The sequence below is a fragment of the Hordeum vulgare genome, chromosome 3H (genome assembly GCF_904849725.1).
Source record: "Hordeum vulgare subsp. vulgare chromosome 3H, MorexV3_pseudomolecules_assembly, whole genome shotgun sequence".
In the NCBI taxonomy this organism is placed as follows: domain Eukaryota; kingdom Viridiplantae; phylum Streptophyta; class Magnoliopsida; order Poales; family Poaceae; genus Hordeum; species Hordeum vulgare.
The window spans coordinates 75,966,035-76,110,213 of NC_058520.1; positions in this window are offsets into that span (position 1 = coordinate 75,966,035).

The following is a 144,179-nucleotide window of genomic DNA, read 5'->3' on the forward strand; positions in this document are numbered from 1 at the left end:
AGCGCTTCACCTCATATAAGACTTTGTCCAGGCTTGTCCCTTGCTACAAAATGGATTGGGCTATCTTGCTTCACCTTTGTTACTATTGTTACTTGCTACTCGCTACAAATTATCTTACCACACAACTATCTCTTACCGATAATTTTAGTGCATGCAGATAATACCTTGCTGGAAACCACTTGTCAGTTCCTTCTGCTCCTCATTGGGTTTGACACTCTTACTTATTGAAAGGACTACGATAGATCCCGTACACTTTTGGGTCATCAAGACTCTTTTCTGGCGCCGTTGCCGGGGAGTGAAGCGCCTTTGGTAAGTGGAATTTGGTAAGAAACATTTATATAGTGTGCTGAAATTTATTGTCACTTGTTACTATGGAAACTAATCCTTTGAGGAGCTTGTTCTGGGTATCTTCACCTCGAACGGTAGCACAAGGCGTTTCTCCTCAACCTACTGCACCTACTTAAAATATTTATTATGAATTTCCTTCGAGTATGCTAGAGAAACGTATGGCTAATCCTTTTACAGGTGATGGAACATCACATCCCGACTTGCATCTAATCTATGTAGATGAAGTTTGTGGTTTATTTAAGCTTGCAGGTTTGCCCGAGGATGAGGTCAAGAAGAAGGTCTTTCCCTTATCTTTGAGGGATAAAGCATTGAGATGGTATAGGCTATGTGATGATACTGGATCATGGCACTACAACCGATTGAAATTGGAATTTCATCAAAAGTTTTATCCTATGCATTTGGTACATCGTGATCGGAATTATATCTATAATTTTTGGCCTCGTGATAGATAAAGTATCGCTCAAGCTTGGGGGAGGCTTAAGTCAATGTTATATTCATGCCCCAACTATGAGCTCTCGAGAGAAATTATTATTCAGAACTTCTATGCTCGGCTTTCTCATGATAATCGCACCATGCTTGATACTTCTTGTACCTGTTCTTTTATGAAGAGAGATATTGACTTCAAATGGAATTTATTGGAAAGAATTAAATGCAACTCTGAAGGAGTTAAGGTATGAATCTCAAGTTCGATTGCGTTAAATCATTCATTCGTTGAAACAAATACTTTTTGTGATTTTAGCGCTAAACATGGACTTGACTTTGAGATAGTAGCTTCATTATGTGAATCATTTTCTGCTCATATTAATCTCCCTAAAGAGAAGTGGTATAAATATCATCCTCTCGTAGAAGTCAATGTAGTTAAACCCAATCCAGTTGAAGAGAAAGTCATTGCTTATAATGATCCTATTGTTCCTAGTGCTTACATTGAGAAACCACCTTTCCCTGTTAGAATAAAGGATCATGCTAAAGCTTCAACTGTGATACGTAGGGGCTACATTAGAACACCTACACCCTCTGAGCAAATTAAGGTTGAACCTAGCATTGCTATTATCAAAGATATCCTGTCCGACAATGTTGATGGGCATGGTATTCACTTATGTGAAGATGCTACTAGAATTGCTAAACCTCATGCTAGAGACAAACATAGGCCTGTTGTTGGCACACCTGTTGTTTCTGTTAAGATAGGAGATCATTGTTATCATGGTTTATGTGACGTGGGTGCTAGTGTTAGTGCAATACCTCAATCTTTATATGATGAAATTATAGACGAGATTGCACCTGTTGAGATGAAACCTATTGATGTTACTATTCAGCTTGCCAATAGAGATACTACCTGCCCTTTGGGAATTGTTAGAGATGTTGAAGTCTTGTGTGGTAAAACTAAGTATCCTGCTGATTTTCTCGTTCTTTCTACCACACAAGATAACTTTTGTCCCATCATATTTGGCAGACTCTTTCTCAATACTGTCAATGCTCACATTGACTGCGAAAAGCAAACTGTCACTGTTAGCTTTAAAGGTGTGTCACATGAATTCAATTTCTCCAAGTTTGGTAGACAACCTCATGAAAAGGAATTGTCTAGTAAGGATGAAATTATTGCCCTAGCTTCTATTGATGTGCCTCCTACTGATCCTTTAGAGCAATACTTGCTTGAGCATGAAAATGATATGCATATGGATGAAAGGAATGAGATAGATAGAGTTATCTTTGAACAACATCCTATCCTTAAGAATAATTTGCCTGTTGAACTACTTGGAGATCCACCCCCACCAAAGGGTGATCCTGTGTTTGAGCTTAAACAGTTACCTGATACTCTTAAGTATGCTTATCTTGATGAAAAAGAGATATATCCTGTTATTATTAGTGCTAGCCTTTCGGAGCATGAAGAAAATAAATTATTGAAAACTCTGAGGAAGCACCGTGCTGCTATTGGATATACTCTTGATGATCTTAAGGGCATTAGTCCCACTCTATGCCAGCATAAAATTAAAACCGATCCTGATTCCAAACCAGTTGCCGATCATCAACGGAGATTAAATCCTAAGATGAAAGAGGTAGTAAGAAAAGAAATACTAAAGCTCCTAGAAGCAGGTATTATCTATCCTGTTGCTCATAACGATTGGGTAAGTCCGGTGCATTGCGTCCCTAAGAAGGGAGGTATTACCGTTGTCCCTAATGATAAAGATGAATTGATCTGACATAGGATTGTTACTGGCTATAGGATGGTAATTGATTTTAGGAAATTGAATAAAGCCACTAGGAAAGATCATTACGCTTTGCCTTTTATTGACTAGATGCTAGAAAGATTGTCTAAACACACACACTTCTGCTTTCTAGATGGTTATTCTGGTTTCTCCCAAATACCAGTTGCAAAACCTGATCAGGAGAAAACCACTTTTACTTGCCATTTCGGTACCTTTGCTTACAGACGTATGCTTTTTGGCTTATGTAATGCACCTGCTACCTTTCAAAGATGTATGATGGTTATATTCTCTGACTTTTGTGAAAAGATTGTTGAGGTTTTCATGGATGACTTCTCCGTTTACGGGTCATCTTTTGATGATTGCCTCAGCAACCTTGATCGAGTTTTGCAGAAATGTAAAGATACCAACCTTGTCTTGAATTGGGAGAAGTGCCACTTTATGGTTAATGAAGGCATCGTCTTAAGGCATAAAATTTCTGTAAGAGGTATTGAAGTCGATAAGGCTAAAGTTGATGCGATCGAGAAAATGCCATGCCCCACAGACATCAAAGGTATAAGAAGTTTCCTTGGTCATGCTGGTTTCTATAGAAGGTTCGTTAAAGACTTCTCTAAGATTTCTAGGCCTCTTACCAATCTCTTGCAAAAGGATATTCCTTTTGTTTTTGATGATGATTGTGAGGAAGCATTTGAAATACTTACGAAAGCCTTGATAACTGCACCTATTGTTCAACCACCTGATTGGAACCTACCTTTTGAAATTATGTGTGATGCTAGTGATTATGCTGTTGGTGCTGTTCTAGGACAAAGAGTTGATAAGAAATTGAATGTTATTCATTATGCTAGTAAAACTCTAGACAGTGCCCAAAGAAACTAGGCTACTACTGAAAAGGAATTTTTAGCAGTTGTGTTTGCATGTGAAAAGTTCAGATTTTATATTGTTGATTCCAAGGTTACTATTCACACTGATCATGCTGCTATTAAGTATCTCATGGAAAAGAAAGATGCTACACCTAGACTTATTAGATGGGTTCTCTTGCTACAAGAATTTGATTTGCATGTTGTTGACAGGAAGTGTGCTGAGAACCCCGTAGCAGATAACTTGTCTAAGTTGGAGAATGTTCTTGATGACCCACAACCTATTGATGATAGCTTTCCTGATGAACAATTGAATGTCATCAATGCTTCACGTAGTACCTTGGTAAGCTGATTATGCAAATTATATTGTTGCCAAATATATACCACCTAGTTTCACATACCAACAAAATAAGAAATTCTTCTTTGATTTGAGATATTACTTTGGGATGATCCTCACCTTTATAAGGAAGGAGTAGATGGTGTTATTAGATGTTGTGTACCTGAGCATGGACAGGGACAGATCCTATAGAAGTGTCACTCCGAGGCTTACGGAGGACACCATGCGGGAGATAGAACTGCACACAAGGTATTGCAATCCAGATTTTATTGGCCTTTCTCTTCAAGGATGCCCGTAAGTTTGTCTTGTCTTGTGATGAATGTCAAAGAATAGGTAATATCAGTAAACGTCAAGAAATGCCTATGAAATATTCACTTGTCATTGAACCATTTGATGTTTCTGGTTTTGACAATATGGGACCTTTTCCAAAGTCTAACGGGTATACGCATATTCTAGTTGCTGTTGATTACATTACTAAGTGGGTAGAATCTATCCCAACTAGTAGTGCTGATCACAACACCTCTATTAGGATGCTTAAAGAAGTTATTTCCCTAGATTTGGAGTCCCTAGATATTTAATGACTGATGGTGGTTCACATTTTGTTCATGGTGCTTTCCGTAAAACGCTTGCTAAGTATGACGTCAACCATAGAATTGCATCCCCTATCATCCTCAGTCGAGTGGTCAAGTAGAGCTAAGTAATAGAGAAATTAAACTAATTCTGCAAAAGACTGTTAATAGGTCTAGAAAGAATTGGTCTAAGAAGCTTGATGATGCACTGTGGGCTTATAGAACTGCTTATAAGAATCCCATGGGCATGTCTCCGTACAAAATGGTTTAAGGTAAAGCATGTCATTTACCTCTTGAGCTAGAGCATAAGGCTTATTGGGCAATCAAAGAGCTCAACTTTGATATGAAACTTGCTGGTGAGAAGAAGTTATTTGATATTATCTCACTTGATGAATGGAGAACTCAGGCATATAAAAATGCAAAGTTGTTTAAAGAAAAAGTTAAGAGGTGGCATGATAAAAGGATACAAAAACGTGAGTTCAATGTAGGTGATTATGTCTTGCTATACAATTCTCGTTTAAGATTTTTTGCAGGCAAGCTTCTCTCTAAATGGGAAGGTCCTTACATTGTTGAGGAAGTATATCGTTCCGGTGCCATAAAGATGAACAACACGGAAGGGAATTTTCCGAGAGTTGTAAATGGGTAAAGAATCAAGCATTATATCTCAAGTACTCCCATAAATGTTGAAAGCAATATTATTAATACCATAACTCCGGAGGAGTACATAAGGGATATTTATTAGCCTATTTCAGACTCCAAAAACGAAGAGGTATGTGATTCGGTAAGTAAACCGACTCCAAAACTTTTCCAGTAGGAATTTTTCTCCGTTTTGGAATTTTTAGAAAAATAGAAAAATTTAAAGTAGTCCGGAAAGCGCACGAGGAGGCGACAAGCCTACCAGGCGCGACCTACCCCCCTGGCCGCGCCTGGGGGGCTTGTGAGCACCTCGTGTGCCTCCTGGACTTTGTTTTCTTGTGGAGTACTCCTTCTGGACGGGAAAATTTCATTATATATTCCCCCGAAAGGTCTGACCCTCGTATCACGCAAATATCCTCTGTTTTCGTTTCGAGCTGCTGTGCAGACAGATCTAGATCGCTATGGCGTCCCCAAAAGTTTCGAAGGACAAGTTCTTCGAGAAGGTCATCAATCCCTACCTCGCGGGAGTGCTGCAACACCCTCAATCTATTGAGATGCGTGAGGGGGTGCTGCACATCCGTGATGTTGAGGGCCCCAAGAAGACCGGAAGCGTGGAAGCGAGGCTCGAAGCAATGGAGCAGCAAGTCTTCAAGTGCCAAGGGATGGTGGAACGCGGACTCAACGCCAAACACATGATGATCACGGAGTTCACCAACAAGCACAAGATCAATGCCAATGACATCAGGAAGCACCTCTCTAGGCTCTATGACAAAATTGATCACCTCCAAGCCCAGATCTACGACCCGTAGAACCAAAACTGTGAGTATGAGTATAGATTTAAATCACTACGGTTGGCTGCAGATTTGAGGATTCCGGAGACTCGATCATCTTTCCCTGATGGAGCACCTATGCCTTGGAAGACGGAGGATCAACCCCAGATTGCAACAACTCCACCACCATCACCTTCGAAGGAAGACAACTAAGCATGGGTATGGGCACTCCTCTTGGCTTGTGCCAAGCTTGGGGGAGTTGCCCCGGTATCGTATCACCATCACATCTTTTGCCTTTACCTTTTTTTCTTAGTTTGATCCTTTTTGGTTTTATCTTTCTCTAGTAGAATAAAGTTCTTAGTATGATCTAGGCTTGATTTTTTGCTTTGTGTCACCCCCAATGTATTCGAGTTCGTGAGTCATATAATAAAGAGTGTTTTAGTTAAGGGCCTTGCTTCATGCCATGATCTAAAGAAAATAATAATAAAAGAACAAAAGCATGAAAGATCATGTAATGATCTTATGGGAAGTGATGGCTTCACATATAAAAAGAATGTTGATTGAAACTTGTTGTGGGTGGATAAACGTAGACCTTGGTCATCGTTGCAATTAATAGGAAGTAATAAAGAAGGAGAGGTTCACATATAAATATATCATCTTTCACACCGTCTATGATTGTGAACACTCATTAAACTATTACATGCTAGAAGTAGATGTTGGACAAGGAAGACAACATAATGAATTATGTTTGCTTGGTTCTGAACAATGTTATATGACTAGAGATCCCTTAGCATGTGACGCTTGCTTCCACCTCATCTCAGCCAAGACTTCTGCACTAAGTAGAGATACTACTTGTGCATCCATAAACCTTCAACCCAGTTTTGCCATGAGAGTCCACCATACCTACCTATGGATTGAAAAAGATCCTTCAAGTAAGTTGTCATAGGTGCAAGCAATAAAAATTGGTCCCTAAATATGTATGATCTATTAGTGTGTGGAAAATAAGTTTTGTACGAACCTGTGATGAGGAAGACATAAAAGCGACAGACTACATAATAAAGTTATTTATCACAGGTGGCAATATAAAGTGACGTTCCTTCACACTAAGAGGTCACACATCAAAACCTCAAAAGCGCATGACAACCGCTGCTTCCCTCCGCTAAGGGCCTATCTTGTACCTTTACTTTTTATCCTTGAAAGAGTCATGGTGATCTACACCAATTCCTTATTTCGCCATTATCTTGGCTAACATCATGTGCTAGGGAAAGATCTATATTCATATGTCAACATGGAAGTAAGTATTCATGAATTATTATTGTTGACATTACCCTTGTGGTAAATAGTTATGAGGCGAAACTATAAGCCCCTATCTTTCTCTGTGTCCGACTGAAACTTTGATCTCATGAGTACAATGTGAGTTGTAGCAATTGTAGAAGACAAAAGGATGATTGAGTATGTGGATTTGCTTTACAAGCTCTTACTTGACTCTTTCCGATGGTACGATAAATTGCAATTGCTTCAGTGACTATAGGCTATTGGTTGCTAATTCACAATAAGGTTCTTGATCCATACTTTACTTTGTGAAGGAATTGTCACTTTAGCATAAGAGATTATATGATGATATTGCTGTTCTAATTATGATCATGATGCCCGCATGTCCACATTTTGTTTTATCGACACCTCTAACTCTAAACATGTAGGCATATTTATCGATCTCGGCTCCCGCTTGAGGACAAGCGAGGTCTAAGCTTGGGGGAGTTGATACGTCCATTTTGCATCATGCTTTTATGTTGATATTTATCGCTTTATGGGCTGTTATTACACTTGATAGTATAATACTTATGCCTTTTCTCTCTTATTTTATAAGGTTTACATGAAGAGGGAGAATGCCGACAGCTGGAATTCTGGTCTGGAAAAGGAGCAAGTTTGAGATACCTATTCAACGAGGAATTATTTTGTAATTTATAAAAAATACTGGGCCGAAGAAGTACCGGAGGGGAGTGATACGTCTCCATCGTATCTACTTTTCCAAACTCTTTTGCCCTTGTTTTGGACTCTAATTTGCATGATTTGAATGGAACTAACCTGGACTGACGCTGTTTTCAACATAATTGCCTTGGTTTTATTTTTGTGCAGAAATGAAAGTTCTCCAAACATCCTGAATATTTACGAGGAGCAATTTCGGGAAATATAAAAAATATGTGCGCCAAGTTCCACCTGAGGGGGTGGGCCAGTGGGCCACAAGCCCTGGCTCCGCCACCACCATCCTAGTGGCGGTGGGCAGGCTTGTGGGGCCCACAGGGCTCTGCCGCCCCGAACCTCAGGTCTATAAGTCCTCTTTTGTCCCGGAAAAAAAATAAAAAGAGAAGTTTTCGTCGCGTTTGCGATACGGAGGCGCCGCCACCACCTGTTCTTCATCTGGAGGGCAGATCTAGAGTCCGTCTTGGGCCCCGGAGAGCGGAAATCGTCGCCATCGTCATCATCAACCTTCTTCCCTCTCCAATTCCATGAAGCTCTTCGTCATTCGTGAGTAATCTATTCGTAGGCTCGCTGGGCAGTGATGAGTAGGATGAGATCTATCGTGTAATCGAGTTAGTTTTGATGGGGATTGATCCCTAGTATCCACTATGTTCTGAGATTGATGTTGCTACTACTTTGCCATGCTTAATGCTTGTCACTAGGGCCCGAGTGCCATGATTTCAGATCTAAAATTATTATGTTGCCAACAATATATGTGTGTTTTAGATCCGATCTTGCAAGTTGTAGTTACCTACTATGTGTTATGATCCGGCAACCCCGGAGTGACAATAACCGGTACCAGTCCCGGTGATGACCATACTTTGAGGATTTCATGTGGTCACCAAGTGCTAATGCGTTAGTCCGGTTGTTTATTAAAAGGAGAACCTTAATATCCCGTAGTTTCCTTTTGGACCCCGCTGCCACGGGAGGGATGGACAATAGATGTCATGCAAGTTCTTTTCCCTAAGCACGTATAACGACACACGGAATGCACGCCTCCATCACATTGACGAACGGGAGCTAGCCACATATCTCTCTGTGTTATAGCTGTTGCATGATGAATATCATCCAAACAAATCACCGACCCATTGCCTAAGAGTTTGTCCTACTGCTGCTGTTACTTGTTTTGCTCTACTACTGTTACTACTGTTGCTGATGCTGTTATTTCTCTTGCTCTGCTGCTATTACTATTGTTGCTACTGTTGTTACTTGTCTTGCTCTGCTGCTACTGTTGCTACTACTGTCGTTTGCTACTGTTGCTACTTGCTACTGCTGTCGGTAGCGCTGTTCCTTGCCACTGTCGGTACTCGCTACTTTGCTATTACTACTTTGCTTGCAGATACTAATGTTTCAGGTGTGGTTGAATCTGACATATTCAGCTGCTAATACATGAGAGTATTCTCTCACCTCCCGTCGTGCGAACCAACAAATTTGGGTTGAATACTCTACCCTCGAAAACTGCTATGATCCCATGCACTTGTGGGCCGTTAACAACATTCTTCTAGTTTTGATTGCCGGAGAGTGCTAACAACATTCTTCTGGTGCCGTTGCAAAGGGGAAGAACAGTTGACATCAAGCATTTTTCTGGCGCCGTTGCCGGGGAGGTATTGCTATATTCTCTGAGTCACTTTGGATTTATATCTGCTGATCATTATGAAGAATCTGAAGGATCCAAAGACCAAAGCCTTGCCCTCAACTACGAGGGGAGGTAAGGAATTGCCATCTAGCTCTGCACTTGATTCATCTTCAGTTATGAGTAAGTTTGCGACATCACCTCCTGCTAGAAATCTTGATATGTCGCATGTGCTTGATGATGCTTGTGATACTACTGCTAGAGATGCTATGCTTGATATTATGCCTGATGATACTATGCTTGATACTATGCCTGATGCTATGCCTGATACTGCTAGAGATGCTATGCTTGATACTGCTTTGCCTGATGATGCTAGAGATGCTATTTTGCCTGATGATGCTATGCTTGATACTGCTAGAGATGCTACTTTTCCTGATGTTCCACTAGGGGTATTCCTTGATGCTCATATTGTTGGAGTTACTGCCAATGCTCGTGAAGCTTCTGAAACTGCCGATACTATTGAGATAGAACCTGCTTTTGCTCCTGTTAGATCTAGCTCTCCTAGATATGAATTGCCTGATATACCTGAGGGTTACGTTATGGAGGGAGAGATAGTTGAGGATTTTCTTACGTGTAAGGATGCCTATGACGCTGATAAATTACTTCTCAAGTGGAAGGAAAAATCTCGTGAAGCTAAAATGAAATATGACCCGAAGTTTGCCACTTCACCTATCTTTATCACCGATAAGGATTATGAATTCTCTGTCGATCCTGAGATAATCTCTCTAGTCGAATCTGATCCTTTTCACGGTTGTGAGTCTGAGACGGTCATAGCCCATCTTGCCAAACTACACGAAATAGCCACCCTTTTCACTAATGATGAGAAGATCCGCCACTACTATATCCTTAAGATGTTTCCTTTCTCTCTAAAAGATGATGCTAAAGCCTGGTTCACCTCTCTTGCTCCTGGATGTGTGAGTAGTCTCCAGGAGATGGTCTATTACTTCTGTGAGAAATATTTTCCTACCCATAAGAAGCAAGCTGCCTTGCAGGAAATATACAACTTTTCTCAACTCCAAGAAGAGAGTCTTCCACAAGCTTGGGGGAGGCTCATCCAGCTACAGAATGCTTTGCCTGATCACCCTCTTAATAAGAACGATATACTTGATATCCTCTATAACGGACTTACCGATGCCTTTAGAGACCACCTAGATAGTTGTGCCGGTTGTGTTTTTAGGGAACAAACTGTAGAACAAGCTGAGACTCTACTGAATAACATCCTAATCAACGATAATGCTTGGACTATTCCCGAACCACCTCCTAAGCCAACTCCTAAGAAAAGAGGTATTCTATTCCTCAGTCCCGAAGATATGCAAGAAGCCAAGAAAACTATGCAAGAGAAACACATTAGATCTGAAGATGTCAAAAATCTACCACCTATCGAAGAGATCCATGGTCTTGATAACCCAATACAGGTAGTGGAAGTGAATTCTCTACGTAGGTTTGATGAGAGTGATATCCCTTTTGATAAACCTGCTAGCCTATGCTTTGATGAATTTGAAAACTTTGTTGCCAAACAACAGAGTTTCAATGATTATGTTAGTAGACATTTGGAACAAAGTACGCGTATGCTTAGCCATTTAAGTGCTTGTGTAGACAGAAATGTCAATGATCTGAAGCTTCTGAGTAAACATGCCTCTATGATTACTACTCAGGTAGAACAAGTACTTAAAGCTTAGAATGACTTGCTCAATGAATTAAATGACAACTCTGTCAAAGTCATTACTAGAGGAGGCAAAATGACTCAGGAACCTTTGTATCCTCAAGGTCATCCTAAGATAATTGATCAAGATTCTCAAGGAATCAATGCTGATACACCCAGTCATCCTAAGGAGAATAAGAAGGATGATAAAAACCTACATGCCCGTTCACCAAATACTTTCACACCGGAAGAACCTAATGATATTTCTGCGTCTGATGCAGAAACACAATCTGGTGATGAACATAAACCTGGTGACAATATGGACAGTGATGTTCATAATAATGCTCAACCTAGCAATGATGAGGATGTGGAGATTGAACCTACGGTTAATCCTGATAACCCACAACCTAAGAAATACGATAAGAATGACGTCACTGCTAGGAACATGGTAAATAAAGGGAGCCATGGGTTCAGAGATCTATGCCCTTCCCTCCTAAGCCATCCAAGAAAAAGGATGATGAGGATTTTGAGCGCTTTGTTGAGATGATAAGACCCGTCTTTCTGTAGATGCGGTTAACTGATATGCTCAAGATGTCTCCCTATGCCAAGTACATGAAAGATACCGTGACTAATAAACGGAAGATACCAGATCTTGAGATCTCCACCATGCTTGCCAACTACACTTTTAAAGGTGGAAATCCTAAGAAACTTGGTGATCCTGGAGTGCCCACTATACCTTGCTCCATTAAAAGAAACTACGTAAGAACTGCCTTATGTGACCTTGGAGCCGGTGTTAGTGTTATTCCGCTCTCTCTTTATCGTAGACTTTAGTTGGATAAGTTGACACCCACTAAAATTTCTCTGCAAATGGCTGACAAATCAACTGCTTTCCCTATCGGCATTTGCGAGGATGTGCCTGTTGTGGTTGCTAACACCACTATCTTAACAGACTTTGTTATCTTGGATATTCCCGAGGATGATGCCATGGCTGTCATCCTCGGAAGACCCTTTTTAAACACTTCAGGGGCTGTTATAGATTGCAACAAAGGCAATGTCACTTTCCATGTCAACGGTAATGAGCACACCGTGCACTTTCCTAAGAAACAATATCAAGTACATTGCATCAATGCTATCAAAAAGACTTCATCGATTCTCATTGGGAGCTTTGAATGCCCTATTCCTCGTGTCAAGATGAAGTATGATTTGCTCATTGGGGAGATACATATCCCCATTTAGGTGACTTAGTGGCTATCAGAAAAATTCTCCGTTCTCTCTTGAGATTCGAGAAGGTTTTATCATGAGGACTTGATCAACCCCATTGACGGATTTCTTTCGATGACCATGAAACGGATGAATCAAAGAGTCACATACCTCTGTTTTGAGCTTTCATTTTCTGTTGCTTAGAAGAAAAATGATAGAATTAGTTTAGCTTTTCCTATTTTCTGTTTTAGCGTCCCGGAGAAAAATACCTCAAAAATAAAGTTCTCCGATGGTCCTGAAAATTTAGTATGATTTTTTCTGGAATTTTTGAAAATTTCTGGGCGTGAGAGCTGGCCTGGGGGCCTGACCAGTGGGCCACAAGCCCTTCCACTGCCACCTATCCCCTGATGGCGGGGTGCAAGCTTGTGGGTCCCACAGGCACCCCCTCCACTCATTCCATCTCCCAGCCTCTGCTTCCACCTCCAGAAAAAATTGTTTCACAGCTCAAACCCGTGTTCTTGCTCATTTGGCAGTGATTTTCGATCTCCTTGCTCAAAGCACCAATCTCCGAACCGTTTTGGGGAAATTACTCCTTGGTAAGTGACTCCTCCATTGGTCCAATTAGTTTTTGCTCTAGTGCTTTATCCTTCGCGTATTCTTGCTACCTTGGTGACCCTGTTCTTGAGCTAGAAAGGTTGATTTTAGCCGGTCCCAAGTAGTTTTAGAACGTGATACGATCTCTAGGCACTAGTAGGAGTAGTTGCTACAAGTTGGGTTAATCTTTATTCACTTTTCTTTCGAAATCTCTAAAAAATTCAGAATTTTTCAGAGCCAGAAAAAGGAAAAGATGAGAAGGTTCTTGAGAGGCTCTTCAAGCCATAACCCCAAGGAGGATGAGAAGAACCACCCCAAGTACGTAGTTCCTCGAGTCACAGAAGTTCGAGCGTGCGAGTGGCCAAGTGATGAATTTTTGCGCGTCGTCGGACTTTATGAAGACTTTTATTACTTGGTGGAGAACGCAGGTCTTACTGCGTTCGCTGAAGATAAGTGCTCACAATACCTCCTCCTCACCAATATTTTCGTTCAAAGCTTAAACTTTTATCCGAGGAAGAATCCTCCCATGGTTGAGTTCATGATATACGATGTCCCCCAGTGCATGACGCTACAGGATTTTTGCAATGTATGTAAATTAGCTTATGTTGGGGATATCCGTGACCCTCGTCCACGGGACTTGGAGGATTTCATTGGTTCTATTGCTGTTGGAGAGGAGAGAGGAGTGTCTCGTGCTAGAATTGCTAGCATACATTTTCCTGTGCTTCGGTACTTCTCACTATTTGTGGGAAAATGTTTGATTGGCCGTGGGGAGGTTGGATCGCTTAGTTCTCCAGACCTTGCGGTTTTGCGTGAGGGCCTTTATAACGATAAGACTTACAGCCTAGGTGCTATAGTGGCCCAACGGTTGAACCTGAACTGTTCTAAAGGTGTCGTCTATGGAGGTATCTATGCTACCCGTCTTTCCAGACACTTTGAGATACCCATTAAACTGGGAGAGGAAGGAGAGATGCTTCTCCCTGAGAAGTATCTGGATTATGACAGCATGGTTCGCCATGATTTTCTGGATAGAGATGCTAGTTGACGGATGATTTATAACCTGGTGTTTAGTCGGGGTACTCGAGAGACTATTACTTTGCCTCCTCCTTCTTTGTTTGATCTTCATGCAGCCAGGTACACTATTATGCTCGTGGACATCTACGCATATTGGGGCTTTGCCCAACCACATGCGCCCGTGCCTGAGCCGCTAGTCGAGTACCAGACGCCAGTTTATCAATGGGAGCCAGAGGAGCTCACACGGCAGTGGCATCCACAGTCTGCTCCGGAGTATCCTGGAGCTGGTTATTTCCCACCTTGGGAGTAGACCAAGCTAGGCCAAAAGCCTAATCTTGGGGAAGTACGTGTTCTCACCGACTTTACATTCATGCTTATGCTTTCACCTTGTTAGCCGGTGTTTACACTTTGCCACTGTATTATCCATGCTAGTTTATTTTCATTTTTTTGTTTTCTTGTTTTGTGTCCTTTTGAGAAAACCCAAAAATATTTTTATTTCTTATTTTTCTTGTTGAGAGCTTTCCCATGTAAATAGTTTTCTTTTTCTTTGTGTCAAGGTAGAAGATATTGGTTACAATGTTTAGTGGTTCTTACATGCTTACCTCTTTAGCTTTCAAAGAGCCATATTACTTTGTCTTCTCCTTTGTGTTTGCTTGCAGATTCAGCTTAGTCCAATGAGCTTATTATCATTTTCGTCGTTCGATCGTGCAAATGAAAGGCAACAATGATGATATATTATGAAGTGACTGAGACTGAAAAGTTGGTATGAGCTCTATCTATTTTGTTTTTGTAAATATGACTAGCTTGCCGACCTAAATTTAGCTTTGTTGTGAGAGAACCATGTTTGCAATGACAACTTAGAGATCATAGTTTCTGATGCCATGCTTATTTAGCTGAGAGCTTATAATGGTTTGTCTTGAATGCCAACATAGATTTGGAGATGACTATGATGTAGTATGATAGGATGGTATTCTCCTTTGAATTTTTCAAGTGGCTTGACTTGGCGCATGTTCATGCATGTAGTTGAAACAAAATCAACATAGCCTCTATGATGTTCGTGTTCATGGTGATTTATATCCTGTTCATGCTTGCATTCAATGTTAGTCAAACTCATTGCATCTTGATGACTGTTGTCGCTCTCTAGTTGGTTGCTTCCCATTCTTTTGCTAGCCTTCACTTGTACTAAGCGGAATACTGCTTGTGCATCCACTTCCTTAAGCCCAAAAGTTTTTCCATGAGAGTCCACCATACCTACCTATTTGCGGTATCTACCTGCCGTTCCAAGTAAATTTGCATGTGCCATTCTCTAAACCTTCAAGAAATAATCTGTTTTGCATGCCCAAATCGCTCATGTGGTGACCGAGGGCTATTGGTATCTTCCATGCTAGGAGTGTTATCCTCGACATGTGTTTATTCACTGTCATTCACGAGAAAGAGGCCGGTAATTGGAATGCCCAGTTCCACTCTTAAATCGAAAACATAAATGTAAAACAAGACTCCCCCTGGATTGATGTTAGTATGGACGGTACCCGAGGTTTCGGCTAGCCGTGGAGTGTGATTGATTGGTGGTGGGGGAGTTAAAACTTTACTTTTCTGTTTGGGAACCGCCTATAGCATGAGTAGCATGGAAGATATTGAGAACTCTTGGTCATTGCGTTGGCAATGAAAGCATGCCACCCAAAATTATTATCTCTATTTTCAAAGCTTGAGCTCTGGCACCTCTGCAAATCAATGCTTCCCTCTGCGAAGGGCCTGTCTATTTATTTTCCTGTTGAGTCATCCTCCTCTTTTATAAGCACCAATTAGACAGCACCTCTGTCATATTTATGCTTTGCTTTTGATTGATATTGAGTATGACTATGACTGGATCTTCGTTGCTATGAATTACAATGTTTAGTCAACCCTTGATTTTTGGAAGTGCTCTGCATTTATGTTTTGCGGTCTCAGAAAGAGCTGGCGAGATACCACCTATCCATATTGCTTCATGCTTGTTTTTATTGAAGTGTGGGTATTTGAAACTCATTATTATTTTCTCGTTAGCTGATTATGCTATTGATATTAGTTTATCGTGAGACCTTTGTGTCACTTTCTTATGTGGTTAACTTGTGATCTTGCTGAAATTCTAGTTATGAGTTAGACATAGTTGCAACAACAAGATCAAATAGAGTCTGTCAAAGTTTTTCTTTCTCTCTCAGTTTGTCAACTGAGTTGCTTGAGGACAAGCAAGGTTTTAAGCTTGGGGGAGTTGATACGTCTCCATCGTATCTACTTTTCCAAACTCTTTTGCCTTTGTTTTGGACTCTAATTTGCATGATTTGAATGGAACTAACCTGGACTGACGTTGTTTTCAGCACAATTGCCTTGGTGTTATTTTTGTGCAGAAATCAAAGTTCTCCAAACGTCCTGAAAATTTACGGGGAGCAGTTTTGGAAAATATAAAAAATATCTGCGTCAATTTCCACCTTAGGGGGTGGGCTAGTGGGCCACAAGCCCTGGCTCCGCCACCACCCCCTGCTGGCGGTGGGCAGGCTTGTGGGGCCCACACGGCTCTGTCGCCCCCAACCTCAGGTCTATAAGTCCCCTTTCGTCCCAGAAAAAATAAAAAAAGAAGTTTTCATCGCGTTTGCGATACGGAGGCGCTGCCACCACTTGTTCTTTATCTGGAGGGTAGATCTGGAGTCCGTCTTGGGCTCCGGAGAGGGGAAATCGTCGCCATCATCATCATCAACCTTATTCCCTCTCCAATTCCATGAAGCTCTTCGTCGTTCGTGAGTAATCTATTCGTAGGCTCGCTGGGCGGTGATGAGTAGGATGAGATCTATCATGTAATCGAGTTAGTTTTGATGGGGATTGATCCCTAGTATCCACTATGTTCTCAGATTGATGTTGCTACTACTTTGCCATGCTTAATGCTTGTCACTAGGGCCCGAGTGCCATGATTTCAGATCTGAAATTATTATGTTGCCACCAATATATGTGTGTTTTAGATCCGATCTTGCAAGTTGTAGTTACCTACTATGTGTTATGATCCGGCAACCCCGGAGTGACAATACCCGGAACCACTCCCGGTGATGACCATAGTTTGAGGAGTTCATGTGTTCACCAAGTGCTAATGCGTTGGTCCGGTTCTTTATTAAAAGGAGAACCTTAATATCCTGTAGTTTCCTTTTGGACCCCGCTGCCACGGGAGGGATGGACAATAGATGTCATGCAAGTTCTTTTCCCTAAGCACGTATGACGACACACGTAATGCATGCCTACATCACATTGACGAACGGGAGCTAGCCACATATCTCTCCGTGTTATAGATGTTGCATGATGAATATCATCCAAACAAATCACCGACCCATTGCCTACGAGTTTGTCCTACTGCTGCTGTTACTTGTTTTGCTCTGCTGCTGTTACTACTATTGCTGCTGCTGTTACTTGTCTTGCTCTGCTGCTGTTACTACTGTTGCTACTGTTTTTACTTGTCTTGCTGTGCTGCTACTGTTGCTACTACTGTCGCTTGCTATTGTTGCTACTGATGTCGCTACCTTTGTTCCTTGCCACTGCCGTTACTCACTACTTTTCTGTTACTACTTTGCTTGCAGATACTAATCTTTCAGGTGTGGTTGAATCTGACATATTCAGCTGCTAATACTTGAGAGTATTCTCTCACCTCCCGTCATGCGAACCAACAAATTTGGGTTGAATACTCTACCCTCGAAAACTGCTACGATCCCATGCGCTTGTGGGCCGTCAACAACATTCTTCTAGTTTCGATTGCCGGAGAGTGCTAACAACATGCTTCTGGTGACGTTGCAAAGGGGAAGAACAGTTGACATCAGGGAGCCACCAGGAGGCCACAAGCCTGCCAGGCACGGCCTACCCCCTGGCCGCGGCTAGGTGTCTTGCGGGACCCCTGTTGCTCCTCCGGCTCCCATCTCGTGCTATAAGGAGGGTTTCGTCCCAGAAAAGAAAATCAAGAGGAGGCTTTCTGGAGGAATCGCCGCCGCCACGAGGCGGAACTTGAGCAGAACCAATCTAGAGCTCCGGCAGGGCCGTTCTGCCAGGGAAACTTCCCTCCCGGAGGGGGAAATCATCGCCATCGTCATCAGCAACACTCCTCTCACCGGAGGGGACTCATCACCATCAACATCTTCATCAGCACCATCTCATCACCAAACCCTAGTTCATCTCTAGTAACCAATCTCCGTCTCACGACTCCGATTGGTACTTGTAAGGTTGCTAGTAGTGTTAATTACTCTTTGTAGTTGATTCTAGTTGGATTACTCAGTGGAAGATTATATGTTCAGATCCTTAATGCTATTCATTACCTCTCTGGTCATGAACATAATTATGCTTTGTGAGTAGTCACTTTTGTTCCTGAGGACATGGGATAAGTCTTGCTATAAGTAGTCATGTGAATTTGGTATTTGTTCGATATTTTGATGCGATGTATGTTGTCTTTCCTCTAGTGGTGTTATGTGAACGTCGACTACATGACACTTCACCATTATTTGGGCCTAGAGTAAGGCATTGGGAAGTAATAAGTAGAAGATGGGTTGCTAGAGTGACAGAAGCTTAAACCCAAGTTTATGCGTTGCTTCGTAAGGGGCTGATTTGGATCCACTAGTTTAATGCTATGGTTAGACTTTGTCTTAATTCTTCTTTCGTAGTTGCGGATGCTTGCGAGAGGGGTTAATCATAAGTGGGATGTTTGTACAAGTAAGGGCAGTACCCAAGCACTAGTCCACCCACATATCAAAATATGAAGTAGCGAACGCGAATCATATGAACATGATGAAAACTAGCTTGGCAAAAATTCCCATGTGTCCTCGGGAGCGCTTCACCTCATATAAGAGTTTGTCCAGGCTTGTCCCTTGCTACAAAAGGGATTGGGACATCTTGCTGCACCTTTTTTACTGTTGTTACTTGCTACTCGCTACGAATTATCTTACCACACAACCATCTGTTACCGATAATTTCAGTGCCTGCAGATAATACCTTGTTGGAAACCACTTGTGAGTTCCTTGTGCTCCTCGTTGGGTTCGACACTCTTACTTATGGAAAGGACTACGATAGATTCCCTACACTTGTGGGTCATCATGGCACCAGTGTTGTCACATAACAGAGTTATTGGATTTAGTGTGCTCGGCACAACTCCAAGATTCCTCATGAACTGCTTCATCCAGACACCCTCTTTTGCTGCCTCCAAGGCCGCAATGTACTCCACTTCACATGTAGAATCTGCTATGACGCTTTTCTTGGAACTGCACTAGCTTACCGCACCCCCATTAAGAATAAATACGCATTCGGTTTGCGAATTAGAGTCATCCGGATTGGTGTCAAAGCTTGCGTCGACGTAACCTTTTACGACGAGCTCTTTGTCACCTCCATAAACGGGAAACATTTCTTTAGTCCTTTTCAGGTACTTCAGAATATTCTTGACCGCCGTCTAGTGATCCATTCCTAGATCACTCTGAAACCTACCTGCCATACTTATGGCCAAGCTAACGTATGGTCTAGTGCACAACATTGGATACATGATAGAACCTACGGCTGAAGCATAGGGGACATAACTCATTTGTTCTCTATCTTCCACGGTTGCTGGGCACTGAGTCTTACTCAATTTTATACCTTGTAATACTGGCAAGAATCCTTTCTTGGACTGATCCATTTTGAACTTCTTCAAAACATTATCAAGGTATGTGCTTTGTGGAAGTCCTATCACGCATCTCGATCTATCCCTATAGATCTTAATGCCTAGAATGTAAGCAGCTTCTCCTAGGTCCTTCATAGAGAAACTTTTATTCAAGTAATCCTTTATGCTCTCCAAAAGATCCACGTTGTTTCCAATCAGCAATATGTCATCCACATATAATATTAGAAACGCCACAGAGCTCCCACTCACTTTCTTGTAAATACAAGATTCTCCAACCACTTGTATAAACCCAAATGCTTTGATCACCTCATCAAAGCGCTTATTCCAACTCCGAGATGCTTGCACTAGTCCATAAATGGATCGCTGGAGCTTGCACACTTTTTTAGCATTCTTTGGATCGACAAAACCTTTGGGTTGCATCATATACATCTCTTCCTTAAGAAAACCATTAAGGAACACCGTTTTGACATCCATCTGCCAGATTTCATAATGGAAAAATGCAACTATTGCTAACATGATTCGGATGGACTTAAGCATCGCTACCAGTGAGAATGTCTTATCGTAGTCAACTCCTTGAACTTGTGAAAAACCCTTTGCCACAAGTCGAGCTTTATAAACGGTCACATTACCGTCTGCATCCGTCTTCTTCTTAAAAATCCATTTGTTCTGAATAGCCATGCGGCCTTCAGGTAGTACTTCCAAAGTCCACACTTTGATCTCATACATGGATCCTATCTCAGACTTCATGGCCTCCAGCCATTTGTTGGAATCCGGGCCCACCATTGCTTCTTCATAATTCACACGTTCATTGTTGTCTAACAACATGATTGATAAGACAGGATTACCATACCACTCAGGAGCAGTACGTGATCTTGTCGACCTGCGAGGTCCGATAGGAACTTGATCTGAAGTTTCATGATCATCATCGTGAACTTCCTGTTGGGGAACGTCGCATGGGAAACAAAAAATTTCCTACGCGCACGAAGACCTATCATGGTGATGTCCATCTACGAGAGGGGATTTCCGATCTACGTACCCTTGTAGATCGCACAGCAGGAAGCGTTAAGAAACGCGGTTGATGTAGTGGAACGTCCTCACGTCCCTCGATCCGCATTGCGAACCGTCCCACGAACCGTCTCGCGATCCGTCCCACGATCCGCTCCGATCTAGTGCCGAACGGATGGCACCTCCGCGTTCAGCACACGTAGAGCTCGACGATGATCTCGGCCTTCTTGATCCAGCAAGAGATACGGAGATGTAGATGAGTTCTCCGGCAGCGTGACAACGCTCCAGAGGTTGGTGGTTATCTATCTCATCAGGGCTCCGCCTGAGCTCCGCAGAAATACGATCTAGAGAAAAAACCGTGGAGGTATGTGGTCGGGCTGCCGTGGCAAAGTTGTCTCAAATCAGCCCTAATACCTCAGTATATATAGGAGGGAGGGGGAGGGACCTACCTTGAGTCTCAAGAGAGCCCCAAGGGGTCGGCCAAAGCAAGGGGGGGGGGAGTCCTCCCCTTCCAATCCTAGTCCAATGAGGATTGGAAGGTGGAGTCCTTCTCCACTTTCCCACTTCCCCCCTTTTTCTTTCTTTTTCATTTGATTTCTTTCTCCCCTGCGCATAGGGCCTCTTGGGCTGTCCCACCAGCCCACTAAGGGCTGGTGCGGCACCCCTAAGGCATATGGGCTTCCCCCAGGTGGGCTGCCCCCCGGGTGAACATCCGGAACCCATTCGTCACTCCCGGTACATTCCGGTAATGCCAAAAACTTTCCGGTAATCAAATGAGGTCATCCTATATATCAATCTTCGTCTCCAAACCATTCCGGAAACCCTTGTGACGTCTGTGATCTCTTCCGGGACTCTGAACAACATTCGGTAACCAACCATATAACTCAAGTACGCATAAAACAACGCGGAACCTTAAGTGTGCAGACCCTGCGGGTTCGAGAACTTTGTAGACATGACCCGAGGGAATCCTCGGTCAATATCCAATAGCGGGACCTGGATACCCATATTGGACCCTACATATTCTATGAAGATCTTATCATTTGAACCTCAGTGCCAAGGATTCATATAATCCCGTATGTCATTCCCTTTGTCCTTCGGTATGTTACTTGCCCGAGATTCGATCGTGAGTATCTGCATACCTATTTCAATCTCGTTTACCGGCAAGTATCTTTACTCGTTCCGTAATACAAGATCCCGTGACTTACACTAAGTCACATTGCTTGCAAGGCTTGTGTGTGATGTTGTATTACCGAGTGGGCCCCGAGATACCTCTCCGTCACACGGAGTGACAAATCCCAGTCATGATCCATACTAACTCAACGGACACCTTCGGAGTTACCTGTAGAGCATCTTTATAGTCACCGAGTTACGTTGTGACGTTTGATACACACAAGGTATTCCTCCGGTGCCAGTGAGTTATATGATCTTATGGTCATAGGAATAAATACTTGACACACAGAAAAACAGTAGCAACAAAATGACACGATCAACATGCTACGTTCATTAGTTTGGGTCTAGTCCATCGCATGATTCTCCTAATGATGTGATCCCGTTATCAAGTGACAACACTTGCCTGTGGTCAGGAAACCTTGACCATCTTTGATCAACGAGCTAGTCAACTAGAGGCTTACTAGGGACAATGTTTTGTCTATGTATCCACACAAGTATTGTGTTTCCAATCAATACAATTATAGCATGGATAATAAATGATTATCATGAACAAAGAAATATAATAATAACTAATTTATTATTTCCTCTAGGGCATATTTGCAACAGTCTCCCACTTGCACTAGAGTCAATAATCTAGTTCACATCACCATGTGATTTCAACGAATCCAACACCCATATAGTTTTGGGGTCTGATCACGTCTTGCTCGCGAGAGAGGTTTTAGTCAACGGTGCTGAAAGTTTCAAATCCGTGTGTTCTTTACAAATCTTTATGTCATCTTATAGATGCTTCTACTACGTCCTATTCGGAAATACTCCAAATATCTACTCTACTATACGAATCCATTTCACTACTCATAGTTATTCGGATTAGTGTCAAAGTTTGCATCGACGTAACCCTTTACGACGAACTCTTTAACCACCTCCATAATCGAGAAAAATTACTTAGTCCATTAAGTTACTAAGGATATCTTTGACCGTTGATCAGTGATTCAATCCTGGATCACTCTTTGTACCTCTTAACAGACTTGCTGCAAGGCACACATCAGGTGCGGTACTGAGGATGGCATACTTTAGAGTCTACGGCTAAGGCATAGAAGATGACCTTCGTCTATTCTCTTTATTCTGCCGTGGTCGGGTTTTGAGTCTTACTCAAATTCACACCTTACAACACAGTCAAGAACTCCTTCTTTGCTGACCTATTTTGAACTCCTTCAAAAACTTGTCAAGGCATGCATCTTGTTGAAACTTCTATTAAGCGTTTCGATCTATCTCCATAGATCTTGATGCTCAACGTTCAAGTAGCTCAATCCAGGTATTCCTTTGAAAAACTCCTTTCAAACAACCTTTTATGCTTCACAGAAATTCTACATTACTTCTGATCAACAATATGTCAACCACATATACTTATCAGAAATTCTATAGTGCTCCCACTCATTTCTTTGGAAATACAAGTTTCTCATAAACCTTGTAATAACCCAAAATCTTTGATCATCTCATCAAAGTGTATATTCCAACTCCGAGATTCTTGCACCAGTCCATTGAAGGATCGCTGGAGCTTGCATACTTGTCAGTATCCTTAGGATCGACAAAACCTTCTGGTTGTATCACATACAATCTTTCCTCAAGGAAACCACAAGGAAACAATGTTTTGACATCCTATGTGCAATATTTCATAAATAATGCAGCAACTACTAACATAATTCCAACAGATTTTTAGCATCGCTATGAGTGAGAAAGTCTCACCATAGTCAACTATTTGATCTTATCGGAAACATCTTTGCTACAAGTTGAGATTTTCTTAATAGTGACTTATCACCATCATCGTCTGTCTTCCTTTTGAAGATCCATCTTTACTTAATAGTCTTACTACCATCAAGTAGTTCTTCCAAAGTCTACACATTGTTTTATACATGGATCCTCTCTCGGATTTCATGGCCTCTAGCCATTTGTCGGAATCCGGGCCCACCATTGCTTCTCCATAACTCGTAGGTTCATTGTTGCTCAACAACATGACCTCCAAGACAGGGTTACCATACCACTCTGTAGTAGTACGTGACCTTTGTTGACCTACGAGGTTTGTAGTAGCTTGATCCGAAGCTCCAATGATCACTATCATCAGCTTCCACTTCAATTGGTGTAGGCGCCACAGGAACAACTTCCCGCGCCCTGCTACACACTGGTTGAAGTGATGGTTCAATAACCTCATTAAGTTCCACCACTCTCCCACTCAATTCTTTCAAGAGAAACCTTTCCTCCAGAAAGGATCCGTTTCTAGAAAGAAACACTTTCCTTCCAGATCTGAGATAGGAGATGTATCCAACTATTTTGGATATCCTATGAAGATGCTTTTATCCGCTTTGGGTTCGAGCTTATCGGACTGAAATTTTTTCACATAAGCATCGCAACCCCAAACTTTCAAGAAATAACAGCTCAGATTTCTCTAAACCTCAGTCTATACTGTGTCATCTCAACGGAAATACGCGGTGCCCTATTTAAAGTGAATGCGGTTGTCTCTAATGCATAACCCATAAACGATAGTGGTAATTCGATAAGAGACATCATAGTATGCACCATATCAAATAGGCGTGGCTATGACGTTCAGACACATCATCACACTATGGTGTTCCAGGTGGCATGAACTGCGAAACAATTTCCACATTGTCTTAACTGCGTACCAAAACTCGTAACTCAGATATTCATCTCTATGATCATATCATAGACTCTTTATCCTCTTGTCACGACGATCTTCACTCGAAAATAGCTTTGAACTTTTCAATATTTCAGACTTGTGATTCATCAAGTAAATACTCCTGTATCCACTCAAATCGTCAGTGAAGTAAGAACACAACGATATCCACTGCGTGCCTCAGCACTCATTGGACTGCACACATCAAAAATGTATTACTCCCAACAAGTTACTCTCTTGTTTCATGTGGCATGATCTGCATGTCTCAAGTGATTCAAAATCAAGTGAGTCCAAACGATCCATCCACATGGAGTTTCTTCATGCGTTTTTTACCAACAGGTATGGTTTGCATGTCTCAAACGTTTCAAAAATGAGTGAGTACAAAGATCCATCAGCATGGAGCTTCTTCATGCATTTTACACCAACATGACTCAAGTGGCAGTGCCACAACTAAGTGGTACTATCATTATTACTTTGTATCTTTTGGCACCAATATTATGAACATGTGTAACACTACAATCGAGATTCAATAAACCATTGAGGGTAATTATTCAAGCAAATAGAATAACTATTATTCTCTTTAAATGAATAATCGTATTGCAATAAACACGATCCAATCATGTTCATGCTCAACGCAAACACCAAATAACAATTATTTAGGTTTTACCACCAATCCCAATGATAGAGGGAGCGTGCGATGTTTGATCATATCAACCTTGGAAACACATCCAACATGTATCGTCACCTCGCCTTTAGCTAGTCTCCGTTTATTCCATAGCTTTCATTTCGTGTTACTAATCACTTAGCAACCGAACCGGTATCCAATACCCTCGCGCCACTAGGAGTACTAGTAAAGTACACATCAACATCATGTATATCAAGTATACTTCTTTCGACTTTGCCAGCCTTCTTATCTACCAAGCATCTAGGGTAGCTCCGCCTCAGTGAGCGTTCCCCTCATAATAGAAGCACTTAGTCTCGAGTTTGGGTTTAATCTTGGGTCTCTTCATTAGTGCAACAACTGTTTTGCCGTTTCAGGAAGTATCCCTTCTAGCCCTTGCCTTTCCTAAAACTTAGTGGTTTTACTAACCATCAACTATTGATGCTCCTTCTTGATTTCTACTTTTGCAGTGTCAAACATCGCGAATCGCTCAAGGATCATTGTATCTATCCTTGATATGTTATAGTTCATCACGAAGCTCTCACAGCTTGGTGGTAGTGACTTTGGAGAACCATCACTATCTCATCTGGAAGATTAACTCCCACTTGATTCAAGCGATTGTCGTACTCAGACAATCTGAGCACACGCTCAATGATTGAGCCTTTCTCCTTACTTTGTGGACAAAGAATTTTGTCGGAGGTCTCATACCTCTTAACAAGGGCACGAGCATGAAATCACAATTTCATCTCTTCAGAACATCTCTTATGTTCCGTGACGTTTCAAAACATCTTCGGCGCCTTGCTTCTAAGCCATTAAGTTTTTTGCACTGAACTATCGCGTAGTCATCAGAAACGTGTATGTCGGATGTTCGCAACATCCACAGATGACGCTCGAGGTGCAGCACACCGAGTGGTGCATTAAGGACATATGCCTTCTGCGCAGCAACGAGGATAATCCTTAGTTTTACAGACTCAGTCCGCAAAGTTGCTACTATCAACTTTCAACTAAATTTTCTCTTGGAACATATAAAAACTGTAGAGCTAGAGCGCAAGCCACATCATAATTCGTAAAGACCTTTTGACTATGTTCAAGATAATTACAGTTTAACTAATCAAATTAATTTTAAACTCCCACTCAAAAAGTGCATCTCTCTAGTCATTTGAGTGGTACATGATCCAAATCCACTATATCAAGTCCGATCATCACGCAAGTCGAGAATAGTTTTAGTGGTAAGCATCTCTATGCTAATTATATAAACTATACGATTCACGCTCGACCTTTCGGTCTCTTGTGTTCCGAGGCCATGTCTGCACATGCTAGGCTCATCAAGTTTAACCTGAGTGTTCCGCGCGTGCAACTGTTTTGCACCCGTTGTATTTGAACGTTGAGTTTATCACACCCGATCATCACGTGGTGTCTCGAAATGACGAACTGTCGCAACGGTGCACAGTCGGGGAGAACTTTGAGCTTGAAATTTTAGTGAGAGATCACCTCATAATGCTACCGTCGTTCTAAGCAAGGTAAGGTGCATAAAGGATTAACATCACATGCAATTCATAAGTGACATGATATGGCCATCATCATGTGCTTCTTGATCTCCATCACCGAAGCACCGACACGATCTTCTTGTCACCGGCGCCACACCATGATCTCCATCAATGTGTCGCCATCGGGGTTGTCGTGCTACTTATGCTATTACTACTAAAGCTACTTCCTAGCAATATAGTAAACGCATCTGCAAACACAAACGTTAGTTTAAAGACAACCCTATGGCCTGCCGGTTACCGTACCATCGACGTGCAAGTCGATATTAACTATTACAACATGATCATCTCATACATCCAATATATCACATCACGTCGTTGGCCATATCACATCACAAGCATACCCTGCAAAAACAAGTTAGTCGTCCTCTAATTGTTGTTGCATGTTTTACGTGGTTGCCATGAGTATCTAGTAGATTTGCATATTACTTACGCAAACACCACAACGGGGATGTATGAATTGTTATTTAACCTCTCTCCAAGGACCTCCTCGGTCAAATCCTATTCAACTAAAGTTGGAGAAACCGACACTCGCTAGTCATCTTTGATCAACGGGGTTGCTCATAGCGATGAAACCGGTCTCTCGTAAGCGTACGAGTAATGTCGGTCCGAGCCGCTTCGATCCAACAATACCGCGGAATCAAGAAAAGACTAAGGAGGGCAGAAAATCGCACATCAGCACCCACAAAAACTTTTGTGTTCTACTCGAGATGACATCTACGCATGAACCTAGCTCATGATGCCACTGTTGGGGAACATCGCATGGGAAACAAAAAATTTCCTACGCGCACCAAGACCTATCATGGTGATGTCCGTCTACGAGAGGGGATTTCCGATCTATGTACCCTTGTAGATCGCACATCAGGAAGTGTTAAGAAATGCGGTTGATGTAGTGGAACGTCCTCACGTCCCTCGATCCACCCCGCAAACCGTCCCACGAACCGTCCCGTGATCCGTCCCACGATCCGCTCCGATCTAGTGCGGAACGGACGGCACCTCTGCGTTCAGCACACGTACAGCTCGACGATGATCTCGGCCTTCTTGATCCAGCAAGAGAGACAGAGAGGTAGATGATTTCTCCGGAAGCGTGACGGCGCTCCGGAGGTTGGTGGTGATCTATCTCAGCAGGGCTCCGCCCGAGCTTCGTAGAAATATGATCTAGAGGAAAAACCGTGGAGGTATGTGGTCGGGCTGCCGTGGCGAAGTTGTCTCAAATCAGCCCTAATACCTCAGTATATATAGGAGGGAGGGGGATAGACCTGCCTTGAGGCTCAAGAGACCGCCAAGGGGTCGGCCGAAATAAGGGGGGGGGAGTCCTCCCCTTCCAATCCTAGTCCAACTAGGATTCGAAGGTGGAGTCCTTCTCCACTTTCCCACTTCCCCCCTTTTTTCTCTTTTTCGTTTGATTTCTTTCTCCTCTGTGCATAGGGCCTCTTGGGCTGTCCCACCAGCCCACTAAGGGCTCGTGCGGCACCCCTAAGGCCTATGGGCTTCCCCCGGGTGGGCTGGGCCCCCCGGTGAACATCTAGAACCAATTTGTCACTCCTGATACATTCCCGGTAATGTCAAAAACTTTCCGGTAATCAAATGAGGTCATCCTATATATCAATCTTCGTCTCCGGACCACTCCGAAAACCCTCGTGACGTTCGTGATCTGATTCGGGACTCTAAACAACATTCGGTAACCAACCATATAACTCAAATACGCATAAAACAACGCCGAACCGTAAGTGTGCAGACCCTGCGGGTTCGAGAACTATGTAGACATGAACCGAAAGACTCCTCGGTCAATATCCAATAGAGGGACCTGGATACTCATATTGGATCCTACATATTCTACGAAGATCTTATCGTTTGAACCTCAGTGCCAAGGATTCATGTAATCCCGTATGTCATTCCCTTTGTCCTTCGGTATGTTACTTGCCCGAGATTCGATCGTCAGTATCCGCATACCTATTTCAATCTCGTTTACCGGCAAGTCTCTTTACTCGTTCCATAATACAAGATCCCGTGACTTACACTAAGTCACATTGCTTGCAAGTCTTGTGTGTGATGTTGTATTACCGAGTGGGCCCCGAGATACCTCTCCGTCACACGGAGTGACAAATCCCAGTCTTGATCCATACTAACTCAATGGACACCTTCGGAGATACCTGTAGAGCATATTTATAGTCACCCAGTTACGTTGTGACGTTTGATACACACAAGGTATTCCTCCGGTGCCAGTGAGTTATATGATCTCATGGATATAGGAATAAATACTTGGCACGCAGAAAAACAGTAGCAACAAAATGACACGATCAACATGCTACGTTCATTAGTTTGGGTCTAGTCCATCACATGATTCTCCTAACGATGTGATCCCGTTATCAAGTGACAACACTTGCCTGTGGTCAGGAAACCTTGACCATCTTTGATCAACGAGCTAGTCAACTAGAGGCTTACTAGGGACAGTGATTTGTCTATGTATCCACACAAGTATTGTGTTTCCAATCAATACAATTATAACATGGATAATAAACGATTATCATGAACAAAGAAATATAATAATAACTAATTTATTATTGCCTCTAGGGCATATTTCCAACGCTTCCTCCTCAACCGGCGTCGCAACGACAGGGGTTTCCCCTTGCCCTGCGCCACCATCCAGAGGGATTAGAGGATCGACAACCTCATCAAGTTCTGTCTTCCTCCCCCTCAATTCTTTCGAGAGAAACTCCTTCTCAAGAAAAGCTCCGTTTTTTGTAACAAACACTTTGCCCTCGAATTTGAGATAGAAGGTATACCCTACTGTCTCTTTTGGGTAACCTATGAAGACACACTTTTCCTCTTTGGGTTCCAGCTTTTCAGGCTGAAGCTTTTTGACATAAGCATCACATCCCCAACTTTTAAGAAACGACAATTTGGTCTTTTGCCATACCACATTTCGTATGGTGTTGTCTCAACAGATATTGATGGTGCCCTATTTAAAGTGAATGCAGCTGTCTCTAATGCATAACCCCAAAACGATAACGGCAAATCGGTAAGAGACATCATAGATCGCACCATCTCTAATAAAGTACGATTACGACGTTCAGACACACCATTACGCTGTGGTGTTCTAGGCGGTGTCAACTGTGAAACAATTCCACATTGTCTTAAGTGAGCACCAAACTCGGAACTCAAATATTCACCCCCACGATCAGACCGTAGGAACTTGTTCTTCTTGTTACGATGATTTTCAACTTCACTTTGAAATTTCTTGAACTTCTCAAACGTTTCAGACTTGTGCTTCATTAAGTAGACATAACTATATCTACTCAAATCGTTAGTGAAGGTGAGAAAACAATGATATCCGCCGTGCGCCTCTACACTCATCGGACCGCACACATTGGTATGTATGATTTCTAAAAAGTCACTTGCACGCTCCATTGTTCCGGAGAACGGAGTCTTGGTCATCTTGCCCATGAGGCATGGTTCGCATGTGTCAAGTGAATCAAAGTCAAGTGACCCCAAAAGTCCATCATAATGAAGTTTCTTCATGCGCTTTAGATCAATATGACCTAAGCAACAGTGCCACAAAAACATGGCGCTATCATTGTTAAATCTAACTCGTTTGGTCTCAATGTTATGTATATGGGTATCATCGCTATCAAGATTCAATATGAACAATCCTCTCACATTGGGTGCATGACCATAAAAGATATTACTCATAGAAATAGAACAACCATTATTATCTGACTTAAACGAGTAACCGTCTCGCAATAAACAAGATCCAGATATAAGTATCATGCTTAACACAGGCACTAAATAACAATTATTTAAGTTATAACTAATCCTCATGGTAACTGAAGTGAAACTGTGCCTATGGCGATTGCATCAACCTTGGAACCATTTCCCACGTGCATCGTCACTTCATCTTTCGCCAGCCTTCGTTTATTCCGCAGTTCCTGTTTCGAGTTGCAAATATGAGCAAAAGAACCGGTATCGAATACCCAGTCACTACTACGAGAGTTGGTTAAGTACACATCAATAACATGTATATCAAATATACCTGATTTTTCTTTGGCCGCCTTCTTATCAGCCAGATACTTGGGGCAGTTGCGCTTCCAGTGACCCACAACCTTGCAATAATAACACTCTGTTTCGGGCTTAGGCCCAGCCATGGGTTTCTTTGTCGGATTGGCAACAGGTTTGCCGCTCTTCTTGGAGTTACCCTTCTGGCTTTGCTGTTTCTCTTGAAACTAGTGGTCTTATTCACCATCAACACTTCATGCTCTTTACAGAGTTCTGACTCTGCGACTTTCAGCATCGCGAATAACTCGCCGGGTGACTTTTTCACCCCTTGCATGTTATAGTTCAAGACAAAGTTCTTGTAGCTTGGTGGCAGTGATTGAAGAATTATGTCAGTGATAGCCTCTTACGGGAGTTCAATCCCCATCTCAGCTAGACGGTTTGAGTACCCAGACATTTTGAGCACATGTTCACTGACAGACGAATTCTCCTCCATCTTGCAAGCATAGAATTTATCAGAGGTATCATACCTATCGATCCGGGCGTTCTTCTAAAAGATAAACTTCAACTCCTGGAACATCTCAAATGCTCCATGACGCTCAAATCGACGTTGAAGTCCCGGCTCTAAGCCATACAAGACTGCACATTGAACTACTGAGTAGTCCTCCTTACGTGTTAACCAAGCGTTCTTAACATCTTGGTCAGCCGTAGCGGGTGGTTCATCTCCTAGCGCAACATTAAGGACGTAATCCTTCTTCCCAGCTTGTAGGAGCAACTTAAGATTATCAGCCCAGTCTACAAAGTTGCTTCCATCATCTTTCAACTTAGCTTTCTCTAGGAACGTATTAAAATTCAGGGTGACTGTCGCGTGAGCCATTGATCTACAACACAAATATTTCAAAGTGGACTTAGACTATGTTCAAGATAATTATAGTTTAACTAATCAAATTACTTGCTAAACTCCCACTCAAAAATTGTATCTCTCTAGCCATTTGAGTGGTACATGATCCAATTCACTAACTCAAGTCCGATCATCACGTGAGTTGAGAACAGTTTCAGTGGTAAGCATCTCTATGCTAATCATATCAACTATACGATTCATGCTCGACCTTTCGGTCCCATGTGTTCCGAGGCCATGTATGCACATGCTAGGCTTGTCAAGCTTAACCCGAGTGTTCCGCGTGTGCAACTGTTTGCACCCGTTGTATTTGAACGTTGAGTCTATCACACCCAAACATCACGTGGTGTCTCGAAACGACGAACTGTAGCAACGGTGCACAGTTGGGGAGAACACAATTTCGTCTTGAAATTTTAGTGAGAGATCACCTCATAATGCTACCGTCGTTCTAAGCAAAATAAGGTGCATAAAAGGATTAACATCACATGCAATTCATAAGTGACATGATATGGCCATCATCTTGTGCTTCTTGATCTCCATCACCAAAGCACCGACATGATCTTCTTGTCACCGGCGCCACACCATGATCTCCATCTACGTGTCGCCATAGAGGTTGTCGTGCTACTTATGCTATTACTACTAAAGCTACGACCTAGCAATATAGTAAACGCATCTGCAAACACAAACGCTAGTTTAAAGACAACCGTATGGCTCCAGCCGGTTGACGTAGCATCGACGTGCAAGTCGATATTAACTATTACAACATGATAATATCATACATCCAATATATCACATCACGTCATTGGCCATATCATATCACAAGCATACCCTACAAAAACAAGTTAGACGTCCTCTAATTTGTTGTTGCATGTTTTACGTGGCTGCTATGGGTATCTAGTATGATCGCATCTTACTTACGCAGAACCACAACGGAGATGTGCAAATTGCTATTTGACCTCTCCAACGACCGCCTCGGTCGAAACCAATTAACATAAAGTTGAAGAAACCGACACCCGCCAGTCATCTTTATGCAACGAGGTTGCATGTCAATGCGATGAAACCAGTCTCTCGTAAGCGTACGAGTTATGTCGGTCCGGGCCGTTTCAATCCAACAATACCGCTGAATCGAGAAAAGACTAAGGAGGGCAGCAAATCGAACATCACCGTCCACAAAAACTTTTGTGTTCTACTCGAGATAACATCTACGCATGAACCTAGCTCATGATGCCACATATGGGGAACGTTGCATGGGAAACAAAAAAATTCCTACGCACACGAAGACCTATCATGGTGATGTCCATCCTCGAGAGGAGATTTGGATCTATGTACCCTTGTAGATCGCACATCAGGAAGCGTTAAGAAACGCGGTTGATGTAGTGGAACGTCTTCACGTCCCTCGAACCATCCCACGAACCGTCCCGCGATCCGTCCCACGATCCGTTCCGATCTAGCGCTGAACGGACGTCACCTCCGCGTTCAGCACACATACAACTCGACGATGATGTCGGCCTTCTTGATCCAGCAAGAAATACGGAGAATTAGATGAGTTCACCAACAGCGTGACGGCGCTCCGGTGGTGGTGATGATCTATTCCTGCAGGGCTCCGCCCGAGCTCCGGAGAAATCCGATCTAGAGGTAAAACTACGTGGTATAGGTTTGAGTTGCACGTGGCAAAGTTGTATCTCAAATCAACCCTAAACCACCAATATATATAGGAGGGAGGGGGAGGGCTAGCCTTGAGGGACAAGGACCTCAAGGGTGCGCCGGCGCTAGGAGGAGGAGGACTCCTCCTCCAATTCGGTTTGGGGAAGGAGTCCTCCTCTTCCTTCCCACCTCCCTCTTTCCCTTTTTCGTTTATTTTCCTTTGGTATTTTCTTATGTGGTGCCATGGGACCCTTGGGCTGACTCCACCAGCCCACTAAGGACTTGTGGCGCCACCCTAGTGCCTTGGGCTCACTCCCGAGTGGGTGGGGGCCCCTCCGGGTGAACTCCCGGAACCCATTCATCACTCCAGGTACACTACCGGAATTGCCCGAAACTTTCCGGTGAACAAATGAAACCATCCTATATATCAATCTTTGTTTCCGGACCATTCCAGAAACCCTCATGACGTCCGTGATCTCATCAGGGACTCCGAACAACATTAGGTAACCACACATATAACTCAACTATAGTAAAACATCATCGAACCTTAAGTGTGCTGACCCTGCGGGTTCGAGAACTATGTAGACATGACCCGAGACACTCCTAGGTCAATATCCAATAGCGGAACCTGGATGCCCATATTGGATCCTACATATTCTCCGAAGATCTTATCGGTTGAACCTCAGTGTCAAGGATTCATATAATCCCGTATGTCATTCCCTTTGTCCTTTGGTATGTTACTTGCACGAGATTCGGTCGTCGGTATCCGCATACCTATTTCAATCTCGTTACCGACAAGTCTCATTACTCGTTCTGTAATACAAGATCCCATGACTTACACTGAGTCACATTGCTTGCAAGGCTTGTGTGCGATGTTGTATTACCGAGTGGGCCCCGAGATACCTATCCGTCACACGGAGTGACAAATCCCAGTCTTGATCCATACTAACTCAACGGACACCTTCGGAGATACCTGTAGAGCACCTTTATAGTCACCTATTTACGTTGCAACTTTTGATGCACACAAGGTATTCCTCCGGTGCCAGTGAGTTATATGATCTCATGGTCATAGGAATAAATATTTGACACGCAGAAAACAATAGCAATAAAACGACATGATCAATATGCTAAGTTCATAGTTTGGGTCTGGTCCATCACATGATTCTCCTAATGATGTGATCCACTTATCAAGTGACAACACTTGCATATAGTCAGAAAACCTTGACTATGATTGATCAACTGGCTAGCCAACTAGAGGCTTGCTAGGGACATTGTTTTGTCTATATATCCACACATGTATCTATGTTTTCATTCAATACAATTATAGCATGGATAATAAACGATTATCTTTAAACAGGAAATATAATAATAACTATTTATCATTGCCTCTAGGGCATATTTCCAACAAAGAACTCCCAATCAAAATATAAATCCCTCTAGTCATTTGAGTGGCGCATGATCCAAATCCACTAACTCAAATTCTGTAACATCCCAAATTTTGGAATGTTAATATAATTATAAGATTGTTTGTTTGTTTGCTTGAGTGATTGAAACTTTAGTGAAATTTGAAACTTTTCAAAAACTTTTGAATGAGAGGGAATAAAATGACTTTCCCCTTCTCCGGTAAATTTAAATTCAATCATTTAAAAACAAAGAGAGAAGATGACATGACTTCTTCAACTATAAATAATTTGAACGGAGTTTCGCAATTGAATTCTTTCAAATATTTGCCCTTGCTTCTATATTTTTCTTCCCCGAGAAATACCCCGAAAATAATTCTTGCCAAGCAAGAAAGAGAGGAGGAACATGACCCTCCAAACCGGGGATATTCCTTTGAAATATTTGGACCATAAAACCCAAGGTTTATTTGAAAAATATTTGCAAAAAGAAAATAAACCAATTTAGGGATTTTCTAAAAAAACATTTTTTTTGAAGTATTTATTTTGGTAGTGGAAAAATGCCCATCTTTTTGGATTTATTTTTCTGAAAATTTTAATATATTATACCCCTATATTCCGAGGATATTCTATTTCCTTTTAATCGTATTAATTCTTGTTTTAATAGAAAGGGAAAGAGATCTCTTATTTTAGGAATGTACTTGGGCCACGTTAGGAAACCAATCTGGCCCAATCCCACCTTCTTCTTCTTCCTCCTCACGAGCTTCCGTCTGTGGCCATGGCAGAAGATTCCCACGAAGTTTCCCTCCCCCGATTCGCGGGCTACACTTCCTTCCCGAGCCTCCCACCACCCCTATAAGAACGCCCCTCCTCTCCTCGTTCCATTTTCCCCATCAGCTCGTCCTCTCCCTGCCCGTAGCCACAACGCCCCCACCATTGTTGTTCCTGCAAGGAGCCGAATAGAAGAACGCCCAGGAGCACCTGACGCCCCCTTCCTCGCCTCCGGGACCCCCTCCGCCGTTCCCCCTCCCCGTCGGCGACCTCCCCACCTCGCCGGAGCAGCTACCTCGCCGGAGTTCTTCCTCTCTGTCACCCATGGTGAGATTCACGAAATCCCGTATTGCAGTTTTTTCAGAAAATTGCAATCTTAGAAAATTCATATCTATTAGTCTAGAACTCCGAATTAGGTGATTATTTTTGCCTTGGATCACAAATTTTATGTAGTTTCTGTAGATATATAATTTGTCTATGTTTGGAGTTATAAAAATTGAGTTAGATCAGATTTGAATTAAAGCTTGTTTTGCTTATTCCGGGAGTTTAAAAATAGCTTTTAATTTGATTCTTTTTGCTGCTGCTTCCTATTGATCATATCTTTCAGTAGTTTAAGTTTCAATTTTTTTAAATTATTTTTAATTGGGTTTTTTACCAAAACAGATTCTGTTTTAGTTCTTTTAGGATTATAGCTATTTCTTTTTCTATATTTGTTTTTAAATTAGTTTCTTTTATATTTGAGAAAGTTTATATTTGGTTTTCTGTTAGATAACAGTAGGTTTGCAACAAGTTTTGATTTTTATTTTTATTTGTTTTCATGAAATCAATTCTAGTTCCTTAGTAAGTTGCAATTGGTTTCTCCACTGTTTCAAATCCCGTTTGGAAATACGTTCAAATAGTTTTGTGAAAAATATTTTATTTTATCTTAGTTAAACTTATATCTTAGTTCCTTGTTATTTTTTTCTGTTAGACAAAAACTATTTAGTGTTTGACGTAGTAGAAGACTCCCTAGTCTTATTTGAAGTTTCCTTCGGATTCCTATTCGCTCTCTCTTTCGTTTTGATTGCTAGAATGATTGCTAGTATGAGTGCTTATGTGAATGATATGTTTGTTATATAGATTTCATCGGAGAGTGACGAGTAGTCTATCAAGTTATTTTCTCGAGAAATTCTTCTTCGTCAACATCACCAGGCAAGTCACTTTGATCATACTATCACCTATGTTTTATGCATTGTAGTACTACCATCCTATGCCCAATTGCATGCTGCTTAGGTACTTGGAAATTTTAGTATAAGTTGTAGTATCATGTGGTAGGAACACAACAACCCCGATACTTGGCCCCGGGACGACAATTTCTTAATGCTATGCTTGAGTAGACGGGTTATCGGTTGAGTGTATATCACGAGTGATGCGAGGTTGATTAAATAATCAAGACCGGCTAAGACAAGATTTTCAAGACCTCGAACGCAATGCAACTCTGGGTGAAGGACAGTTGATCGGCTCCGTGGAGAACCCAGTGGATGCCCGGGATGCTGGAGAGGCCATGTCATCCTGCGGAAATCTTCACCCAGGCTCAAAGAGACGGACGGATATTTTCAAGACCCAAGGCTTACCTGCACAGCCACAAGTCATTATGGGCTCAGGCTTGGTTGGACAACGCGGCGACTCTGGACAGGCGGTACTAGCAGATGTAGACGAACGGTAGGACTGGATGGGCACCGACAGGGATTCAGAGGGACCCGTTGAAAGACCATGTTTTGATCATCCGGTCTTCAAACACCCTGAAGTGCGAGGACATACTTGGAGGCGATCAAATCTTGAGGGGAACGTGTGCAAAACTCTGCAGAGCACTCAAACCTAATCGATTAGCCATGTCCACGGTCATGGACAACTTGAGCCAAAGGAACTGAAGTTATCTGGATTTCTCAACACCATTATATATATTTGATGAGGGTAATTATTGACAACTCAGGTACGAGAACTGGTTGGCGGAACCATCTCGTTAACAACCAACTATGTAGTAACATTTTTCTTTTAGCCCTCTCTTGTTGTAGGAGAAAAATTTTCTTTACGCTAAAACTTACAACCCCACCTGCCATATATGCATATAGTATAGATGATTACTTTTCACCCCTCTCTTATGTGACTTGCCGGCATATTCAATATGCTGACCTACACGGCTGTAACGTCTTATGTTGCAGATATTTTTCTTCGACGAGTAAGAGTACGATTCAGGGTTACGGTCTACACTCAACTTGCCGTTGGTGTTTATTGGGACTCCACTCCCTTGACCGCTTCCGCTGAGATAATTAAGGTATATATCAGTTTCACGCTCATTTTACATGTGATTGCACTTTGATATATACATTGATGTACTGTGTGTGCCAGCATACTGATCCAGGGATGGCACAGAAACACAGAGGCTTGACTCGTTTTGAGTCGGGTCGCTACAGAAATGGTATGAGAGCACATGTTGACTGTAGGACGTGACCCTAGAAACTGGAAACTTCTTAGGATAGGATCTCTCAAAAATTTTATTTTCAAGAACACCCTTCACTTCTCATCTCTTCTGATTTCATCAAATGTTCTCTCTCACCACAAATAGTTATACAATCCCCTTACCCCTTCGACCTCATGAAGAATCAACGGAGTTCTACTTCAAAGTAAAGAGGATTTCACCACGCTTTTGAAAAATTGAAGCTACACCAACAGTAGACTCTCAAGACCCGAAGAATTCGAAGACCCTGAAGCGTTCGAATATTTATATGACCATTAGAAGTCCAAACCCCTGTTATATACCCACGTTAGATACAATGATTTGTGAGCCGTCTTTGGTGTGTGTTTTCCGACGGCCACAAATAAAACCTATCTCAAAAAAATATTGTTGTATTGTGTGTATCTCCCTCCCTCTCTTACCCGTCTCATCCCCTAAACCTCAACCCTACCAGATGGAGTATGAAGCTGGACTTGTAGTATCTGGACCAATGACCCAGCTGGAAGCTGAGATATGGATTTAGAACATGGAGAACCACTTCGGGAGCAACTTGATCTCAAGGAAGTATGAAGTGGAACACGCTCTTAAGTACTTTACACAAAGTGTTGCAATCTGGTGGAAAATGTATCATGCCATACAAGGATTTAGTGGAGCAGAAACCTGGGACGAATTCAAGAAGACTTTGTTAAGATCCCATCTTATTGAGAAGTGCTATGATAATCCAAAGAAGAAGACTTGTGCATGCAAGATCTGTGGAGAAATAGGACACACTCAGGAAGAACACAAGCATGGATGCACTCATTGTGAAGAAAATCACCCAGCTGAGGAGTGCCCAAGTAGTCAGGTGACTTGTTTCCTTTGTGAAGGAACCAACCACTATCCAACTCAGTGTCACATTTACCCCAAGGTACAGCAAGTTGTCCAGCAGCAGAAAGAAGCAATGAAGGAAACACTGAAGAAGAAGATTCACGAAGAGCAAGTGATGAACGAAAATATTGAAGACCCTGATCTAGAAGGTTTGACCAGATTTTTCTCCAATGCATGCTACTCATGTGGAGAAGAAGGACATTATTCACAATATTGCACGAAGGGAAGCCAAGAGTATCCGGGAAACTTCCCGACGGAAAAAGTGGAGTTTGATCCACTTGAAATAGAAGAACTAGCCAAAATAAAGGAGTCCGGAAAGAAGAAAAAGTACCCTCGGAAGAGCCAAATCTCTGCAGACATAGACCTGAGTCATGTCAGATGTTACAAGTGTATGGAATTTGGCCACCGCAAATACATGTGCTCCGGAAGGAAGCCGGAAACCCAAGGAGAAAAAGAAAACACTAAGACGCCTCGAGACTTGTCAGAACTCATTTGCTTTCGTTGCAAGGAAGCAGGACATTTTGCTAGCGATTGTCCACAAAGGAAGAAAGCTAAGAAGGAGTAGTTAAGTTTTGACTGCGACAATTAGTGTAATCTGAAGAAACTCTTGTTTTTCATGAGATCATGGAGTGAAATTTTTTGTAACAGAAGTCCCCGAGATTGTAATAACATCATGAATAAATGGAATTTATTGTCTCATGATTGCCTATGTTGAAAATGTATGCGTTGTTGCTCTTCGAACAAAGATCTCTGAACAATTATGAGGATATGAGAAAATATGGTCTATGCAGGCATGAGTATACTTCATTTTAAGTGTGGTAGTAATCGGTAAACCCACAGGATCCACTGAGTAGGAATGTACCATAACCAAGGAGACATATACATTCCTCTGAGTACCTATTTACTGACACCTGCAGATGACAACTCTCTACGAGTCATTCCTCAAGGGCCCAGAAACGATCATGACCCTGACCAGTGATCATGATTACCCGAAAATCCTGAAGGACATGATGAAGCACATTCATCTTGAAGGAGATGAGTAGAACTTTGGTATGTGGAAGTACACCTCCATCATGTGAAAGGAGTTTGTCCAAAGACTATGGGGCAATACTTTTTCATTTCACGTGTACCACGAGCAACCTTCTTTGATGTTGTTCGTGAAGCTGCCATGGAAGCCATACGTCAGATCGGAGAAATACTTGAAGCAAGACTCCGTCATACCCAGGAATACCTGAGTGAGGTACGTGGGGAGATGATGGAGATGAAGCTAATGGCCACCATGATGAAGCAAAAGATGGATGATTTCAAGGAGCACCTCAGAAAGTTCGAGTGGAACTAAAATATCTCCAAGAGAGATAGATGAATAAAGTTGGCAGAAATGCTTGACCATACCGAACAATGTGGATGGCAGCATTGTAATAGAGTACTTTTGAATTGGAGTTTTTGAGGAGAAATTAAGGAAGTAATAAAGGATTTATTATGAAATGGATATGATCTATGGAAGAAGCTATGATGGATCACAAACATTTTCTTAGGAGCATACGAAAAACCTGAGAGTTGTGAAGATACGATAGATGTTTTGTTCAGCTTGCAGAACCAATGGATTATCCGAACTTCGTTCGTGGACAAGAGAAATTCTGCAACGCTTGTGAGGATGCCCAAGTGTTAGAATGCGAGATTCGCTAAACCTTATACAGAGAAATGATTTGGGTGCGGAATGGATTGATCACCATGACGACTTACTCTTATCATTTATCTTGCTATTCGGAATGGTAAATCTGAGAGACTTACCCATAGTGAGAGACGACGTTCTTTGAAGCTTTTGTTTAAGCCTTAGAATGGTATGATGAAAGCCCCGTGTACATGGCACTTGTTGTCACGCGTAAGAAATTTTACGGTGAGGATGAAACCAAGACCCCTCTCTCTGCAGGATAGCCACAAATGGTAGACCACCATGAGAATCATCGATAGGTTAGTTAGAATTGATCACGAGACTATCAGTTAAAGAAGACCCAATGACGGAAGAAGCTTATATCAACGGGAGAGCATCACCAAAGGATTTAATATGAAGACTGTGCAATGTGAGTTGCCAAAACCCCAGAGTAATCGTTAAAGCATTTTGAGGGACCAGTATCTCTCATTTTAAGTGTGGTAGCATCCCACCTTGCCGGAGATTGGATTTGTTAGAAGACCCCCAAACCCTAACCTTTCTTTCTAGCCTCTTCGAATCTCGAGGACGAGATTCATTTTAAGTGTGGTAGCTTTGTAACATCCCAAATTTTGGAATGTTAATATAATTATAAGATTGTTTGTTTGTTTGCTTGAGTGATTGAAACTTGAGTGAAATTTGAAACTTTTCAAAAACTTTTGAATGAGAGGGAATAAAATGACTTTCCCCTTCTCCGGTAAATTCAAATTCAATCATTTAAAAACAAAGAGAGAAGATGACATGACTTCTTCAACTATAAAGAATTTGAACGGAGTTTTGCAATTGAATTCTTTCAAATATTTTCCCTTGCTTCTATATTTTTCTTCCCCGAGAAATACCCCGAAAATAATTCTTGCCAAGCAAGAAAGAGAGGAGGAACATGACCCTCCAAACCGGGGATATTCCTTTGAAATATTTGGACCATAAAACCCAAGGTTTATTTGAAAAATATTTGCAAAAAGAAAATAAACCAATTTAGGGATTTTCTAAAAAAACATTTTTTTGAAGTATTTATTTTGGTAGTGGAAAAATGCCCATCTTTTTGGATTTATTTTTCTGAAAATTTTAATATATTATACCCCTATATTCCGAGGATATTCTATTTCGTTTTAATCATATTAATTCTTGTTTTAATAGAAAGGGAAAGAGATCTCTTATTTTAGGAATGTACTTGGGCCACGTTAGGAAACCAATCTGGCCCAATCCCACCTTCTTCTTCCTCCTCACGAGCTTCCTTCTGTGGCCATGGCAGAAGCTTCCCAGGAAGTTTCCCTCCCCCGATTCGTGGGCTAAACTTCCTTCCCGAGCCTCCCACCACCCCTATAAGAACGCCCCTCCTCTCCTCGTTCCATTTTCCCCATCAGCCCGTCCTCTCCCTGCCCGTAGCCACGACGCACCACCATTGTTGTTCCTGCAAGGAGCCGAACAGAAGAACGCCCAGGAGCACCTGACGCCCCCTTCCTCGCCTCCGGGACCCCCTCCGCCGTTCCCCGCCGGCGACCTCCCCACCTCGCCGGAGCAGCTACCTCGCCGGAGCAGCTACCTCGCCGGAGTTCTTCCTCTGTGTCACCCATGGTGAAATTCACGAAATCCCGTATTGCAGTTTTTTCAGAAAATTGCAATCTAAGAAAATTCATATCTATTAGTATACAACTCCGAATTAGGTGATTCTTTTTGCGTTGGATCAAAAATTTTATATAGTTTCTGTAGATATATAATTTGTCTATGTTTGGATTTATAAAAATTGAGTTAGATCAGATTTGAATTAAAGCTTGTTTTGCTTATTCCGGGAGATTAAAAATAGCTTTTAATTTGATTCTTTTTGCTAGTGCTTCCTATTGATCATATCTTTCAGTAGTTTAAGTTTCAGTTTTTTTAAATTATTTTTAATTGGGTTTTTTACCAAAACAGATTCTGTTTTAGTTCTTTTAGGATTATAGCTATTTCTTTTTCTATATTTGTTTTTAAATTAGTTTCTTTTATATTTGAGAAAGTTTATATTTGGTTTTATGTTAGATAACAGTAGGTTTGCAACAAGTTTTGATTTTTATTTTTATTTGTTTTCATGAAATAAATTCTAGTTCCTTAGTAACTTGCAATTGGTTTCTCCACTGTTTCAAATCCCGTTTGGAAATACTTTCAAATAGTTTTGTGAAAAATATTTTATTTTATCTTAGTTAAACTTATATCTTAGTTCCTTGTTATTATTTTCTGTTAGACAAAAACTATTTAGTGTTTGACGTAGTAGAAGACTCCCTAGTCTTATTTGAAGTTTCCTTCGGATTCCTATTCGCTCTCTCTTTTGTTTTGATTGCTAGAATGATTGCTAGTATGAGTGCTTATGTGAATGATATGTTTGTTATATAGATTTCATCGGAGAGTGACGAGTACTCTATCAAGTTATTTTCTCGAGAAATTCTTCTTCGTCAATATCACCAGGCAAGTCACTTTGATCATACTATCACCTATGTTTTATGCATTGTAGTACTACCATCCTATGCCCAATTGCATGCTGCTTAGGTACTTGGAAATTTTAGTATAAGTTGTAGTATCATGTGGTAGGAACACAACAACCCCGATAGTTGGCCCCGTGACGACAATTTCTTAATGCTCTGCTTGAGTAGACGGGTTATCGGTTGAGTGTATATCACGAGTGATGCGAGGTTGATTAAATAATCAAGACCGGCTAAGACAAGATTTTCAAGACCTTGGACGCAATGCAACTCTGGGTGAAGGACGGTTGATCGGCTCCCTGGAGAACCAAGTGGATGCCCGGGATGCTGGAGAGGCCATGTCATCCTGCGGAAAGCTTCACCCAGGCTCAAAGAGACGGACGGATATTTTCAAGACCCAAGGCTTACCTGCACAGCCACAAGTCATTATGGGCACTGGCTTGGTTGGACAACGCGGCGACTCTGGACAGGCGGTGCTAGCAGATGTAGACGAACGGTAGGAATGGATGGGCACCGACAGGGATTCAGAGGGACCCGTTGAAAGACCGTGTTTTGATCATCCGGTCTTCAAACACCCTGAAGTGCGAGGACATACTCAGAGGCGATCAAATCTTGTGGGGAACGTGTGCAAAACTCTACAGAGTACTCAAACCTAATCGATTAGCCGTGTCCACGGTCATGGACAACTTGAGCCAAAGGAACTGAAGTTATCTGGATTTCTCAACACCATTATATATATTTGATGAGGGTAATTATTGACAACTCGGGTACGAGAACTGGTTGGCGGAACCATCTCGTTAACAACCAACTATGTAGTAACATTTTTCTTTTAGCCCTCTCTTGTTGTAGGAGAAAAATTTGCTTTACGCTAAAACTTACAACCCCACCTGCCATATATGCATATAGTATAGATGATTACTTTTCACCCCTCTCTTATGTGACTTGCCGGCATATCCAATATGCTGACCTACACGGCTGCAACGTCTTATGTTGCAGATATTTTTCTTCGACGAGTAAGAGTACGATTCAGGGTTACGGTCTACACTAAACTTGCCGTTGGTGTTTATTGGGACTCCACTCCCTTGACCGCTTCCGCTGAGATAATTAAGGTATATATCAGTTTCACACTTTGTTTACATGTGATTGCACTTTGATATATACATTGATGTACTGTGTGTGCCAGCATACTGATCCAGGGATGGCACAGAAACACATAGGCTTGACTCGTTTTGAGTCGGGTCGCTACAAATTCGATCATCACGTGAGTTGAGTATAGTTTCAGTGGTGAACATATCCATGTTGATCATATCAACTATATGATTCATGCTCGACCTTTCGGTCTCTTGTGTTTCGAGGCCATGTCTGTACATGCTAGGCTCGTCAAGTTTAACCCGAGTGTTTCGCGTGGGCAAATGTTTTGCACTCGTTGTATGTGAACGTTGAGTCTATCACACCCGATCATCACGTGGTGTCTCGAAACGATGAACTGTCGCAACGGTGCACAGTCGGGGAGAACACAATTTTAGCTTGAAATTTTAGTGAGGGATCACCTTATAATGCTACCGTCATTGTAAGCAAGATAAGGTGCATAAAAGGATTAACATCACATGCAATTCATAAGTGACATGATATGGCCATGATCTTGTGCTTCTTGATCTCCATCACCAAAGCACCGGCATGATCTTCATCGTCACCGGCACCACACCATGATCTCGATCATCATGATCTTCACCATCGTGCCGCCATCGAGGTTGTCATGCTATCTATGCTATCACTACTAAAGCTACAACCTAGCAATATAGTAAACTCATCTACAAGCACAAGCGTTAGTTTAAAGACAACCCTATGGCTCCTGCCAGTTGCCGTGGCATCGATGTGCAAGTCGATATTAACTATTACAACATGATCATCTCATACATCCAATATATCACATCATGTCTTTGGCCATATCACATGACAAGCATACCCTGCAAAAACAAGTTAGACGTCCTCTAATTTGCTGTTGCATGTTTTACGTGGCTACTATGGGTATCTAGTATGATCGCATCTTACTTACGCAAAAACCACAACGGAGATGTGCAAATTGCTATTTAACCTCTCTCCAAGGACCGCCTCGGTCAATTACAATTCAACTAAAGTTGAAGAAACCGACACCCGCCAGTCATCTTTATGCAACGAGTTGCATGTTGGTCGATGAAACCGGTCTCTCGTAAGCGTACGAGTAATGTTGGTCCGGGCCGCTTCAATCCAACAATGCCACCGAATCGAGAAAATACTAAGGAGGGCAGCAAATCGAACATCTACGCCCACAAAAATGTTTGTGTTCTACTCGACATTACATCTACACATGGACCTAGCTCATGATGCCACTCTTGGGGAACATTGCATGGGAAAAAAATCATACGCACATGAAGACCTATCATGGTGATGCTCATCTACGAGAGGGCGATCGGATCCACATACCCTTGTAGATCGCTAACCGGGAACCGTTAATAAATGCGGTTGATGAAGTGGTACACCTTCGTGATTCAAATCACCATCGTCCCACGATCCGTCCTGATCTAGTACCGAACGAACGACACCTCCACGTTCAGCACACGTACAACTCGATGACGATCTCCACGTGGCAAAGTTGTGTCTCAAAAATCCTATATCCTCTAGTATATATAGTAGGACAAGATGGGCTAGCCTTGGGGCTCAAGGGTTCCCCTAGGGACCCTGCCAAGGAGGAGAGGAGGACTCCAACTCCAATTCAGTTTGGGAAGGAGGAGTCCTCCTCTTCCTTCCCACCTCCCTCTTGTTTTTTCTTTTCTCTTTGGTTTTTTCTTCCTAGCGCCATAGCCCACTTCGGCTGGCCTCACCAGCCAACTAAGGGATGGTGTGCCACCCCTGGGACACTAGGCTCACTTCCGGGTGGCTGGGCCCCTCCCGGTGAAGATCCGGAACCCATTCGTCACTCCTGGTACACTACCTGTAATGCCCGAAATCTTTCCGGAGACCAAATGAGACCATCCTATATATCAATCTTCGTTTCTGAACCATTCTGGAAACCCTCGTGACGTCTGTGTTCTAATTTGGGACTCCGAACAACCTTTGGTAACCAACACCTATAACTAAACTATACCGAAACGTCGCCGAACCTTAACTGTGCAGGCCCCGCGGGTTCGAGAACTATGTAGACATGACCTGAGACACTCTCCGGTCAATATCCAATAGCGGGACCTGGATGTCCATATTGGATCCTACATATTCTACGAAGATCTTATCGGTTGAACCTCTATGTCAAGGATTCACATAATCCCGTATACTATTCCCTTTGTCCTTCGGTATGTTACTTGCCCGAGATTCTATCGTCGGTATCTCTATACCTAGTTCAATCTCGTTACCGGCAAGTATCTTTACTCGTTCTGTAATACAAGATCCCGTAACTAACTCCTTAGTCACATTGCTTGCAAGGCTTGTTGTGATGTTGTATTACCGAGTGGGCCCCGAGATACCTCTCCGTCACACGGAGTGACAAATCCGTGTCTTGATCCATGCCAATCCAACAGACACCTTTGGAGATACCTGTAGAGCACCTTTACAGTCACCCAGTTATGTTGCGACGTTTGATACACATAAGGTATTCCTCCGGTGTCCGGGAGTTGCGTGACCTCATGGTCATAGGAACACATACATTGACATGCAGAAAACAGTAACAATAAACTGACATGATCATATACTACGTTTATAGTTTGGGTCTTGTCCATCGCATCATTCTCCTAATGATGTGATCGCATTATCAAGTGACAACACTTGCCTATGGTCAGGAAACCTTGACCATCTTTGATCAACGAGCTAGTCAACTAGAGGCTTCCTAGGGACAGTGTTTTGTCTATGTATCCACACATGTATTTGTGTTTCCAATCAATACAATTATAGCATGGATAATAAACGATTACCATGAACAAATAAATATAATAATAACTAATTTATTATTGCCTCTAGGGCATATTTCCAACAGTACCCATGCTGCACGCTGGCGGAATTACTTTCGAACTGTGACTATGCCCACGCCCAAGTGGAAGCCCCATGCATCGCACTGGGGAGGAACGTTAGAGCTCCACGCTTGACAGCTTCCCTTTGTAGCTTGCATAGGCGGGGGCTAGGACACGGACCCTGTGCTCGGATTCATCCCTGTATCACTAAAAAATCCAAGCGATCGAGCTCTGTCTCGTGGGCTCACCCCCGTGCATGTCACCTCCTTAGGTCCTTGGTGTGTTGTATCCTGTGCGATATCCCAGCGTAAGCAGGCAGGTGCACAATGCTCTGACCAATTCATTCATGTGAGAGCCGCTTGCGCGTCAAGGGAGGTTCCTAAGCATCACGACTCAGGACCTTCACTAGACGTGTAGCCTCTCACCCCGTGGTGACCCAGTGGTGGTTGAGATATGCGCAGGGTTGGGTCGTGCGGACACAGAGTACAAGGCCCTCATCACGAAATGCGGTCTGCTTGCGTGTCAAGGGGGGGGGGGTTACTGGCATCACGACTCAGGACCTTCACTAGCCATGTAGCCTCTCAGCCCCTGGTGACCTAGTGGCGGTTGAGATACGCGCAGGGTTGGGCCTTTCGGATGTAGATTGCAAAGGCTCCTAGCGGTGAGTGCTAGGGCCCTTGAGGGAGCTGCTTGCACGTGAAGGGGGGGGGGTCTTGAGCATCACGACTCATGACCTTCACTAGTCCTATAGCCTCTCACCCCTAGTGACCTAGTGGCGATTGAGATATGTGCAAGGTTGCGCCCTGCCGACGCAGAGTGCAAAGGCTCCCAAAAGTGAACGCAAAGGCCCTAAAGTGAGTCTCTTACGCATCAAAGGGAGTTTCTGAGCATCGTGAATAAGGACCTTCACTAGTAATGTAGCCTCTCACCACCTGGTGACCCAGTGGCGGTTGAGATACACGTAGAGTTGGGCCCTGCTGACGCGGAGCACAAAGGAAAGCGAGAGGAAACCCAAGCACAGAAAGAGAAATTACTAATCAAAAATAGTTATTACAAAATTCAAATTGTTCCATACAATAAAGATGTTGTCTGACACCTCCCCGAGGCAAGGGTAATCTATTTCAGGGCAAGGCAGGGGCCTTCTTGTCGGGCTCCTCGCCATCATCGCAGAAGAACTTCCCTAGCAGTGTGTTCACGTGGCCTTCCATGGCAGTCGCCAAGTTGTCGCGGGACTCCTCGGGCATGGGGCCCATCACATCTTCGAACTCTAAGTGGGGATCACGAAGGAGGAGATGGTTGAAGACGTGGGTCGCTCCCACAAAGAAAAGGTCGCGGTACTCCTCCTCAAGGATGATGTCCACCTTCTTGGCCGCACCCTCGAGTTCCTTCACGAGCTCGGAAGAAAACTCGACATAGTAGGTGTCCGGAGGAACGAAGGGGCACTCAAGCCAAGCCTGCAAATACAGCTCGGGGCCAGGCAGGCCCTCAGTTCGAGAGCGGAGATTGCCGCATGATCCGCTGGTGCCTTGACATCGGCAGCGGCCCGGATCCTCTCCTCCGGGGCGATCAGCTTGGCGTTGTCCTGATGACCCACAGGTATAGGGGATCAATCTTAGTCCTTTCAATAAGTAAGAGTGTCGAACCCAACGAGGAGCAGAAGGATCTGACAAGTGGCTTTCAGCAAGGAAAAATCTGCAAGCACTGAAATTGTCGGTAACAAGTGATTGTGTGGTGAGATGATTCGTAGCAAGCAACAAGTAACAAAAGTAGCAACGGTGTAGCAAAGTGGCCCAATCCCTTTTGTAGCAAGGGACAAGCCTAGACAAAGTCTTATAAGAGGGAATTTCTGTCATGCTAGTTTCATCATGTTCATATGATTCGCGTTCGTTACTTTGATAGTTTGATATGTGGGTGGACCGGCGCTTGGGCACTGCCCTTACTTGGACAAGAATATCACTTATGATTAACCCCTCTCGCAAGCATCCGCAACTATGAAAGAAGAATTAAGATAAAATCTAAGCATAGCATTAAACTAGTGGATCCAAATCAGCCCCTTACGAAGTAACGCATAAAATAGGGTTTAAGCTTCTGTCACTCCAGCAACCCATCATCTACTTACTACTTCCCAATGCCTTCCTCTAGGCCCAAATAATGGTGAAGTGCTATGTAGTCGATGTTCACATAACACCACTAGAGGAAGAACAACATACAACATATCAAAATACCGAACGAATACCAAATTCACATGACTATTATTAGCATGACTTATCCCATGTCCCCGGGAACAAAAAGTAACTACTCACAAAGCATAATCATAATCATGATCAGAGGTGTAATGAGTAGCATCAAGGATCTGAACATAAACTCTTCCACCAAGTAATCCAACTAGCATCAACTACAAAGAGTAATCAACACTACTAGCAACCTCACAAGTACCAATCGGAGTCGCGAGACGGAGATTGGTTACAAGAGATGAACTAGGGTTTGGAGATGAGATGGTGCTGATGAAGATGTTGACGGTGACGAGTCCCCTCCAACAAGAGGAGTGTTGGTGATGACAATGGCGACGATTTCCCCCTCCGGGAGGGAAGTTTCCCCGGCAGGATCATCCTGCCGGAGCTCTAGATTGGTTGTGCTCAAGTTTCGCCTCGTGGCGGCGGCGAAACCACGAAAAAGCTCCCTTCTGATTTTTTCCTGGACGAAACCCTCCATATAGCAAAAGAGGGGGGCAAGTGGGCCAACAAGGTGCCCACAAGCCCCCATGGTGCGGCCTGGGGGGTGGCCGCGCCGTGCAGGCTTTTGGCCACCCCTAGCCCTCCTCTGGTACTTCTTCGGCCCAGTATTTTTTATATATTGGGAAAAAAATCTCCGTTGATTTTCATGGCGTTTGGAGTTGCGCAGAATAGGTATCTCAACTTTGCTCCACTTTCAAGCCAGAATGCCAGTTGCCGGTATTCTCCCTCTTCATGTAAACCTTGCAAAATAAGAGAGAAAAGGCATAAGAATAGTACCGTGAAGTGAAATAACAGCCAAAGAAGCGATAAATATCAACATGAAAACATGATGCAAAATGGACGTATCAACTCCCTCAAGCTGAGACCTCGCTTGTCCTGAAGCGAAAGCCGAGCTAAATGAATATGTCCACATGTTCGGGGAGAAAGGTGTCGACAAAACAAGATACGAACATGCATGCATCATGATCATGATCAGAACATCAATACCAACATATAATCTCTTATGCCAAAGTGATAATTCCTTCACAAAGTAAAGCATGGATCAAGAACCTTACCGAGAAGTAACAACCGATAGCCTTTAGTCATTGAAGCAATTGTAATTTATCACAACATCAGAAAGAGTCAAATAAGAGATGGTAAAGCAAATCCACATACTCAATCATTCTTTCGTTCTCTACAATTGCTACAACTCACGTGGTACTCATGAGATCAAAGTTTCAGTTGGACACAGAGAAAGATAGGGGCCTATAGTTTTGCCTCCCAACTGCTTACCTCAAGGGTAATGTCAACAATAATAATTCATGAATACTTACCTCCAAGTTGACATATGAATATAGATCTTTCCCAAGCATGTGACGGTAGCCAAGACAAAGGCAAAATAGGGAATTGGTGAAGATCCCCATGACTCTTTCCAGGGCAAAAAGTAAAGGTACAAGATAGGCCCTTCGCAGAGGGAAGCAGAGGTTGTCATGCGCTTTTGAGGTTTGGATGTGTGTCCTCTTAGTGCGGAGGAACGTGACTTTATATTGCGTCCTGTGATAAAGAACTTCGTTATGCAGTCTGTCGCTTTTATGTCTTCCTCATCACAGGTTCGTATAAAGCTTATTTTCCACACACTAATAGATCATACATATTAGAGAGCAATTTTTATTGCTTGCACCGATGACAACTTACTTGAGGGATCTTATTCAATCCATAGGTAGGTATGGTGGACACTCATGGCAAAACTGGTTTGAAGGTTTATGGATGCACAAGTAGTATCTTTACTTAGTGCGGGAGTTTTGGCTAATGTGAGGTGGAAGCAATGTCACATACTAAGGGATCTCTAATCATATAAAATTGTTCAGAGCCAAGTAAACACAATTCATTATGTTGTCTTCCTTGTCCAACATCTACTTCTAGGCATGTAAAAGTTTGGTGAGTGTTCACAATCATAGATGGTGTCAGAGATGATATATTTATATGTGAACCTCTCCTTCCTTATCACTTCCTATTCATTGCAACAATGACCAAAGTCTATGTTTGCCTACCCTCAACAAGTTTCAATCCTCATTCTTTTTATATGTGAAGCCATCACTTCCCACAAGATCACTACATGATCTTTCATGCTTTGTTCCATTCTCACTCTTTTGATCATGGCAAGAGGCGAAACCCTTCAACTAAGACATTCTTTATTATAAGGCTCACGAGCAAGAATACATCGGGGGTGACACAAAGCAAAACTGAAGACTAAAACACTAAGACTTTACTGAACTAGAAAAAGAGAAAACTGAAAAGGAAAACTAAAAACAAAGGTAAAGGCAAAAGATGTGATGGTGATACGATACCGGGGCAACTCCCCCAAGCTTGGCAAAAGCCAAGGGGATTGCCCATACCAATGCTCAGTTGTCTTCCTTTGGTGGTGATGGTGGAGTTGTTGCAACATGAGTTTGATCCTCCATCTTCCAAGGCATAGGTGCTCCATCATGGAAAGATGAAGGAGTCGCCGGAATCCTCAAATCTGCAGCCAACCGTATTGATTTAAATCTATACTCATACTCACAGTTTTGGTTCTGCAGGTCATAGATCTCGCCCTGGAGTTGATCAACCCTGTCATAGAGCCTGGAGAGGTGCTTCCAATGTCATTGGCATCCATCTTGTGCTTGTTGGTGAACTCCGTGATCATCATGTGGTTGGCATTGAGTCCACCTCCACCATCCCTTGGCACTTGAAGACTTGTTGCTCCATTGCTTCGAGCCTCGTCTCCACGCTTCCGGTCTTCTTAGGCCCCTCAACATCACGGATGTGCAACATCCCCTCACGCATCTCAATAGATTGAGGGTGTTGCAGCACTTCCGTGAGGTAGGGATTGATGACCTTCTCGAAGGTCTTGTCCTTAGGAACTTTTGAGGAAGTCATGGCGATCTAGATCTGCAAGAGAAACAGGCTCGAAACAAAAAACAGAGGGAATCTGCGTGATACGGGGTCAGACCAAACGAAAGTATATACAACAACAACAACAACCAAGCCTTTCAGTCCCAAACAAGTTGGGGTAGGCTAGAGTTGAAACCCATAAGATCTTGAAGCCAAGTCATGACTCTGGAACATGGATAGCTAACTTCCACGCACCCCTGTCCATGGCTAAGTCTTTGTCGATATTCCAAACCTTCAGGTCTCTCTTAACGGACTCCTCCCATGTCAAGTTTGGTCTAGCACGACCCTCTTAACATTCTCAGCATGCTTTATCTATCCGCTATGCACCGGGGCTTCCGGTGGCCTCCGTTGAATATGTCCAAACCATCTGAGACGATGCTGGACCAGCTTCTCTTCAATCGGTGCTACCCCAAGTCTCTCTCCTATATCGTCATTCCGTACCCGATCCTTCCTTGTGTGGCCACATATCCATCTCAACATGCGCAGCTCTGCTACACCTAACTGTTGGATATGTCGTCTCTTGGTTGGCCAACACTCTGTGCCATACAACATCGCAGGTCGGATAGCTGTCCTATAAAACCTGCCTTTTAGCTTTTGTGGCACTCTCTTGTCACACAGTACGCCAGAAGCTTGGCGCGAGTTCATCCACCCAGCCTTGATTCAGTGGCCCACATCTTCATCGATATCGCCATCCTTCTGCAACATGGACACCAAATATCGAAATGTGTCTTTCTCCGGTACCACCTGCCCACAAAGGCTAACCTCTCCATCCTCATGCCTAGTAGCACTAAAACTGCATCTCATGTATTCAGTTTTAGTTCTACTAAGCCTAAAACCTTTCTATTCTAGAGTCCGCCTCCAGAACTCTAACTTTCCATTAACCCCCGTTCGACTATCATCGACTAGCACCACATCATCCGCAAAGAGCATACACCATGGAATATCTCCTTGTGTATCCCTTGTGACCTCATCCATCACCAAATCAAAAAGATAAGGGATCAAAGTTGACGCTTGGTGTAGCCCTATTCTAATCGGAAAGTCATCAGTGTCGCCATCACTTGTTCGAACACTTGTCACAACATTATCATACATATCCTTGATGAGGGTAATGTACTTTATTGGGACTTTGTGTTTCTCCAAGGCCCACCACATGACATTCCGAGGTATCTTATCACAGGCCTTCTCCAAATCAATGAACACCATATGAAGGTCCTTCTTTTGCTCCCTGTATCTCTCCATCAGCTGTCGTACCAAGAAGATGGCTTCCATGGTAGACCTCCCAGGCATGAAACCAAATTGGTTTTTGGTGACGCTTGTCAGCCTTCTTAAGCGGTGTTCAATGACTCTCTCCCATAGCTTCATAGTATGGCTCATCCGCTTGATTCCGCGGTAATTAGTACAACTTTGAACATCCCCCTTGTTCTTAAAGATTGGTACTAAAATACTCCGCCTCCATTCTTCGGGCATCTTGTTTGACCGAAAAATGAGGTTGAAAAGCTTAGTTAGCCATACAATCGCTATGTCTCCAAGGCCTCTCCACACCTTGATGGGGATACCATCAGGACCCATCGCCTTGCCTACTCTCATCCTTTTTAACGCCTCCTTAACCTCACACTCCTGGATACGTCGCACAAAGCACATGCTGGTATCATCAAAGGAGTCATCTAGCTCAATGGTAGAGCTGTCAACCTCTCCATTGTAAAGGTTGTCAAAGTACTCCCACCATCTACGCTTGATCGCCTCATCCTTCACAAGAAGCTGATCATCTCCGTCCTTGATGCATTTGACTTCGCCGACATCCCTCGTCTTCCTCTCCCTAATCTTGGCCATCTTATAGATGCCCCTTGCGCCTTCCTTAGTGTTTAAACGTTGGTAGAGGTCCTCATACGCCCGACCTCTCGCTTCACTCAACGCCCGCTTTGCAGCCTTCTTCACCACCTTATATTTCTCCATGTTAGCTGCACTCCTGTCCAGATATAGGCATCTGAAACTGTCCTTCTTCTCCCTAATAACCTTATGGACCTCATCGTTCCACCACCAGGTGTCCTTAGCTTGCCTTCTACTTCCCTTGGTCACCCCAAACTCCTCTACAACGACCTTCTGCAAGAAGGTCGCCATACTCGTCCACATGAAGTTTGCATCGCATCCTTCCTCCCAAGGGCCTTCCTTAATGACCCTCTCCCTGAAAGCCTGGGATGCCTCCCCCTTGAGCTTCCACCACTTCGTTCTAGCGACTTTGACGCGCTTATCCCGTTGGACACGAATCCTAAAGCGGAAGTCAGCAACCACAAGCTTATGTTGCGGGACAACACTCTCTCCAGTTATCGCTTTACAATCAATGCAAGCGCGTTTGTCTTCTCTTCTAGAGAGGAAAAAATCAATCTGGCTAGAGTGTAGACCACTACTGAACGTCACTAGATGGGATTCTCTCTTCCTAAAGAGGGTGTTAGCTACAACCATGTCGTCGGCTAGAGCGAAGCTCAGGACATCTTCTCCTTCTTGGTTCCTGATGCCATAGCCAAAGCCCCCATGCACCCTTTCAAAACCTATGTTAGATGTACCCACATGGCCATTGAGGTCTCCTCCTATGTAGAGCTTCTCACCAATAGGTACCCTCCTAACCAAGTCCTCCAGGCCTTCCCAGAACTCCCTCTTAGTGCTCTCATTGTGGCCTACTTGCGGGGCATACGCGCTGATAACATTGCGGACTAAGTCCGCAACTACCAGCTTGACAAGGATCATCCGGTCCCCTTGCCTCTTAACGTCCACAACTCTATCCCTAAGGCTCTTGTTGACCAAGATGCCTACTCCATTCTTGTTTGAAGTTGTCCCCGTGTACCACAACTTGAAGCCGGTATCCTCCACCTCCTTCGCCTTTTGTCCCTTCCATTTGGTCTCTTGGACACATAGGACATCAACATGCCTCCTCACCGCCGTATCAACTAGCTCCTGTAACTTACCCGTCAGGGACCCTACGTTCCAGCTACCTAAGCGTATCCTCCTAGGCTCGGCTAACTTCCTTACCCTCCGCACTCGTCGAGTCAAAAGTGAAGACCCTTGCTCATTTTTCACTATAGCGGGGCATCGGTGCAGCGCGCCACTAAGGATGCAGCGACCCGACCCTTGCTCACTTATCACCGTATCCAGATCAAGATACGACATGCCACCAAGGGGGAGATGGCCCGACCCTTGCCCATTTGACACCACACCCGGGTTCCGATGTGGCGCGTCGCTAAGAGGGTTACGCCCCAATGAGTTTCCTTTGGGTTTCATCTCCATAAGAGTGGCTGGGTTTTCCACGTTGGCTCGCCACGCCTATCACAACCCTCCTCCTTTACCCGAGCTTGGGACCGGCTATGCTGAGACAACATAGGCGGAGTTACCAAACGAAAGTATATATAATGATTTTTTTTCCAGACCAGAAGGAGTTCCCTGCACGAAAACGGAGTTCGGGAGGCGCACGAGGTGGCCACAAGCCCTCACGACGCGGCCAGGGGGTGGGCCCGCGCCGTGTAGGCTTGTCGCCTCCTCGCGCACTTTCCGGACTACCTCCATTTTTTGTATTTTTTCAAATATTCCAAAACGGAGAAAAATTTCTACTCGAAAAGTTTTGGACTCTGTTTTCTTACCGAATCACATACCTCTTCGTTTTCAGAGTCTGGAACAGGCTGATAAATATCCCTTAGGTATTCTTCCGGAGTTATGGTATTGATGATATTGATTTCAACATTTATGGGAGTACCTGAGATATAATGCTTGATTCTCTGCCCATTTACCACTCTCGGACAATTACCTTCCGTGTTGTTGATCTTGATAGCACCGGAATGATATACTTCCTCAACAACATAGGGACCTTCCCATTTAGAGAGAAGCTTGCCTGCAAAGAATCTTAAATGAGAGTTATATAGCAAGACATAATCACCTACATTGAACTCACGCTTTTGTATCCTCTTATCATGCCACCTCTTAACCTTCTCTTTGAAGAGCTTGGCATTCTCATATGCTTGAGTTCTCCACTCATCAAGCGAGCTAATGTCGAATAACCTCTTCTCACCGGCAAGTTTGAAATCAAAGTTGAGCTCTTTGATTGCCCAATAAGATTTATGATCTAGCTCAAGAGGTAAATGACATGCTTTACCATACACCATTTTGTACGGAGACATGCCCATGGGATTCTTATAGGCAGTTCTATAAGCCCACAGTGCATCATTGAGCTTCTTAGACCAATTCTTTCTAGACCTGTTGACAGTCTTTTGCAGAATCAGTTTACTCTCTCTATTGCTTAGCTCTACTTGACAACTCGACTGAGGGTGGTAGGGAGACACAATTCTATGGTTGACATCGTACTTAGCAAGCATTTTACGAAAAGCACCATGAATGAAGTGGAACCATCGTCTGTCATTAGATATCTAGGGACTCCAAATCTAGGGAAGGTAACTTCTTTCAGCATCTTGATAGAAGTGTTGTGATCAGCACTACTAGTGGGGATAGCTTCTAGCCACTTAGTGACGTAATCAACAACAACTAAGATATGCGTATACCCGTTGGATTTTGGAAAAGGTCCCATATAATCAAAGCCCCAGACATCAAATGGTTCAATGACAAGTGAATAGTTCATAGGCATTTCCTGATGTTTGCTAATATTACCTATTCTTTGACATTCGTCACAAGACAAGACAAACTTACGGGCATCCTTGAAGAGAGTGGGCCAATAGAAACCTGATTGCAATACCTTGTGTGCAGTTCTATCTCCCGCATGGTGTCCTCCGTAGGCCTCGGAGTGACACTTCTGTAGGATCTGTCCCTGTTCATGTTCAGGTACACAACGTCTAATAACAGCATCTACTCCTTCCTTATAAAGGTGAGGATCATCCCAAAAGTAATGTCTCAAGTCAAAGAAGAATTTCTTCTTTTGCTGGTACGTGAAACCAGGTGGTATGTATTTGGCAACGATATAGTTTGCATAATCAGCATACCACGGTGCACTACGTGAAGCATTGATGACATTCAATTGCTCATCGAGAAAGCTATCATCAATAGGTTGTGGGTCATCAAGAACGTTCTCCAACCTAGACAAGTTATCCGCTACTGGGTTATCAACACCCTTTCTGTCAACAACGTGCAGATAAAATTCTTTTAGCAAGAGAACCCATCTGATAAGTCTAGGTTTAGCGTTCTTCTTCTCCATGAGGTACTTAATAGCAGCATGATCAGTGTGAATAGTGACTTTGGAATCAACTATGTAAGACCTGAACTTTTCACATGCAAACACGACTGCTAAAAATTCCTTCTCTGTAGTGGCATAGTTTCTGTGGGCACTGTCTAGAGTTTTACTAGCGTAGTGAATAACATTCAACTTCCTATCGACTCTTTGCCATAGAACAACACCAACAGCATAATCGCTAGCATCACACATGATCTCAAAAGGTAAGTTCTAGTCAGGTGGTTGAAGAATAGGTGCGTTTATCAAAGCCCTCTTAAGTATTTCGAAGGCTTCCTCACAATCCTCGTTGAAGACAAAAGGAATATCCTTTTGCAAGAGGTTGGTAAGAGGCCTAGAAATCCTAGAGAAGTCTTTAATGAACCTTCTATAGAAACCAGCATGACCAAGGAAGCTTCTTATTCCTCTCGTATCTGTGGGGTATGGCATTTTGCCGATTGGTGTCTTTACATCTCTGCAAGGCTCGATCAAGGTTGCTGAGGCAATCATCAAAGGAAGACCCGTAAATGGAGAAGTCATCCATGAAAACCTCAACAATCTTTTCACAAAAGTCAGAGAATATAGCCATCATACATCTTTGAAAGGTGGCAGGTGTATTACATAAACCAAAAGGCATACGTCCATAAGCAAAGGTACCGAAAGGGTAGGTGAAGTGGATTTCTCCTAGTCAGATTGTGCAACTGGTATTTGGGAGTAACCAGAATAACCGTCTAGAAAGCAGAAGTGTGTGTGTTTGGATAGTCTTTCTAGCATTTGGTCGATAAAAGGCAGAGGGTAATGATCTTTCCTAGTGGCCTTATTAAACTTCCTAAAATCAATCACCATCCTATAGCCAGTAATAATCCTCTGTGGGATCAACTCATCCTTATCATTAGGGACAACGGTAATGCCTCCCTTCTTAGGAACGCAATGCACCGGACTCACCCAATCGCTATGAGCAACATGATAGATAATACCCGCTTCCAGGAGCTTTAATATTTCTTTTCTTACTACTTCTTTCATCTTAGGATTCAATCTCCTTTGATGATCAGCAACTGGTTTGAATTCAGGATCAGTTTTGATCTTGTGCCGGCATAGAGTGGGACTAATGCCCTTAAGATCATCAAGAGTATATCCTATAGCAGCACGGTGCTTCCTCAGAGTTTTTAGTAACTTATTTTCTTCTTGCTCTGAGAGGCTAGCACTAATAATAACAGGATATATCTCCTTTTCGTCAAGATAGGCATACTTAAGAGTATCAGGCAACTGTTTAAGCTCGAACATAGGATCACCATTTGGTCGAGGTGGATCCCCAAGCAGTTCAACAGGCAAGTTATTCTTAATGATAGGATATTGTTCTAAGACAACTCTTTCTATTTCATCCCTTTCATCCTTATGCATATCATTTTCATGCTCAAGCAAGTATTGCTCTAAGGGATTAGTAGGAGGCACGACAATAGAGGCTAAGGAAATAGTTTCATCCCTACTAGGCAACAACTTTTCATGAGGTTGTCTACCAAACTTAGAGAAATTGAACTCATGTGACACACCTTAAAAGCCAACAGTGACAGTTTGCTTCTCACAGTCAATATGAGCATTGCCGGTACTGAGAAAAGGTCTGCAAAATATGATGGGACAAAAGCTATCTTGAGCGGTATCAAGAACGTGGAAATCAGCAGGATACTTCATTTTACCACACAAGACTTCAACATCCCTAACAATTCCCACAGGGCAGATAGTATCTCTATTGGCAAGCTGAATAGTGACATCTATAGGTTCTATCTCAACAGGTGCAATCTCATCTTTGACTTCATCGTATAAGGATTGAGGTATTGCACTAAAACTAGCACCCAAGTCACATAAACCATGATAACAATGATCTCCTATCTTAACAGAAACCATAGGCATGCCAACAACAAGCCTATGCTTGTCTCTAATGCGAGGTTTAGCAATTCGAGCAGCATCTTCACAAAAGTGAATATTGTGTCCCTCAACTTCTTCAGACAGAAGATCTTCGATAAGAGCAATGCTAGGTTCAACTCTAATTTTCTCAGGGGGTGTAGGTGTTCTAATATAGCCTCTACGTATCACACTTGAGGCTTTGGAATGATCCTTTATCCTAACAGGGAAAGGTGGTTTCTCAATGTAAGCACTGGGTACCACAGGATCATTATAGGCAATGACTCTCTCTTCAACTGGAGTGGGTTTAACTACGTTGAATTCTAAGAGAGGATGAAATTTAAACAACTTCTCTTTGGGGAGATCAATATGAGCAGCAAAAGATTCACACAATGAAGCTACTATCTCAGAGTCAAGTCCATACTTAGCGCTAAAGTCACAAAAAGTATTTTTCTCAACAAAGGATTTAACGCAATCAAAAGTGAAATTCATACCTGACTCCTTACCTTCTTCAAGCTCCCAATCTTCAGAGTTGCGTTTAATTCTCTCCAATAAATTCCATTCGAAGTCAATATCTCTCTTCATAAAAGAACCGGTACAAGAAGTATCAAGCATGGTGCGATCATCATGAGAAAGCCGAGCATAGAAGTTCTGAATGATAATTTCTCTCGAGAGCTCATGATTGGGGCATGAATATAGCATTGATTTAAGCCTCCCCCAAGTTTGAGCGATGCTTTCGCTGTCACGAGGCCAAAAATTGTAAATATAATTCCGATCACGATGTACTAAATGCATAGGATAAAACTTTTGATGAAATTCCAATTTCAACCGATTGTAGTCCCATGATCCAGTATCATCACATATCCTATACCATGTCAACACCTTATCCTTAAAAGATAAAGGAAAGACCTTCTTATTGACCTCATCCTCGGGCACACCTGCAAGCTTAAATAAACCACAAACTTCATCTACACAGATCAGATGCAAGTCTGGATGTGATGTTCCATCTCCTGTAAAAGGATTAGCCATCAGTTTCTCAAGCATACCCGAAGGAAATTCAAAGCAAATATTTTCAGTAGGTCCAGCAACTTGAGGAGCAACTCTTTGTGCTTCTGTTCGAGGTGAAGATACCCCGAACAAGCCCCTAGAAGGATTAGTATCCATAGTGACAAGTGACAAGAAATTTCAGCACACTATATGAATGTTTCCTTACCAAGTTCCACTTACCAAAGGCGCTTCACTCCCCGGCAACGGCGCCCGAAAAGAGTCTTGATGACCCACAAGTATAGGGGATCAATTGTAGTCCTTTCGATAAGTAAGAGTGTCGAACCCAATGAGGAGCAGAAGGATCTGACAAGTGGTTTTCAGCAAGGAAAAATCTCCAAGCACTAAAATTGTCGGTAACAAGTGATTGTGTGGTGAGATGATTCGTAGCAAGCAACAAGTAACAAAAGTAGCAACGGTGCAGCAAAGTGGCACAATCCATTTTGTAGAAAGGGACAAGCCTGGACAAAGTCTTATAAGAGGAAAAATGCTCCCAAGGACACACGGGAATTTCTGTCATGCTAGTTTCATCATGTTCATATGATTCACATTCGTTACTTTGATAGTTTGATATGTGGGTGGACCGGCACCTGGGTACTGCCCTTACTTGGACAAGCATCCCACTTATGATTAACCCCTCTCGCCAGCATCCGCAACTACGAAAGAAGAATTAAGACAAAGTCTAACCATAGCATTAAACTAGTGGATCCAAATCAGCCCCTTACGAAGTAACGCATAAACTAGGGTTTAAGCTTCGGTCACTCTAGCAACCCATCATCTACTTACTACTTCCCAATGCCTTACTCTAGGCCCAAATAATGGTGAAGTGTTATGTAGTCGACGTTCACATAACAACACTAGAGGAAAAACAACATACAACATATCAAAATACCGAACGAATACCAAATTCACATGACTATTATTAGCATGACTTATCCCATGTCCTCGGGAACAAAAGTAACTACTCACAAAGCATAATCATAATCATGATAAGAGGTGTAATGAGTAGCATCAAGGATCTGAACATAAACTCTTCCACCAAGTAATCCAACTAGCATCAACTACAAAGAGTAATCAACACTACTAGCAACCTCACAAGTATCAATTGGAGTCGCGAGACGGAGATTGGTTACAAGAGATGAACTAGGGTTTGGAGATGAGATGGTGCTGATGAAGATGTTGATGGTGATGAGTCCCCTCCGACGAGAGGAGTGTTGGTGATGACGATGGCGACGATTTCCCCCTCCGGGAGGGAAGTTTTCCCGGCAGGATCGTCCTGCCGGAGCTCTAGATTGGTTCTGCTCAAGTTCCGCCTCGTGGCGGCGGAGAAACCACGAAAAAGCTCCCTTCTGATTTTTTCCTGGACGAAACCCTCCATATAGAAAAAGAGGGGGGCAAGTGGGCCAACAGGGTGCCCACAAGCCCCCATGGCGCGACCTGGAGGGGGGGGTGGCCGCGCTGTGCAGGCTTGTGGCCACCCCGTGGCCCTCCTCCTGTACTTCTCCGGCCCAGTATTTGTTATATATTTGGAAAAAAATCTCCGTTGATTTTCACGGTGTTTGGAGTTGCGCAGAATAGGTATCTCAACTTTGCTCCACTTTCAGGCCAGAATGCCAGTTGCCGGTATTCTCCCTCTTCATGTAAACCTTGCAAAATAAGAGAGAAAAGGCATAAGAATAGTACCGTGAAGTGAAATAACAGCCAAAGAAGCGATAAATATCAACGTGAAAACATGATGCAAAATGGAAGTATCATGACCTTGGACACTTGCTTCGCATGGGTGCCTTGAGCCTCGGCCACCTCGCACTGAAGTTCCTCCATGCGCCCATGATCCGCAACCTGTTCGGTTGCTGCCTTCATTAGCTTGGTGCCATGGTTTGCAAGCTTCGCTTTGTGGGCCTTGACGGCCTCCTGAAACGCCTTGAAGCCGGCCTCCACTTCTTCGGAGCGCTTGGCGAGTGCCTCTTTCTCGGCAAGGGTGCTCGCAAGGGCGGCCTTCGCTTCGGCGGCCTCCCGCTGGCCCTCCATGTGAACGGCCTCAGCCTCGCCTCGGACCTCCTTGGTGAAGGCCTCAAGTTGGCGCCGCCCCACAACCAACCTCACACGCTCCACAGCCAGGCTCACCTCGGTGTCCCAGAAATCCACCTCGAGTTGGGCGAGCATGTCTAGGGCGTTGGTCAGGGCCCCACGTGTGAGCAACGCATCCTTGCCCATTAGGACAAGGGCCTCTAGAGGTGCTGCCGCCCCGGTGCTACCCGCCGCTGTCGGATTTCGGGCTCCGCAAAACCCTAAAGATTCGAACTCAGGGGCGTGTACGAAGATATCTCACGGGCTCGCCTCACCTAACTCGCTACTCGCTGGGGATGGCAGAGAACTCGCTCGATGGTGAGGAAGACACAAAACATGAAAGCTAACCCATGTTAGGGCCGCTGAGAAGCGTAATACCCTACTCCTGCTTTGGTGTATTGCCTCTCGTGGAGGCTGGTGGATGTACTGGTACAACGCTCAAGAGCCTCCAGAGGCTTGGTGGCCTTTGTGTGGTGCAGGTGGGCGAAATGAATGGATTCGATCCCCTATGAAGCAACCTAATCTCTCTATATATATTAGATGCCCCAGTCCTCTTCCATTATCGTTTTGGCGGGAAGGGATCCCACAACGGCCAATTTTCAAGGGGACATGGGAACATGCTTCCCCTATCGAAAAGTATTCATCGCCTGCAAAGTGGCTGCCAGCGCTGCAGGCACGGGTCGAGGAATGGCGTCTGTCCTGCTGGCGGGCGGTGATGGCCTTGTTGCACCACAAAAGAAACCTTTGGAATATGCCTTGGGAACCCCGGTTCGTCCTGGCCCCCTTTGCACTAAAGGGGAAACTGCTCCGTCCCGCTGTCTGCTGCTCGCATGTCCTTCCTCCGCGTCATCCTTGACTCCTGAGGCCGGGTTTCACCTCGAAATATCCACCGCTCCGGAGGGATCCTGATGAGCCCCCTGCGGGTCTTGATGTTGTTCCTCCTCGCGAGTCTTGGCCCCTTGCGAGGACCTTGCCTTGAGTGGTGCCGTGCCCGATTGTGCTTGCTTGATGAAGTGGGTCAGCCTTGGGCTGCAAGCAGGCTCATGTGGGTACCCCCATTCCCAGAACGCCGAGAGTAGCCCCCGGGTCCAAGGCGCGCATGTACTGGCTTTTTCGGCAAAGCCTTGAGGGCGGCCTGAAGCGTTGCGGGCCCCAAATGCCTACGGGCCAGGCCTTTTAAACGGCAGACCCTTCTTCTCCACACAGAACCTCCCGACCCGCGTCTGCAAGCCGCCTCCGCCTCCTATCGATTTCGCCGCCGGTTCTTCCTCCTGTTCTGTCCCGGTTCCCCTCTCCGAGCCTCGCACCATGTCATTTTTTTCCTAAATCCTCCTCGCCATGTCTCCGGAGGGGGAAAAAGGGGGGTCCTGGGGATCCGGTCAATCCGACGACGCCTCAGCCCGCGTTGGGCCAGTCGATGGTAGTGAACTCCAAGGTGTTAGAGAAGGTTCGCCTGGTAGTCGCTGCCAGCTCCAACGAGTGGGGGCTACCAGAATCTGGCCAGGCTTATGGCCTCGGGGCGAGATGGCGGCCCCGGCGATTCCCCTTCACATCCATGCTTTTCTCGCTAGGGTACTGCCGCCATTCTCGAGCTTCCTCGTTGTAGTACTATCGCATTACCAGATCCATGCGCTCCACCTTGACCCCAGGTCTTTTGTTATCCTCTCGGCCTTCGCGTTTCCATGTGAGAATTTTGTTGGCATTACCCCTTCCATGGCATTCCTTCACACCTTTTCTCTCGAACTGCTTTCTAAACAGCAATGCTCCGGGTGCGCGTCATTGAAGGCAGCCGACGTATTAACTCGAGGGGCTCTCGACGCCATGCTCCTGCCCAAGGCGGAAGGGTTCCGACGGCAGTGGGTACTGGTCGAAGCGGCTGAGGCATGAGGTCTGTTCCGACCTCTGTCGACCCCCGCAACACCGAATCAGGGGTGGACGCGCCGGGAGCTCAACAACTCTCGATTCGCGCCAGCCCTGACCCCGATGGAGGAGCAGAAGCGGGCAGGGGTGACGATGGCAATGGTGGTGCGGGAGTTCATCTGTCGGCGGATTTCTCCCCTCTAGCGCCACTCCCTCCTGATGTGGACCTTTAGGGGGCCTCAAGACCCAATGACGATCTAGGTTTTGCCGCATCCTCCTGACGTCTTGCGTGAGCTGCTCCGCCGGGTGACGGGCGGCGATCCCGACGAGCTTCCCCTGAACGGTCTTCCTTTGTACAAGTTCAAGGCCCCGGAAGCCCTCTTCGCGGAGATGTCGCTCTCCGACGAATGGGGGTTCCTCCTTGGGAAGGACGTGCGCCCCCAAGGGGCGCTGACCTTTGGGGTTTAAGTGTTCGTGAGCTCCAGTCACCCTGCCCCTTCCGCGGCCAGGGCGAGTGGTGTTTTGCCGCCCGCCTCCCTCACTCTTGCTCCGGGTCGAGCCGGGGCTTGCGGTGGCGATCAGCTGACGGCGGAATTTGTCGTCCCCATCTCCAAGCTTCGATCGCGAGTTGCTGGGCCTCCGCGCCAGGTCCCCCACGTCGGCCAAAAGAGGAGGTCGCCAGAGGACGGTCGTCCTTCGACGCAATGGGCCCCGGTGAAGAGGAAATGGGTCGCCGTGGACGAGTAAGCGCTCGAGACCATTTTTCGTCTTTCTTTCGGCACCTCCCTCCTGAGTCATTGTTCTGCAGGCTCCCTGCTAGCGACAGGAGAGGCGAGTCCGCGCTGCCCGCCCCTATGTCCGTCGAGCGTCCCGTGGTTTCTTCTTTTGTACTCTATGGGGTCCTTCCTCCCAAGCCCCCGACACGTGAGCCTACTGTGGTCTTCTTCGTCCTTGGCCTGAGGCTCCCCGGGAAGGGGCCGTTCCCCTCGCATGCGGCCCCACCTAGAGCCATGTTTTGCCCCCCTTCCTGCACCCTCCTTCCTGATAATGTGGGGCCTCAGGGGGCGCTTCCCTTCGACGCAGCGCCTGCACGAGAGCCCCCAGCCCCCGAGCATAGGACGGGGCTACAGGGCTGTGGGGACCCCGACTTACTAGTCGAGAATCGGCGTGCTCAGTAATCCCAGAGATCAATGCTCACCGAACACAGATACCGAATAAAAGAGTCTTAAATCCATTCATACCATTGGATACAATAGCGGAATTATTGGTCGAGTCTTACATATATAGGGCCTTAAAGGCCAAAGCACCAAACTAGACCAATAGCGGAATTATTGGTTGAAAGCGTGAACCCATGCCATCAGCCTTAACCTACAGGCATTCTGACTGGGAAGCATCCTAGCTCGCAAGAACGTCTCCGAGTTAATATTCACCATATCATGTCTTTCACATCTGGTCAATGAAATAACAAGTGGCAAGCCAATGAGTACTTTGAATGTACTCGCAAACAGCCCACGATATAATCAACGACAGTGAAGGATAACAATATCATGCATCTCTAGTGTATCTCATCTGGGTGGAATGATCATGAATATGCATCAAGTTAAAGAATTACTCTTGAAGAACAGGTTACAGATATCAACATATCTGTTGAGGGCTGAACCATCCGGGTTCACCCTATATGCCTAGTCACCGAACTTGGTCATATCCTCAAGTATATCAGATGAGGGCTGAACCATCCGGGTACACCCTATATGCCAAGTCACCGAACTTGGTCATATTATTACCTTCATAACAACACCTTTCCAACACCACACGCAATCACCCACACACACTTGGTTTATGCGGAAATATCAGGACATAGTGTAAGCAGGATTACCAAACTGTCCTTGACCATGGACACGGTTATTCGAATAGTTTGACACTGTGCAGAGGTTGCGCGCTGTACCCACGAGAACCGGGAAACTTCCGTGTCATCTACGACTCACGGTATATCACATATACCCAAGGTAAGTACCCGATTATCATCTTTCCCCTGACGATACTAGACAAAGAGGTACACTCGATTGGTACCCAGCCCACATGTTGTACGTCTTACGAGCACCGAATCTGGACAGTATCAACCATGCGGGGACCAACGGTGTGCCTAGAACTCATAAAAATGGCACAGTCGCCCTTCCTGGCACGACCCCATCACGAGAGCGACTACAATCACTCCCGCCACTAGTAACGTGGCTCTTTGCTAGCACCGACCAGAGTAATCAACAAAGCCTTGTCCCATAAAGGGGTAACATGATCGCACAGGTGAGGTTGGGACGGTCGACACATCATAAATCTAATCCCATTTCCGAAACCATACTCACACAAAACACCGGTGCACCACCTCACCAAAAGTGGCCACCCATCTCATCATCACCCTCGGGCATTAGTGGCACCCGACGGAGTTTTTCCAAAACCTTTGATTTAACTCATCATCATGCTCATGCAATGGTTTTCTAACTCTACTAGTCAACAACATAGTAGTATGATCCTCATAGATGGTAGGATCAAGCTCATCATGCTTGTGCTCCGAGGAGCCATATGTATAACATCACTATCATGCAAGTGCTTCGAAGAAGACTTCGGTACCATCACACAATTGATGAACCGGCACTATGATCACATGCAACGGAAAAGTACTTGCTATTCTAGCATGCATCAATTTATATGCTCAAGTCATGGTCAAAGGGCTGCTTGCCTTGCTCACGTAAGTCCTCGGGGTCTTCGAGGTATTCCGCTCCGACTTCGAATACTCCGTCTACCGTCAACTATCATCGGAAACAACCATAGGTAGCCACATAGCAAGCAGAATAAAAGTGCCACAAAAATAGAAGTTATATTTTTCTTGGACCTCTCTGGTCATAAGAAAAATACCTGAATCTTTGCCAAGGGGTTTGGATCATCAGGGGTGTTTGAATGGAGGAAAGGAGGCATAGGTGATTATTGAAGAAGCTCACATAATTCATTCTGTTAAAAATTAGTGGAGGCAGCCATTTAACAGAGAATGAGTTTAGAAATTTTTAGGAAGTGGTTTCACTGGATTTGGAGTTCGTATGAATATACTAGGAGTTTTCTACTATGGAGTAAATAGCAATAGGAAGCTATTTATTTATTGCAACACAAGTAAGCCACACAAAAATGTTGACCAAGGTTCTAAAAATGGGGAAGGATTTTAGAAGGCCATAAAAATTTTAGAAGTATGAGAAGAGAGGCGAAACTGTGCTTACAAGGGTGGAAATGAGAGAAACTTACAAAGGAACCTTCTCCAATAATTGACCAGTGGCCATGGGGAAGTTACTGGAGGTAAAATATGACTATGTGAGAATGTGGTAGAAAGTTGAGCTCAAGGGTAAAAGTGAAAGGGGCAAAAGAAGCCAAATTAGTGAGTGCACATAAGGTGTTTGATCTGTGGTTGGGCCACCAGATGAATTCCAACGGCTATGAAACTTAACAGGGTCAAATAATAGGTGGAAATAGGCTTTCACACCAAATTTGGGATTTGCTGGAGAAGTTTTCCAATGTAGACTTGGAAAACCCCACAAATGGGCAAAGATGGGTTTCTGCTTAGAACCCTATCCGAATAAATTCCCACAAATCCAATGTTTGGTGTAGGGGCATTATTTGAGCATTAAGGCATGCACAAAAAGTTTGAGGATAATTGGAAAAACTTTATAATGTAAAGTTTACCAAAGTCAGAAATCAACAGAGAGGGTTTTGAGGGTTCTAGGACAAGTTCTTCTATTCTGCTTGGTATACCACTTGGTGTGGATGCCTTATTGGAGTATTGGAACATGTCCACCAAATTTGAGCACAATTGGAGATACTTCACAATGTAGAGCTGCTCAAATTTGATTCTGGACAGATAGGATTTTAGAGTGATTAGGGGAGCCAAATCAACTTGGATTATAATGAAACTTGGCAATATCATCAAGAATATCATAGATGACAAGCTAGAATTTTACTGGAATTTATTGAGAATATTTCTAATAGAAATGTTTCAAAAGCTTGAAATAGGCAGGAATGGTTTTGGAGGGGTTTGCCCAATATTTTGAACATGACCATGTGTTGAAACTTATAAATATGGAATAATTATATCCACTGAGTTTTCCTAAATTTTCTTAAATATTTTGAAGGCAATGAAAATAACTTTCCTTCATAGGAGACCATTTCTGGCATCACACAAAGGTTTTTAAATAAAATAATAAAATAACTTTTAAAATAATAATATGGTGGTTTTTGGAAGACATTTTGATATTAGGTTTTAAATAAAATAATTGGTGCAAAAGAAATTCCCTAATTTGAGGACTTGTAGTACAAACCTCATCTCAGGGTTTTGAAGTTTTAATTCAAGGAAATGCTTTTTGGTGAAAAAAATATTTGGTGAAAATAGATATTTATCCTAAACACATGGCATGATAATTAGCGAGGATATCATGGAATGAGAAGGTGATTAGGAGGATGGCAAGGATTAATGTGGAGCAATCACATGCATTCAAGCAAACAGCAAACAATAGTCACTCCAAGCATCACAAGCATTCACAATTTTTTTAATTGGTCCTAATTTTTGAAGTAAGTTAATTAGTCAGGAATGCCAAAAACTGGGGTGTGACAGACCTTACCCCCTTAAGAAAATCTCGTCCCCGAGATTTCTAGGCTAGGGGTTGGTGAGATACAAAATCTTGAGTCAGAGGTAGTGTTCATGTCCCCATGTTGTTGTTGTGGTCTTGAGGTGCTTGATGATACAACTTAGAATGTTTCACACGTCCTAGCCTGATCGTGGGTGGGGTGTGGTAGTAAGTTAGGCTTGACTGAGTCCAAGGGCTTGGTGAACTAAGTCCGTGCAAGGTTTTGGCTTGCAAGTGCATTCCAAGTCAGAATACGTGGCAAGATAGTGTGTCTGGGTTCTGGTCCTGGGCTTCGCATGTCGGTTAGTAACATCAAGATGTCTCGTGTTAGAACGCACTGCCAAAGTCTTCGCATGGCTTCCTGCTTACGAGGAAGTCCTTGACTTCCTTTCGGCAGTCAAGCTATCGTAGCAAATAGTCTTCGTAGGCTTCTCGTGAAAGGGTCCGGGTTGGGTCTCACCTACGACTGTAAGCTCGGAGTGTCAGGTCCAGAATGGTCCTGCCATCTTGGGGGGGGGGGGGGGGTTGCGAGGGGTTCTGGATAAGCTGGCTACCCAAGAGTATAGAGCAGTCATCCATTCCCATGGTCTGCGACTCAGCGGGTGGGTGCACCGCCTTTGGCAGGTCTTCACCACTACCTACTAGTACTCTCGTCCTTGATTTGGACCAAGGAGAGTGGTCATCTGATTCTTTCTCTTGTCCAAAGGCTTCATCATCTTGAATCGTCGAGGCTTCTTGACGTCGTTGATGTGGTCGGTGCGCGGTCGGTGGTTGACTTCTGTTGCTTTATCAACGTTGTCGTGGCTTCCTCGTCACTGCGGTTCTTCGTCTTGACTTGAATAGGATAGACTTCCGTCGTCTTGAGATTGCTTCGAGAAGCCCACCTTCTCGAGATAACACCGTACCCTCAAGAGGCATAACAATCGGCGTTCCTGGGCTTGTGCAAACACGACTAAGGTGTTCTTCCTCTTACTGGGTGAATAAGTATGTCATCAGTGAGGATGACAACATACCTTCCCCAAACATGACATAAGCACAATGCTCATGGGTCAGGCGAGGAGGACGGGGACTTGCTATAGGCGGGTACTGGCCACATTCTAACGACTTAGAGTCTTCTTCTATGGTCATAATCCGTCCATCTTGTGGCTCAACGAAGCTTTAGGGTCTCAAGGAACTTAGGATGTGGCGAACACTTAGCATCTTATCACTAAGCACTTTCCCTAGATGCCAGTAGTTCTACCGCTAACTTGAGACAACATCACGTCATCTCATCAAGGATATCATCCCAGGTGGGTCAACTCCACACCGATCATGCTAGTCAACTCCGGGTTGAAGGAAGAACTAAACCCAAACACTACAAGTATGGTGTAGCCCCAAATGCACATGCATTACTATGCAAGAACCTCGGGGGGGGGGGTATATAAGCTGCTAAGGTTGCACTGGGATGCTACAAATCCAATGTCCAGCTAGATCATATAATGAACAGGGTACTGCATTACTATATTAAGGAAACACGTAGTACACCAATCCAATATCCTGTTTCCTTTCTATGAATCCGACCAAGTGATCCATCAATCCGATCAATCATTACTGGACCTATCATTCCTACAAATCCAACATTGTTGGGGTTCTACATAGTCGCTTAGAGTCCTCATAATTCACATATTACTGCAAGAATTACGTCATAGTATATCCACCAACTTCAATAATCATGGCCATCTAATCTCCAAGGCCAAACCTTATAGGTTGTAAACCAATCTGACGACTCCAAGTACACGCACTCTATATCCACCGAGAAACATGGTATCATAATCAAAATTACCGAGCTAAATCCAATTTACTCCGAACCATGTGGTCTTTGTCATCCTCAATACTCTATTAAGATTACCTCTTTAAATCCAAGGCTCAAATCCAATATGAAGTCTACTTGTTACTCCGAGTCATCATGGTAAAGGCATCAAGCCAACTACTTGCTAAAGTCATGTATGCCACCGAGAATAATGTTCGTGATCATAATTGTCCTACTAAATCGAATCTTACTCCAAATTATATAGGTTATGCTACTATATTAACTCGTTCCACCAAATCCACCTACGTTTATAAGGGTCTCACGATCCACCAAAATAGTCTAGTTGTATCCTCAAGACACATATCATCATCACCATGACAATCTAATACTCTATATCCGAGAACGATCCTCTTATGGCATCAGGGTTACAGTGCTAGCTTAATATTGAAGGATACTTGTTCACGGTGATCACTTGTTCCATAAGGAACCTGGTGCTTAGCGGGGCTTATTGGGGACCTACACGAGTTCTGGCAAGTCCGTGTACTAGACACGTGACCAGAAATTTTGAGCTGGAAAGGCTTGTGGAGGTTAGTCTGGTCTAGTGTGGTTTTCCATTCTTGAGGGAAAAGCACACTCCTACGGGTTGCGTGTGGTTAATCACAGTCAGTGTCATCAGCGTCAGTCGTCCTTTGAAGTGGATTTCTTCGTGCATCTTGCCTTGTCGTCTTCAGTTGTCGAGAGGGGTGAGAGAGAGAGCACAGAGGGGGTGTCCAAGGGTCTTAGTGCAGTTAAACAAGCGTTGAAAAGTCAGCTTGAACAAGTGCCAAAATTGTTTTGGACATTAAAAACAAGACGAGTGATATAACCGCATGCTTGTTGCCTAAGCAAAAGTGTGACTTATATCAAAGCACAAACAACAAAAACAACAACACATAGCATGGTCCATCCAAACCATTTCTCGGACTCGACTTCGCATAGGGAATCACGACTCGCCTTATCCTAGGTTCTGGGACTCGACATTCGTGCTTGCTTCTTGCTCCGGAGAGGAGTCCGCCAATTCTTCTAGACCTTCTCATGGTATTGTCACGCCTCTTGTTGTCGCTTGCCGAAGCAATTCACTTGGGGTGTAAAGAAATCTTGTTGTCTTCTCGCCTGGAAAGTTGCTGACGAAGGTAGTTCTTCATTGCTGTCATTGACAAGGTCTTTTGTTGTCTTCGTGATCTTGTTAGTGTCTTCTTGTCTTCTGAGGCTTCGAGAGTCTCAAGTGGACATTTTCATGCCTCGATATTTGCAAGACATGATAGAGTTTGATCTGTCAATCATACTGATTACGATATCGACACCTAGAGCGGGGGATGAAGAGAACCGTTTTCCTGCTCACTAAGGTGAGGCGGACCAAATGGAGAGGTTCTCATCCACCGGTGGTGGTCGACACAATTCCTTATAATTGACAGGGTCTCTCTATTAGTCATGCAGATCAAGGTTTGCATATATTATGTCCAGATTATCGTAGGCGAAAATGGCATCACTCTAGAACAGTGCCCAGGGTTTCACCATTTCTAAGCCTCGATATCCTTGTCCCTCATGGAGGTACTTCTGTTGGTGTCGTGTGGTCGCAGAGTTGTCTTCTCTGTCTTTCAGCACAGGTGTTTGCCTCGAAAGATTACTTCCTTCCGGGCTGCCCACGAGGATTTCAATTTACCCCGTGGTCAGAGGGCATAAGGTACTAGTGACTGTTTGCAAGTTTTGAAAAAGTAGACGAGGAGTGTCAAGAAGATAAGAGTGGAAGGCTAGAGCAAAACCTTAAATTTTCTTTGAAGATTTAGGAGAGTCGAGAAAATATATAGGTTTTGTAGGTATTTTGAAGGATCTGGAAAGCAGTTTTATCCTAACTAACGTCCGTGCTAACTAAGGGCTTCCTACAGTCAGGATGGCTCTGATACCAGCTCCCTGGGGACCCCGACTTACTAGTCGAGAGTCACCATTCTCAGTGATCCCAGAGATCAATGCTCACCGAACACAGATACCGAATAAAAGAGTCTTACATCGATTCATACCGTTTGATACAATAAATGACCACTTCGGTCGAGTCTTACATATATAGGGCCCTAAAGGCCAAAGCACCAAACTAGACCAATAGCGGAATTATTGGTTGAAAGCGTGAACCCATGCCATCAGCCTTAACCTACAGGCATTCTGACTGGGAAACATCCTAGCTCGCAAGAACGTCTCCGAGTTAATCTTCACCATATCCCGTCTTTCACACCTGGTCAATGAAATAACCAGTGGCAAGCCAATGAGTACTTTGAATGTACTCGCAAACAGCCCATGATATAATCAACGACAGTACGAAGGATAACAATATCATGCATCTCTAGTGTGTCTCATCTGGGTGGAATGATCATGAATATGCATCAAGTTAAAGAATTACTCTTGTAGAACAGGTTACAGATATCAACATATCTGTTGAGGGCTGAACCATCCGGGTTCACCCTATATGCCAAGTCACCGAACTTGGTCATATCCTCAATTATATCAGATGAGGGCTGAACCATCCGGGTTCACCCTATATGCCAAGTCACCGAACTTGGTCGTATTATTACCTTCATAACAACACCTTTCCAACACCACACGCACTCACCCACACATACTTGGTTTATGCGGAAATATCAGGACGTAGTTTAAGTAGGATTACCCAACTGTCCTTGACCGTGGACACGGCTATTTGAACAGTTTGACACTCTGCACAGGTTGCGCGTTGTACCCACGAGAACCGGGAAACTTCCGTGTCATCCACGACTCGGGGTATATCACATATACCCGAGGTAAGTACCCAATCATCATCTTTCCCCTGACGATACTAGACAAAGAGGTCCACTCGATTGGTACCCAACCCACATATTGTACGTCTTACGAGCACCGACTCTGGACAGTATCAACCATGCGGGGACCAACGGTGTACCTGGAACTCATAAAAATGACATAGTCGCCCTTCCTGGCACGACCACATCACGAGAGCGACTACAATCACTCCCGCCACTAGTAATGTGGCTCTTTGCTAGCACCGACCAGAGTAATCAACAAAGCCCTGTCCCATAAAGGGTTAACGTGGTCGCACAGGTGAGGTTGGGACGGTCGACACATCATAAATCTAATCCCATTTCCGAAACCATACTCACACAAAACACCGGTGCACCACTTCACCAAAAGTGGCCACCCATCTCATCATCACCCTCGGGCATTAGTGGCACCCGACGGGGTTTTTCATAAACCTTTGATTTAACTCATCATCATGCTCATGCAATGGTTTTCTAACTCTACTAGTCAACATGATAGTAGCATGATCCTCATAGATGGTAGGATCTAGCTCATCATGCTTGTGCTCCAAGGAGCCATATGTATAACATCACCATCATGCAAGTGCTTTGAAGAAGCCTTCGGTACCATCACACCAATGATGAACCGGCATTATGATCAGATGCAACGGAGAAGTATTTGCTATTCTAGCATGCATCAATTTATATGCTCAAGTCATGGTCAAAGGGCTGCTTGCGTTGCTCACGTAAGTACTCGAGGTCTTCGAGGTCTTCCGCTCTGACTCCAAATACTCCGTCTACCATCAAATATCGTCAAAACCAACCATAGTAAGCCACATAGCAAGCAGAATAAAAGTGCCACAAAAATAGAAGTTATATTTTTCTTGGACCTCTCTGGTCATAAGAAAAATACCTGAATCTTTGCCAAGGGGTTTGGATAATCAGGGGTGTTTGAATGGCGGAAAGGAGGCATAGGTGATTATTGAAGAAGCTCACAGAAGTCATTCTGTTAAAAATGATTGGAGGCACCCATTTAACAGAGAATGAGTTTAGAAACTTTTAGGAAGTGGTTTCACTGGATTTGGAGTTGGTATGAATATACTAGGAGTTTTCTACTATGGAGTAAATAGCAATAGGAAGCTATTTATTTATTGCAAGAGAAGTAAGCCACAACAAAATGTTGACCAGGGTTCTAAAAATGGGAAAGGATTTTAGAAGGCCCTAGGAATTGGAATCACTCCATTTGGAGCTGATTTGAATCTGCTAGGAATTTTGAAAGATGGGATATTTTATATCCAGATTGGGATTTTAAATAAAACACCACAGAAAGTTGGTAGGGAAAAATGTGCAAAGCACTTATTTGGATAGGCCTCATTTTTAGGATCCTGCAGAGTTTTGAATCAATGAAATAGGAGTCAGAATGAATTTAATATAGATTTTTGAAGTACATTGACAAATAAAAAGGAAAGGAGGGCCTCCAGATTTGGCTATCAAGCGCTCTGCGCGTTAGACAGTCCCTGGGCCGGCCCAAAGGCTCGGTCTGGCAGGGAGGCCACACAGGTGGCGGATTTCTGCAGGGCGTCTTCGCTGCCGGGTGGTGCACTCCAACAGAGGCGTGACTACCAGGGTAGCCGGCCTGGCCCCGTCTCGCTGACAGTGGGCCCCATCCGCAGGTCTTCTTCCTCCTTGCGCTGGAGCGGGGGAACCGCGAGGAGAGGAAGAGGAGGCCGCGCGGCGCTACGTCTTCGGCCGTTCCTAGCCCGAGGAGGAGCACCGGCGAGCTCAAGGCACTTCGCCGCCTCAACTCCCCCACACACGGCACCTGTGGAGGGGCTGCAACGGGGAGCCGGCGCGCACCCGCGGGAGGCCGACAACGCCGTTGCCCTCGGCACCTGCAGCGAGGAGGAGGGCCCGGAGGGGCTCGAGGGAGGGGGGTGCGGCGGCGTGGGGACCTCCGGCGGGGAGGAAGGAGGCAAAGGGAGGCCCTGTATGCCAACCCGCAGAGGCCGGAGCTCTACCCCTTCGGCCATGGCTATGACAGGAGGAGGGGGAGGCTTGGGGAGAGAGCAGGGAGGAGGAGAGGTGCTCAGGAGCAGCCCATGGGAGCGGGGAAGAGAGACCAGAGCCACAGGGGCTCAGGGAAGAGGGAATAAGAGGGGAGAGAGAGAGAGGGAAAGCTCGGGAGCTCTCTGGAGCTCCCTGTGCATGGATGCCACGCAGCCCAGAGGGAGTTTGGAGGGTAGCTAGTGATTGGGAGTGGCTTGGAACGGTCAAAAGGATGCTCTGAGACACGCTGGGGCAACCTGCTTCGCCAAGAAACGGCCGGGAGGAGAGAAACTAGGTGCAGATCACCCGGTTTGCAGGTCAGGGTGGTGGTCACCACGGCCACCTGTGCCCACGGGACTCAAATGACCAGCCAAAGCTGTCTGGGAGGTGGGGCATGCTATCTGGAAGGGGACTCTGGAGTTTGGTGGCTAGTGGAGCTGGTTTGAACTAGTTTTGACTGCTGCAGAGTTTCTAACAGCAAACTTAGAGCTGACAAACATGGGTCTTAGGATGGGAGCCTTGGGGAGAAATTATGTCTGGCAGTGTTAGGCATGGAAGGACTACAAGACTGCAAAGTTTCAGCTCAAACAAGGGAGGGTAGCTACTACTTGTTGTTCAAAGCCATGATCTAGCCAGAAAACCATTTGTGGAAGTGCTGCTCATTTTCTCCACATGAGCATGCCATCTATTGGTTCCAAATGATGCTTTGGCATGGGATAGATGCTCTGGAAAGAGTTGGGAGTGATAGCTTAAGCAGAAGTATGAGAAGAGAGGCAAAACAATGCTTACAAGGGTGAAAATGAGAGAAACCTACAAAGGAACCTTCTCCAATAATTGACCAGTGGCCATGGGGAACTTACTGGACGTAAAATATGACTATATGAGACTGTGGTAGAAAGTTGAGCTCAAGGGTAAAAGTGAAAGGGGCAAAAGAAGCCAAATTAGTGAGTGCACACAAGGTGTTTGATCTGTGGTTGGGCCCCCAGATGAATTCCAATGGCTATGAAACTTGACACGGTCAAATAATAGGTGGAAATAGGCTTGCACACCAAATTTGGGATTTTCTGGAGAAGTTTTCCAATGTAGACTTGGAAAACCCCACAAATGGGCAGAAATGGGTTTCTGCTTAGAACCCTATCCAAATAAATTCCCACAAATCCAATATATGGTGTAGGGGCATTATTTGAGCATTATAGCATGCACAAAAAGTTTGAGGATAATTGGAAAAACTTTATAATGTAAAGTTTACCAAAGTCAGAAATCAACAGAGAGGGTTTTGAGGGTTCTAGGACAAGTTCTTCTATTCTCCTTGGTATAACACTTGGTGTGGATGCCTTATTGGAGTATTGGAACATGTCCACCAAATTGCAGCACAATTGGAGATACTTCACAATGTAGAGCTGCTCAAATTTGATTCTGGACAGATAGGGTTTTAGAGTGATTAGGGGAGCCAAATCAACTTGGATTATAATGAAACTTAGCAAGATCATCAAGAATATCATAGATGACAGGCTAGAATTTTACTGGATTTTATTGAGAATATTTCTAATAGAAATGTTTCAAAAGCTTGAAATAGGTAGGAAAGGTTTTGGAGGGGTTTGCCCAATATTATGAACATGACCATGTGTTGAAACTCATAAATATGAAATAAATATATCCACTGAGTTTCCCTAAATTTTCTTAAATATTTTGAAGGCAATAAAAATAACTTTCCTTCATAGGAGACCATTTCTGGCCTCACACAAAGGCTTTGAAATAAAATAATAAAATAACTTTTAAAATAATAATATGGTGGTTTGTGGAAGACATTTTGATAATAGGTTTTAAATAAAATAATTGGTGCAAAAGAAATTCCCTAATTTGAGGACTTGTAGTACAAACCTCATCTCAGGGTTTTGAAGTTTTAATTCAAGGAAATGCTTTTTGGTGAAAATAATATTTGGTGAAAATAGATATTTATCCTAAACACATGGCATGATCATTAGGCAGGAGATCATGGAATGAGAAGGTGATTAGGAGGATGGCAAGGATTAATGGGGAGCAATCACATGCATTCAAGCAAACAGCAAACAATAGTCACTCCAAGCATCACAAGCATTCACAAAATTTTTAATTGGTCCTAATTTTTGAAGTAAGTTAATTAGTCACGAAGGCCAAAAACTGGGGTGTGACAGGGGCTCCTCGTGCCCTTTTCCCATCCGCCACGAGGAAGGCGAGAGCTCTCGCTCGCCACTGGAACCTATTGAAGGTTCGCGTGCCGCGCCGTGGGGCTTGGTCCGCACCGCGGCGGACGCGCTTCAACGTCTGGGAGCGGGGCTTGCCAGCAATGAAGCCCGCCTGGAAGGTGAGCACCGGCACCTTGCATAAGGGTGGCATCCGCTTGAAGTTGCCGTGAACCTTGGCCGTCTGTAGTGTGAGCGCGCCCGCGTGGAGGTAGAGGGGTCCCTTGCCGCGGCGGCGGAAGCCCGTGAGCATGCTCTCTCCGAGGCTCAAAAGGCTGACTGTCGGCGCATGGCCTCCGAGGATCTCCACAGGGAGCTTTGCGCCCTCAATGTCAATCTTCCACAGCAGGCTCAGCTAAGGGCCACCCTAGGGGGTCCGCCTGCTGAGTTCTTCCATGCCGGTGTGGGCTTTTGGGCGTCCGCCGATTCGCTCGTGCTTGTAGAGGTGGAGCAGAGCTTAGAGCAAGAGCGTCTAGAGGTGAGGGAGCGCCAGGTGTCGCTTGGTGAGGAATCCCTTGCCTCTCGTGAGGCGAAGCTTCAGGAGGAAATCAACAGGGGGTGGCGGAGGCCTAGCGTTCCCTTCTTCTTGACTATCGTGCGAAGCTGAGGCTCGAGGAGTCCTGCTTCTGCGAGCACCGCGGCCACCTGAAAAACGAGGCCGATGCCCCCCCGGAAGAGGTTGGATCAGGAAGTGAAACATCGACAGGTCGCACTGGACGCCCAGGCTACTGTCACAGGTAAACTGTCTCTTCTTTACAAATAGGTGAAAGGACGGCTTCCTGATACGTCTCCAACGTATCTATAATTTTTGATCGTTCCATGCAATTATATTATCAACTTGGGATGTTTTATATGCATGAATATGCTATTTTATATTATTTTTGGGACTAACCTATTGACCTAGAGCCCAATGCCAATTTCTGTTTTTTCCTTGTTTTTGACCTTTTCAGATAGGAATATCAAACGCAGTCCAAATGGATTAAAACTTTCGCCGTGATTTTTTATGGAAAATATCAAAAATAACAGAAGAAAAAGATATCGGAGAGGAGTCCCGAGGAAGCCACGAGCCAGGGAGGCGCGCCCACCCCCCTGGGCGCGTCTGGGGGTCGTGACTCCCTCGTGGGTCCCCCTGACTTGTTCTCGATGCCATCTGGTCTTATAAATACACAAACCTCCAAAAATAAACCTAGAACGGGAGTTCCGCCGCCGCAAGCCTCTGTAGCCACCAAAAACCAATCGGGAGCCTGTTCCAGCACCCTGCCGGAGGGGGAATCCATCTCCAGTGGCCATCTTCATCATCCCGGCGATCTCCATCACGAGGAGGGAGTAGTTCTCCCTCGGGGCTGAGGGTATGTACCAGTAGCTAGGTGTTAGATCTCTCTCTATCTCTCTCTCTCTCTCTCTCTCTCTCTCGTGTTCTTGAGATGTCACGATCTCGATGTACTGCGGTCTTTGCTACTATAGTTGGATCATATGATGTTTTCCCCCCTCTACCTTCTTGTAATGAATTGAGTTTCCCCTTTGAAGTTATCTTATCGGATTGAGTCTTTAAGAACACTTGATGTATGTCTTGCACGTGTCTATCTGTGGTGACAATGGGATATTCATCTGAGTACTTGATGTATGTTTTCGTGATCAACTTGCGTGTTTCGTGACATCGGAAACCTATGCATATGTGTTGGCACACGTTTTGACTCTCCGGTAGAAACTTCGGGGCACTCTTTGAAGTTCTATGTGTTGGTTGAATAGATGATTCTGAGATTGTGTGATGCTTATCGTATAATCATGCCCACGGATACTTGAGGTGACAATGGAGTATCTAGGAGACATTAGGGACTTGGTTGATGTGTGTCTTAAGGTGTTATTCTAGTACGAACTCTAGGATAGACTGAACGGAAAGAATAGCTTCGTGTTATTTTACTACGGACTCCTGAATAGATCGATCAGAAAGAATAACTTGGTGGTGGTTTCATACCCGACAATAATCTCTTCGTTTGTTCTCCATTATTAGTGATTTGGGAGTGACTCTTTGTTGCATGTTGAGGTCTATTTATATGATCCAATTATGTTATCATTGTTGAGAGAACTTCACTAGTGAAAGTATGAACCCTAGGCCTTGTTTCCATGCATTGCAATACCGTTCGTGCTCACTTTTATTATTAATTACCTTGCTGTTTTTATAATTTCAGATTACAAAAACCTATATCTACTATCCATATTGCACTTGTATCACCATCTCTTCGCCGAATTAGTACACATATACAACTTACCATTGTATTGGGTGTGTTGGGGACACAAGAGACTCTTTGTTATTTGGTTGCAGGGTTGCTTGAGAGAGACCATCTTCATCCTACGCCTCCTGCGGATTGATAAACCTTAGGTCACCTACTTGAGGGAAAATTGCCACTGTCCTACAAACCTCTGCACTTGGAGGCCCAACAACGTCTACAAGGAGAAGGTTGCGTAGTAGACATCAAGCTCTTTTCTGGCATCGTTGCCGGGGAGGTTAGCGCTTGAAGGTATATCTTTAGATTTTGCAATCGAATCTTTTAGTTTCTTGTTTTATCACTAGTTTAGTTTATTAAAATAAAACTACCAAAAAATGGAATTAAGGTTGCCTCATATGTTTCATCTTTTTAATGTCTTTCGTGAAAATTATGGGAAGGAAAATTGTGCTCAAGTGCTAGAAGAAGAATTACATAGAATGCTTGGCATAAAATATTTGAATGATGAGCATGCTTCCAATGTTGTTAGTATGAATACTTTGAATATCCATGCTGCTAATGATATGCAAAGCTACAAGCTTGGGGATGCTATGTTTGATGAAGATGATCTTTTTAGTTCCCCCACTTTGAATGATCAAATTTATTATGATGAAAGCATGCCCCCTATTTATGATAATTATTGTGATGATACTTATGCTATAAAGAAGAGGGATGATAAAACTTGTCATACTCTTGAGTATCCTTTCACTGAACATCACTCTTTTAATGTGGAAATAATTTGTAGTGCTCAAGTCTTTTACGATACTCCCACTATTAATCATGAGAATAAATTTGCTATTGTGGAGAGTAGTAAAATTTCTATGCTTGTTGATCATGAAAGGAATGCTTTAGGTGCTGGTTATATTGTTGAATTCATTCATTATGCTACTGAAAATTATTATGAGAGAGGAACATATGCTTCTACGTATCGCAATAATATCAAGTTTCCTCTCTATGTGTTGAAAGTTTTGAAGCTATGCTTGTTTTACCTTCCAATGCTAGTTGATTCTTGCTCTAAAAAATTGTTTGTTCACAAAATCCATATGCATAGGAAGAGGGTTATGCTTAAATGTTCTAGTCATATGCTTCATGATGCTTCCATTATGTTTCAATCATTATCTTTTATGTGAGCATCATTGAAATCATCATGCCTAGCTTGAAAGGCATTAAAGAAAAGTGCTTCTTGGGAGACAACCCAATATGTATCCTTACTGTTTTTGTGTTTTCACATGGTTAAGTTACTGTATTAATCATGTTTTATTGCCTTAGTTTCAATAAAGTTCCAAGTAAAGCCTTTATGATTAGTTTGGGTGATAGTTGTTTGATCATGCTGAAAAAGACAGAAACTTTGCGCTTGCAAAATCATTTCTAGTTTCTATACAGAGAGTGATTTTAGGTTGATTATTTTTGCTGCTGATTGATATACAAATTTACTTAATTGTCATAATTGTTTCAGAATTTTTGGAAGTGCAGAAGTATGGTTATCATTCAAATCATTACAAACTGTTCTGGTTTTGACAGATTCTGTTTTCAATGCATAGTTTGCTTGTTTTGGTGTTTCCATAGATTATATTGAGTAATATAAATTGTGGAAATAGTAATATACAGTAGGCATTGTTTGAAAATAATTATGAGTCTTGTTTTGACAGTACCCAAGTGATTGATTTGCTCGTTATCATATTAACCCATCTCACGAAGTTCCGTTAAGTTTTGTGTTGTGAAGTTTTCAAGTTTCGTGTAGAGTTTCGATGGACTATGAAACAAGGAGTGGCAAGAGCCTAAGCTTGGGGATGACCAAGGCACCCCAAAGCCATATTAAAGGACACCAAAGATCCTAAGCTTGGGGATGCCCCGGGAAGGCATCCCCTCTTTCGTCTTCAATCCATCGGTAACTTTACTTGGGGCTATATTTTTATTCACCACATGATATGTGTTTTGCTTGGAGCGTCATTTTATTTTATGGTCCTTTGAGAATACGCCTCCTCAACGACCAATGGTTAACAGCGGTTCTGTGGAGCGGTTTTGCGAGAATAGTTAATAATGAGATCATCATTTTAGGAAATGATGCGGAACTGGGTAGTGATATTGATCCGGAAGAAGCTCAAACCAAGAACGTTTCTATTTCTTTTTTTGAGAGAAGAGCCCTTTTACGTTAACAAATCGAGCATTAAACTGACTTTCCACACCTTTCGGGGAATCGCCCACGACCCCTTCAAACCCATGCCCTAAAATAGATATTAAGAAGTGACATATGGTCCTACAGGCTTTTCTTTTTTCTTTCTTTGGAGTCAGGTTCTTAAGACAGGACTGAAAATCGGGTTTTTTGAATATCTCTCTTCCGGAAAAGTAAGTTTGTTCGAGATTGAAAGAGTGCCCTGGCCTACTTCCAAGTAAAGCACATTAGAGTTTGGGCTTAGCAGGACAGGCGTTTCATTCACAGGAGCTTAGCTCATTTGACAGCTCAAAGACTTAAAACACCAATGCAGCACAGCACAAAGCTTTCCTTTCCTCAAGCTCTGCGAACCAGGCAAGGAACATATCGAGTAGGCTAGTACCAATTCCTCCACATCAACAACAAAATAGGCATATGAATCTTAAGTAGGAAATTCCTTCATCTCAGATGAGGTAGGTAATCTACCAGAATTTATTTCCGTTTCCAGGTAAGATGAGCGGAGATGAGTTTATCAACACCGATACCCACATGCATCGTGGCCGGTTCCCTCTTTTTTTTCTTTTGCTTTCTCCGCAGATATTTCATAAAACCGACTCTCTATGGATCCCCACAAGTGATCAATTCTCGCATGAATTGCTAAGGATCCAGTAAGTCCAACATTGATTCCTTCAGACGTGTCAATTGATACTTGCTTGATGTTATTTATATTAATGTTTTGCATCATTTAGTTCAATAAAAATGTCAAGGATAGCCTTTACCATGCTTAATTTGCAAGTTTAGGAGGTGCAATTCCAAAACAGAAAGTTTGCTTGTAGTGCAAAAATTCCTTAGAATTTTCTGCATGTCAGAATAACTTTAAATTTCGACAAATTATGCTCTTATAAATTCTCTACAGCGTGGAATTGTTTCAGATTTTTTGGAGTTAATTACGTATGGATCTTGCTGCATTCTTCACAGACTGTTCTGTTTAGGCAGATTGCTGTTATGTTTGCATTGTTCGCATATGTTTGCTTGTTTAATGATTCCATTTGAGGATGGGAATTTTAAATATGCACACACATTTAGTATGCAATGTCAAATAATGATTTTAGTGATTTTCTATAGTAGAGGATGATAAAGTTTTGCATTGATTTATACTAACCTATCTCACGAGTTCTTGTTGAGTTTTGTGTGGATGAAGTTTTTAAGATTTCGGAAACCGTCATATGAGAGGAATTAAGGAGACACAAAAATCTCAAGCTTGGGGATTCCCAAGTCATCCCCAATCCATATTTCAAGAAGTCTCAAGCGTCTAAGCTTGGGGATGCCCCGGTTGGCATTCCACCTTTCTTCTTCAACAATTATCGGTTAGTATCGGTTGAACCTAAGTTTTTGCTTCTTCACATGATTCATGCTATCTTTGGAGTGTCATTTTATTTGTTTGAATAAGGTACTTAGGATCTGAAATTCTTAGATGGGAGAGTCTTCACATAGGCAAATAATTATTCAACTACTCATTGATTTTCACTTATATCTTTTGGAGTAGTTTTTCTTTTACTCTCATGCTTCACTTATATCATTTTGAGAGTCTTAAACAGCATGGTAATTTTCTTAGGTTATGAATCTAGTCCTAATATGATGGGCATCCAAGAGGGATATAATAAAAACTTTCATATAGAGTGCATCGAGTACTATGAGAAGTTTGATCCTTTGCATATAGTTTTGAGACATAAGGATGGTGATATTAGAGTCATGCTAGTTAGTAATTATGGATTGGTAGAAATACTTGTGTTGGAGTTTGTGATTCCCGTAGCATGCACATATGGTGAACCGCTATGTTAGGAATTCGGAGCATGGTGTTTTTATTGAGTGTAATCCTTTGTGTGGAGGTAGGGATCGCGCGATGGTTAACTCCTACCAACCCTTCCCCTAGGAGCATGCGTCTAGTACTTTGTTTCGATTACTAATAAATTTTTTTCAATAAGTATGTAAGTTCTTTATGACTAATGTTGAGTCCATGGATTATACGCACTCTCATCCTTCCACCATTGCTAGCCTCTCTAGTACCGCGCAACTTTCTCCGGTGCAAACATCCACCATATATCCTTCCTCAAAACAACCACCATACCTACCCATCATGGCATTTCCATAGCCATTCCATTCCGAGATATATTGGCATGCAACTTCCACTGTTCTGTTTATTATGACACGCATCATAATTTTCATATTTCTTTGCATGATAATGTAGTTGACATCGTATTTGTGTCAAAGCCACCATTCATATCTTTCATACATGTCACTCATGATTCATTGCACATCCCGGTACACTGCCGGAGGCATTCATATAGAGTCATATATTTTGTTCTAAGTATCGAGTTGTAAGTAAATAAAAGTGTGATGATCATCATTATTAGAGCATTGTCCCATATGAGTAAAGGACAGAAGCTATGATTCCCTCACAAGTTGGGATGAGACTCCGATAAAAAAATGAAAAAAGAGGCCAAAGAGCCCAAACAAAAAATGAGAGAAAAAGAGAGAAGGGACAATGCTACTATCCTTTACCACACTTGTGCTTCAAAGTAGCACCATGATCTTCATAATAGAGAGTCTCCTATTTTGTCACTTCCATGTACTAGTGGGAATTTTCATTATATAACTTGGCTTGTATATTCCAATGATGGGCTTCCTCAAAAGTGCCCTAGGTCTTCGTGAGCAAGCAAGTTGGGTGCACATCCACTAGTTCCCTTTAGAGATTTCACACACTTATAGCTCTAGTGAATCCGTTGCATGGCAATCCCTACTCATTCACATTGATATCTATTAATGGGCATCTCCATAGCCCGTTGATATGCCGAGTTGATGTGACCATCTCCTCCTTTTTGCCTCACAACCTCCACCATATTCTATTTCACCTATAGTGCTATATCCATGGCTCACGCTCTTGTATTGCGTGAGAGTTGAAAAGGTTTGAGAAAGTAAAAGTGTGAAAACAATTGCTTCACTAAGACCGGGGTTGTGCATGATTTAAATACGTTGTGTGGGGAAGATGGAGCATAGCCAGACTATATGATATTGTAGGGATAACTTTCTTTGGCCATGTTATTTTGAAAAGACATGATTGCTTTGATAGTATGCTTGAAGTATTATTGTTCTTATGTCAATATTAAAAGTTTTTGTCTTGAATCATATGGATTTGAATATTCATGCCACAAAATATGTTAGGTAGCATTCCACATCAAAAATTCTGTTTCTATCATTTACCTACTCGAGGACGAGCAGGAATTAAGCTTGGGGATGCTTGATACATCTCCAACGTATCTATAATTCTTTATCGTTCCATGCTATTATATTATCAACTTTGGATGTTTTATATGGATGAATATGCTATTTTATATTATTTTTGGGACTAACCTATTGACCCAGAGACAAGTTCCAGTTTCTATTTTTTTCCTTGTTTTTGACCTTTTTCACATAAGAATATCAAACGGAGTCCAAATGGAATAAAACTTTCGCCGTCATTTTTTATGGAAAATATCAAAAATACCAGAAGAAAAGATACCGGAGAGGAGTCCCGAGGAAGCCACGAGTCAGGGAGGCGCGCCCACCCCCCTGGGCACGCCTGGGGGGCTCGTGACTCCCTCGTGGGCCCCCTGACTTGTTCTCTATGCCATCTGGTCTTATAAATACACAAACCTCCAAAAATAAATCTAGATCGGGAGTTCCGCCGCCGCAAGCCTCTGTAGCCACCAAAAACCAATCGGGAGCACGTTCCGGCACCCTGCCGGAGGGGAATCCATCTCCTGTGGCCATCTTCATCATCTAGGCGATCTCCTTGAAAAGGAGAGGGTAGTACTCCCTCGGGGCTGCGGGTATGTACCAGTAGCTATGTGTTTGATCTCTCTCTCTCGTATTCTTGAGATGTCATGATCTCGATGTACTGCGGGCTTTGCTACTAGAGTTGGATCCTATGATGTTCTTCCCCCTCTCGCTTCTTGTAAGGAATTGAGTTTCCCCTTTGAAGTTATCTTCTCGGATTGAGTCTTTAAGAACACTTGATGTATGTCTTGCACGTGTATATCTATGGTGACACTGGGATATTCATGTGAGTACTTGATGTATGTTTTGGTGATCAACTTACGGGTCTTGTGACATTGGGGACCTATGCATATGGGTTGGCACACGTTTTGACTCTCCGGTAGAAACTTTGGGGCACTCTTGGAAGTTCTATGTGTTGGTTGAATAGATGATTCTAAGATTGTGTGATGCATATCGTATAATCATGCCCATAGATACTTGTGGTGACAATGGAGTATCTAGGTGACATTAGGGTCTTGGTTGATGTGTGTCTTAAGGTGTTATTCTAGTACGAACTCTAGGATAGATTGAACGGAAAGAATAGCTTCGTGTTATTTTACTACGGACTCTTGAATAGATCGATGAGAAAGAATAACTTTGTGGTGGTTTCATACACGACAATAATCTCTTCGTTTGTTCTGCGCTATTAGTGACTTTGGAGTGACTCTTTGTTGCATGTTGAGGGCTAGTTATATGATCCAATTATGTTATCATTGTTGAGAGAACTTCACTAGTGAAAGTATGAACCCTAGGCCTTGTTTCCACGCATTGCAATACCGTTCGTGCTCACTTTTACTATTAATTACCTTGCTGTTTTTATAATTTCATATTACAAAAACCTATATCTACTATCCATATTGCACTTGTATCACCATCTCTTCGCCGAACTAGTGCACCTTTATAACTTACCATTGTGTTGTGTGTGTTGGGGACACAAGAGACTCTTTGTTATTTGGTTGCAGGGTTGCTTGAGAGAGACCATCTTCATCCTACGCCTCCTGCGGATTGATAAACCTCAGGTCACCTACTTGAGGGAAAATTGCTACTGTCCTATAAACCTCTGCACTTGGAGGCCCAACAATGTCTACAAGGAGAAGGTTGCGTAGTAAACATCACTTCCCTGGTTGGAGAGGCCTCCGAAGAGGCAATCCATGCCCGCGGACTGCAGCTTGAAAGCTCCCTGATGTTCCAATCCCTCGAGAGGAGAGCCTCCCGGGCTTTGACCGGCATGTGTGGCGAGGGTGTTTGAAGCCCCCTGGTCCCTGACGATGCTGGGTACCTGGGCTTCTTCTTTCGTGTTGTGGAATGTCTTGAGGCGGGTGCCGAGATGGCCCATGCGCTCGTAGAGGAGAAGAGCCGTGACCTCTTGGGTCAAGCGTCCTCGGACGTCTTGAGCCACCTCCTTCACCTCGACCCAGACTTTGACTTCGCCGTAGTGTTGGATCCGGTGCTAGAGACGATCCGCGCCGCCCTGGACGAATGGGTCGAGGTCCACGTGGAAGACCTGGTGACAAGACTTGCTCCCGAAGGCTGTGGCGTGAGCTCTAGCGACGACACATCCTCCTCACCCGCCGCCTTGTTCTCCTGATAGGGTTATGTACTAGGTTGAACAACAACTTTGATGTATCTAGAGGGTACCTTTCAATGCGTTCTATGAAGACGAGGTGTGCACAATACTTTCCTCCTTGCCGGGGCCACTGCCAGCCCCGTGTTGTCGCGACGCTGACGGTCTGGGCCGTGAGCATGGCTCCGTTCGTGGTGCTTCCTCCCTGCTTGTGGGGTGGTTTGAGGACCCTTTCGGTACTCTGTGTCTGCATCTCCCGGTCCCGCACATTTCCTATTGCTATGAGGCGCAACCCGTTACCAAGGTTGTTCCTCACGGGGCAAAGCCCCCACGCCGTGGGTGCCGACATGGGTGGTACCTGGGTGGCCGAGTGGCCTTGCGACCGGTAAGGCTCCTGAGGCATGTTGCTCAAGAGTCCCCCTTGACACTCCAACTGCTCTATGTCGACAGGTCCCAGTCCCGCACATTTCCCCGCCACCAATAGGTACGACCACGAAGGGTGCATCTAAGGGCGGGGCCCCGCCTCCCCGACCGGAATTCCAGGACGACATCGAAGAGGGCAAGTGGCCTTATGACCAGTAAGGATCCCAAGGCATGCCTGAGGAGTCCCCTTTGGCGCTCGAGCGATTCCCCATTCCACCCCTCTTGTGGTTGCCTCGGGAGGCCCGACGATCTCCCGAGGTTTCTGCGAAACACCAATCAAAACAAAGGGAGAAAGAGAACTCGAGTTTAGTAAAATGAGAGAACATAGAGAAGAAATCCCCGCCCTTCTTTTCTTTTCAAAACATTAAGCAAAGAGATCTTCGAGCCTTTGATAGCTCAAAATACAAAAGGGGAGGCCCTTGAGGGTCACAACTTGAAATGCAAGAAAGGAACGAGAAAACGGCCGCGTCCGGCACCTAAGTTATTCTCCGCCTCCGTCTCCCCACAGCGCAGAGCATATGGCTTCCAATCGGCGTGGGACGGACCCCTCCACGTCCTCGGGGGGGGGGGGGGGGGGGGGGGGGGCTGGGCGTATCCAGCCGCAACTCGTTATTACGTGAGAGTGTCATGGGGTGTGTGTATATGGGAAGTCGCGAGGATGCGTCGGCCTTGCGAGTGTCCCTACCCCCAAGGCATAAGCGCCTGATTCCTTTTGGGTCATTGGTAAACCCTGCTGACTTCTTCTTCTTCGGGAGTGAGGCAGAGTGTCACGGTCTTCACCCAGCACGGAGCATAGGTCATCCACTAGGCATGGGAGGGACCCCTCTGCGTCCTCGGGGGGGGGGGGGGGGGGGGACATATCCAACCGCAGTTCGTTATTGCGTGAGAGTGTCACGTGATGAAGTAGGTTCCGGAAGGATTAAAGGATGATGCAGAGACGTCACGGGTTGATGTAGGTCCCAGGGACGCTTCGTGAGCCCCATGCCTTACAGGCGCGTGCCCCGCTTGTGGTCCCCAGGCTCATAGAGGAGTGGCGTGGTCGGTCTTGAGCGAGCCCTCAAGCGTGGGAAGAGCCCCCACCGCTTGCTGGCCGGAGAGCTCGCCTAGACGATAGGTCCTGAGTCCCTCCGGCGTTGCCCCAACGCGCGTCGCTGTGCCCCCCAAGGTTCCCACGTTGGCACCCTAGGCCATGCCCCCAGGCGGGGCTAGCCCAACCTGAGGGCAACGGCGGGTACCCGAACACCAGATGGCGATCGAACAAAGCCGACACTAGCGACATGGGCGTGGGTTCCACCCTCCGTCCCAAGGCGGGCGTCGCGCGCCCCAGAGGCAGGGGCAGATATACCACCCCCGTCCTCCAGGTTAGGATAGTCTGGCCCAGGAACATGGGCGTGTGCTCCACCCTCCGTTCGGAGGCTGGGGCCTCTCGGCCTGGATACAAGGGTGCGTCCACCCCGTCCCCACGAAGCCACCCCCGCGGGCCACCACCGCGGTGCTGTTCATACCTGTTTGCGCGGGGGCTGCCCGTGGGGTCACGCGCGTGCCTCCTGCCGAAGTGATGGTCTGCGCTGCTTCCTTCGTAGCCCGGACATGTGCCGAGGCGGTCGTCGTCGAACTGCCCGTGCCTCCAGGGGTTGATGTAGTCAGGCCTCCGGTACTCCCTCCTCGTTCCATGAAGCACACTGGGGACGTTGGACGACGCCTCCCGAGCGTGGCCAAATCCCTGCCTCCAGCTGCTCCCGCCGAATCCCCTGTGGGGGCAGGTGTCAGTGGATGTTTGGGACGCGCCCGCGTGGATCCCCCGTTGTAGCCCCTGGCGATGCGGGCTGACGAGCCCGGTTCCCAGGAGGGCATGCTTCAGTCTCGCCGGCGACGTCCCGCCCAAGAGCGCGCATGTGCCCGCCGACGCGACGGCGGCGGGCCGCGTGTCAGCGCCTAAGCTCATGCGCCACCAGGAGCGTGACATGTCTGTGCGTCGGGTGCTGACAGACTCGGAAGGGGGGAAGAACAGCCTGGACGTGTGGAAGGGTCGGGGCGACGGGGGGATGCCATGTGTGTGATGAAGGCGACAGGCCCCGACGCTCGTTGGAAGCCCGTCCGGTGTGAACGTCGGCCGACGGGGTGGCGGAGCGTCGCATGGCGTCCCGGCCCACGTGCGTCGTCCGCGCCACACGAGTGGCCCGCCTCTCCACGCGGATTCGTCGTCTCCCTACCGTGAGTGTGACCAACTTCAGGGGTCCGAGCCGTGGGAGAGACCTTGACACACACCCTACCTGGCACGCCAAATGTCTGATTTCGAGATACGCAAAACCCTAAAGATTCGAACTCAAGGGCGTGTACGAATATCTCTCGCAGGCTCGGCTCACCTAACTCACTACTCGCTGGGGATGGCAGAGAACTCACTCGATGGCGAGGAAGACACAAAATACGACAGTTTACCCAAGTTCGAGCCACTGAGAAGCGTAATACCCTACTCTTGCTTTGGTGGATTGCCTCTCGTGGAGGTTGGTGGATGAACTGGTACAGCGCTCGAGAGCCTCCGGAAGCTTTGTGGCCTTTGTGTGGTGCAGGTGGGTGAAATGAATGGATACGATCCCCTATGAAGTAACCTACTCTCTATATATATTGTGGCGGCCCCGGTCCACTTCCCTTACCGTTTCGGCGGGAAGGGATCCCACAACGGCCAATTTTCAAGGTGACAGGGGAACATGCTTCCCGTGTCCAAAAGTAGTCCTGTAAAGTAGCTGCCAGCGCTGTAGGGACGGGTCCAAGGATGACGTTTGTCCTGCTGGCGGGCGTCGATGGCCTTGTTGCACCAGAAAACCTTTGGAAGATGCCTTGGGAACCCCGGTTCGTCCTTGCCCCCTTTGCACTAAAGGGGAAACTGCTCCATCCTACTGTCTGCTGATTGGCCGTCCTTCCTCCGCGTCATCCTTGACTCCTGAGGCCGGGTCTCGCCTCGGAATATCCGTCGTTGTGGAGGGATCCTGATGAGGCCCCCTGCGGGTCTTGATGTTGTCCCTCCTCGCGAGGCTTGGCCCCTCGTGAGGACCTTGCCTTGAGTGGTGTCGTGCCCGATTGTGCTTGCATGATGAACTAAGCTAGCCCTGGGCCGCACGCAAGCAGGTCTAGGTACCCCCATTCCAAGAACACCGATAGCCGCCGCAACAAGAGCGACCCTGACGCCCTACGCTTGAGGTACGGGTGGCTCTGGGTCCTCCCCCGCATCACGCACCACGGTGCGTTCACGGAGGCCGTCACATCAATCTCTAGGGGCCTGGCGAGGGCCGCGGCTTTGAAAATTGGTGACGGGGGCTGGAATGCCACGACCTTGGTCGGTGGCGTTAGCGGCTAGGCCATCGTGGCCTCGATGTTCATGCCCCCTCGCCGCACGAAGGGGGCACTTGGAGCTTCAGTTGCACTTGTGTGCCCGAGCACGGCGCCCGGCTTGCACTGGCTTCCTCCGCGCCCGCTGAGACCCCGACCAATGGACAAGGGCGCCATCGAGACTTGTTTCACCTTCACCCCAATGGCAGCCTTCTTCTTCTTCTCCTCGCCACCGCCACGGAGCCTGCGCCGAGAAGGGTTGACCTGAGTAAACCGATCACGGATGAATAGTATGAGGATGGGCTAAGGTACTTACTTGTCCCCGGTGGCCCACTTTCTCTTGTTCTCGACGGTGGGCAACGCATCCTCGCCATGTTCACGCGCCGCCCTGCCGCCACCAGAACGGTGCTCGACACGGTCCTCGGCGAGCTCGCCCGAGCCTCCCTCCTTGCAGTGGACCCGAGGGTCCCCCGGAGACGTACATCCATTTCCAGGTTTGTTCTTTTCATCATTGCTCCTAGATTGGATCTTGTTTGGATCCTTGGAAAGAGCCTTTCCGGACTTCTTGAACACCCAACAATTTTGATTGGTGTGTTTAGCAGCTTTATCCAGGGTGTCGTGGATTTGGCAAAGCTTTTCAAGTATTTTGTCCAGAGCACTTGGGCCATCCTTGCTTCCTTTAAAGGATTTATTCTTGGGTCCAGCCCATGGTCTCGTGAATCCTGCATGAACTGCTGGGTCCTCGACATCATTATCGTTGTTCTTGTTTCGATGATTATGCTTGTTGCGCCTAGGCTTGTTGTTCTTGTGCCGGACTTCCAATGTATCGGGGTCGCTTCTCTGGTAGTTGCATGCAAGCCAACTATCTGCTCCCCCACATAAGCGGGTGATTAATGTTGTGAGGGACACCATGGTCCTCGGCTTAACATGTCTGAGCTTCTAGGCCAACCATTCGTCCCGAATGATGTGCGTGATTGCTACAATGGCCTGGACATTTGGGCAGTCAATAATTTGTTTTTTAGTGAAGAACTGATTCTAGAATTTCTGAGCTGATTCACCATCCTTTTGGATGATATGGGTGAGGTCATCGGCATGTGGGGGCCAAGCGTAGCTTCCTTCAAAATTGTACCTCAAGGCATTCGCGAGCTCTTCCAAGCTTTTGACAGAATTTTTGGGCATGGTATGGAGCCAATGGCGTGTCGGCCCCTTAAGCTTGAGTGGCAGGTATTTTACTGTGTCAAGATCATCTCCTTAAGACATGTGGATGTATAGAAGGGAATCTCCTATCTAGATGGTCGGATCTGTCTTGACGTCATATTGATCGATGTTGATGGGTTTAAACCCCTCGGGGAACTAATGTTCCATGACAGGGTTTACAGGAGCTTGGTGTTGGAACGTATCCTAGCGAGCATTGTCATATGCCTATTTCCTTCTTATTTCCCGAGCATGGACTTGTCTATCCATCTAGGTGTCATATCCCTCTCGGCCAGCGGACACATGGTCCCGAGCTCCATAAATCGCTCGGGGAGGTGATCTATGCCTGCGTATCTTGGTTCACAGGTCATATGGCTCATCCGGGCCCTTGCCATGAGGCAGCGTCTTGGCAGGGGTTCCTTATAGGCCCTTATTGGTCGATCTTGCCCTCTAGGGGGGTCGATCAGCCTATTTGTTGTGGTGGTAATCAAGGGGATCAACATTAGCCACCTCATCCTCGAATTTGAGCAACATGCATCGTCGTGGGAATGACTTGGTGACCGTGGACCATGCTTCGAGATCACCTTTGGTTGTGAGCAGTTTGTCCCACTTGTCATTAAGAGTGGCTTCATGTGAGTACAACTCCGATTGCTTGTGCTTCATGCTTCGGATGGTTGTGGCTAGCCGATGTTGGAAACGTATCTATTCGAACGGGTCCTCGTGCACTTCATCCTCAAAGGGTCCTAGAAAGTTATCATCCTCACATTGTGGCATGTAGTTGTCGTCCGTCCCATTATCAGATCCTTCCTTCTCTCCAAGTTTTTCCTTAATGGGCGTGTTCATAGGAACGTTCTGCACTGCGGGTTCGACCTGTCCGTTCTCGCCTATGTTGAGGTTAACATCTTCATCAGCGGCAATGGTTTTATTATTACTTCGCTATTGCCTTTTGGGTTTCTCTTCTGACGGTGATGTTTGGAGCCCCCCTTAGGTTTCTCGTCGGCATCCTCCTTAGGAGTGTCGACCATATAGACATCATAGGTAGATGTTGCGGCACACTTCCCTGTTTGGGGCACGACCGTCGGTTAGTGTGGTATGTAGTTTCCGAGGTTTTATTCATCTATGTCGATGGGCTCGTTGGATCCATAGTCAAGCATCTTTGTTAAATCTTCAACCGTGGAGACTAGGTGGGTAGTTGGTGGGATGAAAATTTCCCGATCCTCGACTATACTACCGATTTGATCGTAAACACCGGATGAGATAGCCGGGTTCTGGATCTGGTACAAGACCTCGTTTACTTGCAAGATCTCCTCCGCATCTAGGGCATAACGATAGGCTGGGCTGATATGGAAGGGATTGTTTAGACCGCTCAAGGCGGGCACATCTACCATGGTTTTCCAGGTCGGGTACAATTCAAATACCCGAGTAGCCTCCTGTGGGACAGTCGTCAGAACCAAAGATGAAATCGGCTTTCGGAGGTCGTTCGAGGTGATGTCAGTAGGGTCGTGTTGTGGAACGTCGCATGGGAAACAAAAAGTTTCCTACGCGGACGCAATACCTATCCATGGTGATGATCATCTACGAGAGGGGAGAGTGCATCTACATACCCTTGTAGATCGCTAAGCGGAAGCGTATATAACACGGTTGATGTAGTGGAACATCTTTGTGATCCAAATCGCAGCCCGTCCCGTGATCTCATAACGACTGTCCCGCGATCCATCAGGATCCATCCCGATCTAGTGCCGAACGGACGGCACCTTCGCGGTCAGCACACGTATAGCTCGATGATGATCTCTGCCTTCTTGATCCAGCAAGAGGGGCGACGAGGTAGATGAGTTTTCCATCACGGCGGCATGGTGGTGGTGGTGTTGGAGCTATCTAGCAGGGCTTCGTCTAAGCACCGCTGAAACTAATCTAGAGGAGAAACAAATCTAGAGAGAGGGCACCACGTGGCTGTTTTCTGTGTTTCAAAACCCTCAATACCTCTAGTATATATAGGAGGGAGGGAGGGGATAAGGAAGCCTCAAACCCTCAAGGTTTGGCCGAAATTGGAGGTGGAGGAGTCCTATTCCAAATTTACTAGGACTAGGATCCCTCCTTTCCACTTGGAAACTCTTTCACCTTTTCCACCTTTGGGTTTTTTGCCTCTCAAACCTCATGGGCCTTAGTGGAAGCTTATGTCATCCCCCTAGGGATGGTTTGTATCCTCCCACAGCCCATAAGGCCCCTCAGGGCGTGACACCCCTCCCGATGGTCCCCGGTACCCTCCCGACACTCCCGGTACACTACCGATGAGCCCGAAACTTTTCCGGTGACCAAAACAGGACTCCCTATATATCAATATTTACCTCCAGACAATTCCTGAGCTCCTCATGACGTCCGGATCTCATCCGGGACTCCGAACAACTTTTGGTTACCAACACCTATAACTCAACTATACCGAAACGTCAGTGAACCTTATGTATGCAGACCTTACGGGTTCGAGAACTATGCAGACATGACCAAGACACCTCTATGGTCAATAACCAATAGCGGGACCTGTATGCCCATATAGGCTCCTACATATTCTACGAAGATCTTTATTGGTTGAACCTCTATGTCAAGGATTCAGTTAATCCCGTATGTTGTTCCCTTTGTCCTTCAGTATGTTACTTGCCCAAGATTCGATCATCGCTATCTCTATACCTATTTCAGTCTCATTATCGGCAAGTCTATTCACTTGTTCCGTAATACAAGATCTCGTGGCCAACTCCTTAGTCACAATGCTTGCAAGGCTTATTTTGATGTTGTATTACCGAGTGGCCCCCGAGATACCTCTCCATCATACGGAGTGACAAATCCCAGACCCGATTCATGCCAACCCAACAGACACCTTCAGAGATACTTGTAGAGCACCTTTATAGTCACCCAGTTACGTTGCGATGTTTGATACACATAAGGTATTCTTCCGGTGTCCGAGAGTTGCATGATCTCATGGTTAGAGGAACAGATACACTGACATGCACAAAACAGTAGCAATAAACTGACATGATCATATGCTACATTTATAGTTTGGGTCTTGTCCATCACATCGTTCTCCTAATGGTGTGATCCCGTTATCAAGTGACAACACTTGTCTATGGCTAGGAAACCTTAACCATCTTTGATCAACGAGCTAGTCCACTAGAGGCTTACTAGGGACAGTGTTTTGTCTATGTATCCACACAAGTATTTGAGTTTCCAATCAATACAATTATCATCAATAAGGAAATATAATAATAACCAATTTATTATTGCCTCTAGGGCATATTTCCAACAGTCTCCCACTTGCACTAGAGTCAATAATCTAGTTCACATCACTATGTGATTTTGATTAATCTAAGAACCATACAATTCTGGGGTTTGATCATGTCTTGCTTGTGAGAGAGGTTTTAGTCAACGGGTCTGAACCTTTCAGATGTGAGTGTGCTTTACAAATCTCTATGTCATCTTGTAGGTGCTACTACCAATGTGCCAATTTTGGAACTATTCCAAATGACTTCTCCACTATACGAATCCGGTTTACTACTAAGAGTTTTCCGGATTAGTGTCAAAGCTTGCATCGGTGTAACCCTTTACGACGAATTCATTTAACACCTCCATAATCGAGAAAAATTTCCTTAGTACACTAGTTACTAAGGATAGCTTTTGACCGTTGTCCAGTAATCCATTCGTCGATCACTTTCGTACTCCATGACAAATTCATGGCAAGGCACCCATCAGGTGCGGTACACATCATAGCATACTATGGAGCCTATGGCTAATGCATAGGGGACGACCTTAGTCCTTTCTCTTTCTTCTGCCATGGTCGGACTATGAGTCTTACTCAAATTCACACCTTACAAACAACCAAGAACTCCTCCTTTGCCGATCTATTTTCAACTCCTTCAAAAAATTGTCAAGGCATGCATTTCATTGGAAGTTTTATCAAGCGTCTTGATCTATCTCCATAGATCTGGATGCTCAATGTTCAAGTAGCTCAATCCAGGTTTTCCTTTGAAAACACCTTTTCAAACAACCCTACATGCTTTCCAAAAATTCTACATCATTTCCGATCAACAATATGTCAACCACATATACTCATCAGGAATTCTATAGTGCTCCCACTCACTTCCTTGGAAATACAAGTTTCTCACAAACTTTGTATAACTCCAAAAGCTTTGATCATCACATCAAAGCGGATATCCAACTCAGACATGCTTACTCCAATCCTTAGAAGGATCGCTAGAGCTTGCATACTTGTTAGCATCCTTAGGATAGACAAAACCTTCTAGTTGTATCACATACAACCTTTCCTCAAGGAAACCGTCGAGGAAATAATGTTTTGACATCCATTTGCAAGATGCAACAACTGCTAACATAATTCCAACAGACTTTTAGCATCGCTACGAGTGAGAAAGTTTCATCACAGTCAACTCCTTGAACTTGTCAGAAACCTCTTTGCAACAAGTCGAGCTTTCTTAAATGATGACTTTCACCATCATTGTCTGTCTTCTTTTAAAGATCCATTTGTACTTAATAGTCTTACGACCATCAACTAGTTCTTCGAAAGTCCACACTTTGTTTTCATACATGGATCCTCTCTCGGATTTCATGGCCTCCAGCCATTTGTCGGAATCCGGGCCCACCATCGCTTCTCCATAACTCGTAGGTTCATTATTGTCCACCAACATGACCTCCAAGACAGGATTAAAGCACCATTCTATAGTAGCACGTATCCTTGTCAACCTACGAGGTTTGGTAGTAACTTGATCCAAAGCTTCATGATCACCATCATTGGCTTCCACTTCAACTGGTGTAAGCACCACAGGAACAACTTACTGCGCCCTTCTACTCTCTGGTTGAAGTGTTGGTTCAGTAACCTCATCAAGTTCCTCCATCCCCTCCTTCAATTCTTTTAAGAGAAACTCTTTCTCGAGAAATGAACCGTTTTCTGAAACAAACACTTTGCTTCTGGATCTGAGATAGGAGACTTACCCAACTATTTTGGGTATCTTGTGAAGATGCATTTATCCGCTTTGGGTTTGATCTTATCAGGCTGAAGCCTTTTGACATAAGCATCGTGGCCCCATACTTTTAAGAAACGACAGCTTAGGTTTGTCCAAACCAAAGTTCATACGGTGTCATGTCAACGGAACTATGTGGTGCCCTATTAAAGTCAATGTTGTTGTTTCCAATGCATAACCCCAAAACGGTAGTGGTAATTCGATAAGAGACATCATAATATGCACCATATCTAATAGGGTGCGGCTACGACGTTCGGACACACCATCACACTATGGTGTTCTATGTGGAATTAGGTGTGGAACAAATTTCACATTGTCTTAAATGTATACCAAACTCGGAACTTAGATATTTACCTCCACGATCACATCCTAGACATATTATCCTCTTGTCACGACAATCTTCAACTTCACTCTGAAATTGCTTGAACCTTTCAGTAATTAACACTTGTGTTTCATCAAGTAAATATACCACTATCTACTCAAATCATCTCTGAAGTAAGAACATAATGATATCCACTGCGTGCCTCAACACTCCTTGGACTGCATACATCAAAATGCATTACTTCCAAAAAGTTACTTTCTTGTTCCATCTCAATGGAAAACGAGGCCCTCAGTCATCTTGCCCATGTGGCATGATTTGCATGTCTCAAGTGAGTCAAAATCAAGTGAGTCCAAATGATCCATCTGCATGGAGTTTCTTCATGCATTTACACCAATAGGTATGGTTCATATGTCTGAAACGATTCAAAAATGAGTGAGTCCAAAGATCCATCAGCATGGAGCTTCTTCATGCGTTTTACACCAATATGACTCAAGTGTCAGTGCCACAAGTAAGTGGTACTATCATTACTACTTTGCATCTTTTGGCATCAATATTATGAACATGTGTATCAGTACGATCGATATTCAATGAACCATTTGTATTGGTGCATGACCATTGAAGGTATTATTCATGTAATCAGAATAACTATTATTCTCTAACTTAAATGAATAACCGTATTGCAATAAAAACAATCCAATCATGTTCGTGCTCAATGGAAACACCAAATAACATTTATTTAAGTTCAACACTAATCCCGATGGTAGAGGGAGCGTGCGATGTTGATCACATCAACCTTGGAAACACTTCCAACACATCGTCACCTCGCCTTTAGCTCTTATTTTGAGTTACTTACACTTAGCAACCTGAATCAGTATCTAATACCACGGTGCTACTAGGAGTACTAGTAAAGTACACATCAAAATCATGTATATCGAATATACTTTTGTCGACTTTGCCAACGTTCTCATCTACCAAGTAACTAGGGTAGTTCCACTTCAGTGACTATTCCCCTCATAATATAAGCACTTAGTCTCGGGTTTGGGTTCAACCTTGGGTTTCTTTACTAGAGTGGCAAATGGTTTTCCATTTCATAAAGCAACCCTATTAACCCTTACCCTTCTTGAAACTAGTGGATCTACTAACCATCAACACTTGATGCTCCTACTTGATTTCTACCTTCGCGATGTCAAATATCGCAAATAGCTGAAGGATCATCAATTCTATCCCTGACATGTTATAGTTCATCACGAACTTCTGTAGCTTGGTGGCAGTGACTATGAAGAACTATGCCAATCACTATCTTGTCTGCAAGATCAACTCCCACTCGATTCAAGTGATTGTAGCACCCAGACAATCTGAGCACATGCTCAACGATTGAACTTTTCTCCCTTACTTTGTAGGCAAAGAATCATGTCGAAGGTCTCGTACCTCCAACACGGGCACGGGCCCGAAATCCTAATTTCATATCTTGGATCATCTCATATGTCCCATGACGTTCATAACGTCTTCGGCGCCTTACTTCCAAGCCGTTTAAGCATTACGCACTGAACTATCATGTAGTCATAAAAACGTGTATGTCAGATGTTCGAAACATCTACACACGATGCTTTGGGTTTAGCACACTAAGCGGTGCATTAAGGACATAATCCTTCTATGCAACAATGATGACAATCCTTAGTTTACGGACCCACTCTGCATAATTGCTACTATCATCTTTCAACTAAATTTTCTCTAGGAACATATCAAAATAGTAGAGCTACAACGCAAGCTACAACATAATTTGCAATGACATTTGGACTATTTTCATGATAATTGAGTTTAGCTAATCATATTACTAATAAACTCCCACTGAAATAGACATCCCTCTAGTCATTCGAGTGGCCCATGATCCAAATCCACTAACTCAAGTCGGATCATCACGTGAGTTGAGTATAGCTTCAGTGGTGAACATCTCCATGTTGATCATATCAACTATATTATTCATGCTCGACCTTTCGATCTCTTGTGTTCTGAGGCCATGTATGTACATGCTAGGCTCGTCAAGTTTAACCCGAGTGTTCTGTGTGCTCAACTGTTTTGCACCCGTTGTATGTGAACGTTGAGTCTATCACACCCGATCATCATGTGGTGTCTCGGAACGAAGAACTATCGCAACGGTGCATGGTCGGGGAGAACACAATTTCATCTTGAAATTTCAGTGAGGGATCACCTTATAATGCTACCGTCGTCCTAAGCAAAATAAGGTGCATAAAAAGATTAACATCGCATGCAAATCATAAGTGACATGATATGGCCATGAACTTGTGCTTCTTGATCTCCATCACCAAAGCACCGGCATGATTTCCATCGTAACCGGTGCTGCACCATGATCTCCATCATTGTGCTGCCATCGAGGTTGTCGTGCTATCTATGCTATTACTACTAAAGCTACTACCTAGCGATATAGTAAAATCATCTGGATGCACAAACGTTAGTTTAAACACAACCCTATGTCTCCTACCGGTTGCCGTAGCATCGACGTGCAAGTCGATATTTAACTATTACAACATGATCATCTCATACATCCAATATATCATATCGTGTCTTTGGCCATATCACATCACATGCATACCCTAAAAACTAGTTAGACGTCCTCTAATTTGTTGTTGCAATTTGTACGTGGCTGCTATGAGTATCTAGTATGATCGCATCTTACTTACGCAAAGCCACAACAGTGATATGCAAATTGCTATTTAACCTTCTCCAAGGACCGCCTCGGTCAAATACAATTCAACTAAAGTTGAAGAAACAGATACCCGCCAGTCATCTTTATGCAACAAGTTGCATGTCAGTCGATGAAACTGGTCTCTCGTAAGCGTACGAGTAAAGTTGGTCCGGACCGCTTCAATCCAACAATACCGCTTAATTAAGAAAATACTAAGGCGGGCAGCAAATTGAACATCAACACCCACAAACTCCTTTGTGTTCTACTCGCGATATCATCTACGCATGAACCTAGCTCTGATACCACTATTGGGGAACGTCGCATGGGAAATAAAAAATTCCTACGCAGACGCAATACCTATCGATGATGATGATCATCTACGAGAGGGGAGAGTGCATCTACATACCCTTGTAGATCGCTAAGCGGAAGCATATATAATGCGGTTGATGTAGCGGAACATCTTCGCAATCCAAATCGAAGCCCGTCCCGCGATCTCATCACGATCCATCCCGCGATCCCATCATGATCCATCCCGATCTAGTGCCGAACGGATGGCACCTCCGCGGTCAGCACACGTACAGCTCAATGACGATCTCCGCCTTCTTGATCCAGCAAGAGGGGTGAAGAGGTAGATGAGTTCTCCAGCATGGCGACATGGTGGTGGTAGTGGTGGAGCTATTCCAGCACGGCTTCGCCTAAGCACCGCTGAAACTAGATTAGAGGAAAAACAGATCTAGAGAGAGAGAGAGGGCAGCACGTGGCTGTTTTTCTGTGTCTCAAAAACCCTCAATACCTCCAGTATATATAGGAGGGAGGGAGGGGATAAGGAAGCCTCAAACCCTAAAGGTTTGTCCAAAATTTGAGGTGGAGGAGTCCTATTCCAAATCTACTAGGAGTAGGATTCCTCCTTTCCACTTGGAAACTCTTTCCACATTTTCCACCTTTGGGTTTTTGCCTATAAAACCTCATGGACCTTTGTGGCAGCTTATGTCAGCCCACTAGGGGCTGGTTTGCAACCTCCCACAACCCATAAGGCCCCTCGGGGCATGACACCCCTCCCGATGGTCCCCGGTACCCTCCCGGAACTCCCGATACACTACCGATGACTCCCGAAACTTTTCCAGTGACCAAAACAAGACTTCATATATATCAATCTTCATCTCCAGACCATTCTGAAACTCCTCATGATGTCCGGGGCCTCATCCAGGACTCCGAACAACTTTCGGTTACCAACACCTATAACTCAACTATACCAAAATGTCACCGAACCTTAAGTGTGCAGACCCCGCGGGTTCGAGAGCTATGCAGACATGACCGAGACACCTCTATGGTCAATAACTAATAGCGGGACCTGGATGCCCATATAGGCTCCTACATATTCTACGAAGATCTTTATCGGTTGAACCTCTATGTCAAGGATTTAGTTAATCCCGTATGTTGTTCCCTTTGTCCTTCGGCATGTTACTTGCCCGAGATTCGATCGTCGGTATCTCTATACCTAGTTCAATCTCGTTATCGGCAAGTCTCTTTACTCGTTTCATAATACAAGATCTCGTGGCTAACTCCTTAGTCACATTGCTTGCAAGGCTTATTTTTTTGTTGTATTACCGAGTGGGCCCCGAGATACCTCTTCGTCATACGGAGTGACAACTCCCAATCTCGATTCACGCCAACCCAACAGACACCTTCGAAGATACCTGTAGAGCACCTTTATAGTCACCCAGTTACGTTGCGATGTTTGATACACACAAGGTATTCCTCCGGTGTACGGGAGTTGCATGATCTCATGGTCATAGGAACAAATACATTGACATGTAGAAAACAGTAGCAATAAACTGACACGATCATATGCTACGTTTATACTTTGGGTCTTGTCCATCACATCATTCTCCTAATGATGTGATCCCGTTATCAAGTGACAACACTTGTCTATGGCTAGGAAACCTTAACAATCTTTGATCAACGAGCTAGTCCACTAGAGGCTTATTAGGTACAGTGTTTTGTCTATGTATCCACACATGTATTTGAGTTTCCAATCAATACAATTATAGCATGGATAATAAACGATTATCATGAACAAGGAAATATAACAATAACCAATTTATTATTGCCTCTAGGGCATATTTCCAACAGGTCGGATGTGATTGCCCCCAGATCCATCTCTAGGGGAGCGCTTTCATCAGGGGTTCAGATCTGAGGATCGCTTGGGAGCCGGTTTTGAAGGGTTTGTGCTCGAGGATTCCTTATGTTGGATCACAATTTGTCCAGAACGGACTAGATTCCTCTTGGCGTCAGGAATATATTCTAGGCTTTTGAACATGATGACCTGGTTCGAGACGAATGTGTCAACACGGCCTACACGGCTGTCGGGTTTGACGTGTAGTACAATACTACCAAAAACAAAGGGCTGGTCTGGGATGAAAGCGCCACCGCAGCCAATGATGCCGTTGAACTGCAGATGGGCCGTCAATCTTGATGATCACAAAATAAGCTCTTAATGAAAGCACCAATGTCGGTGTCAAATCAGGTAGATTTTGGTTAGGGGGCCGAGCTGTGAGATTGGATCGAGGGTAGTAGGAGACAAAGAACACAAGGCTTGTACCCAGGTTCGGGCCCTCTCGATGGAAGCAAAACCCTACATCCTCCTCTTCTTCTATTGATGTTGTAGCAATTATAAAGTTGATCTACCTCGAGTTCGTGAGTTTGTGGGCTAAACCCTAGGGGTTATGATGTTGTGTATACATGTGTTCTACAGGCTCAAACCCATGGTTTATATAGGCATCAGGGGTATCTATGGTTACATGAATGTTGATTGCCATCTATGTATTACATGTCAAACGAATCATCCTTGCCATGGAGTGCACGCCAAACTTTGTATTGTTTGTCTCATGCTACCCTCGATCCGCCCTCACAGCCCAGCCCCCCTACCCAAGATCTGCATGTTTTCACATCAACAATTGGTTAGTAGAAATGTCACTATTAAAACTTGTTATTTACTTCTGATCTAAATATTGGTTATGGCATGGTGATGAGGTGTCAGCATTTTCACGTCTAAATGAAATCCTATCGTGTTGTTCCAGTCGAGGGCCCGCGATGGTTAACTCCTATGAACCTCCTCCCTAGGTGAATGCGGTAGTACTTTGATTCAAGAAAGCTAGTAGGCTTTACAATAAGTATATGAGTTTTTTATGACTAATGTGAATCCATGGATATATGCACTCTCACCTTTCGCACTTTGCAAGCCTCTTTGGTGTCGTGCATTGCCCATTCTCACCTTGAGAGTCACTGCGAACTTCGTTGGTGCATCCAAACCCTGTGATCTCATATGCTCCTTCACACCTAAGCCTCCTTATATCTTCGTAAAAACAACCACCATACCTACCTATTATAGAATTTCCATAGCCATTTCGGGATATATTACCATGCAACTTCCATCGTTTTGTCACATGACTTGTGTGTTCATGAAAGTGCATTATATTGACTAGAGGGGGTGAATAGGCAATTTTTATGAATTCGTTACTGAGTAAATTCCTTGTGAGGAAAGTCTCCAGTCATGAACTGCGTGTGGCGGAATAAGTACTCAAGCAGGTGTTCAAAACATCGATAACATAGACATCAGAGTGAAATGGAACGTTCGGATTGCACAAGTAGCGTGTTCAAGACATGCAAGTGAAGAATAAGTTAAGTGAAGAATTTGGGGTAAGGAAATTAAGAAAGTCTTCAATCAAATTCTTCAAACAGTAAAGACCAAAGTCGTCAACATACAGTTCAGGAAATGAAAGGGTTGAGGAATTAGAACCAGGTGCTCGATGAAGACAATGGTTTTGTGACCCAGTTCCAACTGTTGTGACAGTCGTACGTCTGGTATGGAGCGGCTTGGTATTTAAACCAAAGGACACACAGTCCCAGGATACTAAATCCTTACCATATTCTCCTTGAGCTAAGGAGACACAATCCTCGCCCAACACTTGTAGCAAGTCTTCAGGGCAGACTTCCAAACCCTCACAAACTTGGTTACCCGACAATCCACAATTCACTTCTGGATGCTCTAGACCATGACGGCTAACTGTCTCGAGGATGCACAGTCCTCAAAGTTAACATGCATCGGTTCCACACAGGAACAATCTCTTTAGTGATGCTCAATCACTATGGGGGTTTGGGGTTTTGGTTTGGGTGTTTAGGGGTTTGCCTCACTGATGAATTTCTCTCGAAGTCTTCGAGTCATGGTTTGCTCTCAAACAACAAGTGTGAGTTTCTCTCGTGGAGCAGCCAACCAACTAGTGGTTATCGGGGCAACTATTTATAGCCGGGGAACAATCCTGACATGAATTGACATAAATGCCCCATGATATGACCGTTAGGTGGATAAGGTTGGGGACAACTGGCGCACAGCACAACCACGGTTGGAACGTTTCAAATGTGAAAGTACTCATGTCACTCATGTTCCTCACTGGTAGGTAATTCACACCAGCGAACACCTAACTCCTCAGTTAGAGCAAATTCCTGAGGGACCAGAAGATCATCGTCTTTATTAGTGAAGAATTTGACTAAGTTGTTGAAGATTTCCAAAGGCTTCATCTGAAGGGTTTGTATGTGTTGGCTTTGAGATGAGCATCACTTGGAAACTTTTCTTTAGTTTTACCTCGACCCCCTTTAACAGTATGGTGGTCCTATGACACAAAATAGAGAAAATGAAACTATGAAAATGGAAGTCTTCATGCTTCAAAGTCCTAGCATTGATTTCTTGACGGACACACCAGTCTTCAGAGGAAATACCAAAGTCTTCAACAGAAGACATACATTTTTAGAGGTCGATATCCTTTGAATAACTCAACCTCCCCAGCGACTTATAGAGCATGAGTACACTCACAAACATATCAGTCTCATAACCTATAAGTCTTCGATACACCAAAATCACTAAGGGGCACTAGATGAACTTACAATCTCCCCCTTTTTGGTGATTGATGACAAATAGGTTAAGGTTTCAACTGGAATAATAATATTAAGTATAAGTACAAAGTTTTAGGAATTTGAATGCAAGATATAGAGAAACTCCCCGTGAAGATGTGCATATTTGAGGAATTTGCTTTGGACTGTGAATGCACAGTGAGGATTTATACCATGGAGATCTCCCCCTATATATTGTAATCCATGCAATCATTTCACATATATTATGAGGAAATTGAAATGCATGATGGAAACTGGAGTCTGACGAATTTCAGCATACATGCATTATCCAACGTGAGGAATAAGCATGCAAGGAAAAATGGTTCAAGAGTGTCAGACCAACATCGGGCATAAGTTTACAACTCATACAACCAAACACTTCAGAAGAATGATAGTTGTAACTTAAACAAAATATAGTTCAAAAGCCCATAGAGTAGATCCGCTTGAAGACTAACTCATATTTCTCCGCCTTTTTCATCATATCATGAGAAGGGACAAAATTGAGGACTAACGTCCTTGAAGAATATCACTTTGTTGGTGGAGGAGGAGGGTTGGGGTCATTCATCACAGTTGTGTCGTTAATATCTTCAAGGTCATTAGTGGTGTGCGTTGAAGAAAATGAGCTGGCCACCAATTGAGGAACTGGAATCTTCTTGAACTTCTTCTTTGGAGACCAGGACCAATCGAAGTCTTGCTGGAACTCCATTTCAGTGAGTTCGTCACGAGGCCTGTGGTGACATAGAATGGCCCATGTGCGTCAAAGATCTCATGAAGATAATAGTGATGTTTCTTCACAACATTCTGAGTTTCATTGAGGTCTTTCACAATGGCATCAAACTGACGCTTTACCCATTTGTGATTGTGATCGACCATCAGATGAAGACTTAGCAAGAGCTCGCGATTAGTCATTACATGTGGTGCAGATTCGCGAGGGGACTTTCCTATGGCAGCTGAGTCCTTGTAGGAAATGTCGTCATTGGTGGAATATGACACAACTTTGTGAAATTTGCCGTCAAGTGGCGGAGATCCTTCATCAATCATAGATTTCCCGTTGCCTTCAATCATCTCAAAAGATTTCTTGACGACTTCAAGGGAAGACAAGTCGGTGAGGTGATTCAGAATATTTGCCTTGTAAGGAACAGTAGATCTGTCCCTAATGAATTTCATTATCCACGGTGCATAAGGCTTCAGATCAAAAGGTGACAGAGCTGTGTTGGCCAGAGTCCTCATGAAGAAATCGTGAAGATTTATTGGAATCCCATGGATGATATTGAAGAGCAAATTCTTCATGATGCCCAGAATTTCTGCATCGTTGGAGTCATGACCCTTGATTGCACAGAAGGTTTTGGACAAAATGCGGTAAACTGCCTGGGGCACATAAAGCAATTCCTTCACGAGGAATGTGGTTCTTGGTTGCCTTCTAGGAGCCAAAGGCTTCATCAGTACTTGCATCAGATAATTTGGCAGTTCAGTTTCGTCATAGGCACACCTGGCTCCATCTAAGGGAATTGGAATTGGGAATGTGCGAAGTAATTCGGTGGCATGGGCTTTGTAGTGAGTGTTTTGAGTCATCCAGTCCAGAACCCAAGTTTTAATATCTGAGACATCTCGTGAGATGTGCAACGTAGAGCAGAACTGAATAATGATTTCTTCATTCTAGTCATAGAAGTCCATGCAGCATGGCAGTACTCCAACGTCATGAAGAACACGAAGAACTGGAGTAAAGCAAGGAATATTCTCCATGTCTGTTTGAGGAATTTACCGATGCGGAAAAACCTTGTCCTTGTTGAAGAGTAAATTGCCATAGTAGTTCATTTGAGCGAGTGTCCAGAATCTGTTGTGCCTTATCCTTGGAGAGTCATAAGGACTTGCACTGATGAAGTAGTGATGTCCTGAAAGAATTTTGCCTTGTCAAACTTTGGCCTTTTTCTTTCAATGTAGGGCTGAAGATTCTTCTGTTGAAGATTTGGCTTGAATCGGCCCACAAGTCTTCGAAGATCTTCAGTTTGAGGAATTTCAGCCATGACCACTATCGACTAAGGATTCTCAACATGAGGTTAAGAGGCAGTGTCTTGACTCTAAGGAACATATTCTTCATCGGCACTCTTCTCAGTCTAAGGAATATGCTTTATCAGATTCATCGATTTCAATTGTAGCAGTTTCCTCAGTAGATGTTTGATTGGTTGTGTCTTCAGCCGATGCAGCCGATTTAGTCTCCGGGATGGACTTCATCGAAGTGCTCTTATCGTCAGACCCTGTACGAATTTTAGATGCAGCAGGGGCCTGAGGGACTTGAGGAATTGGAGTGGTCAATGGTGAGTTAGGATGAGCCTCTTCCGAGTAGTTATCATTGATCACAGGTGCTGTGATACCAATGTCCACATCTTCATCTCCCACATCTATGGTCCGGTGTGGCTGAGGAGGTGAGGCTTGAGGAATTGAAGGATTTGGATCAGCTTCAATTTCTTCATCAATTGGTGTGGAAGCAGCAGAGTGAGTGTCTTCCATTTTTTCACCCCCTTCTTGGATGATGTGCTCGACGACAAAGGGCACAATCACATAGGAGGGTGCTACATTGATAGGGGTGGCATCAATTGGAGTAGTTGAGGAATTTTTCAAAGTCCTCAAGCATTTTGCTTCTGAGAAATCTGAGCTTGTTGAAGCCTTTCTTTTCTTTGTTGCTTCCTTTTCAGCAGCCTTTGTTTTCTTCACTTCTTATGTAGAAGGAAGCTTCACTTTCTTCACTTGTGAAGATTTTGGAGTAGGAGCAGTTTCTTCAGGCACGACTGTTGCACTCGTCATGGAAGTAACAAGTTCTTCAGGTGCAACCATTTCTTCACCTACCTTGGCAGGTTCGTCAGTTGGAGCAATTTCATCACCAGAGTCGTGAGACAGCTCAACTATGTAGTTTGCCTGAGGAATTTGAGGTTGTGTTTTGTCTACAACCTGCTTGTTGTGTTCAGTGATGACTTTATTGGCAACGTTGACGAATCTTTCTTTTGCGCCCTTCGAGTATGCATTAAAGCGATTGTATTCTTCACTAGCTTCTTGATCTCAGTTTGAGCGGTGAGGAGCAGATCAGGGGTCATAGTCAGAATGTTGTTCTTCAGAAAGCTCTCTTTCTGAGTCCGAGCCTTTCTGGCTTGCTTGGCCTTCTGCACCTTCCATTTTTCCTCATTGATGAAGGTTGTCAACATGTGACTTGGTCCAGGTGGAAGCTTCAAGTCCTCAATCGGTGTTTGAGGATTGTCATACCATATCTCTATGAAGTCTAGTATCACCTTTCGATCCATCATGAGGGGAATGGTAGTGCCTTTGGCTTGTGCGACCCTTTCTTGCTTGTTTCTAATGATTGCTTCAAGTACTTCATTATGAACTTCATCTTCTTCTTCTGATGCAAAAGGAACGGTGATGACTCTTCTAGGGCTCGGCCTTCTTCCTCGCTCAGCGTTCATTTTCTTATTCATGTTAGCACTTGAAGAAGTATGTGCAGAGCATGAGGCACATGGTCCTAATGGAATTGAAGTCCCTATTGGATTTTGACTGGTCGTCAGCTTCAATGGTGGTGAAGACTGTGTGGCAGCTATTAAGGACTTTGCTGCCACCTTGGGAGCTGACTGAGGAATTTGTTGTGAGGGGTTTGCGTGTGAAGACTTTGGCTTGGCAGCTCACTTCTTCAAGATGCTCACTTTGGAGCAGTCTCAGTACTAGAAGCCTCAGCAGCAGAGGGGGAGGCAGTAACAACTCCAGTAGCAGATTCCTCATTGAATCTCTTCACGGCCTCGTGTGCAACTTTCTACAGTTTGGCCTGTTGCTTTGCATATTCTTCAGGATAGTTATGAATGGTAGAAAGACTTGTTGGATCAGCAACTTGTTGATCACCCAAAGGAGGCCTTTTGCATGGAGGCTTCAGGGCAAATTTCCTCATATATATAGGATTCACATACTATACTCTCGCCATTCTTTGGACCATCCTCTCTCAATTTTTTGCAACCACGTTTTGCACTTTTCTTTTGTTTCGTTTCCATAAACTGCTTCATCGGGGCTGCAATATTCATCATATATGTCGTCGGGAATCTCGAAAGCAGTGTTGGTATTGGCCTTATTTGCACCCTTCTCTTTCTTCTCATGAGCCAATTTCTTCACTTGAGGAATATGAACTTTTGAGGACTCTAATGAGGTATGAAAATTTTCTTCAAGAAATGCTACAAATGAGTTAATTTGATGAGAACCTAGAGATTCGTCAGCAGACATTTTGTACACATGAACTAAGTATAGGTGCGAAGAATTTGAAGAGGTTATATGCGTTCTCAAAAGATTTTCAAAAATGACTCAAGTTGAGGAAATTCACGAATACTATTCTTGAGTAATTTCGCTAAGTGTATTTGTCTTGGGTTCCAGATTTTTGTTGATCCGAAAATTCACACAATTGTGGAATCTCTTGAGGAATTGTGTAACTTGGTGAAATTTATCAAGTGTTCTTAGAAATGGAAGAGTTCATCTAACGAATTTGATGAGGAATGACACCTTTTGAAGATTTTATGGAAACACAAAGATCTACATGGGCACTAAAATTAGATTTTAATTACCATGGTTGAATAACACGACGAACTGTAGATCGTGAAAACAGAAGCTCGTCGGTTTATATCTTCAGCGCCCTAACTCAGCGGCTGAAGACAGGTATGGCAGTGGGGAAGGAAAGAGATCTGCGGTCGGCGTGAGTACGGCGACGATGAAGTCGAGGTAGTGAAGCTTTTCCTCACCAGCGGTGATGATTTCCAGTAGTATCGCTAGGTCTGGCTTCGAGCGGTGAGAGGTGGAAACGAGAGGAAGAAGTGGCCGAGGGGGTGAGAGTGGAGTATTTATAGCAAGGTGAAAACAGTTCGGCCCGAAAGTTTCGCACCAGAATACCCCTGGCCCTTCCTCTCCGCTCGACAAGTGGCACTCATGTCTTCAGCAGTGAAGTTAGTGGAGATCGTGCTTATCCAATCGTGGGTAGTGGGTGCGGTTTGAGCGATGACGGCTGGAATTTTTTGAAATAAATTTTGAGGACTTTGTTCGCAAATTCTTCAGGTGACAACGATAAAGTGAAGACTTTGAACTCATTTCAAATAGAACGCATATGAAGAATTTGAGAACGGGTTGGGTTGAGCTTAACATAGAGGGGGGTCGGGTCCGATCACATTCACTTAGAAATAAAATACCATATGAAGACTTAGTTATAAGTGAATGTTGTTGAGGACTTTGAAAACTAATAAATTAGTATATAGTCAATTAAGAACACATTTTTGAAAGTTTAAAGAAATTGAACTTTTGAGGAATTTGCAATCTTGAGGATTTTGAAAATCTGAAGACTTTAAGGATTTGAAGAATTTGCAAAAATCTCAACTTTGAAGAATTTCAAATTATGTTGGTGGTGTGACCCATCGTATAAGATGATGATTTCATGCACCGCGTACAATTGTCGTAGGGTCCTCGAAATCAAATTCTTCATTAGTTTCTTCAAACTTAGAGTGTTATTCTTCATTGATTGAAGAAAAACGTTACTTCATGTGTTGCACATCTAGGTCATCAATTTTACATAAATGTTAGGATGTGTGTCCTTTGACAGAACATTTGAAGATTGTAAGATATTTAGCTCACACTGCAGCTTGCAAAATCTCTTTTCATCCAAGGGCTTAGTGAAGATATCCGCTAGCTGTCCTTCAGTTTTCACATGGTCGATGATGATATTTCCCTTGAGGACATGATCACGAAGAAAAATGATAATGAATCTGGATGTGCTTGGTCTTCGAGTGTTGTACTGGGTTGTATGCAATCTTGGTTGCACTCTCATTGTCGCAGTAGAGTGGCACATTTTTTATGTTGATGCCATAGTCCTTGAGGGTTTGCTTTATCCACAATAGTTGAGCACAACAAGAACCAGCAGCAATGTACTCAACTTCAGCAGTGGAAAGTGACACACAGTTTTGCTTCTTTGAGGACCAACAGACTAAGGATTGTCCGAGGAAATGGCAGGTGCGTGATGTTGAATTTTGATCCTCACGATCACCAACATAGCCAGAGTCAGAATATCCAACGAGGTGAAGACTTCAGCCCTTGGGGTACCATAATCCAAGCGTTGGTGTGTGAGCTAGATATTGAAGAATATGTTTCACAGCCTTATGGTGTGATTCCTTCGGTGTTGATTGGAAATGGGCACACATGCTAACACTAAGCATAATTTCTCGCCTAGATGCACATAGGTACAATAAAGAGCCAATCATAGGGCGATATACCTGCTGATCGAAATCTTTACCATTTTCGTCAGTGCAGAGGTGGTCGTTGGTAGGCATGGGAATTTTGACGCCTTTGCATTCATGCATGCCGAATTTCTTCAGGATATCCTTGAGGTATTTCTCTTGAGAAATGAAGATGTCGTTGCGCTATTGACGAATTTGAAGCTCTAAGAAGAATTTCAGCTCCCCCATCATGGACATCTGATATTCTTCACCCATCATGTAGGCAAATTCGTCACTGTAACGTTCGTTAGTACAACCAAATATGATATGGTCCACATATATTTTGCACACAAATAGTCCATTATCATAGGATTTTGTGAAAAAGAGTAGATGTGAACCAGGTTTGAAGCCTTTTTTCACTAAGAATTCCTTCAATGTTTCATACCACGCCCGAGGGGCTTGCTTGAGGCCATAGAGAGCTTTGTTGAGTCTGAAGACTTTGTCGGGATGCTTCGGTTCTTCAAAACCTTGGGGCTGAGCAACATATACTTCTTACTCAAGCATACCATTGAGGAATGCACTTTTCACATCCATTTGATACAATGTGATATTGTGATGGTTAGCATAAGCAAGCAATATACAAATAGCTTCAAGTCTAGCAAGAGGTGCAAAACTTTCATCAAAGTCAATTCCTTCAACCTCTGTGTAGCCTTGGGCTACAAGTCATGCCTTGTTCCTCACTATGTGACCATCTTCATCTTGCTTGTTTCGGTAGATCCACTTGGTACCGATGACATTGTGCTTGGGAGGATTAGGATGCTTGACGAGTTCCCACACATTATTCATCTTGAGGTGATGAAGTTCTTCTTGCATGGTTTGAATCCATTCAGGTTCCATGAAGGCTTCATCAACTTTTGAGGGTTCCGTGATAGACAGAAAGGAAGAGTGCCCACAAAAATTAATCAAATGTGAAGCTTTTGAACATGTGAGGGGACCTGGCGCATTGATGTCATCGAGTATATTATCGATTTCTACTTCATTTGCAATCCTCGGATGCGTAGGTTAAATACTTTGATTGGGTTGAGGAATTTGATCCGGAGCAATTTCCTTAGGTGCACCAGTCCGATTTTCTTTGTTGTTTGGGACGACTTCTTCAACGGGAGGTTGTTCTTCAGTAGGAATGACATCTTTAGTAGCCTTGACCTTAATAGCTTCCTCAAGGGGCATTTCATCTAGCACAGGAGGCATGTGCTCTCTTTGCGAGCCGTTAGTTTCATCAGACCGCGCATCTACAGTTCCAACAACCTTGTTGTGGTAGTTGTTGAAGACTCTGTAGGTGTGCGAGTCCTTTCCATAACCAAGCATAAAACCCTCATGTGCTTTTGGTGCAAACTTTGAACTCTGGTGAGGATCTCTAATACAGCATCTTGCACCGAAGACTTTGAAATAAATTACATTGGGTTTCTTGTCACTAAGGAGTTTGTATGAAGTTTTCTTGAGGAACTTGTGAAGATATACCATGTTGATGATGTGGCAGGCAGTATTGATAGCCTCGGGCCAGAAGTGACGAGGACTCTGATATTCTTCAACCATAGTCCATGCCATCTCAACCACAGTCCTGTTCTTGCGCTCCATGATGCCATTCTGTTGAGGAGTATAAGGGGCAGACAATTCATAAGTAATACCAAGTTCATCAAGATAGTCATCAAGACTGGTGTTCTTGAATTATGTACCATTATCACTCCTAATGTGCTTGATCTTGACGCCAAAATTCATCGAGGCCCTTGAGGAAAATTGTTTGAATACTTCCTGGACTTCAATTTTGTAAAGTATAATGTGCACCCAAGTATACCGATTTTAGTCGTCAACGATGACAAATCCATATAGAGATGTTGCATTGGTTAGAGTAGCATAATGAGTTGGTCCAAAGAGGTCCATGTGAAGCAATTCAAAGGTATGAGTGGTGGTCATGATAGTGTTCAAGGGGTGCTTGGATCTGGTCATCTTTCCAAACTCACAAGCCCCGAAGAGATGGTCCTTGAGGAATTTGACACTTTTGATGCCAATGACATGCTTCTTCTTTGCAGTGTGTGCAAATTCCTCATGCATGTATGACCAAGTCGTCGATGCCATAGACATCCTCTGAGGCTTTTGCAAGTAAACACGTGGCCGGCTGTGGACCTGTACAACAATCAAAAATGTACAAGTCTCCTCTCCTCAAGCCTTTGAAGACTTTGGATTTGTCAGATTCCATGATGACTACGCATCGATATTTGCCAAAGATGACAATCATATCAAGATCACAAAGCATTGAGAGTGAAATGAGGTTAAACCCAAGATATTCGACAAGCATGAATTTGTCCATGTGTCGGTCCTTGTAAATAGCCACCTTACCACGTCCCAATAACTTGCTTTTACCTTTCTCTACATAGGTGATATGTTTCAGTGGTGATGGAGTGAGTGGGATGTTCATCAATAATCGGTTGTCACCAGTCATGTGATTTGTACATCCACTGTCAAGAACCCACTATGTGGTTTTGGGTTTGTCATTGTGCAGATGAATTAGTACTGCTTACCGTCTCATATGCTTCACAATGAAGAATCTGATATCAAATTCATTAGACTTGAATTCCGTCACATAGAGTAAAATTGAGACATAATAAGGACGTGTGAAACGATAAACATTTCATCATGATTAGCTTGCATCCTAAAAAGCATTTTCCTCACGTCTCCAGCAAATTCTTCAGATGATGACTTTCATGTGGAGACCTGGCCCGCAGAAGTGATTAGTTCAATTTCTTCATCACCCACATCTGGACAGGTGGTAAAGAATTTATCATCCTGTGACCACCATAAGAGAATTGAGGCATTGAAGCTACTCCACTTCGTTTTAAGGAGGGGGTTAGAATACTCAAATGAATAAGGAGATAAATTCTTTGAAGACTTATGAATATAGTGATTTGAGGAATAGTGCACATATTCATGTCCCTTGTACAGTCCCTGCATATCAGGACCATTAGTGTGAGTATTAGCATCGTTTAAACCATATGAGGAATTAGATCCTCGTGAAGACTTTGGTTCACTTAAGGAATTTGATCTCGGGTTCCTGTTCTTCACAGGTGGTGTCATGTGGACATTCACCTAAAGACTTTCCAAGATGCTTTTGGGAATCCAGATTTTCCTCAAGGGTGGTCCATTCCTGCAGTTAGTTCCAACATATCTAGCAAATACTTCATCATTCTGATTTTTGAACAGTTTATAGTTTGAGTCAAATGACTCATCAGAGGAATATGAAGTTTCACATGCAAAGCCTGAAAGAGTAGATGGATCAACAGGATGTCCTTTTGCAGCCCATGAGGTTTTGGGATACTGCTCAGGTTTCATGTATGACCCATCAACATTCAATTTCCTCTCAAATGCAATACCCTCTTTCCTAGGGTTTCTTTTCGGAATATGCTTTTTGAGCACATCACAAAGGGTTTGATGCCCTTTGAGGCTTTTGTAAGTGTCTGTCACATACAATTCCTTCAACCCTGCATTTTTGTCATTGACATTTGTGGTTTTCTCAAGTGAGGAATTTGTAACCACACATACAGTTGAATAATTTGTATTAATAGAAGCGTTTGAAGTTTCAGGTGAAGAATTAGCAGATTCGCGTTTGATGCATTCCAAGCATGGTGGAATGGATTCTTCCTGAGCGGTACTGATCTGTTGAGCAAGCAAAGAATCATTTCAATTCGAATATCATTGTGAGATGCCCTTAACTTCTCAAGATCTTGCTTTCTTTCAAGAAATGCATAAGAAAGCTTCTCATGATCGGCCAAAAGGGTGACATGACGATCCTGAAGACTATCAAACCTAGACTGAAGACTTTTAACATCCATTAGTCAATATTAGAGTCTGATCCATTTCCTCACTCAACAGGTCATCGCTTTTGTCTAACAATTTATGAAGCTTTTCAATAGCAGTTTATTTCTTAGTAGCAATATTAGCAAGCTTGTAGTAACTGGGTTTTTCATAGTCATTAGGTTCACAGTCACTAGAGTGAGAAGATGAATTGTGGTTGGGTACCATAGAACCTTTTGCCAAGAAGCAATAGGTGGGAGCAAAGTCATCATCATAGTCATCAGTGTTGTTGACGTTGTCATTTTCTTCGAGGTCAAAGATGGACTTGCTGACGAATGTGGTAGAAAGGGCTAGGCTTGCCACATCATGCTCTGACTCCTCTTCATCACATTCTTTAGATTCTTCCTCGGAATCCATTTCTTTCCCAATAATAGCATGCGCCTTTCTGAAGTTGTTCTTCTTGTACGATGAGGATTTTGAGGATGAGGACTTTGAAGATTTCTTTTTTTTCTTCGAGTCATCAAAACTGTAACCCATGTACTTCTTCTTCTTTGATTCCTTCACCGAGCAAGGAAAATCAACAATATAGTGACCAAATTTCATGCATTTATGGTAGGTCCTCTTCCTGTAGTCCTCAGATGCAGAATCTGATTTCCTCTTATCTCTTCTTGAAGACTTCCCAAACTGGCCTCGTCTTGATAATTTCTGGAATTTCCTCATGAGCATAGCATGTTCATGACCAAGTTCTTCAGCGTCACCAAGGCTACAATCAGAGTCTTCTTCTTCAGATGAGGAAACAACCTTTGCCTTCAGTGCATGAGGTCTTCCATATCTTGATCCATAAAGGTCTCATCTCTTAGATTGTTGGAATTCATGAGTATTGAGTCTCTCAAGAATGTCAGCAGGATTTAGTGTCTTCTAGTCTCTTCGTTCTTGAATCATCGAAACCAGTGTATCGAATGAAGAAACAAATGATCTCAGAAGTTTCTTTACTACCTCATGGTCACTGATGTCTCTGGCTCCAAGAGCTTGTAGTTCATTGGAGATGTCTGTAAGGCGATCGAAGGTTACTCGGAAACTTTCATTATCAAGCCTCTTGAAGCGGTTGAAGAGATTGCGAAGAACATCAACTCGAGAGTCACGTTGAGTGGGAACTCCTTCAATGAACTTGGACAGCCTTTCCCAGATTTTCGTTGCACAGCCCAAAGCACTCACTCTGTCATACTAACCTTTGCTCAGATGGCCACACATGGTATTCTTTGCTTGAGATTCGATTTGCTTGAATCTCTTCACATTAGCAACATTGACAGTTTTAGACATGGTGGGAACACCTCTTTCCACAATATACCAGAGATCGTTGTCGATTGCTTCAAGGTGCATGCGCATCTTGTTCTTCCAGTAAGGGAAGTCCTTTCCTTCAAAGGTAGGACAACCCACAATCACTTTGATCATACCTACGATCGACATAACTAAAACTCCAAGTGGCTAAACCAAAATCACACAGAACAAGGGAGTACCTTACTCTCATACCAATTGAAAGTGCGTTATGTCGACTAGAGGTGCGCTGAATAGGCGATTTATATGAATTCATCACTGGGGAAATTCCTTTTGAGTAAAGTCCTCAATCATGCACTGCATGCAGTGGAATAAGTACTCAAGCATGTGTGCAAAACAGCGATAACATAGTCATCAGAGTGAAATGAAACGTTTGGAATGCACAAGTAGAGTGTTCAGGACATGCAGGTGAATAATAAGGTTAGTGAAGAATTTGGGTGAGGAAATTGAGAAAGTCTTCAGTCAAATTCTTCAAACAGTAAATATCAAAGTCATCAACATACAAATGAGGAAATGAAAGGGTTGAGGAATTAGAACCAGGTGCTCGATGAAGACAATTATTTGATGACCCAGTTCCAACTGATGTGACAGTCGTACGTCTGGTTTGGAGCGTCTTGGTATTTAAACCAAAGGACACACAGCTCGAGGACACTAAGTCCTTACCATATTCTCCTTGAACTAAGGACACACGGTCCTCCCCCAACGATGGTGGTAAGTCTTTAGGGCACACTTCCAAACCCTCACAAACTTGGTCACCCAGCAATCCACAATTCACTGCTGGATGCTCTAGACCATGACGCCTAACCTTCTCGAGGATGCATAGCCATCAAAGGTAACAAGCGTCGGTTCCACACAGGAACAATTTCTTCAGTGATGCTCAATCACTTTGGGGTTTTTGGGTTTTGGTTTGGGTGTTTGGGGTTTTTCCTCGCTGATGAATTTCTCTCAAAGTCTTCGAGGAATGGGTTGCTCTCCAATGACAAGTGTCAGTTTCTCTCGTGGGGCAGCCAACCAACTAGTGGTTGTGCGGGGCGGCTATTTATAGCCAGGGAGCAATCCCGACATGAATTGACATAAATGCCCCGATGATATGACTGTTTGGTGGATAAGGTTAGGGACATTCGGAGTCCAACACAGCCACAATTGGAATGTTTCAACTCTCAAAGTCCTCATGTCACCCATGTTCCTCACTGGTAGGTAATTTGTACTAGCGAACACCTAACTCCTCAGTTAGAACAAATTCCTCACAGACCAGAAGATCATCATCTCTGTCAGTGAAGAATTTGACTAAGCTGTTGAAGAGTTCCAAAGGCTTCATTGGAAGGGTTTGTATGTGTTGCCTTTGATATGAGCATCACTTGGAAAGTTTTCCTTAGTTTTACATCGACCCCCCTTAACAGTACGGTGGTCCTATGACACAAAATACAGAAAATGAAACCATGACTTCATGCTTCAAAGTCCTCGCATCGATTTCTTCACGCACAAACAAATTTCCTCACTTCAAAGTCTTTAGAGGAAATACCAAAGTCTTCAGCCGAAGACATACATTTTTAGAGGTCGATATTCTTCGAATAACTCAAACTCCTGAGTGACTTATAGAGCCTATGTGCACTCACAAACATATCAGTGTCTTAACCTATAAGTCTTCAATACACAAAAATCACTAAGGGGCACTAGATGCACTTACAGTTCATCATCATGTTGCTTTGCATGATCATATAGAGCTGACATAGTATTTGTGGAAAAGCCACCGTCACCATTATTTACATGTTATGCTACATCATTGCACATCCTGGTACACTGTCAGAGGCATTCAATAGCGTCATCTTGTAGAGTCTTTATCGAGTTGCAATATCGTAATGTAAGTAAATAGAAGCGTGATGATCATCATTATTAGAGCATTGTCCCAGTGAGGAAAGGATGAAGGAGACTATGACTCACGCAGAAGTAGGGATGAGACTCTGGACGAAAAATGGAGTGGGGGAGGAGAAAAAGATCCCACCATAAAACAATTGAGAGGCAAAGAGAGAAAGGGTAATGTTACAATATTTTACCACACTTTTTCTTCAAAGTAGCACCATGTTCTGCATGTAGAGAGTCTCTTGAGTTGTCACTTTCATATACTTGTGGGAATTTTTCATTATAAAACTTGGATTGTATATTCCGACGATGGGCTTCCTCAAATGCCCGAGGTATTCATGAGCAAGCAAGTTGGATGCACACCCACTTAGTTTCATTTGAGCTTCCATACACTTATAGCTCTAGTGCATCTGTTGCATGGCAATTCCTACTCCTTGCATTGATGTAGATTGATGGGCATCTCCATAGCTCGTTGGTCTGCCTAGTTGATGTTAGACATTCTTCCTATTTTGACTCCTTTGATCTTTACCACCATATTCTATTCCGCTTATATGATATATCCATGGTTAACGTTCGTGTATTACATGGAGTTGAAAATGTTGAAGCTCGTTAGAAGTACAATCCAATTGCCTGATTTGACACTGTGGTGCTCATGATTTATACTTATCCCGTGAATACGGGGTCATGCAATGCTAATATAATAAAATGACTTGGGAATAACATTCTTTAAGGATCGTATATTTGAAAAAGTAATGATTGTGCTTCTTATGTTCATGGATATTATTATGCTGATATCAATCACTTTATTGTTTCTCAACTCTTATACCCATTGTTCAAAACAAGCGAGTTACTATTTATTTCTTTTGGATCGATTTATCACTCTATCAAGCGACTTGTCAGTAATATACTGATAAATTAGGGCTATTTCTAGCACTATGTATGCAAGAAATATGTTTATTTGTGTTTCCTGGATCTTGTTATGTAATATGTACAACTATCCTATTTTGGTTGTCATTTTACAAGGATGCAAAGGCAAGGAATCAGGACTTGTGTCCAACACTGTTTTTGTGTTGAATATTGATATGTTTTCAACGTATATATAATTTTTTATTATTCCATGCTATTATATTATCATTCTAGGATACTTTTTGGGAGTTTATATACCAATTTTTTTATCACTAACCTATTGACCCAATGTAGAGTACCAGTTCCTGTTTTCTGCATGTTTTTGGCTTTTTAGGTTTACAGTACCAAACGAACTCCAAATGCCACAAAACTTTTTGGTGATTTGTTTCTCGACCAAAATAAGACAAGGACGCTTCGGGAGGAGGCCAGAAGCCTCATAAGGTAAGCACGAGCTAACATGGCACGACCAGGGCCTAGGGCATGTCCTTTTGCCTCATGCTCCTCTCGATTGCCTCTTGGCATGCCTCTTCATCCTATAAATTCAGATATACCCCTAAAACCCTAGAGAGTCTCCCGAAGTAATTTTTTCGCCATTGCAAGTCTCTGTTTTGTCGTGTGACCATCTCGAGCCCTTTTTTGGTGCCCTGACGGTGGGGGATCGATCATGGAAAACCTCTACACCATCCTTATTACACCCATGGTGATGTGTGAGTAGTTCACCACAGACCTACAGGCCCATAGTTATTACCTAGATGGCTATCTATCTCTCTTGATCTTCAATACAATGATCACTGTATCTTCGATTTGATATATCCAATGTAACTCTTTCGTGTGGTGTGTTTGTTCAGATTCGATGAATTGTGGGTTTATGTTCAAATTATTCATGATAAATATTTGAGTCTTCTCTAAATATTTTATGTTCATGATAATTATAGCTTCGTAAATCCCTCCGATCTATTGATTTGCTTTGGCCAAGTAGATTGGCCTTTCTTCAGTGAGAGGGATGCGTTGTGGTGGGTTCAGTCTGATGGATTTGTATATCCCACTGATAGAAAGGGACAAACTACATCTTTGTATTGTTGCCACTAAGGATAAAATGATTGGGTTAGTTCATATTAATTGAATTCTCTTTGTCTACATCATGTCAATGTCCTCCAAGTATTACTCTATTTTACTTAATACTCTAGATGCATGGTGGATGGGGGTCGACGGGTGGAGTAATAGTAATAGGTGCAGGCAGGAGTCGGCCATTTACTTATGGAAGTGATGCCTATATATACATGATTATTGCCGTAAATATCACATAATTATGTGCTTTTCTATCAATTTCCCAACAATAATTTGTCTACCCACCATATGCTTTCTTTCATGAGAGATGCGAATAGGGAAAACTATGTCCCCGAGGTCTATTTAGTTACAAGTTTACAAACGCAATAATTTCCTCACTGCCTTCATTTAATTTTTTTTTACTTTTCATTTTGCAACTTCACTACTTACTTGCTTGCAAATAACGAGACAAGGGTATTGCCAACCCTCTTGCCAGTTTTGGGTGCAAGTGTTTGTTTCTCTTGTGTGTAGTTGCTGGAGACGAGGGTTGGTTGTTACTCCTATTGGTTCGATAAGCATTGGTTCTCTAGTGACGGAAATAATTTCCTATATTGTAGTGGATCACCCGTTCCTCTCCATAGAAAACGTAATGCTGATCACAAGTATCAGGAACCGTTGCCGAGGAGTATCGTCAACCTACTATCAAGTAACTTCACACAACTTATCATTCACTTGTTACTCTTTTTATTTTCTGTTATATTTTTCTTGCTCCATAAAAAACAAAAATACAAAAATATTTACCTTTGCTTGTTGTGAGCTTACTTCTTCGCTTGCTTGAAAGTTGCTATCCTATGCTTCAAAAGATATTTTTGGGACTCCCTAGCTTACACGATCTCGAGATTAAGAAATTTTCTATCACTATCCTTATGCATGAATTTGATTATATTGTGTGTGAAGCAAATAAATTTTTTGCCTTCTATGGAATAAAGTCTGAACGCCCTTCGATTGATCCACCATAGAAGTGATGATATGTGTAGGTTGTAATCTAATGACTATCATAGATTTCATATGAATATGAGGAGGAATGTGCATCCCAAATAATTAGTACAATCCTTATTTCTTCATGCTTGTGATAAATTTTAATGGATTTCTAAAGGAATTAATGAAGGGTTTAGTGAAGATTGGCAAGAAAACACTAGTAGGGAACCTATTAGTGATGAAATACATGTCTTATATGAAGAAACCTATGATGATGATGATGTGAGTAATGCCATTGTAAATTCTTTTGAACACTTGAGCTCTTCAACTAGGTTTGAAAAAGGTGATTTATTATGTAAAATTTTGGAGGAACTAATTTTGAAGGACATGAAGGGGTCCAACACTTGAATCTTATGCACCATGCCTAGCTAGGGGCATAAAACGATAGCGCTAGTTGGGAGGCAACCCAATAGTTATCTTTATATATTTGTTTACACTTTCTATTTGTCTATCATAACATGATTATTGCCTCTGTAATAATTATGCTTCTGTGTTTAAATTAGTGTTTGTTCTAAGTAAAGCCTTCGACATGCCTTGGATAACAGTAGAATTGATGGAGAGCAAAAACAGAAACTTTAGCGTCAACTGCAAAATTTCTATGATTTTACTAGGACGTCTATTTGATATGATTTTTTCGCAGTATCTCTATATAAATTCACTGGGTCTTCCTAATATTTTAGAATTTTGGAGTTACATAAGTATGGTATTTAACTATATCATTACAAACTGTTCTGTTTTAGACATATTCTATTTTTGCTTGCATAGTTTGCTTGTTTTTATGACGCTATGGATTATATCGGGGGTATAGGTCATGGAGAAGTTAGAATACAGTACCTTATGCTATAATAAAATATGAATCAATTTATAACAGTACCCAAAGTATTTTATATGTCTATTATACTAACGGATCTCGCGAAGTATCTGTTGAATTTTGTGTGCGGAAGTTTTCAAATTTTGGATGTTACCACGGTGGACGAAGGAATAAGGAGCGGAAAGAGCCTAATCTTGGGGATGCCCAAAGCACCCCAAGGTAATATTCTAAGGAAGACTCAAGTGTATAATCTTGGGGATGCCTCGGAAGGCATCCCCTATTTCGTGTCAATCCATCGTTTTGTCACTTGGAGCTATATTTTTAATCATCACGTGATATGAGTTTTGCTTGGAGCATCATTTGATTTAGTTTGCTTTATGTTTTTAGTTTCCCACAATAATCATTCTCTGAATACACCAACTTGAGAGAGACACACGATCACTATGATTTATTATAATACTCTTTTTGCTTCACTTATATCTTTTGAGCTTAGCAGTTGCTCTAGCACTTCACTTATATCTTTTAGAGCACGATGGCGTATAAACTTTATAGAAATAATTGCACTCTCGTTCTTCACTTATATTTTTTTGAGAGTTAATAAACAAAGATGGTAATTTTCATGGGTTATAACATTAGTTAAAAAACAATAGGTATTCAATGAGTGCATAATGAAAACCACATGTAGCACATAAAAGAAAAATCGTGGTTAATGATATTAATGTATTAATGTGAAATAGCATGAGTGCATGACAATTCATTAATATAGGTATTGTTAATTAGAGGTGTTAACTTGCTATTAATACAAAAAAATTATGCCATCGTGTTGATGTGTGAGCATGCTTATTCCTCGTTGAAATCCTAGTGTTGTTTGAGTTGGGGGCGCGTGATGGTTAACTCCTACCAACCTCTTTCTTAGGGGCATGCGAGCAGTGTTTTGCTTCATAAAGCTAATAAAATCTTGCAATAAGTATGTGAGTACTTTATTACTAATGTGAATCCATGGATATACGCACTCTCACCTCCATATATCTGCTAGCCTCTTCGGTACCGTGCATTCTCATTCTCACCTCGAGGATCGGTGTGTCTTTCGCAGGTGCATCCAAACTCCGTGACATGATACGCTCTGTTGCACATAAGCCTCGTTATATATTCCTGAAAACAGCCACCATACCTACCTATCATTTCATTTCCATAGCCATTCCATCTGATAATTTGCCATGCAACTTCCACCATCACTTCATATGACTTATGCTTTCATTGTCATATTGCTCTGCATGATCATATAAGATGACATAGTATTTGTGGGAAAGCCAATGTTCATCATTGTTATACATGTTATGGTTGATCATTGCACATCATGGTACACTTCAAGAGGCAATTATATAGAGTCATACCATCTGATAAATTTTTCATGTTGAGTTGTAAGTAAATAAAAGTGTGATGATCATCATTATTAAAGGCACTATCTCAGTGAGGAAAGGATGATGGAATCAATGGTTCTCCTAAAGACAAGAAGAGACTCCAGATGAAAAATAAAAGAAAAACATTTAAAGAAATAAAAAATAGAAAAAAGGAGGAGAAAATGAGGAGAACAAATGAAAATAAATGAGAGGAAAGAGAGAAGGGACGGTGCTACTACCTCTTATTCCACTGTCACACCCAAGATGTGGCAATATCCTTATTTTGGCTTGAGGGCATCGACAAGGATAGAAGCGCATATCGTCATTCGCAAGAATGGATATCATTACACGTACATGTAAATAAGAGATGAGTATATGGAATTGGCTTACAATCGCCACAAGGTAATCATGATCACCTCAACACAAACTTACATTCAGTCATCATTCAGAAGAGCAGAGTTTGACTACGGACGAAAACAAACGATAAAACGATGTCCATCCTTTCTATCCTAGGTTGCTGGCCTGGAACCCATCCTTGATCGATGATGAAGAAGACGAAGAACTCCGATCCAAACAAGCATCACTCTCACATGAAATCATCACATTACCTATTCCTACTACTGTTGTTATAGTAATATGTGAGCCATAGGGACTCAACAATCTCATTTCCAAAGGTATCAAGAGTAGCAAAGCTTAATGGGTGAGGTATGGTTAAATGGTGAGGTTGCAACAAGCTTAAACGGACATGAACTAATAATGATCAAGAATAAGATGGGTGATCCGCGCTTAAACGGACATGAACTAATAATGATCAAGAAGTGATCCTTAACACCTACTTACGTGTCAAACATAACCCCATCGTGTTCTCTCTCGGATTCAAGACTCACAAGTAGAGACAGTCACGGTTACACACATAGTTGGCATATTTTACTTGAGTTTACTTCAAGTTTCCTATGACGGGTGTTAAACAAAATTTCCAAGTTTCCACATAACCGCGGGCACGGCATTACAAATGATTTAACAGTGTAGGGGTGCTCCAACTCATCCATCACAAACTACCCACAGGCCGTGTGGAAAACCTCTATCACGGGAAAAGGTCGTAGTCCCCTTGGAATGCTGGTGGAAAACATCAACCTAGAGATATCCCAAAGTATCCTCGGAATCCCGGTGCACAAGATATTTCGTAAAAGGTAAAACAATTCTAGCAAGACCGCCCGACATGTCGATGAACCCAATAGGAGCCGCGTATCTCGTTCTCAGGACACGGCTGATGAGCAAAATGTACGGTGGCCTGATAGAAATCTCCCGAGTTTCCCTGGTTTGGCCTCGCACGGTGGTCTAGTTTGGAACAACACTCATGACGAGCACTAGCCCGTGGGTTGATTAATTATCCACGGGTTAATTACTCCATATGCGGGTTTATTAGTCATTAGGAAAATGTAGTACTAAAGTTGGGCCCTATCAGATGAATTTTAATCTCAGATGAATTATCAAGGGGGTCCCCATAACAATCCCAAGCATGTTAGGAGCGCTAAATATGGAACATAACACTAGTACACCAGTAACTAGGGCGGTAAAGGGGGAACAAAACACCGAGCAAAAGTTCAAGCCTTCCACCTTTTACCAAGTATATAGATGCATTAAATCAAATACCAATAATATTGTGATAACTCAAGAAATCCATGTTATCACATGGAAAACAGCTTGCACCTGCAACTAACAACGCTATAAGAAGGACTGAGCAAGCGGTAATATAGCCAAACAAAGGTTTGTTGGTATGTGGAGGGCGTTATAGGCTTTTCATAGAAATGTTGGGAGGCTTGACATTTAAGTGGTAGGTAACGTAACATAACAATATACGCGACACAACTAGCATACCAATGATAGTAGTGGTACCTAGGGTAATGATCATCTGGCCTGAGATTCCGCTTGGTAGAAGAACGAGTCTGTGAAGTAGATGAACCAACTTACTCAAACGAGTCATCACACTCCGAAGAAGTTTCAGAGATCTATCAAGAAGAAAAAATCCGGAAACAAACAATCAACACTCGATAACACCACAATATATTCTAGATATGTAGCGCAAACCAATATCATGCATGTACATTTAATTATGTATGATTGGCAAGGCACAACAATCAACTTCTACACATTAAGTGAAGCTCAATGTCACATCCCTAGCTTCCTTTTTATGATTAGCAAGATTGTGCTCATGTTTTATTCTTGCATTAAAAAGTCAAAATAGGAATCAAACAAAAACCCTAGCACTTCTATATTCAACTAAATTCCAATGAAGCAAAAGTTCAATGAACCCAAAATGGCCTTCATAAAAGCCCACCCCTTTTGATAAATATTGGAAACAATATTTCAGCGGTTGATTTATTTTAAAAAATACATTTGCCATTTTATTTAAATCAGACAAGCCACTGAAATCACCCAAATATGTGATTTTAAATATTTTAGAATATCATAAAATGTTGAAATATTTATGTGGGCTTGGAAATAATTCAAATACCACCCACAACTATTTTCACTATTTATGGTAATAGTTTGGAGCCAAAATAAAATCAAACAAATGTCAGAAATGATTTAACAGAAATCAGAAACGGAAAAAAGGAAAAAATTCTTACCTGTCGCTCACCTTGCCCAGCTCACCATCTCTCTGTCGTCTTCCCCTTGCCAGTCGGCAGCAGGAGGTGGCCGCCGCTTCCTCCGGCGCGGCCACGCACCTTGGTGCGTGCCTGGCTGCCCCGTTGCGCTGGCCGGGAAGAGATAACCCTCCTGACCCCATTCCACGCGCTTCCCCCTCCCCATTCACTCTCCTGCCCTCCTCCTCTCGGCCGCCATTGGAGCCGAGCTCGAGCTCGAGCTCGCCGTCATCTCTGTCTGCCGCAAGCCTCCCCGAGTGCCTCAACCTCTCCGCCTCGTCGAGTACGTCGTCCACGCCAACGGAATCAAGCTCCCAAGCCCTGCATCGCCCCATCGACGTCGTCTTCTTCCTCGGATCGCCGACGTTCTCCGCCGTCGTTCTCCCTCTCCAGGCCATCCCCGACCCGCTCTGGACGTGTCACGCCCAAGATGCGACCCTATCCTCAATTTGGCATGGGGGCCTCGTCGGGGATAGAAGCGCATCTCGTCGTGTCGCAAGAATGGATATAGTTACAAGTATATGTACTGAAAAGAAGAGATATATATATAGAATTGGCTTACACTCGCCACAAGCTACATCAGACTCACATCAGTACAATACATAATCATCATGAAGAAGAGGAGGGTCCGACTACGGACGAAAAGAAACGAGAAAAGAAGAACGACGTCCATCCTTGCTATCCCAGGCTGCCGGCCTGGAACCATCCTAGATCGAAGAAGAAGAAGAAAAAGAAGCAACTCCAAATGAACAATCAACGCGCTCGTGTCAAGTAATCTTTACATGTACCTTCAACTGGTGTTGTAGTAATCTGTGAGCCACAGGGGACTCAACAATCTCATTTCCAAAGGTATCAAGACTAGCAAAGCTTATGGGTGAGATATGGTTAAGTGGTGAGGTTGCATGAGTGCTAAGCATATATTTGGTGGCTAACTTACGAGTACAAGAAATAAGAGGGGGAAGATCTACGCATAGCGGACGTGACTACTAATGATCAAATAATGATCCTGAACACCTACCTACGTCAGACATAACCCCACCGTGTCCTCGATCGGAGAAGGAACTGATGAAAGAGACAATCACGGTTACGCACACAGTTGGCATGTTTACTTAAGTTAACTTCAAGTTGTCTAGAACCAGTGTTAAACAAAGTTTCCACATTGCCACATAACCGCGGGCACGGCTTTCCGAAAAGATTTAACCCTGCAGGGGTGCTCCAACTAGTCCATCACAAATTACCACAAGCCGCATAGAAATCCTCGATCACGACACTCGCGATCTCGTCGGATTCCTTAGTGGAAAACCTCAACTCTGAGATTACCCAAAGCATCACCGGAATTACGATGCACAAGATATCTCGTCAAAGGTAAAACTAATCCAGCAAGGCCAACCGACGTGTCGACGATCCCGATAGGAGCCGCGTATCACGTTCTCAGGACACCACGGATAAGCGAAGCGTACGGTGGGCTGATAGAAATCTGCCAAGTTGCCTCGGGTTGGCCCCCCATGATGCTCTGTTTTGGACCAGCACCATCAGCACTGGCCCCCTGTATTATGTAGAAGTACTCCTCGGGTAGCGCTAACTCCCTATGCATTTCAGTTTAACAGAATTATTATGTTGGGCAAATGTAGTACCAATGTTGGGCCTTGCCAGACCAACTTTAATCTAAAACGAATTATTAAGGGGGTCCCCATAACAACCCAGATCGTGTTAGGAGCGCTCAATTATGGAACATAACACCATTATCCGAAACTAAGGGGGCAAAGGTGGAACAAAACACCAGGCTAGAAAGGTCGAGCCTTCCACCTTTTACCAAGTATATAGGTGCATTAAATTAAATAGCATTAATATGGTGATATAACAAGGAACCCATGTATTCACATGGAAGCAATGCACCTGCAACTAGCAACACTAACGCAGGGTTAAGCAAGCGGTAACATAGCCAATCAGTGGTTTGCTAGGTTGAGCAGGTTGAAGGTTTTCATGGCATTGTTGAGAGGCTGATATTTAACATGTGGTAGGCAACGAGACATAATCGATAGAAACGGTAAACTAGCATGGCAATGATTGTAATGGTATCTGGGGAAATGGTCATCTTGCCTGAGATCCCGCTTGGAAGAAGAACGACTCCGTGAAGCAGACGAACCGACGTAGTCGAACGGGTCCTCACAACTGACACGCTTGTGGAGCTCTATCGAGACGGGGGAAACCGAAAACAAACATCAACACACGATATACCCCACACGATGCACAATACACATGATGCATGAGCAGTTGAATACATGCAAGTCACGGCATGACAATTCACAACACTCAAACACTGCACATTAAGTGAAGTTCAATATGCAACGAGTTGCATATTGACGAAACTCCACGTTTATTTATTTAGTTCTATCCCGATTAGGTACACGGCCATACTAAATGTGGTTAAACATGGCAAGAGGTGAAGCGTAATTAAACTACCTATCTAGGCATTTTAAATGAGGTCGGAAACAACATATAGCATCTCCGAAACGACCCCATATGTTAATTTCGAAATTGGTCCAGATCTGAAATAATCATATTTTATAATTATTAAACATGGCAACAAAATGCATCATGTGATTCAGCACGTCATTCTAGTTTATTTACATATATATATTATCTAAAACAGAGTTACGGTCTAAAAGATAAGACCAACACAAGATAATTATGGAATGAATACAAAATGTATGCAAATGACAACCACAAGCATGTTTAGACATGGATTCAACTATATATTATGAAACTACATGAGATTTTAAGCAATTCTCATATATGGCATGTCCAAAACGGAGCAACAGTTCAATAAATACAACAAATACAAGTTATAGTGATAATTTGTCCAAAGCAGCAATATGACATTTTGCACACCCCGGAACAACAAGCTACAAGAATCTAAAATGCACAAACAAGACATGAGGCAGTAGTTGACATGATGCACAACAATTCATCTCATAACAGCAAATTGAATAGAAGCATGGATCGCTAGGAAATTAGCTCACAAAATGGCTACTTGAACACAATTTCGGACTTAGTGAAAATAACATTTTTTAACATAACATTTATATCATGAGGCATATTGGCAGCAACAAAACACATCTTGCGGTAGTAGGCATGATGCATTTCATTTCATTCCATACTAGCAAGGTCTAATTATGCATACAATCATAGCTAGCATCAACACAACATGGCATTCTGAAATAATAAGATTCACAAACATAGAAAAATTAAGATGGTGAAAGGAACAACAGTTCTATCAGATTGACATGTTTGGCAACAAGAATAACTAGGATTCAAAACCTATACTTGAAAACAAATGTCACAAACTAATAGAGGATAAAATGCTTTACAATTCTCTCCATTGCACCAACCACAACGGGGTTCTAGATCAATGGCAAATGACATGGAAACATAGCAACAAAATGTAGTAGATTCCAGAGTTAGAATTATTTTAGGCCCTTAAAAGAACAATATTTTTTATGTCATGTTGGCAACAAGAAAATAACATCTAACCATGTATTTTCATGGCAAACAAAAATACCAGGGGCTAGTACACATCACAGAGGGCACATCTCATGTTCAACAAAAAGGTCATATGATACATGGACTGAATCACACATAAATAACAAAAGGGAATCACAACAAAAATAGTGCACACACAAAAAATTTCAAATGACAAAACTAATTGCACATATGGATTCTATAGATTTACCTACCCCAAAATCATATACGGCACGTGGGCATTTACTTTGGAAAAAATGACACAACAATTATGCAAGATTATGACATTTACACAAATTAAATGAAAACAACAAGTTAAACATTTTTATCATGCATTAAAGTGGAATATTGATAATCTACACAAAATTCTAAGCATTTTACATATATAATTTTTTTACATATGATGCACGGTTATTTTTATAATGATCAATGCAAAACGATGACATTTTCTGTAATTAAAATAAGTCTTGGTTTCGTCGTGCAGAAAAAAATAAGCACGGGCCGAATCTGCTGGAACTGGGCATGAATAGGACAGTGCGCGAGATAACTAAACAACACTTAGGGAGGAGAATAGGGCGCGGGGGCGGCTCACCCATGGGCTTGGCCCAGGTTGGTGGAGCGGCTAGTTCGGCTCAGGCGGGGCGAACTGGGTCGGCGTCACGAGGTGGGCTGGGCTTGCTCGGGTGGTGCAGGCAGGGCGATCTAGCGGCCCACCTGGAATGGGTCAGCGGGCGAGCGGGCGGTTGGGCGAGGACGCCGTGCTCCTCGAGCTGGTCCGAGCTCCTAGCACCGCGACGACGGTGAGAACCGGTCGGACCTGAGGCAGCGGGAATGGATCAGGCGAGGGCACTAGTCAAGAGAGTGCACAGAGCATCAGGGACATGGACGGCGGCGGTGTTGCTGCTCCATGGCGGCTCACCCACTATTACGTCTCCAACGTATCTATAATTTTTTATGGTTCCATGCTATTATCTTGTCAACTTTGGATGTTTTGTATGCATTTTATATCTTTTTTTGGGACTAACCTATTAACTCAGTGCCAAGTGCGAGTTCGTGTTTTTCCGTGTTTTTGACCTTTTTCAGAGGACAATATTAAACGGAGTCCAAACGGAATAAAATTCCGGAAAGATTTTTTCCGGAACAGAAGATACGCACGGAACTTGAGAACCAAGGCAAAGGGCTCTGGAGGAGGCCACAAGCCCCCTAGCCCCGGCCTGGGGGGCGCACCTACGAGGCTTGTGGGCCCCCCGTAGCTCCTTTGCCCTACCTCTTCCGCCTATAAATTCCCAAAAAATCTGAAACCACGGGAGAGAGCCACGAAAATACTTTTTCGCCGCCGCAAGCTTCTGTCTCCGCTTCCTCAAAATTGCCCTAGGTCTTCATGAGCCACGAATATAACTTGGCTTGTATATTCCAATGATGGGCTTCCTCAAAATTGCCCTAGGTCTTCGTGAGCAAGCAAGTTCTATGCACACCCACTATTTCTCCTTTTGAGCTTTCACACACTTATAGCTCTAAGTGCATCCGTTGCATGGTAATCCCTACTCTTTCACATTACTATCTATTGATGGGCATCTCCATAGCTCGTTGATACACCGAGTCAATGTGACCATCTCCTCCTTTTTGCCTCACAAGCTCCACCACACTCTATTCCACCTATAGTGATATATCCATGGCTCACGCTGATACATTGCGTGAGAGTTGAAAAAGGTTTGAGAAAGTAAGAGTGCGAAAGCAATTACTTGGCCAATACCGGGGTTGTGCATGATTTAAATTCGTTGTGTGGGGATGATGGAGCATAACCAGACTATATGATTCTGTAGGGATAACTTTCTTTGGCCTTGTTATTTCGAAAGTTCATCATTACCTTGCTAGTGTGCTTGAAGTATTATTGTTTTCATGTCAATAGCAAACTATTGTTTTTAACCTTACGGATCTGAACATTCATGTCACATGAAAGAAGTTGCAAAGGACAAATATGTTAGGTAGCATTCCACATCAAAAATTCAGTCTTTATCACTTCCCTACTCGAGGACGAGCAGGAGTTAAGCTTGGGGATGCTTGATACGTCTCCAACATATCTATAATTTTTTATGGTTCCATCCTATTATCTTGTCAACTTTGGATGTTTTCTATGCATTTTATATCTTTTTTGGGACTAACCTATTAACTCAGTGCCAAGTGCCAAATCCTGTTTTTTCCGTGTTTTTGACATTTTTCAGAGGAGAATATTAAACGGAGTCCAAACGGAATAAAACCTCCAGAAAGATTTTTTTTCTGGAACAAAAGATACGCACGGAACTTGAGAACCAAGGCAAAGGGCTCCGGAGGAGGCCACAAGCCCCCTAGTCGCGGCCTGGGGGCCACGCCTAGCAGGCTTGTGGGCCCCCCGTAGCACCTTTGCCCTACCTCTTCCGCCTATAAATTCCCTAAAAATCTGAAACCATGGGAGAGAGCCACGAAAATACTTTTCCGTCGCCGCAAGCTTCTGTCTCCACAAGATCCCATCTGGGGACTGTTCTGGTGCCTTGCCGGAGGGGGGATTCGGACACGGAGGGCTTCTTCATCAACACCATTGCCTCTCCGATGATGCGTAAGTAGTTCACCACACAGCTTTGGGTCCATAGCTAGTAGCTAGATAGCTTATTCTCTCTCTTGGATCTTCAATACAAAGTTCTCCGTGATCTTCATGGAGATCTATCCGATGTAATCCTCGTTTGCAGTGTGTTTGTCGAGATCCGATGAATTGTGGATTTATGATCATATTATCTATGAATGTTATTTCAGTTTCCTCTGATCTCCCATATGCATGATTTCATATCCTTGTAATTCTCTTCTAGTTGTGGATTTCGTTTGGCCAAGTTGATCTACAATTCTTGCAATGGGAGAAGTGCTTGGTTTTGGGTTCATACTGTGCGGTGACCTCTCCCAGTGACAGAAGGGGTAGCGCGGCACGCATCATGTTGTTGCCATCAAGGGTAAAAAGATGGGGTTTATATCTATTACATGAATTTATCCCTCTACATCATGTCATCTTGCTTAAGGCGTTACTCTGTTTGTTATGAACTCAATACACTAGATGCATGCTGGATAGCGGTCGATGTGTGGAGTAATAGTAGTAGATGCAGAAAGTATCGGTCTACTTGTCTCGGGTGTGATGCCTATATGTATGATCATTGGCTTAGATATCGTCATGACTTTGCGCGGTTCTATCAATTGCTCGATAGTAATTCGTTCACCCACCGTAATATTTGCTATCATGAGAGAAGCCTCTAGTGAACACTATGGCCCCCGGGTCTACTTCACATCATATTTTCAGCTCTATACTTTTTGCACTTTCCGCCTTCAGATCTCACCTTGCAATCAATCGTGAAGGGATTGACAACCCCTTTGTAGTGTTGGGTGCAAGTTTGTTGTTTTTGCGCACGTACTTTGGAGACTTGCCTTGATACTCCTATTGGACTGATACCTTGGTTCTCAAACTGAGGGAAATACTTACTGCTACTGTGCTGCATCACCCTTTCCTCTTCATGGGAAACACCAACGCAAGCTCAAGAGGTAGCACCCACCTGTGAGATGATATAGAGAGATAAGATGTAACGCCCAAGATGCGACCCTATCCTTAATATGGCACGAGGGCCTCGTCAGGGATAGAAGCGCATCTCGTCGTTTCGCAAGAATGGATATCGTTACAAGTACATGTACTGAAAAGAAGAGATATATGGAATTGGCTTACACTCGCCACAAGCTACATCAGAGTCACATCAGTACAATACATAATCATCAAGAATAAGAGCAGGGTCCGACTATGGACGAAAACAAACGAGAAAAGAAGAACGACGTCCATCCTTGCTATCCCAATCTGCCAGCCTGGAACCCATCCTAGATCGATGAAGAAGAAGAAGAAGAAGAAGAAGCAACTCCAAATGAACAATCAACGCGCTCGCTTCAAGTAACCTTTACATGTACCTGCAACTGGTGTTGTAGTAATCTGTGAGCCACAGGGGACTCAGCAATCTCATTTCGAAAGGTATCAAGACTAGCAAAGCTTAATGGGTGAGGTATGGTTAAGTGGTGAGGTTGCAGCAGCGGCTAAACTATATTTGGTGGCCAAACTTACGAGTACAAGAAATAAGAGGGGGATGATCTACGCATAGCGGACGTGAACTACTGTTGATCAAATGAATGATCCTGAACACCTACCTACGACACGCTTGCAGAACTCTATTCAAGACAAAGGAAACCGGAAACAAGCATCAACACAGATATTCACCACGGCAAATTCACGACAAGATGCAATCCATATATGATGCATGATCAGGCTGAAAAAATTAAGACACGGTATGTCAATTCACAACAACCAATCACCACACATTAAGTGAAGTTCAATATGCAACGAGTTGCATATTGACCAAACTCCACATACGAATTAATTAGTTCTATCCCGATTAGGTACTCGGCAATATTAAATGTTATTAAACACGGCAAGAAGTGAAGCGCAATTAAACTATCTATCTAGGCATTTTAAATGAGGTCGGAAATGACATATAGCACCTCCGAAACGACCTCACATGTTAATTTGCAATTCTGTCCAGATCTGAACTAACGAGTTTAAAAGTTTTTTAAACAGCAAAACAAATAGGTTCACGTGATTCTACGCATCGTTACAAGCAATTTACACATAGAGAACATCTCCAACGGAGCTACGGAACAAAAGATACGGACACCGCAAGATATGATGGCATGAATGCAATAATGTGTGCAATGACAGTCACAAGCATTTCAAAACACACAACCAGAAAGAAAATATGAAAGTACACAAGATTCTAAGCAAGTTTCATATAGGACACGATCAAAACGGAGCTACGGTTCAAAAACTACGAGCTAAACAAGAAATCACTACAATCTGCCAAAATCAGCCACATAGCATTTTCTACACCCCACAACTACGAGCTACACAAAACCAACATACTCAACCAAGACATGAGACGATAGAGGGCAAGAATCAATACAACAAACAACTAACAACACCTAGCATGGAAGCATGATCACTACGAAAAGAAGTCACAAAATGACTTCTCACACACAGTTTCAGACTTAGTGAAAATAACAGTTTATGAAACTGCGGTATTCGATCTGAAGCCATATTGACAGCAGCAAAACCATAAGCTACAGGACTCCAAATGGCATTAAAATTGACAGCATCCTAGAGAATCCTAAAGTCTACAACTAACTCCATTGCACCAACCTCAAAAGAGCTACATATCACCAGATAAACTCATGCAAAGATGGCAACAAAATATAACAGATTCAGGCTTAGAAATATTTCAGCATCTCCAAATCAGCACCATTTTCTAGCAACTTGAGATCAAGCAAACCACACCAAAACATGGATTTCTATTGCAACCAAAATTACCAGAGCCTAGCCAACACATCCAAGAGCAACTCTCTAGTTGACAACTCCTTCATATCACGCACGGGTTAAATCCCACTAAATAAACAAAAGGGCATCATGGCAAAATATCACACGAACTAACTTGCTCAAAAGCCAAAACTAAATACACAGTTAAATCCTATGGATTTTTCTACCCCGAAATCATATAAAACATGATGGGTTGCAAAATAAAAACAATGCCACATGTATATGCGAGATACTAAGTCCTAACGCGGAATAATAAACTAGCTACGGAATCCTACATGCAAAAATACCAATGACTACTCTAAAATACATGGCAAAAGGGTTCCTAAAACATGAACATTTTGTCTACGGAGTTCGATCAATCCGGACACACACGAAAAATATCTACGGGCAACTATCCTATTGAGACAGCACGCAAAACTAGACATTAGGCACGTCAAACTACTTCAAACATTTATGCAAGTTGTAAATTCATATCCTACGCGAAATTCTAGCCAAGATACATATCTAAATCATCGCGATACGACTTACGGAATAAAAGCTACGGGCGTTTGAATATACGTCTATTCCCTAGAATTAATTAAATTCTAAAACAAAAAAAACACTATTGGGCTACACAGGGGGCGCAATTTAGCATATCACGCCAGGGGCAGGGAATAGAGCAGCGGGGTTACCTTGGGCCGACCTGGAGGGAGGTGGCTGGCGGCTTGGGCCTAGGGAGGAGCTGGGCCGCGGGTAGTTGCTGCAGGGCCGCGGGTAGTTGCTGCTGGGCCGCTGCGTGGTCCACGAGGGGGGGCGAACGAGAGCTGCTCGCCTCGTTGTCCTCCCAATCCCGGTCGAGGCGAGGCAGGTCGGCGGCGGCGGGAGCCCGGCTGGCGGGGCTGCAGCCAGAGGCGGGGAAAAGACGGCGGAGAGGGGCGAGGCTCCAGCGACTGAGGGAAGGAGCGGGGCGGCGGCCAGCGGATCCGGTGGCGGCTGATGGCAATCTCTGGCAATGGCTAGACGAATGCTATTCTCGATTGCTCAACAATTAGAAATTGTCTTGCAATGACCCACCAGCGCGTGGGATTGAGGCAGTTTTCGAGGGTAGAGTATTCAACCCAAATTTGTTGATTCGCCAATAGTGAGTGAGAGGATACTCTCAAGTATTAGCAGCTGAATGTGTCAGATTCAACCACACCTGAAAGATTAATATCTGCAAGCAAAGTATCAAAAGCAAGGTAGTATGATAGCAACGGTAGCAAGTAACAGAAGTAGCAAGTAGCAACAGTAGCAAGTAACAGCAGTAGCAAGTAGCAATAGTAGCAAGTAACAGCAGAGCAAGTAACAGCAGCAGCAGCAACAGTAGTAATAGCAGGAGAACAAAACAAGTAACAGCAGCAGCGGGACAAACTCGTAGGCAATGGGTCGGTGATTTGTTTGAATGATATTCATCATGCAACAGTTATAACACGGAGAGATATGTGGCTAGCTCCCGTTCGTCAATGTGATGTAGGCATGCATTCCGTGTGTCGTCATACGTGCTTAGGGAAAAGAACTTGCATGGCATCTATTGTCCATCCCTCCCGTGGCAGCGGGGTCCGAAAGGAAACTACAGGATATTAAGGTTCTCCTTTTAATAAAGAACCGGACCAATGCATTAGCACTTGGTGAACACATGAACTCCTCAAACTATGGTCATCACCGGGAGTGGTTCCGGTTATTGTCACTCCGGGGTTGCCGGGTCATAACACATAGTAGGTAACTACAACTTGCAAGATCGGGTCTAAAACACACATATATTGGTGACAGCATAATAATTTCAGATCTGAAATCATGGCACTCACGCCCTAGTGATAAGCATTAAGCATGGCAAAGTAGTAGCAACATCAATCTCAGAACATAGTGGATACTACGGATCAATCCCCGTCAAAACTAACTCGATTACATGATAGATCTCATCCTACTCATCACCGCCCACCGAGCCTACGAATAGATTACTCACGAACAATGAAGATGTTCATGGAATTGGAGAGGGAAGAAGGTTGATGATACGATGGCGACGATTTCCCCTCTCCGTAGCCCAAAACGGACTCCAGATCTGCCATGCAGATGAAGAACGGGATGTGGCGGCACCTCTGTATCGCAAACGCGACGAAATCTTCTCTCTTGATTTTTTCTGGGACGAAAGTAAATTTATAGAGCTGAGTTTGGGGGCGGCAGAGCCACGTGGGCCCCACAAGCTTGCTAGCCGCCACCAGGGGTGGCGGCTATAGGGCTTGTTGCCCACTGGCCCATCCCCTCTGGTGGATCTTTACGCATGTATTTTTCATATTTTCTAGAAATATTCTCCGTAAATTTTCAGGACGTTCCGAGAACTTTCATTTCTGCACAAAAACAACACCAAGGCAATTATGCTGAAAACAACGTCAGTCCAGGTTAGTCCCATTGAAATCATGCAAATTAGAGTCCACAACAAGGGCAAAAGAGTTTGGCAAAGTAGATACGATGGAGACGTATCAACTCCCCCAAGCTTAAAACCTTGCGTGTCCTCAAGCAACTCAGTTGACAAACTAAGAGAGAAAGAAAAACTTTGACAAACTCTGTTTGATCTTGTTGTTGCAATTATGTCTAACTCATAACCAGAATTTCAGCAAGATCACAAGTTAACCACATAAGCAAGTGACTCAAAGGTCTCATGGTAAACTAATATCAATGGCATATTCCGCTAACGAGCAAATAATAATGAGTTCCAAATACCAACACTTCAATCAAAACAAGCATGAAGCAATATGAATAGGTGGTATCTTGCTAGCTCTTTCTGAGACCGCAAAACATAAATGCAGAGCACTTTCAAAGATCAAGGGCTGACTAAAGATTGTAATTCATAGCAACGAAGATCCAGTCATGGATATCAATGAAAAGCAAAGCATAAAAATGACAGAGGTGCTCTCTAATTGGTGCTTATACAAGAGGAGGATGACTCAACAGGAAAATAAATAGGCAGGCCCTTCACAGAGGGAAGCATTGATTTGCAGAGGTGCCAGAGCTCAAGCTTTGAAAACAGAGATAATAATTTTGGGTGGCATGCTTTCATTGTGAACGCAATGACCAAGAGTTCTCAATATCCTCCATGCTACTCATGCTATTGGCGGTTCCCAAACAAAAAAGTAAAGTTTTAACTCCCCCACCACCAATCAATCACACTCCACGGCTAGCCGAATCCTCGGGTACCGTCCATACTAACATCAATCCGGCGGGAGTCTTGTTTTACAGTTATGTTTTCGATTTAAGCGTGGAACTGGGCATTCCAATTACCGGCCCCTTTCTCGTGAATGACAGTGAATAAACACATGTCGAGGATAACACTCCTAGCATGGAAGATACCAATAGCCCCCTGTCACCACATGAGCGGTTCGGGCATGCAAAACAGATTATTTCTTGAAGGTTTAGAGAGTGGCACATGCAAATTTACTTGGAACGGCAGGTAGATACCGCAAATAGGTAGGTATGGTGGACTCTCATGGAAAAACTTTTGGGTTTATGGAAGTGGATGCACAAGCAGTATTCCGCTTAGTACAAGTGAAGGCTAGCAAAAGACTGGGAAGCGACCAACTAGAGAGCGACAACAGTCATCAAGATGCAATGAGTTTGACTAACATTGAATGCAAGCATGAACAAGATATAAATCACCATGAACACGAACATCATAGAGGCTATGTTGATTTTGTTTCAACTACATGCAAGAACATGCGCCAAGTCAAGCCACTTGAATCATTCAAAGGAGAATACCATCCTATCATACTACATCATAGTCATCTCAAAATCTATGTTGGCATTCAAGACAAACCATTATAAGCTAATAGCTAATTAAGCATGGCATTAGAAACTATGATATCTAAGTTGTCATTGCAAACATGGTTCTCTCACAACAAAGCTGAATCAGGCATGACAAGCTAGTCCTATTTACAAAAACAAAATAGACAGAGTTCATACCAGCTTTTCCAGTCTCAGTCACTTCATCATATATCATCATTATTGCCTTTCACTTGCACGATCGAACAATGTGAACAATAATAAGAGCGCTTGTGCATTGGACTAAGCTGAATCTGCAGGCAAACACAAAGGCGAAGACAAAGTAATACAACTCTTTGAAAGCTAAATAGGTATGCATGCAAGAACCACTAAACATTGTAACCAATATCTTCTACCTTGACCCAAAGAAAAAGAAAAGTATTTACACGGGAAAGCTCCCAACAAGCAAAAGAAGAAAGAAAAATCTTTTTGGGTTTTCTCAAAAGGACACAAAACAAGAAAACGAAAATAAACTAGTATGGATAATACAGTGGCAAAGTGTAAACACCGGCTAACAAAGTGAAAGCATAAGCATGAATCTAAGGTCGGTGAGAACACGTACTCCCCCAAGCTTAGGCTTTTGGCCTAGCTTGGTCTACTCCCATGGATGGTCCTGGTGAAACCCAAAATCATAATGGGTGTTATACGGGAGTGCTGCAGCCACTGCCAGAATAGCTGCCTCACGAAGTCGAGCAGCCGTCGCCTCCCTCTCATACTCCTCTGCCTCTCCTAGGGTTATGTAGTATCTTCGTTTTACCTGAAATTCAAAGAAAGCAGGAGCAGGAAGGGTAATATGGAAAACACGTTGCCGGTTAAATATCAAGCGGTATAGGAGGGATCCATGATCCCTCTCAAGGAACTGGTAGCGTGTTAGAGCGACACGATCAAGGTAGGCTGTACGGAAAGGAGGGTCTTCTGAATGGATGGATACTCCAAGAACATTTGCTAAGCGTGTAGCATAAATTCCACCAAAGAAATCCCCCTCAATGGCATTATTATTCAGCCTCCTTGCTATTATAGCTCCCATACTGAAGCTCCTGTCACCTGTTACTGCGCTCTTAAGGATACTAAGGTCGGAAGCACATAGGTGACAGTGTGCACCCTTGTCGTTAATGCACCTACCTATGAAGTGGGCAAAGTAGTGCAAGGCAGGGAAATGGATGCTTCCTATGGTGGCTTGTGTGATAACTCTAGTTTCTCCAACACTTATACTGGAGACAAAGTCACTGACCGAAGACTTAGAAGGATCATTAATACTACCCACATCGGGTATCTTCCAAATCCTATTGAAATCCTCCAAATCCATGGCATAGGATTTATCATACAAATCAAACAGTATGGATGAGTCACGGCCAATTGAAAATTTAAATCTACACACGAAAGAGGCAGTGAGCATAGCATACTGTTCACATTTATCTGAGAGGAATTATTCTAACCCGGCATTGCGGACAAGTGTATCAAACTCATCCTTGAAACCTACTTCGATCATGAACTCATCGGAAGGCCATTCACATGGTTGTACCGGTGCGTCCCTTAGTTGATAAGGTTCGGGCTCCCGAAAAGAAAGACGGGGACCCTTCTTACTTGAGGAACCACCATGAAACTTCCTCCTGAACATAATTTCCTTTTGCTGAAATTTTTGAAGTTCAAGAGAAAAGTGAATGAAGACCAACCACACCTTGTAGCAACTACTCCTACTAATGCCTAGAGACCGTATCACACGCTAAAACTACTTGGGGCCAGCTAAATCAACATTTCTAGCTCAAGAACAGGGTCACCAAGCTTGCTAGCCGCCACCAGGGGCGGCGGCTGCAGGGCTTGTGGCCCACTGGTCTGGCCCCTAGGCCAGCTCTCAGGCCCAGTATTCTTCAAATATTTCAGAAAAAATCATACTAAATTTTCAGGACCATCGGAGAACTTCTATTTTCGGGGTATTTTTCTCCAGGACGCTAAAACAGAAAACAGGAAAAACTAAACTAAATATATCATTTTTCTTCTAAGCAACAGAAAATGAAAGCTCAAAACAGAGGTATGTGACTCTTTGATTCATCCATTTCATGGTCATTGAAAGAAATCCGTCAATGGGGTTGATCAAGTCCTCATGACAAAACCTTCTCGAATCGCAAGAGAGAACAGAGAATTTTCGAATAGCCACTAAGTCACCTCAATGGGGATATGTATCTCCCCAACAAGCAAATCATACTTCATCTTGACACGAGGAATAGGGCATTCAAAGCTCCCAATAAGAATTGATGTAATCTTTTCGATAGCATTGATGCAATGTACTTGATATCGTTTCTTCGGAAAGTGCACTGTGTGCTCATTACCGTTGACATGGAAAGTGACATTGCCTTTGTTGCAATCTATAACAGCCCCTGTTGTGTTTAAAAAGGGTCTTTCGAGGATGACAGCCATGGCATCGTCCTCGGGAATATCCAAGATAACAAAGTCTTTTAAAATAGTGGTGTTAGCAACCACAACATGCACATCCTCGCAAATGCCGATAGGGAAAGCAGTTGATTTGTCGGCCATTTGCAGAGAAATTTCAGTGGGTGTCAACTTATCCAGTTCAAGTCTACGATAAAGAGAGAGCGGCATAACACTAAAACCGGCTCCAAGGTCACATAAGGCAGTTCTTACGTAGTTTCCTTTAATGGAACAAGGTATAGTGGGCACTCCGGGATCACCAAGTTTCTTAGGAGTTCCACCTTTGAAAGTGTAATTGGCAAGCATGGTGGAGATCTCAAGATCTGGTATCTTCCGTTTATTAGTCACGGTATCTTTCATATACTTGCCATACGGAGACATTTTGAGCATATCAGTTAACCGCATCTGCAGAAAGATGGATCTTATCATCTCAACGAAGCGCTCAAAATCCTCATCATCCCTTTTCTTGGATGGCTTAGGAGGAAAGGGCATAGATCTCTGAACCCATGGCTCCCTTTCTTTTGATGGGGAACGTCGCATGGGAAACAAAAAATTTCCTACGCACACGAAGACCTATCATGGTGATGTCCATCTACGAGAGGGGATGAGTGATCTATGTACCCTTGTAGATCATACAGCAGAAGCGTTAGTGAACGCGGTTGATGTAGTGGAACGTCCTCACGTCCCTCGATCCGCCCCGCGAACAATCCCGCGATCAGTCCCATGATCTAATACCGAACGGACGGCACCTCCGCATTCAGCACACGTACAGCTCGACGATGATCTCGGCCTTCTTGATCCAGCAAGAGAGACGGAGAGGTAGAAGAGTTCTCCGGCAGCGTGACGGTGCTCCGGAGGTTGGTGATGACCTTGTCTCAGCAGGGCTCCGCCCGAGCTCCGCAGAAACGCGATCTAGAGGAAAAACCGTGGAGGTATGTGGTCGGGCTGCCGTGGAAAAGTCATCTCAAATCAGCCCTAAAACCTCCGTATATATAGGTGGGAGGGAGGGGACCTTGCCTTGGGGCTCAAGGAGCCCCAAGGGGGTCGGCCGAGTCCAAGGGGGAAGGCTCCCACCCAAACCGAGTTGGACTTGGTTTGGTGGGTGGGAGTCCTTCCTTCCCTTCCCACCTCCCTTTTTTTTCTTTCTCTTTGATTTTTCTTTTATGGCGCATAGGGCACTTTTGGGCTGTCCCACCAGCCCACTAAGGGCTGATGCGCTACCCTTATGGCCTATGGGCTTCCCCGGGGTGGGTTGCTCTCCCCCGGTGAACTCCCGGAACCCATTCGTCATTCCCGGTACATTCCCGGTAACTCCGAAAACCTTCCGGTAATCAAATGAGGTCATCCTATATATCAATCTTCGTTTCTGGACCATTCCGAAAACCCTCGTGACGTCCGTGATCTCATCCGGGACTCCGAACAACATTCGGTAACCAACCATATAACTCAAATACGCATAAAACAACGTCGAACCTTAAGTGTGCAGACCCTGCGGGTTCGAGAACTATGTAGACATGACCCGAGAGACTCCTCGGTCAATATCCAATAGCGGGACCTGGATGCCCATATTGGATCCTACATATGCTACGAAGATCTTATCGTTTGAACCTGAGTGCCAAGGATCCATATAATCCCGTATGTCATTCCCTTTGTCCTTCGGTATGTTACTTGCCCGAGATTCGATCGTCAGTATCCGTATACCTATTTCAATCTCATTTACCGGCAAGTCTCTTTACTCGTTCCGTAATACAAGATCCCGCAACTTACACTAAGTTACATTGCTTGCAAGGCTTGTGTGTGATGTTGTATTACCGAGTGGGCCCTGAGATACCTCTCCGTCACACGGAGTGACAAATCCCAGTCTTGATCCATACTAACTCAACTAACACCTTCGGAGATACCTGTAGAGCATCTTTTTAGTCACCCAGTTACGTTGCGACGTTTGATACACACAAGGCATTCCTCCGGTGTCAGTGAGTTATATGATCTCATGGTCATAGGAATAGATACTTGACACGCAGAAAACAGTAGCAACAAAATGACACGATCAACATGCTACGTTTATTAGTTTGGGTCTAGTCCATCACGTGATTCTCCTAATGACGTGATCCAGTTATCAAGCAACAACACTTTGTTCATAATCAGAAGACACTGACTATCTTTGATCAACTGGCTAGCCAACTAGAGGCTTGCTAGGGACGGTGTTTTGTCTATGTATCCACACATGTAAATGAGTCTTCATTCAATACAATTATAGCATGGATAATAAACGATTATCTTGATACAGGAATTATAATAATAACTATATTTATTATTGCCTCTAGGGCATAATTCCAACAGTCTCCCACTTGCACTAGAGTCAATAATCTAGCCCTCACATCATCATGTGAATTACATTGTAATAAATCTAACACCCATACAATTCTGGTGTTGATCATGCTTTGGCCGTGGAAGAGGTTTAGTCAGCGGGTGTGCTACATTCAGATCCGTGTGCACTTTGCATATATTTACGTCCTCTCCCTCGACGTAGTCGCGGATGAGGTTGAAGCGTCGTTTGATGTGTCTGGTCTTCTTGTGAAACTGTGGTTCCTTTGCTAAGGCAATGGCAC